Source organism: Mytilus trossulus, chromosome 10, assembly GCF_036588685.1.
Source record: "Mytilus trossulus isolate FHL-02 chromosome 10, PNRI_Mtr1.1.1.hap1, whole genome shotgun sequence".
Lineage (NCBI taxonomy): Eukaryota > Metazoa > Mollusca > Bivalvia > Mytilida > Mytilidae > Mytilus > Mytilus trossulus.
The window spans coordinates 25,536,763-25,663,803 of NC_086382.1; the positions used below are offsets into that span (position 1 = coordinate 25,536,763).

The 127,041-nt window shown below is 32.3% G+C and overlaps 1 protein-coding gene across 2 annotated transcripts; it reads right to left on the bottom strand.

Annotated features, from left to right (window-relative positions):
* Positions 1 to 1,761: 1,761 nt before the first annotated feature.
* Positions 1,762 to 83,430, bottom strand: LOC134687098 (glutamate receptor ionotropic, kainate 2-like). 2 transcript variants are annotated; one of them, XM_063547083.1, is made up of 16 exons: positions 83,301 to 83,430; positions 45,529 to 45,886; positions 32,104 to 32,259; positions 23,908 to 24,159; positions 23,240 to 23,421; positions 21,257 to 21,310; positions 20,006 to 20,173; positions 17,750 to 17,905; positions 15,681 to 15,782; positions 15,406 to 15,519; positions 14,668 to 14,877; positions 13,788 to 14,130; positions 11,793 to 12,010; positions 8,095 to 8,317; positions 6,507 to 6,772; positions 1,762 to 5,617 (listed from the first exon to the last, which is right to left on the bottom strand). In XM_063547083.1, the coding sequence occupies exons 2-16, from the start codon at positions 45,623 to 45,625 to the stop codon at positions 5,447 to 5,449; spliced, it is 2,712 nt and encodes a 903-aa protein (XP_063403153.1). In that variant the 5' UTR covers positions 45,626 to 45,886; positions 83,301 to 83,430; the 3' UTR covers positions 1,762 to 5,446. The 2 variants fall into 2 exon arrangements, with proteins under 2 accessions (XP_063403153.1, XP_063403152.1); XM_063547082.1 differs by having other exon boundaries at positions 45,529 to 45,972; positions 83,301 to 83,386.
* Positions 83,431 to 127,041: the final 43,611 nt, after the last annotated feature.

Below are 127,041 nucleotides of genomic sequence, written 5' to 3' on the forward strand. Positions count from 1 at the left end.
TTATTCCTTAAATCATGTTCCAATAAGAAAAGGCAATTTTGAAAAATCTTCCTCACTTTCTGAATTATGCACAGAAATTGATATGATAGAGTATGATATAGATGTTTGTATATCAAATAGTTAAGCAGCGAATCAGTAAGACTATTGAAATCTGTATGACTGTTGATTGTAAACTTGGTGACTAACTAAACTATTACAATAAATGTAATTTTATATAGTCTTGTTTTTATGGCCAAACATTTACGAATAAATAGCAACATTTATTTCAACGTCACCTTGAAAGGAAACTTACTAATTACAAGTTGAAGTTATCTATGCATAATTAGAGAGGTGCGGAAAATAAAGGCAACAATAAAGCCAAATAAAATTAAGGTAATCTATGCCTGGGATAAGAAAATCCTTAGCTTTTTGAAAAAATCTAAATTTTGTAAACAGGACATTTATGAAAATGACCACATTATTGATATTCATGTCAACATCGAAGTGTTGACTACTGGGCTGGTGATGCCCTCGGGGACAACAAAGGAAGTAAACAAAGGAAGTATAAAAATAAAAATACAGAACTCCAAGGAAAACTAACAATTGGAAAGTAACTTTTAAATGGCAAAATCAAAAGCTCATTAAACCTAATATAACATAAAAAAAACAAACTAAGGATCGAATATCAAGCACCCTATAGAAAATTGAGGTGTTTTTGGAAAGAAAAAGAAACAGAATCTGCTCCACATTTAGCATCCTTCCTTTTAGTAATATGAATACAAACCTGGCGATATGTTAAATTCGGTATGTCACACTCTAAAACAAATCACGGAATTGTGCTTCCGACAGTTGAAGCATACCCGTCATCATATATTTAAGGGATATTACATAACAATTGACCAACTTTCGATACTATCAAAATATTCGAACGGATGATTTCAACTTCACCACCTTAATCTCGTTGATTAGCATTTCATATTTGTGATGGTGACATGTGAGTGAATGTTGATTTGCATATCGGGTAACGCATGCATAGCAGGATATGTATAGGGTATCAACGCACCCGATTTCACACATTTTGAAGTAACAGGTGTTAGTGTTCTACATGTATTGATATAAGTCTCCTAGTACTATTTGATTATCAAACTGAACGTAAATATGGAACCAGTCACACGGAATAGAAGTTCCAAATTAGCTAGACATAAAAAAAATCTCACTCATTTCATATGAATGTGTTGTATCACAAAAGTTTTGAAATTACCGAGGCATCGACGAAAATACCCAAACAAGTAACTATATTGCGTAACATATCTTCTATCAAGATTTACCCCTTATTACTGAAGAGTATCTTCACTGGCAGAACAAGTAGCCTCTGTCTCAAAATACAATATGCTCAAAATCGTCTTAACTGTATTATCACCTAATAAATTAGGATGCACGGCTTAAAATTGGTACGACTGGGGCACGTTTCGTATGTATGAACAAGACTTATAATTGAATTGCCATTTCATTCAGATAGTTTCAATGCCAAATCTATTATTATCTAAGACCGCACAGAAAATACAATGAAACCAAAAAAAAACGATAATGGTCTTTACTTGTATTAATGTAATATGATTACGACATTCATTTTATGATACAATGTCGAAAACGTAGGGTCTGTTGCTAGAAACACGATATGTTTGCCATAAAGTTGGTAAATAAGTGTTGTGTCGCATGCCATTACCATCTTGTTTTATTTGTATACCTTGTGTGTTATTTCAAAAAGCAAAAAGTCTTAAATTCTAAAAAATATTTTATTCCTTCAGAGATATGTACATTTTGACATCATAACAAGTGATACAATGATTAAATATAAATGATAGTGATGAAAAATAAAAAGATGAATAATCTATCAACGTTGTCATTCTAATTCTTGTTTTCTCTTCTTGTTTAATATCAAAGTTCGAGTTTTTAAAATCAACTTTCTTAAGTGTTGATTTATTAATTTAAATAATTTGACGATCAAATGAAATTGACAAGGTATAAATTTTGTAAAACGATAAGTCTGTATTCTTGTGTTTTCATCATTACCTAAACACAAAATAAATTTTATTTTATCATAAGTATCTATCTTTTAAAGTCACCCATACCATTATTTATGATCAAATTGTTTAGGGGTGTTCCATTTGATCATAAAAAATGGTATGTTTGACTTTAATGTCATATGAACATATACTGTATATTTTGCCAATATGTGATATGATTTTTAGCTGGTGTATTTACATTAATGTTTGCAACGACACTGTAGATTCGACTGTGCTACTTTTATGAATTACATTATTTCAAAATAACTCAATATACACTTCGATGAATATATGAAACAGGTACTCCACTGCAGTGTCAGATAAGTATAATAAATGTAAACTTCAATGGAAGACATAGAGTGACGTTAAGGTGATAAACTTTTTTTCAGCATAACGTCAATTACTCCGTACAATCATTATAAATTGTTTTAATTATTGTTTATAACAATACAAAGGAAACAAAACCATAATGCAAATATTTAACTTTATAGAGAATAGTACCAATTCTTATTACTTTATATAAAGCACCTTTAAACTGGATTATAGAATTTTTCTGTTTCAATACTAAAGTTCTTATTCTTCTAATTATACAGTGATCAGGATTATAAGAATTCAAGGTACCTTTCATTTCAAACATTCATAACATAAACATATAAACCCTTTTTTTGATACATATATTTGAAAAAGTCTGTATCATTGCTTGCTCTTTCTAATACTGTTACTATAATACTGCGAATTGTTTTCCTCATATGTTTTATATAACAAAATATATAACAAAAATAAGAACTCGACAGAAGGTTATAAATAATCTCTTTCATTTTTGAAAACTGTTTCACTGTGACGCTTCATAAGTTATAAAAAAAAAGTTTTTTTTTTTTTTTTTATCGTTTGAATAAATAGGATTCAAAATTTGATATCATCCTTTGTTTAACATACAAATTTGAAAAAAAATATTGTGTGCTGTCTATTTAACATCTACTTGATTAAATATGAACCCGGTAATGTAAATGCCCTTTGCTGGTGTAAGATTACACTTCTTCTGGTGCCCGTTCTTTTCAGTATATTCATGTTTTGTATCCTAAAACAATTTGAACAATGAGCATCTTGGCAAATGTTACATAATCAGTACATTATTGCAATTCAGATGACGATTTATAACAAAAGATACAACAAAAAGATCACACAATGCAAATATATACAAATGCTAATGTACCATACTTAAATGACAAATCACGTGATGTTAATGACAATTGCTTGTTTTTATTAACATTTATATCTACAAACGGCATACAAAGATGTGAACATATTTATCATGAACATGTATTTATGGACGGATGATATTGCTCAGGACATGTTATATTTAAGATCTTTTATTTACATCACACGTATTATAATTTAAAAAGGAAGTATAACCAATAATATGCGTGGGATATTTGAATAATGTTAAGGTATTGTCTTAGAATATCATAATGTGGAGAAAGTGTAATCTATCATATAGATAGGTACAGTTCAAGTAAGTTGTGGTCCTAATTTAGGATGAATGGTGTACTTTTTTAAATTTCTAAATACCTATATATAAATAAAATGATTCCTTATGTTTGAATAAATTAAAATACAATAGTGAAAGTAGAAAATAAATAAGCATTGTCAAAAGCAGGAAGATAATACATATCAAACTTTCATATAAGGATTTATGCTGTAAACAATGCTGGAAATATATTAGATTGTCGCCAGAATATCAAAGCCTTGTAAGTTTTGTTGTCGCAGAAAACATGTTTTTAACCTTTACCCCCCCCCCAAAAAAGAGGACTTGTTCAAAAGAAATACCATAATCGTGAAAACATGAATCAGGCAAGTCGTAATACACAATGATATTATTAATTTTGTGTTTTCCTTTCTCATCGAATCATTAACATTAATTTTTTTTAGTATGTAACAAAATATCATTTTTTGTAAGAATAATTGATTTAAAGCAATTATAGTTTCATCCATTCAAATAGCATGACACAAACATTTAAAACATGAATATATATATACAAATGGCACATAACCTTTGTTGATTTCAAATTATTTAAAGTCAAATCAACAATACGGTAAATATTCATAATATACACATCATATTGCATATCTTAAGACATAAGATCAATATTTAATAGAACACATGTGAAAGTTTTATTATTGCAAGAGACATAATTGCAAAATTAAACCAATTTTTGAAATGAAATGGTCAACTGGATCTGAACAGCTTAACTGCAGTAAATTCACTACAGTTCAGATAATTCCCTTGCAGCCAATTAAAATCTGTCCATACTATGTTCAGACTGTTTAATAGTCTTTTTTATCTATTTTGTCTAAAAAAATACCAACTACTGATTTGTTTTGAACAGTATTTAACAATACTTGATTGCGAGGAAAATGTCTTAAAAGTACTTGGTTTAAAACAGGAAAAAATGGTAGTAAAATAATTTAAACTCTTGGCCTTACTTTATGTTTGTTTAGATCTAAATGGCAGTTTGAGATTAAAAACCTCTTCTACGAGGATTACTTTGGTAGTTACATTTTATTCTATTGTCCATAACCCCATATCGTTTAAAACATGGAGCCACATTCCGGATTGGCCTAGTAAAACGCGATACATTTAATTCAATCAATATAACTTTATATTTGATTATTTAAGACTTTGGACAACACTCACAAAAGCTAAATATGTCCTACATTGAAACATACAGTTTATTCGTAAAGCATTTGTTATTTACATATCACAAAGGCACTTTCTCAAAACTAAATAAATGTAATATAATAATCGATTAGAAGTATAATGCGAAACGCATTTCTTCTCACACAATAAAAGTTATACATACATGTAGCATCAGTTTTCATCGCGACATAAATACAATTTTTTTTTATGTAGATAGATTTGACTGGCTCACTAGACATGAAAAATTAATACCCTGCTGATGAGTATGCTCATCGTCTTGTTAAAATCTTAAATAAATTGATCGAGTGATTATCTTTTTTTATCCATAAAAATTATCACTCAACATGTGAAGATTGAAACCTCGACGACTAAACTAAATTAAATTCTAAAATTAATACACATCACTTAAGTTGTCGCATTTAAAGCACAATACCAGTTGAAATACTGATTAATGTATATCAACCAACAAAACTGCTATTTGTAATACTCAACATCAAAATATGTCTCCTGATTTGATTATAAGATTTAGTACATTCACCTGAAGTCATCGTTTCAGAATCTATATCACTGTTTTTTTCTTCTCACAAGTATACAGTAAGTCAAACAATTAGCTGTATAGCTATTGCTGCGGACACTTTATATGAATCATGTCTTGGTGTACGTTTTCCTCCACAACGTATTAGATTCCGAAACGTTGCATCTATCATGCATAATATTCTTTTGAACCCCCATAGTTATTACTAAGCATTGGTGCTGTCTGAATAACTCCATTATCTGTTATTTCTAAACTGCTTTTTCTGTTAGTTGGTTTTGTAGATCCATAACAAGTCAAAGCAAACCGGAACTCTTCAGACATTTCAGAACACAATGTTTGCTGAAACAAAATAATGAACGTTGTAGTATATCTAGTGTTATAAACAAGTAAAAACACAAAAATACTGAACTCCGAGGAAAATTCTAAAAGGAAAGTCCAAAATCAAAAGGCAAAATCAAAAGTCCAAACGCATCAAACGAATGGATAACAACTGTCATATTCCTGACTTGGTACAGGCATTTTCTAATGTGGAAAATGGTGGATTGAACCTGGTTTTATAGCTAGCTAAACCTCTCACTTGTATGACAGTCGTATAAACAAGCCATGACTTTAGTTATTAGTTATCAAACGTACCAGGATAATAATATAGTACGCCAGACGCGCATTTCGTCTACATAAGACTCATCAGTGACGCTCATATCAAAATAGTTAAAAAAGCCAAATAAATTCAAAGTTGAAGAGCATTGAGGACCCAAAATTCTAAAAAGTTGTGTCAGATACGGCTAAGGTATTCTACTCGTGGGGTTAGAAAATCCTTAGTTTTTCGAAAAATTCAAAGTTTTGTAAACAGAAAATTTATAAAAATTACCATATAATTGATATTCATTTCATCACCGAAGTGCTGACATGTCTATGTAAGGTCAGACGTTATTGCAAGAAAGCTTGAAATACTAATAGATTTATTAATTAATTGAATGCATGGCTCTCGTGTCTGAATATAAGATATTATGTGAAGTCTATTAAATGATTTTGTCATTTTCTGCAGTACTTCTCCGACCCTTGTGTTAATAATTTGTGTCGCTTATTTTGTCTACAAAATAATCATTCATCAGCTCTTATCAAAATAGTATTCTGGCCGAAAACAGTACAAGGTTAAAGATTATGGTTGAGGACCAGTCGTTTCCTTGTGATGTATTTACAAGTTTAATAAAGAAACATATATATTTACCTTATCTTCTTTTGCATTTTTCCTGGCTTTCCATACAAATTCACACATTGATATGAAAAATCCTCCGATTACTCCTCCAGCTAAGACAACAAATACACCTCCGACATTTTTAATTGACAATGCTTTAGTTGTACTCTTTTTAACCTCTGCACAAACTCCACCTTGAACGCGCTCTTTTTGCCACCACTTGACCTTAAGTTCAGCTATCTTCTGCTGTTCTTGCAAATTTAAAATTTCATCAGAAATAGCGTCTCGATATGGCGAACCTAAAACAAAAAGGAAATCTGCTTACAGTGGACGTGTAAATAAAGACAAAAGCAAGGCAAATAATCAATGAAAATAGCTAAAGAATTCAAACTCAAAGTAGAGAAAGGACAAGGAAGTTGGATGAAACAAGAATGTGTCCATTGTACACGGATGCCCCACTCGTACTATCATTTTCTATGTTAAGTGGACCGTAGAATTGGACGAAAATATCTAATTTGGCATTTCAATTATATTGATCATATCATAGGGAACATGTATACTAAGTTTCAAGTTGATCTGACTTCAACTTCATCAAAAACTGCCTTCACCAAAAACTTTAACCTGAAATTTGCTATATCATTTTCTATGTTCAGTGAACCGTTAACTTTTGGTCAAATCTCTAGTTTGGCATTAAAATTAGAAAGATCATAGCATTGGGCACATGTGTACTAAGTTTCAAATTGATTGGACCTCAACTTCTTAAAAAAACTACCTTGACCAAAAACTTTAACCTGAAGAGGGACAGACGGACGGACGAACAGACGGACAGACGAACGGACGGACAGACGAACGGACACACAGACCAGAAAACATAATGCCCCTCTACTATCGTTGGTGGGTCATAAAAAAATCATCTTTTATACAAGTCATACTCCTCGCCAAGAACCTTGTTCAAACGCACAATAATATAAGTCAATAGTAAATAATATTTGAAAGACAAAAGTCTCAAGCAAGACATGATATATGATTTATTGTAACTATGCGATATCAACAGTTCTAACGAAGACTGTCGCTGTAAAGTTCAAAGTATTTTGTTTGTTTATTGAATGGACTCATGTTTTGTCAGAAAAAACGATTTTTACATTTACATGTACATGGATTCCGATCTTTTACACGTGTAAAATTGTCTTATTCACATTTGTCCTAGTTAATTAAAATGTAATTGTTCTAAACACAATAAAAATAGAGAATCGCCAAAGGATGAAATCCACTGCTTAGTTAGGACATTTCTAACAAAGCGTTTTTTAATCCTGGAAATAAAAAGCTCTGCAAACAACTGTCATGTTTTATAATAATAATAATATTACTGCAAATGTGAATAATAATAGAAAATAATAAGGCTTTTCTACCTCAGGCATAGATTACCTTCGCTGTTTTTGGCAACACTTTTAGGAATGTTGGTCCTCAATGCTATTCAATTTCGTACTTTATTTAGCTTTTTCGACTTTTTTGGATTCAAGCGTCACTGATGAGTCTTTTGTAGACGAAACGCGCGTCTGGCGTATATACTAAATTTAGTCCTGTTATCTATGATGAGTTTATTCACATAAGTATGACTTACCTACGGGCAATCCAATACCATATCCTTTTGAATCAAGCAGACCACCAATCTGCATTAATTCACATTTTCTGGCAATTACGTATTCAATATAAGTAGATTCAGCAAAATATGCATAGTTGCCAGTTTCAACTTTTCCCATTCCTTCAACATTGCTACCAACAAAATTATCGGGATCACTGTCCATCGTCGTCCACATTTGTTGAAAAGTTGGAAATACTGAGTCCTGTATTATAATAACAAAGCAAATACTTTAAATTCTGAATGTATTGTGTGCATTTTAACCTTAGCTGTATTTGGCAAAACTTTTAGGAATTTTTGGTCCTCAATGCTCTTCAACTTCGTACTTCATTTGGCCTTTTAAACATTTTTTGATTCAAGCGTCACCGATTAGTCTTTTTTAGACGAAACGCGCGTCTGGCGTATCTATATAAAATTTAAATCCTGCTATCTACGATGAGTTTATTAATTTTTGCGATTTCGACCTTTTGGACTAGAATTTATTAATAAGTTTTGACGTTTATCATTACCCTGAAAAATACTAAGTACTTTTTTATAAACCGAACCGATACGACCGCAGAGGTCAAACAATTGGGACAAGTATGGACACAACACTCAAGCTTGATACAGCTCTGTATTTGGAGTGTGATTAAATAGTTGACACAGAATGAATGTGGTCTAAGAACTTAAAAAAAATGGAAATTTTTGAAGACGAAACGCGCGTTTGGTGTATATATAATATTTAGTCCTGGTATCTATGATGAGTTTATTTACTTATTATGGTCCATTATTAAAAATAGTAATACATGGTAAAACTCAGCATATCAAAGAACCCCAAGAATTCAATTTTTGATCAAATCAATCAAATGAAGGTCAATTGTTTACCCTTTAATAAAAATAATAATATGAATTCTTTATTTAAAGAGGGTTACACAGTTAGCGATAAAACGAATTTTCCCTGAGGCCCTCATAATATACAATGAAATATAACGAACAATTACAAAATAACAAACAAACACATACATCAAAAATGATACTCAATGTGAACCAATTTGAAAAGGGGCCCAAATATCAAAACTCTAAATACATGGTTTATAGATTCGGCATAGCAAAAAACCCTATATATTAAATGTTTATTGAAATCAAAGAAAGTTTCATTTTGGACCCCGATTTGGACCAACTTGAAAACTGGGCTTATCGTCATAAATCTAAGTACATGTTTAGATTCAGCATATCAAAGTACCCCAATAATTCAATTTTTGATAAAATCTAACTAAGTTTAATTTTGAACCCTTTAGACCTTAATGTAGACCATTTTGAAAACGGGACCAACAATTAAGAAGCTAAATACACGGTTAGATTCGGCATATAAAAGAACCCCAATAAATCCATTTTTGATGAAAAAAAGTTTAATTTTGGACACTACTTTTGGCCCCTAATTCCTAAACTATTGGGATCAAAACTAAAAAAATCAATCCCATCCTTCCTTTTTATGTCACACACCTTGTGTTTAAAATTTCATTGATTTCTGTTTACTTATGCTAAAGTAATTATCCGGACATCGGACGACGCTGACGACGACGACGAGATATCAATATACGACCAACACTTTTTTTTTTATTTTTGCTGTCGTATAAAAACAGCGTGTTGATACATGTATCAACAAATTATCTTTACTTTTAGTAATAATCTTAAGATATTCTAACCAAAATATTTGGTGGAAGAGAAAATAACAGAAAATTCAAAAGGAAAGAACCTTATCAAATAGCAAAATTATAAACTAAAACACATCAAACAAATGAATAACAACAGTCATATTCCTGACTGTGTACAGACAAATTCTTATGTAGAAAATTGTGAATTAAACCAGGTTTTAAAGATAGTTAAACCTCTCACTTGAACCCAATCTCATCAGATTCCAATATATTAAACACGACGTAAAAGACATTGAAAAGTGGCATTTTTATTTATAATGACTTGATCAGCAATATATCAAGTGAACCCATTAGGGCGAGCTGATATTCGAGCTGATAAAGTCAGTTTAAAAATTAAAATGTCATTATTCTGTTTATCGGCAATATGATAATTAGTTATCAAAGGTATCAGGTGATATAAGTGTCTTTGTGTTGTTGTTGAGTATGAGAAGTAAGATGAAAAAGTGTTTAAAAGACGTTTACGCGTCACAAACGTTGGGATAGTTTCGGTTATATGAATGAAGTCGTGTGCATTTCATTAATAAGAAGATGCGGATGGACTAATTTTATGCATTTGACATCGCTACATGACGTCATTGCCTAATATTTTCCAGTATATAATCCTGTTCATAATCTGCAAAATATTAGGCAGTAAAATCAGATTTAAATTCTCATGTAACATCGTTATGTTAATTTTGATAAGATAATGTCACCAATTATCATGACACCAATGGTGCAATGAAAAAACACGTGCAAGCATAGACGACGTATGCTAGATTTTAAATGTATGATTTGACTGTATTTTCTGTTAGTTTCATTAGAAGTGATATGACAATATTGTATTTTAAGCTCCGAAGACATCAGTTGTTCATTTGATAGTCGCAAATACCCGTTTACTGGCTCCGCTAACGCGTCACAATAAAACTCAAATTGCGAACATCAAATCACCAATTAATACTGTCGGAGTTTAAAATTACAGTTATCTCCTAAATGGGCAAATTGCGGATAAACCATGTTATCGCTATTTTGTGCATTTTTCATTTGATCTTTTTTTGTGATAATTTTCATATCATGCTTCTCGCTTGAGATGTACCGATTATCAGGTTATCTGCATGTTGATATCGTAAAATATCAGCTGCGAGACATAATATGAAGCTTTTTGTCGAGTGAGCTTAGCGAACGAGATCAAAAAGCCTTCATATAATGTCAAGAAGCTGATATTTTACAATGTCAATATGCAGATAATCTGATAATCGATTTATCGGGTTATATTTCCGTGTTTCGGAAGTGTTTTATTTGGTTCACCAGCACACAAAAGATGACTTGATAAGTTCGGGTCAAAGTTATTAACGTCGGTTCAAACATTATGACGTCGGCGATATGTCCGGGTCAAAGTTATTAAGGCCGGGTCAACGTATTTGACGTCACAAAGACATGATATGGAATATTATTGTATAGCAATATAATATTTTCCACAGAAAGTAACCAAAAGTTAGCGTGCAATAAATTCTATTATTGCACTAGTGCAATAAATCTTCAAAATTCATGACGTCTTCAACGACAAAACGTTAGTTTATACCAATTTATACTTTCAAATATTATATTGCTATACAATAAAAGGGTTATTGCATGAATATTGGGGAATATTGTCCCTCGTAGAACATATATTGCACTCGCAAGCTCATGCAATATAAAATTCTACTCGGGACAATATTCCCCAATATTCATGCAATAACCCTATAATATTAAGACCTGAACAGAGTGATATAGACAGTGGGACGACCGATAAGGAATATTATCGCTAGAAACTAAGGAGGCCACGTGGCGTTGCTAACGAAATTGATATTGAAAATGACAACGTCGTCATAGGTAAAATAGCGATAAACAGATTATCATTGGTTCGCTGTTCCAGCTCTAGCAAGAAAATCAATGTCGTTGAGATAATCAACGATAATCTATAAATATCTATATTAAAGAAATATATATGTGCAAATCAAATGTTCATACCGAAAAGAACTTTGCTGTGCTGCCAGTTCTTTGAGTACCATATTTTATAACACTTTGCTTTGCCAGATCCTCAGCTCCCTCTATTGGGGATACCATTCTTTCGACTGTTAAGAAAGCAGCTAAATTGGCAGTGTAAGACGATATTATTATAAGGGTGAAAAACCACCAGCAACATGCCACCAATCTTGTTGAAATCGCTCTAGGTGCTACCTCAGATCCTGAAAGCAGTGAATTATTTGCTTTATATTCATTTGGGAAAGATAATTTATAAACAATCATTGAAATAGAGAATGAATATTGGGAACATGTCACGATAGGATTTTGTAATGTTTACATTGCACGTTTTTGTATGTCTCTCAGAAAATACAATTTAAATATATGGCCTTTTTGGGGTCATAAACGGCTAGACAAAGATTCGATGGTCTTGGCAAAATTGGCACGCAATGCATGATATCAGTACTTTTCCAGGGCATCTACTAGAAAAACGGATTATCTTTTGTTTTCTATGATAATAATTTTTTCTTCTTTGTACTTCCAGCTTGTTTAATTTGAATTGATTAAACCCTACTTCCGCCGGAAGGACAAATATATCAAACACTGGTAAGGACAAATATGTCATTGTTTTAATATATGCAAGCTTCTCGTCATTGCTGTATCTCTTTCAAATAACAAATAACAAAAAGTGAAGTGTAAATTTAAGAAATAATTCATGGGGGCTTGAATATATCGTGATTTTACCACGGGTTGGCCCTTTATGACAAATATTTTACCCTGAGCGATAGCGAGGAGTAAAATATCGGCATAAAGGGACAACCCGTGGTAAAATTTAGATATATTCAAGCCCCCATGAATTATTTCGATTCTAATAAGACAAATACGGCAATTCTTTTGGATCGAAGCGCTCTAGGTGTAGGCAAATATTTGCCGTTCCCATAAATTAACGCACTTTTAGATTGGCGTAAAAGAACGGAGCAAACAGAATTGAGACATGCTCAAACTATTTACAATAACATATTTAGATAAATTTGAATGAATTTTAATGATAGTTTACGTATATATCTTGTATATATATTTAAAAAGGTCTTATACCACATTTTAGAACGTTTGTTCACATTTCCCTGTTGTGATGATTTTCGGAGTCAGAAGCGTGTATTTTCCCGTAAAATGCCTAAATTATTACGTCATCATTCTATGACGTCGTGTAATTCATTCATAAACAATCATATGACGTGAGAGTACAATCGGAACAGCCCAACCAATATATTCATATTTTACCACGGGTGTGTACTCAAAGCGTTTGAAGGACGTCATGTTAGAATTAGACAATATACGTATAGTGTCTTGAAATATGAAATTTATTTGTATGAGGCTTAGAAACGGGAAAATGCGAGGTTCTACCGAGCATTTTCTCGTTTCGTGCCGAATACAAATAAATTTCAAATTTCAAGACACTATACGTATATTGTTTTTATACTGAAATCGAAAAAAAATATTTAAAAATGAAAAAAATATATAACAAAAATTGTTTAAAAAAGTGTTTGGAATTTCCCTCTTGGGGTACCATTTTGGGGTATTTCCCTATGAGCGTAGTCCAGTCGATAAGACATTGACATATTAGAAATAACAAAAGGGAAATTGATTTTAATTAATGACATTTGATAATCATGGTGTATAAATAACCAATTTGAAGACATAAAAGTTTAAATTCATTAAAGTTTGACCATTGTTACTTTACGTTGTCATGGTTGTGACGTGGCGTTGTTGATGAAATACAATAAGGAGGCGGGGCTTATAGGTTAGTTGGGGTCATTGACGTATAAAGCTAACGTTTATACGTATAGCTTTATCTGTATAGTAAAATAGCTTATTGCAGTATAAATAATGTTGTCAACATATTTCGTTAATATATTAGAACCTTTATATGGTTTTTTTTATCTAAATTTAAGCATACAATTCTAATTTTGGAATATTTTAAATTTGAATCTGAATGAATACCTTGTTGCATGAGAGCTCCTATTGAAAACCAAAGACTATTTAAGATGGAAAACTGGTTTTCGACAACGTCTGTTTCTGGATTGCAAGGATGTGGGTTGCACCATTCATATGGTGTAAACCTGGCTATCACAAACAACATAAAACTAACACACATAAATGCTGCCAATAAATAAATCCACACATCTGTTGATAAAGGGTCTAAAAACGAAAAGAGTTTTGGAGGTGCAGGTTCCGGTTTCTTGAAGAGGATAGATATTCCTAGATTAATAAATGGCTTTGTGAAGTCAATGTATTTTTCTCTATCGTATGTAATTGTCATTCCAGCAACTGCAAGATCTGCTTTCTAAAATAGAAATAAAAATGTATGATTTGGTTACAGAACCTTAAATAGATAGGAGGTTTTAAACTTGACTGTCCTTATAGTAAATAAATTAATTATATATTTTTTATTTTAAAACAAAGTTAAAATCCTTGATTTTATTTTTAATAAAATAATATTTCAAAACTAATTCTTAATTTAAATGAATATCATTTCATGAAAACACTTTTACAGTTATATTAGAATAAAAGAGACAACATTTGGACTATTGAGCAGAATGTTAACCGAGTCGTGAATGCAGCGAAAAGATGCCACACTCGGGAATGTTTTTTCATCTACTCTCTAAACAATAAAGTATACTAGTCCAGTGAAAATGAGCCACACTACAAATGTAACCTCGAAAAATGCAAACATTTTATTTTCAAAAAGACGACAAAACCAACAAGACTAGAGATTCCTGACTTGGGGCCGGCGTAAAAATGCGTCGTGTTTTGTGATATCTCAACCCTCCATATACATCTGGTCAATGTAGAATAAACACACATCTATAAGTATACATACCCCTTCTACAAGATCTTTCATCATACCATCACACTTAATTTTCTTAGTCCGCTTGTCCTCCTTACAACTACCATAACCATCAGCAGCTTCAATTGTGTAGTTGAATTTTAATTTGTTCTTCAACAATTCAAGAACGTCTATTACAAATCCCTCAAATTTGGGAGCACCTGGTTTTACCTCGCCTTCAGGACGCATTACGTATGGTGGATCCTAAAAAGTAGACACAAATTCAAATCAAAACCAAACATCCTACATCTATTTTCTTAGATTCCTCGATATGCAAGAAAGATAGGTACCACGTGGAGACCGTGTACTAGTATATCCCAGGTAGGTACCGCGTGGAGACCATGTACTAGTATATCTCAGGTAGGTACCGCGTGGAGACCGTGTACTAGTATATTCCATATTAGGTTAGGAGGGAGGCGGGGCTTATTTCAATAAACGGTTAGTAGTGGAGATAACATTTAAGAAATAATCTAGTTAATTTCTAAATGACCCTTTCAATAATACATTTCAGCACAAAAGTTCTTGACTGGTGACCAAGTCCTTATATTTGTGAAACTAATACATTCTTTGGAAATGTAAATTAATGAACTAATTCTAACGATGACAACATGATACTTGATGTATCAATGTTTACAAAAAATATGCAATACTTTAATATTTGTTTATAGGACAAGCACTGTTCGGTGTATATATGTTAGATTTAGTAACACAAATCGTTTCCATTTTTCCTACCTCTTTTGTTGTTATTCTCAACACCTTTTTGCTTAAATCTTTTTCAACTTCTACTTTTCTTTCTTTTTCTGATTTTGTTATATTTACTCCTGGTTTCGGACCCCATGTACCAATCTGAAATATAACAAGTAATTATGTGTTATGATAGAACAGTCTACACATCCCAATGCCATGATTGAGTGAATCTCAAAAAAGTTTTATTTAAAATTTAATTAGAACGAAAAATATTCACACATACTGGTAGCTGATAATATGATAGATTATGATAATTTTACCTTTTGAAGTCCAGTTCTAGTAAGTTCTACAACATCCAAATTAAAATTTCTTCGTTCACCATTTTCAAATTGAACTCTTCCAGTCAAACTTTGAAAATCCATCTACAAAGAGATAAAATGAAGAAAATGTACACAGACAAACATGTAGGTTACCATACGACCTTCAAACAATGAACAAAACCCATACGGTATAAAACACCTCGGCATTACCTGACCGTGCATGACCTTGATGGGTAGTCAAGGTCGTTAAAAATGAAAAGTTCGCAATGTATTTAAGTTATGAAGATCTGTCGATTCAAAAATCATTATTTCAAACGTAAAGTCACACAATCAAACAAACAAGATAACCGTTTATTTATCTTAAAATAGTTTTGGTTAATTCTTGAGGGCCCTCCTGGGGTTTTTGATTATGTGATTACTTGGCCGTTTTTTTAATGATTATTTGATTATTAAGCCAAATATTTCATGATTATTTGATTACCTAGGACTGTATTTTTAGTTTATGATTATTTGATTACTAAAGATAAGCAAATATTTAATGATTTTGTGATTATATTGGCAAAAAAATGGTGATTATGTGATTACTAGGACCCCCCATGAGGGGCCTCATTCTTTTAGTCTTCAAGTTTTATGTATTTGTGTCGCATTATTTCGTCCTGTCTTCTTTTTTGACTGTACCTCTGATATCTTTTGTCCCTCTTTTAATACTTCTGATTCACCTGAGCTTATAACTTTTGATGGGATTCGTGTAGCTCAAACTTTTGTTTTCAGTGTGTAGTGTAGTGTTTTTGTATAGTTTTTTGCTTTGAAATGGTACATATCCGCTGTTATAACGTAAACGTCAATAATGGCATTCTTAAACGATCAAAACAGATTTCTTAATTTTTACTATTAAGGAACAGTTGCTTAGTAAATACGGTATATATAGCGACCCTTCATCGATGATATCCAGAAAGGATATTAAAGTCTTGTAAAAATTACAAAAATACTGAAATTCGATGAAAATCAAATCGACAAGTCCCTAATCACATGGCAAAATCAAATGGCAAAACACATCAAAAACGAATGCACAACAACTGTCAAACTCCTGATTTGGTACTGGTATTTACAAATGTAGAAAATGGTGGATTGAAACCGTACAAAATAAGAGATGCATAGTGAACATGCGTGTGCTATCATATGACTAGATACTGAAAGAAAATAATATCAGAATAAGGCAAACTAAAAATCAGATGGACTGTGTGTATAAAAATAATCACATGATTTTTAATTCATGCCTCCAAAGCACTTTCTGGATTTATCTTCATCATGAAAATTAAAAGCCGAATACATTAAAAGAAAGGAAAATCGAAACATCTAAAGAGGTATACGATAAAAAGTACCTTTACAAAATAGTCAAATACATCTACTAGTGGAATTGAACCCTTTGTTGCTTAATAAATTCTAAATCTATGAAAGTACAGTTTTATGATGTTTGTTGTTACTCATGTCATACCGAAGTTTAGCCGGGTGATACATCAAGGACTGTAAATTCACACTGCGATAAGACGTGTCACGGTACTTGTCTATCCCAAATTCATGTATTTGGTTTTCATGTTATATTTGTTATTCTCGTAGGATTTTGTCTGATGCTCGGTCCGTTTCTGTGTGTGTTACATTTTAGTGTTATGTCGTTGTTCTCCTCTTATATTTAATGCGTTTCCCTCGGTTTTAGTTTGTTACCACGATTTTGTTTTTATCCATGGATTTATGAGTTTTGAACAGCTGTATACTACTGTTGCCTTTATTTTTCACCAACAGCAGTATCGACCAAATACTATAAAAAGTTAAATCTACACTTTACAAATGTCAAACATCCGACGCGGTTTTTTTTTTTTTTTTTTTTTTTATCTTACACTTAGATTTGTTTTTATATAATAAACAAAACGGAGGAAAATATGAAATAATACTCAGATATGAAATTACCTAAGGAATGAATATAAAATAACCTCAAAAATATGAGAACATCCTAATTAATCACGTGTTCGGTTTCTGTGGTCTCGATACGGCACAAAGTTTCAGTTACTTACAGTTTTCATGTAATTCAATACACTTAGGCCATCAGCCCATGATTTCGACTTTGAACATGATAACTCTTTGTCAGTGGATATTTGTTTTGCCTTGCCCACTTCATCGAGAGCATGAGCTGCTAAAAACACTCCATCATACATTAGGGCTACATCAGTCTGTAATATAACAAGGACAATGATTACTAAGGTAATATACCTACCATCATCAAAAGACGCACATCTGGGCCGTCACATGTTTTAATTCAATGTACATCATTTGTACTTAAAGAAGTATTTCGCATTTTGCCATGTTATTATGAGTTTGTTTTAAACTTATGAGTTTTAATATCCCTTTGGTTTCTTTCGCCTCTTTGAAATAAAATTGAGACTGGAAATGGGGAATGTGTCAAAGAGACAACAACCCGACCGTAGAAAAAAAACAACAGCAGAAGGTCACCAACAGGTCTTCAAAGTAGCGAGAAATTCCCGCACCTGGAGGCGTCCTTCAGCTGGCCCCTACACAAATATATACTAGTTCAGTGATAATGAACGCCATACTAATTTCCAAATTGTACACAAGAAACTAAAATTAAAATAATACAAGACTAACAAAGACCAGAGGCTCCTGACTTGGGACAGGCGCAAAAATGCGGCGGGGTTAATGATGTTTGTGAGATCTCAACCCTCCCCTATACCTCTAGCCAATGTAGAAAAGTAAACGCATAACAATACGTACATTAAAATTCAGTTCAAGAGAAGTCCGAGTCTGATGGCAGAAGATGTAACCAAAGAAAATAAACAAAATGACAATACCGGTAATACATAAATAACAACAGACTACTAGCAGTTAACTGACATGCCAGCTCCAGAATTCAATTAAACTGAATGAAAGATTATGATTTCTTCATATTTTAATTTAATAGCAGTTTTCTAGTTTTCAGTTTTCAGAATAAATCGTGTTTATTTTGCCGTCAATGGCGTATATATAATGCTGGTTGTTATGAAAGTTAACGACAAACAATAAAAAAGAATGAAAATAAGTTAAGTTCAAATTTTATCTACGAAAAAGCCAGCCCTGTTTGTCTCACACAGTTATGAAGAATTATTGCAAGTCGAGAACTGAAGGTGAAAAGTTCAGCGCTGTAAATATAACTACTTAAAGACCAAATTCATGAGATTCAAAGTCAAGAGCTTTAATTAAGATCTGCATAGAAATTAGACAGTGTTCGCAAGTAAGTAGATATAGGAAGATGTGGTGTGAGTGTCAATGAGACAACTCTCCATCCAAATAACAATTTTTTTTAAAAGTAAACCATTATAGGTCAATGTACGGCCTTCAACATGGAGCATGTTTTACCCAACCCAACCTCTGGTTCCTGTACAAGTGAATACAACAATAATACAACACATAAACTATACCTCCATTGCGTTTGTAGTGTTATATAAGCTAAGAAAGCTGGACTGCATCCATTATAAAGCAGCATAAAGGGAATAAACAAATCAGTCAAAATGACAACAAAATTAGGCATCATAATTCTTAAATTATACCTTCATTTAATTTGCTTATTGATAAATTAGGTGCTGTTTTGTTTTACACACTTTGTTAAGTTTTGTTTCTTTTTTTTGGGGTTGTCATTTTTGAGAGGTCCATGACTTCCCAAAGTCAAATGGCTTTAATTCATTGAAATTCTTGTTTAATCATGTTTTCTCAAATACTTTAGAACATGAATAAAAAATTACTATTATTTTTTTTATTCTACTAAAACTTCAAAATTTACCAAGAGGTTTTTTTTTTTTTTTTTTAGAAATTTTAATATAAAACAAGCCAAAGTTTCGAACTCCCTTTGGTATATTAATAGCATTACTCTTTAAATTTTTTTTAACAAGACCGAGGCATTAACAAGTTCCTTAAAAAAGTTTTAAAGTTTAAAATGAGAAATCATTAGCTTCATGAATTTTCATTTTACTCTTAATACTGCAATTTAACTGGTTAGATTTCCAGTTATGGTAGATAAGGTGGAAATCTTGAATCAAGATACGAGTTTAATATCATAGTTTCAAAATTGGATTTTATAATCTTTAAATGATAGTTACGTTACGTTCAGTACTAGTAATTGATACTAGGGAAAAAATACATATAGAAAATATATGGATCTAACACACCACATTCGATGCTTTTTCATTGTTATCAAACGAAATTATTGAGTGAATATGTTAACTTCTTTATTTCAGTTTTTGGTACTTTGTGGTACACTGGTTTTTTTTTTAAATAATTACCGGTATCATTCGTTGACCTTGCAATGGCGATTCTCTGTTATTCAACTCTTCAAACACCCAGTCTTCATTGACCGCTACAACTTTAGGGTTTTTAGGATCTACTAATCTGAATGCTGTTATATTTGCTCCACCAAAGGAATACTGGTCCAAATCAAGTAATCCCAAGTCCTGCAAATAGGAAGATGTAATGATGAGCATGGCTTGAAATGGTTCATTGTTTCTACCTATCGTTTGAATCAAATACATCAACAGTGAAAATAGAAGAGCGGTCAACCATTGTGACCCAAACTACCTAATCTAGCAATATATATATATATGTATTAAGGACAAAATTAATTTCAATACAATACATAAAGCAAGGAGCAGGCATTTAAGATATGTTATGCTGTGATACATGCAGTACACAGATTCTTACTCTATGTTTAATAGTTTTCTGTGATGTGTGATGATGTCATGTTTATGCCCTACCTACGATAGTAGAGGGGTATTACGTTTTCTGGTCTGTGCGTCCATTCGTCCCGGTTCAGGTTAAAGTTTTTGGTCAAGGTAGTTTTTGATGAAGTTGAAGTCCAATCAACTTGAAACTTCGTACACATGTTCCTTATCATATGATCTTTCTAATTTCAATCCCAAATTTGCGATTTTATCCAAATTTCACGGTACAATGAACATAGAAAATGATAGTGCGAGTCGGACATCCGTGTACTGGGGACACATTATTGTTATATTATTTTTCGATTCCAGTAACTCTTGATCCTGCTGTACAAAATATTTTTAGATTCAGAACTGGGCGACTCCTTCAGCGAGCTAGCTCAATTATTGCTACCTCAACTATGAAAATTGCTTCAACAGAATTTAAATGAAGTGTTGTGTACTAATTAATTTTCTGAAAAACCAATTTGTGTTTAAATTAAATGAAGACTGAAAATGACTAAATCATTTCTTTTTCTTTAGATTTTTCAAATTTCTTCATTCAGAACAAAATGACCATTACCGTTCAAAATCCGTTTCTAGTAATTATGCCTTAGACTATTTGCGGTATAGTGATCGCTTATATGTTTAATATATGAATGTGGTTTTTTTTATTTTTTCGTCTATTTTCTCTGTTCTTTATCATTTTTGGTTAATGATTCTTTATTGTAGAAACTCTATCCAGATCCTCATTAAATAGAGGTCAGAAGAAATTGATTGTCAAACGTTCTTGTAATTTATATATATATGAAATTCATGCAGTATATAGAATAAACTTACCAACGTTGTAAACATAAAGTGATAGTACTCATTTACAATGCTGACAAGACTAGCCTACAAATAGAAAATAAAATACGTAGAAATAAGAATTAAGTTCGGAAACAAAAAAGCTAGGAAACGTATCATATTCAGCTTCATATTACAACTGTTTGAATGCTTTTAAAATTAGATCTATCGAAAAACAAGTTTGGACAGAGGTTCAGAAACTAGAGGATAATGGATAATATTCTCATTGTTTGAACACCAAAATGAAAATAACGTTGTAGTACGTCATTGGTTGAATTTCAATTGTTTAGAATGTTTTTAACCAATTTTTTTTTGTGTACGCTTTTTAATATGTTACCCAGAATACATAAGATTGTAAAACGCCGAATCAGAGACCACATGACGAAAACTTAAACAATCATATGATACTGTAGCTAAGAATCCGACAATTGGCCGTCTATTTATGGTTATTTTATTTGATGGCCAACTCATCTTCTTTCATTAAAAACAACTTCAAATAAAATAACCATAAATAGACAGCCATTTGTCGGATTCTTAGTAACATTATCATACGATTGTTTAAATTGTCGTCATGTGGTTTCTGATTCGGCGTTTTACAATCTAATGCATTTTGGGTATTGTATTGCCCATTCATGTTTAATAAAAAAAAATAACTGTTTATGTCTATTTTTTGTTGTTTCAAGTTGCATGCCTGTTTGTTACTGTGATACGAAGATAGCCGATCCTTAATTTACTTCAGGTTTTGTCAACAGTGTGTTATGATCTTGTGTCAACAATTGTGTCCTTCTTATCTTCTTTGTTTACTGTTTTACATGTTTATCTTTATTGTTTATGTCTTAAGAGATGTCCCATTAAAGAAGAACAGCCTTCTCATATCTGTTTTACAAAGTATATCCATTACTTTAAACACTTTCAAGATAGTTTCTAACGATTTTATTATTCTCCTGTTGTCTTGAGACTTACATCAATATGTGCATAAGTATTATCTAAATAAGGGTCTGGTTAGGGTGTCCTATATTTATTTGTTTTAAGTTCACTCCATTCTTTATATTTTTGCACATCGTTCTGTATTCTTTATATTAAAGCACCCCATTATTGATTTTATGTAATCTCTATTCCTTATTTTTTTATTCGCTAATTTTTCTGCAATTTTGGCCCATTATTCTCTATTGTTTAAACCCCATGTATACCCTCATGAATAGCAGGGTGTATAGCGAAGATGTATTGCAATTCTTTCGGAAAACTGCATGAAATGCAATACAATAAAAGCTGTAAAAAGGAATGGTTTAATTCAAATTTATTGTGTATCTGAGTCACCATAATGGAATTAAATTGGAGTTTAAACAGTAAAGTACAATACATAATTTGTTTTATGAATGGCTTGCTGTGCATAGACATGATAGACGCATTATACATGCTATAAGAGAAACATTCCTTAAGAAATAATAAATATATAATTTAAGTGAATCCGTTTTTCTTATTTATCTTCACCAAGGACGACTAGGTCGACTATAATTTGTGTTCCATTCAAATAAAAAAAAAAGAACTCCTGCGAGTTTGGACTTAGAATCACTAACATTTTTGTAATACTTGAAAATTTATATTTCTAGAAAATACCTCGCACAGTGACGAAGTTTTTTTTATTCTGATTCTTTTATATAGCATGACTACTTTCATTTTGCGTGGCAGATGGATCTTAAAAGCGGAACTAGGATTTTGAAAAGGAGGGAAATCTAGTAGGCATACATTTGGCGTGGTGTTGATAAAATGTCAATGCTTTATCATATATGAAGCTCTATAAGAGGTTGCTGGGGCCCCTGACTCCTCTTACATTCATTCAACTCTGGTTCTAATAGTTTATATAAGTTTATACCGTACTTTATGAAGAACGATACATTCTCACAATCTATATTCATTCACTTATCTTGTTTATCACGTGACACTTGGGTATAGAAGTCTATTTTATTTAATACCTACTTTATGAAGAACGCCTTCTACTTTCTTTACATCGCAATCTATGATCATTCTCTTCTCTTGTTTGTCAATCATTTCTTTGAACATGTATACCCAATTTGTTGGGTCATCATCTAGTTTTCGGACTGTTACCTTCACATTAGCACCTTTTGAAAATTTTAATACCTCTTCTAATCGAATTAATCCTGTTTAAAGAAAACATAGTTATCATTCGTATCTTAAAAAAATGTCAATTTCCTTGGTATAAAATTTATTTTTAGGTGGGTCTTCTCAAGTTAATCCGGGTCGACATTCATTATTATTATACATATAAACCCTTGTTATAATCAAAACACACTTTGAAATTTCATTGCAAAAAAAATATTTCAATCATTGCTTTGCAAATATATCATGACATGTGTTCTCGTTAGAATTGTTTTGAGTCTGTTTATTTCCCTTGCTGTGTGGTATGGGGTTTTCTCATTGTTGAAGGCTGTATCATATGATGAAATATAGTTGCTCACTTCTACTTCATAATTTGGTCTCTGATGGCGGCAATCATATCTAATCTACCTATCTATATTTCATATGTGCCTGGCTTCTTCTAGAAAAAAAAACACTAACATAGTAATCATCATGATCATAGAATACACATATTTTGTGTCTTTTTACTTACACATGTACACACTTACCATCGTTATCTTCATATAAAATTGTAAATGTGTTCCACTGCCAGTATTTGATCAGATCTACATAAGCTTTTCCTAATACTTCATAATGTGGATATAAACTTATTGAAAAATAGTCTCTATCTACGCGTGCATCCCAGTGTGTCTGTATATGTGGAATGGATAGTGTATTACATATAGACTGAACATGACCAGATGATATCTGTGATGATGGACCAAATATGGCAGCGACACCGTCTTTTATCATTTTACAAACTGAAATAAGAAAAAAAACTTAATAATTGTTAATTTACTAACTATGCTAACAATTTGTCAGATCATATATAAGTCTGCGTTGGAGACCCATTGATGGCTTTCGGCTGTTGTCTGCTCTTTTGGTCGGGTTGTTGTCTCTTTGGCATAGTCTGAGTTAAGTCTTCATTTCCATTCTCAATTTAAATTATTATAAATACAAGTTTCTCCTCGTCTAATTTATAATATGACAGTAACCATGGTAATTCAATCTTTTATAAACTATTATACACAACGGCATGTGAAAACAATTGAAAATAATGTACTATCTTCTTCACACGAGATACAAAAGAGAAGTTTAGCTAGTTATGAAACCAGTTTTAAACATGTTAAATCACCATTTTTGACATTCATAATTGTCAGTACCAAGTCAGGATGAATGCAAGGTGTTTTCCATGTTTCATGTGTTCGAGCTTGTGAATTTCCAATATGGTCTTATAATGTCGCAGTATTTCAATCTTTTATAAACTGTGCACAACTACATGTGATAAAAAAATTGTGTGCTCTCTCCCTCATCTTAGAGAGAGGACCAGCTCATCATAAACCAGGTAAAATCCACTATGTTCTGAATTATGAAATGCCTGTACAAAGTCAGAAAAATGACAGCTGTTTTCCATGTTTGGTGTGTTAATTAGCTTTTTATTTTTCAATTTGATTTATATGCGACTTTCCGTTTTGATTTTATCTTGCAGTTTGGTATTTTTGTTGTTCAAATCATTTATTGTAAATATGAGTGTTTGGAATGGGAAAAATGGTCTTCCATTGCTATAGTTTTTTATCTATTTTATCTATTTTCTTTATTTTTCATATTTGTTGTCCATTATTTTCAATTCTATATGTTAAGCACCCCATATTTGTTTTTTTATACATTTTTCTCTAATTTTCAATTGTTTCACTTTTTTCTGCACTTTCCTCCATTATACTCTATCCTGTGAACCCCATCTAGCTTAAACATTTTTTTTCCTAAACAACATTTACAAAGTGATGTTATAAAGATATAAAGGCATGGAATCGCTATATATGTGTATATACAGCTGTACATATACATGTATAGTGATATGCTAAAAATCGTGAGATATACACACACTACAGTTTTGATTCAAATTCACTTTGTCGTTTCAGCTTTAAAATGCTTTTAAAATGAAATATATACGAAAGGAATGTGCAATGCATTAAGTTTTACTTTGCTAACTATGTATACACATTAAAACAGAGTTCTCCATAACTTGTAACACTAAAACGTAATAATTTCAATAAGAAAACGTAGCATATCAAATTTCCGGAGAAGGAAATTTGGTGTAATTTTATAGCATATTCAAACATGTTGCATATTGATCAAACAAAAGGCAAATCAACCCACCATCGGTGGGGCATCTATAACTTGCAACACTAGACCTTGACTTGCATCTTTATTAGCTTTAAGTCCTTCCTTTAACACCAACCTTTTTCCCCCCATTTAAATGCAACCATAGTTCGGCTGTCAATTTATCTCTCAAAGTTTATTTTTCTTTAGAAATCTAGATGTCAGTGTCATGTTAACATACACATGTACATGATTAATTGATTGAGGTTTGCCGAACATCCAGTGGCAACTATTTCATGAATGTTCAGAACGAGTTTACATACATGATGGACGCTGTTAAGAAAGCGAAAATGGACGCTGTTAATTAAGCGAAAATAGCTATGCTGAAAGCTATTAGAGAAAAAATATCTGATTATCTTAAAGCTAATAGAGTAATGGTATTTGCGTCTTATCTAAAATAAACCGAAAATAGTGATAATATCAGATAATATTGACCAGTCAATTTTTTTTTATGAGCGGTATTGTCAATTTACTAGAGTCAATGAAACAAGGCATCATTCCGTTAAGTCGCTTATCTATAATTGTTTGTTTTCTAAACAAGATATAATCAACCGCAAAGATTACAAATTTATCGTTTTTCAATTACAGAAATGCGACTTTGTGAACCGCAATCTCCAGAAGCCGACTAAGTAATGAATTATACTACGAAAGAATAGCGAAACGGTATGGCTGTGTATGAGTGTCATAAACACAGACTTCTCCAGTGTCTTTAACATTATTGCCCCTATTGATTTCCATAAAGAGCTAAAAGGCAATTTGTATGTATAAGAGTCATTTGTCTAGCAGACATCTTCTTCCTGTCAAAGGTTAATGGAAAAGAAAAATATCTTGTAGAATATTTTAGTAAGTAAGTCAGTAAATTGTTCTGAAAGATCAAATTAATAGCTTGTCCTCTCGTGTTCGGTTATTTATACGGTTATACCTCGGCAACAATGATGGGCTAATGGCAATAAAATAGCGTCATAATTCACGCAAACAGCTTTCATCAAGACAAAAATGCAATATGATGCTGGCGTTCTTATCATACATGGACAGTCGATTATGAATGATATGAGTTATTATGAATTAGAATCTTAAGTGCCAAGGATGTTGAGGACGATTCAAAACTTGTTTATACTGACAAGTAAAATATGGTGGAACTTTGTGTGTGGCTGAATATCTTCAAACATCCATTCTTTAAAAAAAATCATCTGACAGAAAATGAATTAATATTTATACTTTAAAACTAATAAATTTTAACTTTTTCCAATAACTATATTTATCCTCTATTTAACTTTATGACAAAACTGCTGATCGTGAAAATATATTTGTTCAATGGAATGATAGGAAGATGGGCTATTCTGTTTTTCATTCTAAGTGTCCCTCATAGTGGGAAAAAATCCAGATTTAATTAACCTTATAAATATCAAAAAATGGAAAACTGATCCATACATAATATTTACATTCGAAGAAGCCGAGCCGAAAATATGACTTTATTTTATCATTTACTTGAGACTTTACATAAAGAATGTACTTGACACATTTAACGTATTTACTTATCCAGGAATGAATAATTTCGCTTATATCATTATCAAACCCTTTCTTTTGGGTAAGCAAATAACTTGAATAGAAACCCGTCTTCACTCTGGTCAATCATATATAAGACACTTTAAATATTTTTAAAGAGGAAGTCACACATGTGATGCAGGATCTGTTACCCTTCCAGAGGACCGGAGCACCTGATATCATCCCATTTTTTGTGGGGTTCGTGTTGCTTAGTCTTTAGTTTTCTAAGTTGTGTCGTGTGTACTATTATTTGTCTGTTTGTCTTTTTCTGATTTAGACATGGCGTTGTCAGAATACTTTCGGTTTATGAGTTTAAATGTCCCTCAGGTATCTTCCACCCCTGTTTCAAATACATTTCCAATAATGCCAATTGTGAATACGTCCGGAGGAATTGGGTCTTGATGGTGATGTCATTGATATTTACATGTGGCTTTGCTCATTGTTGAAGGCCGTACGGTGACGTAGAGTTGTTAGTTTCTGTGTCATTTTGGTCTCTTGGGAGAGTTGTCTCATTGGAAATCATACCAGATCTTCTTTTTTCATATGTACTGTCCAACATTTCGGGATTCCTTGTCAACACATTTCGTGTCGAAGTGTTTGAGCAGTCTGCATGTTATTAAGTAAAATCTGTTATGTCGACATTAATAGGAATGTTTATATAGTACTAATATGTGTCAAAACGGAGATTACTATTAGTGTAATAGTATTTCAAGTGTATTTACTAAGTATACAGCTGCCACACGTGGAACATCTTAAGTCCGTAAACAAGATACAGTTATATCGCACAAGCAGATTATTTGCATGTAATAATGATTTTGTCTGTGTAAATTGCTTTTACAAACATACATTGACGTCGATAAAACATTAAGCAACAATTTTTTCGTTTGATGAAGATATAATTTATAAAAAGTATTCAAGTCTTGTTATTGTTTATTCGATTTACGTATCCCCAAGGGACATAACTTGTTACTGTTCAGCAGTAAATTATCATTCGGAAGCATGTGTATATCTGTGCTAATAATATTCAGATGTTTAGGTAGCGTGTCTAAGAGCTTTTTCATCTCTACAAAAGACACTGGAATGTTATTCTGGGGAGATGACTTCTAGTCTTAAAATAACCCGATTTGTTAATCATACTTTTCTTTGCTTGACGTAATTTGTGCTAATGGGTAACAGCATAACTTTGAAGACATACAATCAGAAGAAGAAAAAAACACCGATGTGTATTGCGCTTTGTCATCGTTCAAATATTAAACATATTGGAGATGCACATGCGCAGGATATGTATCGTAGTTCATCCGAGTGTAGATTGTGTACAACCTTAACGTCCACTCCAAAAACGTCAATAAAAGTGGACCTAAAGACATAAACTCTAAGACGTAAATGATGACCAATAAGCAAATTAAAAAATCTTTCGAAAGTCTGTCATTTGCACAAATTATCCAAAAGCCCAAAACTTTAGGTATGACAAACATAACAAAAGAAAATCACTAATCATCATGTTCATTTAAAAGTTAATGCATACATATATAGCTTTGATTTACCATTTTTGAGGGGGAAAATCGAATCTTTTCCATCAGTTTGTAAGAAAAATTAAATCAAGAAATTCCTAACAAACAAACAAACAATTGATTTATAAATATTGAGCAATCATATCCAACGCATGGATGGACCATAAAAAGGTCAGATTATATTTCAAGAAAAGCTTTATTAAACTTTTTAATTCACTGGTTGCAACATAAAACTGTGAGTTTAAGGTTTGAATGCTACTTTGCATAATTTTAAAGAGATGTCAATGTGTTTAATCAAAAATGATTTCCAATAAAATTACAAAAGGAAGGATGCGGTTTTCAATCAAAATTAATGATGAAATTATAAAGACTTCAGTTCGATTTTTTTGTTAAAAGTTATTCTTCTAAAATGGTGCTAGACTTATCTTATATTCTCGATGGTCTAAATAATTGCAAGAAATTTCAAAAGTGACAGAAGTTGAATATTTATAAAATTTTCATTATCAATAAAGAGATTTGGAATAATTTCCAATAAAACAACTCTCCACGAGATCTGCTCTAAAACTCAATGGTAAATTCAAGTTAATAATTACATTACATGTTTTGTTTTCTCTTTTCATAAAAAAATAGGGATGCTTAAATGAATCGTTTCAATCTGCACTCAGTGCATTAATTCAAAATGATTAAGGTTAACAATCATTGCAGCTTTCGGAAAATTATTTGTTACTTTACAAATATTTAATAGGTTCGACACCAAGATGTCTTAAAGTGTATGTCTTAAAGTGTTTGTATGTAAAATTGCGATAAGCTATCAACGAAGGCAGTATATATGTAATGGGTATACGAGTTTTAATTGAGTTTTAAATAGTATGTATGTTAAAGAGTCACCATTAAACATGTTGCATGATATTTGAAGAGAGACATAACTTACAACAACTAAAGTGGAAACAATCCTTCTAAATACTCTTAAGAGGCACACTTATACCAAAGATGTTACATGCTCCTAATTCATACCAATTGATGTAACATACATGTATCTTATTGATTTATATAATTGATTGAGTGAATGTTTAACACCAGTTTTAGCACTCTTTTTAACCGGAGTGTTTGGACAGAACCATAACCTTCGTCGGAAAAAAATCAATTCTAGATAATTCCGTTCTAAATCGAACACACAAACAATGTACTAAGTACATATTCCGGGCTTATGACCCTAAAGATAAACTGCTGGGGCCATTTCGTTGACATGCCCCTCTCCGAAGACTTGTTGGGAACAGATTTATAAACGTATTTGCCAAATGGCATGCATTGCATTCGCCAAGCAATTTTAGGAAGTAAGAGTTAATTTGTTGAATACAATCGGTCGTATTTATGTACTTTGGCATCTTGTAAAATCAAAAGGAAGTCTCCTTTCCCTTCTTACAGGTCTAGCTGTTTGACGGAAGAAACTACAAGGTAACAATTGCTTTAAACTGAAACTGGTTACCATATTGTATACATGTAATAACAATGCCCACCAAAGCTGTATGCATGAATTATGAGAATCGCTAAACATCTGGCAATAAAGTATTGTATGCAAAGATCACTTGGTACATACAACATGTGCAGTCACATGCATGCTTTAATCGTTGAGTAGGAGATAAGATTGTATCTGCAATCTATCTGCATCTAAAGGCGAAACAAAGCCAATTGTATATTTCAACGACATATTTCTCCGAAACTAACGCTTCAAAAAATTTCTTACACGGAATTGAACTGACTTGCAATGCTATAATTTGAAACCTGGAAGCCTTGTCTAATACTGAAAAATGCGGAATATGCATTCATCTGTCTTAAAGCTTCAACTTGAAGCATATCCAACTGGCTTTGTTTGCTGTGAGAAAAACTTATAATCATATTACTTTCTTCCATTTGAATGACAATGTCACTTTATATTTGAGTAGGAAAATTTTACTTCATGGTCTACCGGGAATGGCATTCTGCTTTAACAATAATTGATGGGTACAACTCATTCATAAAGAACTTTACGCAAATAACTTGCTTTAATTGTGAAAAGATGACTAGTATTATTTTGTGTTTCCTTTGAGTGCCTCATTTCTTATCTTTATTCATAGTTGGTATTTTATAAAGACAATATAATTGCTTTTGACATGACAAAATAGTAATTCATGGTTACGAAGAATACGGACACAAGAACAGATAAAGACAATTTGTTTAAGAAAAAATACGGACTTCTGGGAATTTACGCTGTAAACCATAGCATGATAGAAAACATGAAGTATCTCTTATTTATTAAAATACAATCCCAAGCTCTAATGGAAGACGACGTACAACTGAGTTGAAACTATAGACGAATGTCATTTAATTTTAACCTTGCATTTAAAGTTTTAGCTTATTTTTTTCCCGTCATCGCTAAGGTAAAAGCTGCAATCGGACAATGGACATATTGTATGTAGTAGTGTGCTAATAGCTAATTTGAAACGCGAAACTCGCATATTGATAATGTAAAATATGATTTAAAAAAAATGATGATTAAAAAAATGACACTATAAAAGTTTGGTCGTCGTTTCATAAGTGAGGCATTTGCCTCCATTACGCTACGGCCCTGCGAAACAGAGCCAATTGTATATGTCAACGACATATTTCTCCGAAACTAACGCTTCAAAATTTTTCTTACACGTAATTGAACTGACTTGTAATGCTATAATTTGAAACCTGGAAGTCTTTGGCAATACTGAAAAATGCGATAGTTGATACTATCGATACAACACAAAACTTCACCTTTTTCCGAATAAGTCTCTCTTGTTCTCGATATCATAGGACCATTTAATTATTTAATAGACACGATTTCCTATACTGTAAACCAACTTGTTTTCGCGGATACTTTATTTTGCGTTTTACCCTTTCTTGACCACTTCGCGGCTATTTAATTTCACGATTATCTGATTTACATGATGAAGTTTATTAAGGAAAGATCAAAGGTTGACATATTCGCGACGATTTATATTCGCGTTATTTTTCCACTCGCGAAAGTCGCGAAAATAAGTTGGTTTACAGTAGTTTATTTCTGTTTTTTTATAAAGCAACTACATGAAAATGTATATTCCTGCGTCTGCATGTCAACTTTTCTTCTTTTTCAGTGTCAACTACAGTGCCTTAACCTTGACTGTCATACCAGTGGTAGGTTTAGCTGGCTATAAAATCCGGTTTATTCCACCATTTTCTAGATAAGAAAATGCCTGTACCAAGATGTGTATGAGCTTTTGCCATTTGATTGGGGACTTTCCGTTTTAAATTTTCCTCGGAGTTCAGTATTTTTGTGATTTTACTTTTTGAACAAGAACGATCAGTTTAACAGATACCGCGAGTGCAATGCCTAAATATTAAATCTTCTAATTAAATGTACAGTATATACCTATTCGTAAATATATTCTACACCATGTACACCGTATACAGGAAATATAAAAATACAATGTATATAAATAATACCTTTTTTCGATGACTCGAAACTATCATCTTGAGCAACTGATGCAATGTTATAAATGAGCAATGATTTTCCTAAAACATCCCCTCTTAAATTTATCTTCTCCGTCGTGTGGCGGAAGGCAATCTCAACACCCTTGTTTCTGTCTTCGAATAATCCACCTGAAATTCAAAACATAAATAAATTTAAAAAAATCCGTAGCTATATATATTTTCAAATCAATTCGTTTCATATCAAAATGTAAATATATATAGAAAGTTTGATAAATGGTTAAGAGAAAAAAAGAGATATAGAGATAGAATATACAACCGGAAGTCGAAATTTATATCATATCTAAAAAATATATACAGTATGTAAATATATTATTTTTCATGTCAGCTTTGACAGAATAAAAATTAAGGAAGCCACTGACTATTTTTAATTTTATCGTAACATTCATCGATATACTTAATGTTATCGTAACATTAATCGATATACTTAACTGTTGAACATTGATATAAGAAACGAATATGCCATTAAATTGTAATGGAATTTGAGTAAAGGTTTTAACATTTCAAGAAAGTATTACCTTTTACCCTTTGGGAGCACATCATTATGTGACAGTGTCTGGTAATAAACACCGATTCGCTAATGCGGAGAAAAAAAATCCAGTTCAGAAATATAATCCAGGTCAGAAAAATAATGAAACTTTAAGGTCACTTTGGTCAAGGTCAAGGGAATCGACGGGTATTTTCACATCTTTAGCAAAAATGGAATATAGATTTTGAATTAGAATCATATTCAAAACAGTGTGGTCCTGGCCATTGATTGACGACTTAAATTATCCCATTGACTGGGACAGATTAGGTGAACGTTTGTCTGTATCGACCATTGCTCACTTCATACTTATAATAGAATTTAAACTGTGTGGTCACCAAAGGTTCTTAACGCCTTTAATAATAAAATAATTCGAAAAATTATTCAGGAATAACCTTTATGTTTTGATTTATATTATTGATATAAATCAACACATCGTATTATTCCGGATTCGTTTTTCGAATTGCTTTATTTAGGTGTTGCGAACCTTTGGTGACCCCATAGATTCAGTGTCTTTAACAAGTACATAGTGAGCAGTGATTGTAACCGACAAACGTTCACCTAATCTGTCCCAGTCAATGGGATAATTTAGGTTGGTAATCAATGGCCAGGACCACACTGTTTTGAATATGATTCTATTTATTGCGTTAATTCAAGAAAATATGATAGTCGGTATTTCTATATAATAATTAGCTAAATAGTACTGTGATATTTCAACGTATGTTGCCAATGAGACACATATTCACCAGATTTCAAATGAAGTCGATCGTAGGACCTTCAACAATGAGCAAATCCCCATACAATCAAGTCAGTTATTAAAGGCCCCGCCATGAAAAAAAAGATGAAACAATTCAAAAGAAAAAAAGGCGACCTTATTAAGTCTAGTATAGTTCAATGTATTTAAAACAAAATACATGTATAGGGCGAAACATAATACGGACCTTTTAATAACAGAATTAATTAATAAAGACTTATTAATACGTGTTAAAATGTATTATCTGTTTTAAGAGCTAGATTAAAATCTTCAGCAGTGCCCTCCATTTTTAATTTAAATATAAGTAGTTTTATTTTGATATAAACTAGTGGATAGATTACATAAGATCACGCTGTTAACATAACTAATACGTAAAAAAAATCCGAGTTGCATGTTATGCAAACGTTCATTAGGTTTACATTTGTAAATGCACTGTTAAAATACATCTGATATAGCAAAAAAAATCATTTAAGACATGCCTAAGTAAAATTTCGTTTTCAATCATTGTTTAGTCCGATTTTTTAATTGAAATTGCATAAGACATCTAAAAGTTTTTCATTGAACAATGCATACTGCCCATCTATCGCTGGCTAAGTTAACAGACGAGATGTGGCACGCTTTTCAATTAGACAAATATCTATCAGAGTCCCAATTGCATGGAAATAAGCAGTTATGTGAACGGCTTCCTTCAGCGATAGTAAACTGGACCGGACCGTACGTTAAGCAAAAAAAACCAAAAAAACCCAACCGCAAATAAAAAAATCAACAGTCATGACGGTCTGGTTGATAAAAAATGTTTAATAAATAACAAACAAGACAGAGACAAACTCAAACCAGGGACAACGATAAGCTTAACTAGAAATGGACGCAATAAAGTCTTTTTTGATAAGCCCTTTTCCTGTTAGATGTGCCGAAATTACCCCCCCCCCCCCCTTTTCCCCCCAAGGGGAATGTTCATTTGTTATATCCCAATGTAGGTTCTCTTTTAATTGTTTATAAATTTCAATTTGACTTCATTATTCATATATACACATATATTATAAGATCGAACGTACATATTGGTTTATAACAAATATCGCATAACAAATACTGCTTATTTTACCAAAATTCCGGTTTATTTATATTTTCGACTTGTTTGTTTGTTTGTTTGTTTTGTTTATGATTGTATTGGAATTGTAATTAGTTTTGCTCTATTTGTTAAATTTAACCATTTGTCTTTTGGTGTTTGGTTTTGTGTTGTGGGAATTGGTACACGTCAGCATATTATCTTTTAACTTGCCATGTTTACGTATAACACTCAATTATCAAAGATGATTAATTATCAGCATAGAAAAAGCATTCTCGAAAAAAAACCCACCTCAGATCTGATCTGACGTTTCCTTTCAACAAATATAATGCCGAAGTACAATCCAGTTTTACAAATGTAAATCTTTAAAAGGGTTCCATATTTCAAAAAACAATGTCTATATGTTTGGTTTTATGATGTTAAACGTATCGACATCTAGTCAAAAGTAATTAGTTTTCTAATTTGCTATGATTTTCAAATATCTGCTGAATCTGATTGATATGTTCCCGGAGGTTTACTATCATGTACTCAGTGCACGGGTAGTAAAATGTTTAATTTACTTATATTATATATGAAATCTGATGCACATGTACAGAATCATGCATTGACTCAGTACAAAAACGTTGTCAAAATATAGTTCTTTGAAAGAGTTCTATATATTACAAAAATGGCTTTATGACCAAAATTGATTTCTTTTCTAATTTGCAATGATTTTCAAATATCTGCAGTCTGGTGAGGTTTACTTGTATAATGTATAAAATAGAAGATGTGGTATTATTGCCAATGAGACAGCTATCCACAAAAGACCAAAATGACACAGACATTAACAACTATAGGTCACCGTACGGCCTTCAACAATGAGCAAAGCCTATACCGCATATTCAGCTATCAAAAGGCCCCGATAAGACAATGTAAAACAATTCAAACGAGAAAACAAACGGCCTTATGTATGTAAAAAAATGAAAGGGAAAAAAAATATGTAACACATTAACAAACGACAACCACTAAATTTACAATTGCTCAGTGCATGGGTAGTTCAATGTTTAATTTACTCAAATAATATATGCATTCTGCTGCACCTGTATAATGCATTGACTAAGAGTTCTTAAATATGTAGGTCATATAATTAAGATGGTTTATTGTTATATAAATTTTCACAAAATATGGATAATCTCTGAGCTGCATGCTTTTCTGAAACGGCTTTGAACACTCAAATTGATAAAATTTAATATAATGAGAAAATCAGAAGGAGAAGAACTCTGAAGATCATACGCTTTATATCAACGTTTATTTTATGGTTTATAGGTCAGATGAACGTACACGCAAAGGAGGATTAAAACAAACATCTGTCTGCATGCTTCACGTGCGTAAGCACGGCCGAGTTGTCTACATCTGGTTGTAAGCTTTGCAATTCATTTGATCTGTTTTACCTGTAATTTATCAAGTAAAATGATAAATGATTGATGCAATATCAAGGATGAATGATATTACACCTGTCAAAGATCCGTCTACCTCTCGTCTAACTCTCGTCCATCAGCCAATACATCAATTCTCAGAAAGATAGAATACATCCGGCACACATCTGTGTATATGTGGCATTTACTATGAAAAATAAATATATCTACAAACAAATAGATAGCAGAAACATATAAATCGAGATGATATCCGAAGTTTAATATCTTGCATACGCGTATACCAATTTATCAGTGTAAACTGTATTCCAAGCATCCATCATGTCCATTATTTTTCAATCGTAAAGTGCTAGTGATAATTGCAACTGAATAAACCCCCTCTTGCAGAACTGATGAATATCCCATTCTTTAGTTTGTATTACTATTAAATTCAATACGAATGTTTGTTTGGCGCAAAATTGAAAAGAAACACTTAGTGTAAGAATTTAAAATTATAGCTTCTGCATATAGATTTCTATTTGCAAAGGAGTCTGGTAGTTAGCGACAATCTTTAACAAAGTTCTCGCCAGCAGAAAGGCACATGGACATGTAGCAAGACTAGCTTGTTTTTTTTTTTAATTTGTACTTTCTCTTTATTTATAAAGCTCTACTGGTGGAATAAAATATATAGAAAGAAAAACATCAATGCAAAGGTTTCAGAAAAAGCACTGCATGAACTCTTATGATACGTATATATGATAGATAGAAAAATAACTCAGATACCACAGTTATAAATAATACCGTAACAAAGAACGTGGAGACATTACTGAGAGAACAGTCAGTGAATCATGCCCTCATACACTATATAGAACTGGCGCCTGTACTTCGAAGCAGTTTTTTACTGTACCGTTATGAACTGTTTTGGTTGGAAAATCCAGATCCCTTTGTTCGTTCAGGGTACGGCAACGTATAACTGCTTAACCCTGCTGTTATAAACAGTAGATAAAGCAAACTTCGACATGCAATCTCCTGACTATAAACTAATTTGCAAAGAATAGAGAGAAACTATACGTCCAGACGGTCCAGTATATCATAAAAAGTATTTTTATTTAATCGTTATAGTTTTCGTGATCAAAAGTTCAAGCGAATTCTTAATACTTCAAATCAAACACTTGAAAAGAAACCGTAAACATATGTTATCTTATGCATTTGACAAGAAACCGGAAACAGATGTTATCTTCTGCATTTGACAAAAACCGGAAACAGGTGTTATCTTCTGCATTTGAAAAGAAACCGGAAACAGATGGTATCTTCTGCATTTGACAAGAAACCGGAAACACATCATTTCAAAAATAACTTCAACATGTTCAAAAAAAGGACGAATATGTAATAAAATTTCTCCAAGCATATTTGAACATGTCAATAGAACCTATCTCTTACTCATTATGTTTGCTTATTTGTACATCGAACTTTTTCAAAATGTAATATTCTATGACGACATCAATTACCATCATGTCCATTGATATTGTAACTGGTTGCCAAACTTTGAATTTTCCGAATTACTAAGGATTTTAAATAGGTTGCTATATATTAGAAACATTTCGGAAATTGGGTTTATAAATGCTCTTCAACTTCGTACTTAATTTTTTTTTTTTTTAACTTTTTTTATTCGATTGTCACTGCTGCGTAACAGATAAGCAGAAAATACAGTTTACAACTGAATAATTAAAATTGGTTCGTTAATGGAAGGGTGCACATATGACAGACATATCAAATTCAAGACTTGGAATTTTAGTACACGAATTTTAGTACAAAACAAATATACATGTATAGTCTACGTGTGCCACCGCCAATAAATGCCGTCGTTCTTCTTTATATTATTGTTATGAACAACAAAGCCTATAATCATTTCAGCACGTTCTGTGTCGAGTTTTTCTTATGGACCCCGCTTAAACATGTACGCAATCAATGTTGCCAAATCTTTGTGTCAGACAAATATCTTATATACGAACAAAACAAAAATAATAAAACAATCAAACCCGACTGAAACTGACACTTCCGTCAATATTCAGGATTCTCAATGCCACATTACCCAGATGACTTCTGCACATACGTTGCGATTAACTGGTGCATTGGGATATTGAAACAAGTCTTTGCACAAAGTTTATTCAATAAAATATATATTAATGATCAGGAATAAAGTGGTTATATTGTCGTTTTTATTCAACCGTTTTTCATTTATACGTCTATTGCTTATTTGTTTTAATAAGGAAGTTGCTTTAATCAAAATTTAAGAATCGTTTTCTGCATGTATATTACCGGGGTTTTGTCACGTGGTTAATTTAATGTGACAGAAACTAACCATATTACTGCATTCATTGCTCCACAGTTGTGGCGTGTACGTATCAAGTTTGCCTATATTTTTCTCAAACTGGTGCTAGGACTGTCTAAAACTTACAGTGATGTGATTCGTGTCGAAAGCCTCGCTGTGACTTCGAGATGAAGAATAACAATAAAAGCACTGTTCTCTGGCTTTTTGTGTTTTTGCGGTGCATGGTCTGTTTTTGTGTTATGGATAGATACACAATATCGTTTTTTCTATCATATAATGCACTCTATACAAAGATGTATCCAATGGACAGAGTATCTACTACATATATCATGCCATCATGGGAAGTTACGCTAAACAATTATTATATGAACTAAAAAGACAAATCTGAGTTGAATCACTTGTACTTGTTTAAAGAAGACAAAACAACGTGGCGATAAAAAATTCATGACAAAAAACAAAAGAACAATGGCATGCACAGCTTTTAAAGCAACGAATCTTTCAATCTCCAACCGGCCTATAAAATACTTTCATTCTAAATATCATGAAGCAATACACTGGTTATAAGAATGTAAGATTTGTAGTTTTCACTTACAAGTTTTTACTTATATGTTAAGAGTGTTCTCACAAATTTCCATTTTGCAATCACTTTAAATGCATATTTGATTTCATTTGACCTTTCCAGGTGTTAAAGAAAACGATTTGTAACGAGGTTTGTCTGTAAGTTATCTTAAAAGACTATAAATACTTCAGAGAGAAGGTATAATTACTTTATGTATTGGCTATATCCTATTGTTATCTCAACTCAGTCAATTAGCGTACAATTGACTATTGACTGTCTTCAAGGATCAGTCTCTGTAACTTGTAAAAAGAGATGGAATTTGAAAATCTATACAGGAACTTTAAGACCGGGGCTAGGGTATAAAAGGGAGACAATTTTTGAAAACATGGATATATTCAAATTTTTTCGTCATGTTCAAAATCATAAGAATTAAAGATATTCTGTGTTTAAATTTAAATCTTGAAAATATCTTGCATTTCGTATCGCTTTTCTTTTGGTCCCTAGACACAGGCACCTGTCTCAGAAAAAAATTATCCTATGCCTGTGTCCCTAGAGTACTATCGAACATCACATTGACCCTTAACCCAAGATTGATGCATTTTGATATGTTAACACTGACTTTATATGATTGACTGAGGTTTGAAAATTTGCTTTACGTTTTGTTCCAACACTCAGAGATAAACAAACTAGAGATTGTTTTTTAATTAGTTATTTCGTAGTCAGTTGTCCCAGTTGTAAGGAAGGGAAATTTCGACTGCCAATGGACTCTGCAAAACTTGACTTTAAAGATTGACAGGTGCCACATGTGGGGCAGAATCTGGTTACCCTTCCGGAGCACATGATATCATCCCCGGTTTTTGGCGGTGTTCATGTTGCTTAGTCTTTAGTTTTCTATTTTGTGTATTATTATTTATCTGTTGGTCTTTTACTTTTTTACCCATGTTTGTTCGATTTGTGAGATTGATTGTTGCTCTGATATCTTTCGCCACTCTTTTTGAAGAAACTAAAAGCAACAAACGGTCCCAGACCACCCAAAATATCTTTTGTTACATGTATTTAAACATTCGACACCTCAATAGGATTACTTTTATTTAGTTGACCATAATGAATGACCATATTGACCTTAACTTGATAAAATACAAATAAATAAAATTGAGAAAGGAAATGGGGAATGTGTCAAAGCGACAACAACCGGACCATAGAGCAGACAACAAATGTATTTCTTGATAAATAATAAATGTGAGGCAATTGCTGCAATAGTTAAAAGGACAAAAACAAAAAAGCTTGAATATTTATGTTCCATTTTTTAAATATTTATTTACCTCTTACATTTTTTAATGTCAGTTAGTATACTTTTATAAGTATTTGTTGGGTTTAACACCATTCTTGTAAATAAGTGCTTAAGATTTTAAGAGTGTTATCTTTTTAAAGATTGGCTATAACTAGTACATGTAGTACATCATGTGAAGTATGTATATATAATTATATATACTTTCTTCTACACAGTGAATAACAATAATTTTACAAAATGAATTAAAGGTTTAGGGTTGTAATAATATTTACATTACAAGCATTATAATAATCCCTTCAAAATTACATATTTTCATGGCGGTTTTTCTTTGCTGTGTAATACAAGGAAATAAAATATAAAATGTATACTAGATACTCTGAAACTCATTTAGCCTAAGTTTGGCTGAAATTGATACAGCAGTTTCAAAGGAGAAGATTTTTAAAAGTAAGTCAACATGATGAACAAATTGTGAAAAAAATCTTTAAAGGGCAATAACTCCTTAAGGGGTCAATTGACAATTTTGGTCAAATGACTTATTTGTAGATCTTACTTTGCTTTACATTTTTGCTATTAACAGTTTATCTGTATCTACTATAATAATATTCAAGATAATAACCAAGCACTGCAAAATTTCTTTAAAATTATCAATTCAGGGGCATTATACCTGAAAAACAAGTTACCCAATTCAGCTGAAAATTTTCAGGACATATAGACCTTGACCTATTAAATACTTTAACTTCTTGTCTTATTTGCTCTAAATGCTGGAGTTTTTGAGATACAAGCCAAAAACTGCATTTTAACCTGTGTTCTATTTTTAGCCATGACGGCCATGTTTTTTGACGAAATAGAAAATAAAACACAAATAATATTTTATACACCCTACTGATCATTCAAATGAAGTTTGGTTGAATTTGGTTTTAGAGGAGAAGATTTTTTTAAGTTAGCAAATATGATGAACAAATTGTGAAAAAATGTCATTAAAGGACAAAAAAACCTTAAGGGGTCAATTGACAATTTTTGGTGATATTAACTTATTTGTAGATCTTACTTTGCTGATAATTTTTGCTGTTTACAGTTTATCTTTATCTATACTAATATTCAAGATAATGACCAAAAACTGCAAAATTTCCTTAAAATTACCAATTTAGTGGCAGCAACCCAATAATGGGTTGTTTGATTCATCTGAAAATTTCAGGGCTGATAGATCTTGACCTAATAAATATTTATACCCCAAGTCAGATTTGCTTTAGTTTTTGAGATATAAGCCAAAAACTGCATTTGACCCCTATGTTCTATTTTAAGTAACGGCGGCCATGTTTTTTGACGGATAAAAAAATCAAAGCACACACTTTGTGCAGGATAATCTAAGGAACAATCATGCTAAGTTTCATCCAAATCCATTCAGTAGTTTCAGAGACGAAGATGTTTGAAAAATTGTTAACGACATTTACATAGTTGTTATTGCGGAATAGAAAACACATCGTATATGCAGATTGTAAAACTCTGTATTTAACCTCCTTCACTTGTTATCCATTTGTTTGATGCTGATTTTGTCATTTGATTAGGGACTTTACGTTTTAAATTTCCTCGCGTACTGCAGTATTTTTGTGATTTTACTTTTTATACATGTACGTCTTACAGAACTTTCATATTAGATGACAATATTAGTGTAGTCTTTTAATTTTCCTCGGAGGTTAGTATTTTTGTGATTTTACTTTTTATACATGTACGTCTTACAGAACTTTCATATTAGATGACAATATTAGTGTAGTCTATTTACCCAGATGTATCGAAGTTATTATGTACCGAAATGGACCGAAATCGAATAATAATGAAGAAATGATGAACCACATTATCATGATTATACGATTACTACATAAGCTTACTACATGCACCTTAATTCAGTTGTATAGTAAAACTAGCTGATTACGAATAAATTGAAGTTTTGTCTCGCTTGCATCCACCTCGCATTATATGTAATCATATGAAAAGAAAACGCCTCTTTTATAGGCGTTTTCGTGACACTTGCGACAATGGACAATAGGATTGTGTCATCATGGTGCTTATCAAATGTGGTCATACATATTATCTGTATTTACATATTGGTATAAGAAGAGAAAACTATAAGCATTTTTGTCATTTTAAGAAATTCGAATCGTTTCTTAATCAGTTAATAGTACTAAAATGTCACTGATGTTTTTACTTTACAAACGTGTCCGTCAATAATCATTAGACCAAGAAAAGGAAAAAACACAAACACAAACAAATATTACAGTTCACAAAAAAAAAAAACCCAATACACCCAAAGATATAAACTGAGCAACATGAATCGAATTTAGAGTAAAATTTCTTGGGAACAGGAACTGTCCAATAAGCAGTTTTTGTCGTCTTTTTTTCAAAACAAAACAAATCCGTTAATAAATCGCTTTATGATAACCATGATAACAGGATTGTATTCTTATTTTCCTTTTCATTATATTTTAGTTAGGTCAATTTTTCAGGAATATTTCTGGTGCAGCAATCAATGTGAATTACTTATTGTTGCAGTAGTTTTATACGTTTGCAGTATATGATAGTAATTATTTCTGTCATGACTGTCGGAGGAGATTGTTTACAAGTCATTTACACAATGTTTATAGGAATGGTTTATAGTTCATCCTGCCAACCCTATAATGATGCATTGTTTATCCTACAACCACGCGAACTGACCTAAGGTACTTATGTTCAAGGTTAACGACTGGTTCCTTACAAAACAGAAACAAAGATTAGGCTTGTTTTCGGCATTAAACCAATGGGTTTAAATCGGTAGCATTATGTTCGTCATAGGTGCTGAGTTTCGTGTATTTGTTTTCAAAATACAAGTAAAACTGGTGATATTCTTGCTCTTCGATAAAAGTTTAAATCTTAGTAGTATGTAAATAATCGGATCCAAGTATACATATTCGTTTTTCGTTCATTTTTTTACAAAAATAAGGCCGTTAGTTTTCTCGGTTTTACATTGTCTTATCGGGGCCTTTTATAGCTGACTATGCCATGGTATATGCTTTGCTCATTGTTGAAGGCCGTACGGTGACCTGTAGTTGTTCATGTTTGTGTCATTTTTGTCTTTTGTGGATAGTTGTCTCATTGGCAATCATACCACATCTTCTTTTTTATATAGATAAATATACTGGTCATACATGTCATATGGTCGGCTTACTTTAACGTCCAAGTGCAATTGGTAAACATGGTAAAGAAATTATAATACTTCAATGAATACCAATGAATACCAAATGTCTTTGTATTTGCGTTTTGTCTGTCCTGTCTTAGTGTCAACAACTAGCTATATGTTTTATCATGGAAGTATTATATTGACAGCGGCTTCTACGACCCGACTTCAAACGTTTCATCTGCGATACAATATAATACTCTCATGGTTTTATCCTCTGTATGCTATCATATTGTCCATTTATACACTTTTGTGTCTTAGATAATACATGGGTTACTAATAAAATTACGAATCTTGCTGTCATGTTGATCTTGGAGTACACTCAGAAAACTATTAGTACATGTATATTTGTTTACTAAGAACCACGTGCTCTATCTGTCACTAAAACTAGCATATGTTCAGTACATTTTCCAAAAAAGAATTATTTTTCATATGACTTTAGTCTTCAAAATTTGCAAGAAAAAAACCTTAAAAAGGCAACAGGTATTGCATTTATTATGCTTAACAAAATACATTTGTTTTTAATCACGATGATGAATTCGTTTGATTGGGAATACATCATGTATTATATGTACATAGGGTGCAAGTCTTAAAAGTAAGAATTATAAATATCAGATTGAAAATTGTAGTATGCAGCATAATTCACTTCGTCCCGTATTTTGGTACTTTAGATGTCATTACCATCGAATATTTATCAACCATTGGACAACGATCCATTCATCAAAACAAAGAAATGTAAATGATATTTGAATCCGATGACAATTTTTGAAGGACAATATGATATATTTTCGACTAGAGTACGTTTATTATTGAACCATTGCTAATTTATGTCCATTTAATCATGGGATTAAACAATGTTTAGAGAAATACGAAACCTACATATATTTAATACATTGGAAATTTGAATTAATAGAATTAACCTTGATATTACATTCATAATATATAATGTTTTGAAATTATTATACAATAATTTATGTTTTTAATTCCAACGACGTCACATGTTTTCCTATCCGCGAATTAAACAAGCTGGTTTGAAGAAAAATAATTGAGTAATATCATGTAGCCCTTTTGTTCAGGGGTGTAAAGTGTAAAAAATAAAATGCCTTATTTAAATGGTCCCTATTCTTTAATAGCGATTAGTCATTTAAAATTCTAATATTTATTTAAAAATAAAAGTCATGCATTTCAATTTCACGTACACATTATACCTTTGATATTATGGATCTTCTTTATTTATTTTTTCAATTTAAAAGAAATTAAATACATGATGATTTCCAAATAACCATTAATCATAATTATGTTAATCATGAATTAAAAAATTTCAAAGTTTGTCGTAAAATATTGTATATTCCAATAAGTACTCTGAGAAGACCCCCTTCTGTGTAAGTATCTCTCTATCAGCTGACATCTTCAGAAGATACAACGCTAATTAGATTATACACATCCCGGTAATTAACAAAAGTACAAACAGACTTTATCATGTGGTCATCACAGACGAAAGGGTCTTTGATTTCATCCTCGTTGTTATAAATTGATGAAGATAGCCTGCTGGGTGGCATTCATGTACACACGAGTGTACACATTTAACAATGTATAATTGCAAGGACAATTTGGGGACACGTGGTACTTCTGAATATAAATGTCTGCTATGCAATGATGAGCAATTGGACGAATATCAAATATTCAGTGAGGATTTATTATGGCAAATCAAAGCACATGAGTGTTTATAAAGATACATGTACATGTATTCAGTTTCACATTTTAATAAGTAAATTCCCGATCTTTTGTAAATTAATTTAAATTGTCACAAAATTAACTAGCGATTCTGATTAAGTTATAAGTAATCAAATGAAGAAATTTGAATTTGATTGATCTTTATTGTAGTTAAATAAGTAAAACGTTTATATAATTATATATAAATCTCAGATATAAATAAAAACGCAACCCATCGTTAAAATATAACAATATTTATCAAATTTAAAACTGAGAAACATTTAAACTATGTATCCAAAGTCTCTGGTTACAATAAACTTCCCTACATAGTATCAAGTTTAATTGAATAAAAACATAAATTTTAAACCAGCTACAAGTTGTATGCATAGTTAGAAGTATTGAAATAGCCCGTATACATCCTCAGCTGTAATTGAAAACCAAATGAAACAAAGGAAAGATAAAACTGCTATATATTAAATCTTATAAATAGAATTTTACTACAGAAACTGATAATAATGTCCAATTTACAATTTTACTTACCAATGATAATAGTATCCGGCAATGCTGAGGATAGAACAATGCTGAAATATTGGTAGTAAATCCATACAAAAGACAGAATTAAATTCCTGATATCCATTTTCCCACAACAACTAATTACTCCATCAAATTCTGTCGCACTAATCACATTTACAGTGAAATCAACAACACCCTATCTTTAATCACCTCTCTTTAATAAGATAACTGATGTATTGTACACTTTTATCGCCGTAACACTTTGTACTTCGAATCGACTCCAAAAATTGATTTCCAAAATGACACAAAATTCTTCTAACTTGATGAAACTTCTAGTAGTATGTGTTTTCTCTTAGCGTAAAAAGTTTTCTCTCTGATCTGGTATCTGCAATGGATTAAAACAAACTTGACGATGTGTAGTTAATCAGTTCTGGCGGGGGATCAGATTACAACCAGACACACATGGCACTGCTGTGAGAAAACGATGTCTTACTGTTAATTATTTATCGCCTACCCCCTTAATTTTACATCACATACGAACTAACCAACCATGCCCTTAATTTAAATACAACAATTAATACATAGTGGAGAAAGACGAATATAAATAAGAGGCGATTTATTAAAGTAAACGATATGGAATATAATAGATTGAAATGAGCATTACTTATCGCTGTTTGTACACGCTTTATTGAATTTAATTGTAGTTTTTCCAACATAGGTATTTTATACTTATAAATCTAAAGGTAAATTTGATTCTGTTTTGATTTTTAAGTTAATCTGATTTTAACCGCGTCTTTTGTGAGAAATTAATCGACAAGAAAATATTACTTGATGATCAGATGTTTTACAAAATTTGCGAAACAAAATACGTAATTTTGAAATTGTAATGAATAAGTAGGTGTACGCGACGATGACGAATTTTACTTTAGGTGTCAATGAATTGAAATATATTCAATAAATATATGCTTTTTTAATTGAAAGGTAAGTGCAACACGTTTGCGAAAGTGTAAAGTCATCAATAATACAGCGATCTTATCGTGCGAGTACAAACCCATTATCATTAATTATCCGTTATTCAATGAAATTTTAATTAGGTGCACAATATACCGATTTCTAAATATACATTTATAACCTATAAAAACAGATATAAGCAATACAAGATACATTTTAAAACTTTATGGAATTAGCGATTTCACAGTCTAATTTGCCGAAAGCGTACACCACTTACACGAAACAGTGCATGGTACCGAACCAAGGACGAAGCGCTGTTTTCAGGAACAGACGTGACATATTTTACCGTATTACAATTGTCGTCTGGTTTGATCGTATCCCGACTCCTTAGTACATGCACCCAGTGGAGGCGGTGACTGGAAGTTACAGCCAATATTATATAACAAGTCACATGATATTTTTTTCAAAAGTATAAAAATTAGATGCACCCATAACCCGAATTTCCTGTCGTTATATTACGATCACTTCGATAACTCCACTTTTCCTCGAGAAAAGTAGTAGATATATAGAGGGCGCTGAATTATTCCAGAGAAAAATAGTTTAAAAAATAAATAAAAAATGATGGCATGTTTTTAATTTATTCAATTTATTGAATTAAATTATAACAAGAATGACATATTTCATCTCTTATCGTAAGTTGTATATAAAGTCTGTAGTAATTTTATGTAGTTAACATTTTAAATAATCAAATTAGTGTAACTTTTAACATTTGCTAACTAAACATAGTGGCGGCTACTCAAACAAAAGTGTTTTATTTAATCTATTTGATTTGTTTTTATTAGTTTAAAAGAGAACGACAAATGAATGACCAAAAGACTACTCAAACATTCTTAACAAGACAGTAAAAGCCCTTTATTTAAATGACATAATTATGAAGCTGCCATTTTTCTACTCATCGAGTTTTTCCCAAGTCCACCTTTCAATTAAAATTAAAAGATTTCATTGTAGACAAAATGGTTACTTATATACCGCATAAGAGGTCTTATTTAAACATAGAATTCTATAAGAAATATTATGAGCATTTATTGCGAGGTGTTGAAATTAAGATTCTAACTAAAATCAAACACAGTCCGTTAAATACAAACAAAACTTTCAAAAGTTTAAAACTTTCTCCCTAGCATGTGTTTGAAAGTATAAAACTTTCTCCATAGCTTGTGTATTTATACATACTTAAGAAAAGTTACTATTATATTTGAAGTTTTAAAATATATACTAACCATGGTATATCAACATTGCTAAACGTTCTTTTATGACCCTTCATAGTACTATGGACTAAGGTTTTAGTATTCATTGTCAAGAATTGCATTAATCATATACAAATCATAATCTGTTAAGACTGTTGATTAAAATATATAAATTGACAAGAAATAAATAAAAATCACCTTAATTCCGAAATGTACTTAAAAAGAAAAGAAAAAAGAAATGTCCATAACTGCAGTTTATTTTTCTTAAGATCACTTCGAATGATTCTGACGGATAATTGTCTAACCTGGACTTAATACATCAAACGATACTAGCAGGGTTGACTAAATCAGGTTTCGTGACGCACCAGAGTCAGGTTTCGTGACGCACCACAGTCGGATTTAAAGGGGGACCGGGGAGGCCCTATTATCGTATATTAATGATTAATTTTAGTTAGGGAATGACTGAAGCATGACTTGAGCGGGTCCCCTTTACACAGTCACTGCACCTCTCCCTTTATTTTTAAATTCATGGATCCGCCACTGAGGACTAACCTCAAACCCTCTTTTTGTAATTATGATTGGTTGTTCTCTCCTAATTCCTGCAAGGAAAACTGACCATCACACTGCAACCAAAAGAGTCGATGATGGAGTTAAACTAAAACAAACAATTAACGACCAATTAAATCAATTGTATGACCATAGATATAATAGGCATGGTATGACATCAGTTATTGTATTGGTAGATTCCCAGAAAATAACCGTATATATGAGTGATTCGAGTAGGCGAGAGACTGATTCAAGTTGATCACATTTTATGAATACACTGCCTGTTATCGGGGACAATTATCTAGATTATGGTCCCAGCTGTTAAATATAAATCCGATTTTGAAAAAATAATAATGTTATAAATGTCTGCTGTCTGTAGATCTATTTTTTTTTTCATTTTAAATAGTACATAAATACGCAATGATTTTTTTTTATATGAATATATATAAAAAAAACCCAAAAAAACACGCAAACAAACACCAGATATATAGATTCAAGGATATTTAACCGTTTGTCTACCATTTCAAGAATGTACGATGTAACAGAACAATGATTGATCGATTGTTGGTCGCTTAAAACGTCCAGTGTCAAATATTTCAGGTTTATACAGGACAACAGAAATAAAGAGAATCAGCTGATATCTTATGTAAAGTACCAAATCGCCACTTTGCTTAAAACGGTCCCGGATAAAAAAAAAAATCCTAATTAGAACCTTTTTATGTCCAATATAGGATCAAACATTTCTTCGCTATAACCTTTTTATGTACGTCTATATATATAGGTATATAACTCGGGGATTTACCGGTATATATTGTATATTCTTATGAAATCAGACACTGGGTATTCAATAATTTTATGACATAAAGAATTGAGATAAAAATGTCTGATAATTAAATGTTTACAGAATGTTTTGATGAAAACGAGGTTCATTCAATTTCATTGTATAATTAAATGCTCATTTAACTGTAAATATAAGAAAGACCATCTTCTTAATAAAATGTCTTACTTTGAATAAGTCAAACTGAGTGTATGTATACAGACGCTTATTGATTTGAATCAATACGTTTATTCAATGGGTAAAAGATGGGCGTGTAATACGGCTTTATGGGGTATTTAATGTAAAAATTATGTTTACTTCTTAAGGCGAAATACATGTACTTGTACTATATAAATTCTTGATATAATCTACATGATAATCCTTAGATTAAAGACTTATACATGTAATTTTGAACGATAACATGTGTGTATACATTTTAGGTCAGTTTTGTTCGATTATAAATTCGCAGCCCAGTGCGAAAGAAAACTTCCCGAGCGGATTTTTCTAGCTGGGAAAACAAGGACACGGTGATCATAAACATTATTATTGTAAACGTAATCGAAACCCGGTTCACATGCGTAAATGGAACAGCGACATATTACGAATAACAAGGTTAAACATATATTTAATTAAACATAAGCAAAGATTTGTTTTTCTTTCTCTCCCTATGTTTCTACGTCAATATGATGAAAGGTGTTTATCAACATAAGATACTGTACTTATAATTGAACAAATTTAAAAACGAAACCTACGTGTAAATAAAAACGAAGAAAGAGACAGTGGAGTGTTTAATGTATATTATATACATTGGTATTTTAATTTCTTATAATGAGCTTATAATGAGATTATTTTTCCAACACTTTTCTGTCTCAATAATGTTGAACATTTAACACCAACTTCATTCAAAAGTAAGGAGAAGTTGTATGATTGTCAATGAGACAAATTTCAATCCCAAACGAATGGTTATGCCTTTAATCGCCTCCAGCACGTCAGTCACTATACAAGTCCTTGCATTTGTATAAGGTACATCAACGGGCAATGAATGAGATAAGAGTTCGGACTGAGTAGACAATATCCGACCTATCTGCTGACGGAAGAATTAATCTATGAACTCACAGCACCCTTTTTAGCGCTTCTTTGTGCTCAATATGTCATGCAAAATCACATATTGTGAACGTCAAAGCTATACATTATGGAACGACAGACAATGCAATGCATGCACATGGCTACGAGAAGACAAAAACTATAACACATTAAAAGAGCTAATGATAAAAGATAGTACAGCACAAACCCGGCCGTGACACCATACGAGTTGAAATTGAGTGGTCCGGAATGTTGAACTGCAGTTTATGCTCAAATTGTAGCAATCCCACGATGCGCATGGAAATTTAAAATATATGAAAAGCCACATTCGGTAATTTCACCATATCTTTAATAAAGGATACTTCGATCTCTGTTTAATCTTATTATATATACCAACATAGACAAACATTCCAGGGTTTTATTCAATTTAATACAGCCATAATTCATAAAACGGCACAATCAGATATGCCTTTAAACTTTAATTCCTAGGAATTGGCACAATCTATTAAATTGTTGCACCTGCATTTATCATTGCCCTCAAACGTTTTTACCATATTTATGGCTTTAGTGTTGAGCGTACTGACATGGAAATGGCAGCTCCAGAAAAACGTGTTGTCTGCAAATAGAAATCAATGTCACACGTTTTTCTTTGCATGTGATTGACAACATAAAAAAGGAAAATATAAAAACGAGGCCATATATATATGCAGTTATCAGATATGTGAGGACGCCTGAAGGATGCAACTATGGCGAAAATATAAGATTTAATCCTGTTGTCTCTGGTGAGTTTATTTAATAGAAAACTTGAGGATGACCGACCAGCAATACAGACTTAGCCATTACGGATGCGAAGTGTATCTATAAAATACACTATATGTACAGTAAATGCTATAGCGACAGTGGTAAGGCACGGATCCGGATTGAAACGGGGCACAATAGGTGCACCTTTAAAAATGAAAAAAAATGTAGTTTTCAGGTAAAATTGAGGCCAATTTTTGTCAAAAAATGTCCCTCTGACTCATTAATTTCAGGAGTGTTTACCCCCTTGCACCCAAACCTGGATTCACTCCCAGTGTTAACGTTCATATCGCTGGTAAAATCAAGTAAGGGGGACCATACAGGCTGGCGGATACACATATTTTTAATACTTTGAGGTATTTTTTATGAACAGTTTGTAGCTCATACAATAGTATATGTTGATAACTTTCGGAATGTCAGAATGCCATTCTAATTTAGAAGTAATTATATGGCGATTAAAAACACAGACATGCACTGGCATGTCAGCATATTGCCAGAGAAAATTTCGTCAATGTAGTATTATTCCGCGTGATATTTTCCTTGTGCCAAGAACCATTATCGATATGGTTCAGCATAGTAGTTTTGTACAGTACATTCTTTTGCGCTCTGTACTTTCAATCGCATGTTACAGGATAGTTGTAGTTGTTTCTTGTTTACTATACGTCTGTGAAACTGATGAAGTCTACCAAACTAATACCTTCAAGACCGATAGGAAATCATATAACACAAGAATCGGCATTATGAAACACACGATTAGAAATTACTTGTATGAAGGAATGAAAAGTAAAAGACGAAATACTCGAAATTGAATAATTTCTGTCACGTAAAGACGCACAGAATTCCATGAGGGGTTGACTAACTTTCGTATATATTTTAAGTTATTTGTGAGACTCGTCAACGCAATCTACATTCCTCGGGTGATTCCGCTACCCTCCTTCTAGGTACGGAATCGGCCGGGTTGTGACGTCGTTTACGTAGGTGACTGTTAGAGCTGCCAATGCAAAATATAACCGAAGCATGGCAAAACTAAATAAAAATATCATTCCAAAGGAGTGACGCTCAAAACTACTATATCTTTTCAAATTAACAAATCTACAGAGAGTTTATTTTAAAAATTGCTAAACACATTCTTAAACTAGAATTATTTTTCAGTTGCTTTGACTTGTTCAAGTGACAGTATCATGGCATCAGTTAAAGCATAGATGTAATACCCATGGGTATTGCATCAATGGTTACAGGTTAGTTTCATGACATCTATTTATCTACGTGCAATATCGACGTTCGTTCAATCATCCCTAATCGAGTTGACCCTTCGTACGAGTTTGTTTTAGAAATTCTAAAATTATATTCAATTGCTATTTTCTTATTCGGATGAGTTTCAATGCATCTGAACTTTCAATTGCTTTTTCTTGTTCAAGTGAGTTTCATGACATCTGTATATCTACCTGCCATATCGACGTTCGTTCAATCAATCCGTAATCGAGTTGACCCTTCTTGGGTAAGGGATATATGTTAATTTTAGTTAATTTACAAACAAAGGAAGTGAACCCAGTATGTTGCTGAGTGCTCGCTGTCACGATAAAACATAAACAGATCTGTATATTTTCAGATAATGCATTTGCCACGTGCCGATTAGATTTGTAACTAATTAAGTTAATAGACACAGAGTTTATATCTACATTCTCACCAGGGGGCGTACCAATTATATAAACACACTTTTAACTATATTACATATTATTATTATTTTTGTCTTAACAACGCTAATTTAAAGATTTTCTTCGGAATTCCAAAGTCATTCGAATCCATTTACTCAGTGTTTGGGATATGACTTATTCAAAATACAAGATTCCTGTCTGTCATCTACAAAGAGAAGTTTAGAATCATCTGATATTCTGCCAATTCGCAAAATGTGACCTTGTTTGCAATAACACGTTATTCTGGTAGCGATGACTTAAAAAAAATAACAGAAATGAAAATAATATGTTAAATCATTAATTTACTAGCCTAGAAGTAGCCGGATTATCAGAAATTGTAACATAAATCAGTTTTTTTTCCTTTGATGTTTTTATGAAATAATTTGCTTAAAAAGTGTGGTGAGGGAAAACCATGGTATATTATATGCAAATTAATGTTGTACCATACTTTGCTAATTAAATATGCAACTCAACTAGAATTCAAAGGAAAAAGGCGGAGCTTCAGCCATGGTATAACATATTCATGATTATGTTATTCCATGGCTGAAGCTCCACCTTTTTTTTAAATTGTATCCGCCTTTTAAATATTTAGGAAACTGTTAAACGTACTAAAAGGTCAAGATCATTTCATAACAAAAAGCAATAAATTATGTGTACCCAAATCTTTAGATATATAGGATTGTTACGAATTCCCCTAATTTTGGAAACAATTACTAAATGTTTCTTCTTTAAGTTGTGAAAAAAATGAAATGTAAAACTATCATTTCCTTTGCGAAGATCCGATTAAATTTCGATTTTAAAAAGCGGTACCTATAGAAAAAAGGAATAAATTTGGGTACAAATATCTGTGAAAAAACATGATATTTTTTGCGATCAATTAGGGGAACGTACACTTTCTACGCTCCCTGGATCCGATACTGTTTAAGTACAGTGTTTTATCATTAAAATTGTGTTTTAATAAATAATCTAATAATCGAATTAATAAAATAACGGAAGAAAGCAGTTTGTACGAAAACTAGAAATGTATAAATATGCATTTTTCAATGAGATGATAATTCTGTAAAATATGATTAATTTGTATGATACTTGAAAACAAAAAAAAAACAATTCTTACCGTCATTAGAATAATTATTTAATCATTGTCCGACGCTGGAATCCGATATTTTTGTTTACCTCAGTCTGATGACATTATGAAGTTACTTGCGCAAACAACCATACACGGGGCGCAAAACTAAATAAAAATCGGGAAAATCTAACATTTTCTTTCCTTTTTGCAAATTCAGGGGTTCTATTACATGAAATACATAGAATATCATACACGAGGCGCAAAAGTGACTTGCGCGAGCTTCCATGTCATTGGATAAAAATTTAACGTGATCAATTTTCAATATTAGTTGAAGGTCTTGAAGCTGTCAATCATTTTATTTATATTACAAATTTTATATACCATGTGTCTTACTCATTAACATATTTAAACAAACTCATCCTTCGGATTCGTTTGTTTAAATATGTTAACTCGTAATAACCATGGTATATATAGTACTTAAAGTTGCATAAACTGTTTTGGGGTTTCATATACATGTACTTTTGAACAATGTTTAGGATTTTACTGTATGGTATTGTCAAGTTGGTCCCTTGTTTATTAAATAACTGACGTCAAGTCGTTTGTTTGTAGTTAAAAAAACTAAAATGTTTTAAACTATTTAATTTTGCGACAAATTTATTTTTGGGTATTGCACAAGATTGGTTCATAGAAAACGAGTATAAACCTTCTCCGAACAGTCAGCAAAATTAGAGCATGGTTGTATATCGGCAAGTTAAGTATGATTTTTTTTATTTCTAATTTTTTATTAAAGTTCTTACATGTGAAGCTATTATTCGGAATTTGAGTCAAAGTTATTTCATTTTTATCGCCATGTTGAAGGTCAACGTACACAAATGTCTTCATACATAAAGCCGGGCAAATACAACTAGTTTAACTGAACGCTATATACTTAAAATTCTGATTCACTGCGATCGACTAGTTGGTCTCTTTTCAGACTTGTTTGTACCACACGTTTTAAATTTGTTCTTAATTACAAAACAACTTTTTACCATTTATACCTTAGAAATGGCGATCAAGACTTAGAAATGGCGACCAATACCTAGAAATTGCTTCCAAGACCAAGAAATGGCTACCAAGACTTAGAAATGGCTATCAAGACTTAGAAATGGCTACCAAGAGAAGTTAAGGTTTGCTGCTTAATGACGTTTACCTAGTCTGAGACCCCTCATTTTATTCAAAGATATAAGAAGATGTAGTATGAGTGCCAATGAGACAACTCTCCACACAAGTCATAATTAGTTAAATTAAACCATTATTGGTCAAACTGCTGTCTTATAATTATAGCCAATTTTGATTCAAAAACCTGAGAATATCAAAATATAAAAAAAAGATGTAAAATCCCCTAAATTGTATTTTCTTGTCTTGCTATATAGATACAATTGGTGAAAGTAATTCTGATTCGATTGCTAGAAAAAAAAAAAGGAATATAATTTACGGACCATAACTCGCATGATTTAAGCTATCAACTTTCGAGTTTCATCAATTACGAGTGGCATTTAACGACTGGATTATTCGGGTTGAGGAAGCAATGCAGAATGAATCAGTTTTACACCGGAAGTTTAACTGTATTTTTTATTACGTGGATCACTTGATTCTCTAATCTCCGATCACCGTGCGAATGAAAGCTGATTTTTAATTTACTTTTAATCTATTTTACAAATGGTTTATCATACTCATCTTACAATCGCAAGATGTTTTTTTTGAAATGTGACTGTATTCATTGAGCGCTTCTTAATGTACAAATGTATTTAGCACAGTATATAAACTGTCCGCCCATATCATACATGTACTTCGATTTGACTTTTTAAATGTAATCATATTAAATATTATAATCTAGATACATTGTACCAACATGTATTTTCAATAAAGATCCCAAGATTAAAACTTTCATCAAGCTTCACTATTAAATGCATAGCTATAACAACATTGTCCACAACCTTCAGGGTAGGACCAAGTGTCGTTCCTCTGTGCGGTCATGTCTATATATAAGATAGGAAAGCTAATATAATTGCAGAATGATTTAGACAACTATCTAACAGAAACAAATGGCGAACTTACTAAGTGAGGGTGTTAAATCCAAGACCGGGATAAAAGACCAATTTAAGTTCGTTCCTTCTTCAGTAACATACCGTTCATGTATGCATTTGTATTTTTGGACTTAACGTTATAACATGTACATTAGTTACATGTAGGTATGGTTGGTTTTGAAAAGTATACTCGTTACTGACTAGCGAATACTAGAGTAAAACAAAATGGCTGTTATCCTATGTTATTTTAGACAGTCATTAAATAGGAAAGGAGGGGTGTCACGTGTGAACTATTCATGGTTATCTTTTTGCTATATAGATCGCTACTTCTTTGACGTTTAATTTTTCTAGACGTGACACCGCCTTTCCTAGTTCCCACGTGTAAAACAAGACAAGAGTGGCAGCATTTGTTAACTAAAATTAAAATATCATATGGATAGGAGCAGGAACTAAATAAATAAGAGAAAAATGATAAAAGTAATTAGGAACGTATACAAAAAACATTGAGATACAAAAAATGACTCCTGCTATAACCTATGCAATTGTTTAAAGCAGGAGCGGATCCAGGATTTTGGAAACGAGGGGGGGGGGGGGGGCGAAGGTTTTAAATTTTTGGGCCCTTTTTAGGAATAAAACATAAAATAAGTGTAATATGCACTTTTTAAACGGTTCCTGGCGTTGGGCATGCACATTTTGTAGTTACTGTAAAGGTATAAGGGTTGGACATTTTCGATGCTGTATTCTCCCTATTAATTTTCTATCATAAATTGATAGTGTGGATTCATAGCTATGTACTGATAATGCGGGATTTGTAAGTAAAATATAGACATGGAAAATTCTCGCCGGTTTGTTGAAAGTTAAGTTATCATAGCCTCACACATTTCTTGTTGTAAACAAGATGTAAGCCCGGCTACTCGATTGAATTTAAAATGCGACCGACACGAGTTAGAAAAGACAAAAAAGCAATTTTTATCCAAATCTTTGGTTGATATTTTTCACTCAACAACATCAAGGGAAGTGAGGGGTTCCAAATCAACCAAGGGCTAAGAATGAGTTTGAAATGCCAACGAATTTATGAATAACGGCCGACAAATTGAGACATCAAGGCCACACCCAGCAGGCAGATTGCAGTCTTGTCTTGAAAAAATATTGCACATATCAGGGCGGCGAAACAGACATTCCGGTCAGACATGGAAACCCCTGCCACAAAAAATATGCCCGTTTTTAGTCATTATGTTCATTTAATGCTAAATAATTCTGTTGGAAATTTTCGTTTCTAATAGCAAAAAAATGGACAAGATTTTTTTTTCAATCCAGATACGGCCAGAATTTTTGTTTAAGGCAAAAAATCTGAGTAATTTTTTTTCTGACTGTCTCCTCAAATCAATGATGGTTTGTACTTACGACTTTAAATCTATCTTGAGCTTAACTTACTGGGGTTAATTGTTCAGCTATGTTATTTTAAAATAGGCTGAGGCGTTTGGTGTTAAACATGTTTTTGTAGTTAGATAATATTGTTGTGGAACTTTTTTTCATGAGAGTGTAATAGTTTATAGAGTAATACTTTCTATTTGGTGGAATAGTGAAATAGAAGTCAATACGTTATTGATCAATCCTGTGTCGCTTAAAAGGTGTCATAATTGTCATCCTCAGCATAAGCAATGTGTTACTGTAATTTGAATTTCTAAATGACTAAGCGACTTTTTTTTCGACGCACTGGTCAACTCCAACCATAGCGAATCCCATGACTTTGATAATCAGTAAATTCCAGCGTAAAATATCTTTATAAGTGAAGAATTGTCGCACAATGCCGTATGGGCTGTACTAGATTATAAGGAAACCACGAAAAAAGTGTTCTGAAGAATACATTAAGAAGACAACTAATAATTTAAACTTGAAATTAGTATATGCAACGTCAGTTTTATTGCAAAATATCTGATTATTTTACACTGAAAGTGTCAAAATTACATAAAACATGCGACTTGTGTTCACTTAAAACAACTGTACTTTGCAACATTAAATCTTAACAAATGTTCTTCACTATTGGAGGTAAAAAAGATATAAACCATTACGTTGAATACAGATGGCGGATATCTTCTTACAGGAGATTATGTAATACAGTCGTTAGTTTAATGAGGACATGCTGTTTTCATGTAACGAGGCTTTCATTTTAATGTAAAGTGTTTTTATTTAAATTTATTGCTGCTTGAATTTAAAAAAAGATTTTGATGTCTTGAAAGACATTTATTCTGCTCAAAATAAATTTCATTAAAACATATTTGCGATTTCAATCAACCCTTTGTTAATGACCGAATTACATGAAGAACTTGTACGATTAAATTACTACGCTGTTTTCAAATCCATGTGTGAGTTTATACACCAAGTATCCAGGAAAATGGTTTATTTTACAGGCGGAAACCTGGTTGATATAGAACAAAAGAATCGAAGCTCCATGTTAGAGAAGGCGACAAATGCTTACTGTAATGTTTACACTCATGTTTACAATAGTAATAAAATTTTAAAAGTTAATAGAAACAAATAAAACGACAATTTTCTTCTCAATTACGAAGTGCTTAATTTTAAAACACCATTTGCATAAGTTTTCAATTTTTCTATTACATAGTAATGCAGAACAATTAGATATCAAGTCGACGACATGGGTACCTATCAAGTTGGATGAAGAAAATATGTAACCTTAGATTTTAAAATAAAAATTACCAAGGACTGAGAACATATCAATCTATAAGTTCAGTAATTTTTGTGTCTGCCCTTACATTATCAAGGGGTACAATCAAAATCACGTGATGGATATACACACACCGGAAGTAACAGTCGAGCAGACCGCTTGAAAGGTTAGTAGTCGTATTTACTTGTTTATATAAAAAAAAATAAAAAATAAGGTAGTGCACCGAATGTCGGATACTATCTAGTTTTGAAATACACAATTATCCTTGCTGGAAACAGGGGCGGATCCAGGATTTTCAGTTAGGGGGGCGCAAATTTTTAATTTCGGCGAGTGGAGCGAGGCGAAAAATTTTTGAAGGTTGTTTTAGGTAGAACTATTGAAATATTCTTCTACAGGGGTGAAATGTACATATCTCGAACTATTGTGTGGTAAAATTAGCGATAAATTAAAGTTTCAAGCTGAAACCGCCTTAATCCACACCTGACAACAATCTACAGATAGACGGGCGGACAGACGGACGCAAAGTGAGACGAGACAGATCAAAATTGCTCACCTGACCAATATATTTTTCAAACGAAAATTTCGACTTTTACCAGCGATTTTTAATTGTCTTTTCATATGATACTATCTGTTTTTTTTACTTTTTTGATTTTCGGAGGTTGTGACAGACTTCACTGTGTTCGCCATAAACTAAAATAAGTAAAGAATGAGATGCATTTGCGCAGTTATATTTATTTTCTTGAGATCACAAGCATACAGTAATACGGTACAGAATTCGGTTAAATATTTAGGTTGCAAGTGAGAAATAAATATAGACAGAGATACAAATTAATAAACTAACCTTTCGCTTAAAACAGTATTTCTATCTTTCATTACAGTACCGATATTATAAAAAAAAATCTCGCTGCTTTCTTGATGAAATTGTGAAAGTGAGTAAGGGGTGTTTTGGAACTTCGATTTTCAAACAAATTGATTATGAAAACCGCAAATACAATGTTTGTTTTTTCTTTTAACTGTTAAAAAACTATTATAATTGTCAGCAAACGCAGCTCCGCGTTTGACACCTTCCTTTGAAATTTTTTATAGAACTTTAATAAAGCGTAGGTCAGTTGATTAGTATAAATCACGTTGATTCTGTTAAACTGACTGTTTTATATACTTTGTATGTTAAAAAAGATTGAATGGTCTCTTCTGATACTTAAATATGTTGAAGTCAACCTATGCTTTGCAAATTTTAGGGGGGCGCACGCCCGCCACGCCCCCGCCTAAATCCGCCCCTGGGAAAGCGTGCAGTTAATGCTAAAACTTCGACACTGTTCCAAAATTTCAACAGATAACTGTGTCGAAGTGTTTGCAATAACTGCACGCTTTCTAGCAAAAACAATTGTGTATTTTAAAACTACATACTATCCCACATTCGGTGTGCCAACTTATTAATCAAAATTTAATTGATATAAAGAAAATGCAACGGCTAACCTTTCAAGCGGTCTGCTCGACTGTTACTTCCGATGTGTGCATATCCATCACGTGATTTTGATTGTACCCCTTGATTATGCGACTCAAGAAAAAAATCCAAAACATGGATAACAATTGTATTGAAAAGAGAACAACCGAGTGCACCTTTTGTTGTGAGAGCGTGTTTAATTTGAGGTGTATATTTTGTCTTTAAAACGTACAAAGCAAGAGTATTTGATATATCATCTCGCTTCAGATTCTATCATTTTTATATATCAAAGCTACAGGTTGACTTTATAACATAAAAAATCACAGTGCGAAAAGATAGAATATATGGGTCAAGTGAAATACCTATCTAATAAATCCCCAAAACAGAGTAGGTGTATTCGAATAGCTATTTTTTTTACTTAAAGTACTTATCGACAGTTTTTTTTAAGTTGGATGATGAAAATGGATATCTTCGAGAAAAAAAAATTGTGTGATAACTAGGGTTTATAATCTTCAACGTCTAAATTTTTTTAGTCTGTCCTTCCACGAAATATTTAATTAGAATTTTTTAAATGTTTAAGTATTTTCGAAAATTCCACCTAACAAACGATCAGTCAATAGTTTCAGTTGAATAATTGCAGGCAAGATCATCAACTGGTGCTCATTAGCTAGTAGATACATTTGTCTTTTAAAATACAACTGGCATATAAGGATGTAAATGGTGCTATGTGGATAAATTTATCGGTTTTCAAGATCAAAATTGGCAGCGTGTCATCCCTACAATGGCTTCCATTTCCACGCTGGCGTAATTGGGAGATAATTTTGACGAAGTAGAATACTGACTGTTTAATTATTGCTACTCTTGAAACATGTTTGAAACAATTATATTTGCTTTGGTTGATGTTTATTCACGTGACAACAGGGTAACAGTTTTATCCTGATATAACTATTGCACAAGTATAACTGGACTACAAATAAAATGATGGTATTTTCAATTACAGATTCCATATCTTTTTTCTACTATGTATGCTGTGCAAACGACACATACAAATGCATTTGTACATAAAATTTCATGATTGGGCACCACCCGCGGTCCACACAGAAATTAACAACTATTATTGGTCACCATACGGCCTTCAACACTGAGAAATGCCTATACCGATATAGTGGGTCAAATGAAATGACAAATGTAAAACAGAAAACTAATGGTTTATTAATGTACACAAAAAAATCATCGAGGGACAAATATGTAAGACAGCACTGCATAACAGGCTCCTGACTTTGGATAATCTAATTAAAAAACGATCTCTCATCGTTCCCGTTTTATGATATGTCGCGTGGGAGATCTAACGAAACCCGCGTTGAGGTCACACGTGAGTGTCCTCGTAGGTGTGTCTTTTTGCCCAATGAAATAGAGTCTTCCACGATCTTGAAAGTTTATCGTAAGCTTAAGTTAAAGGGATGTAACTCATTTTATATACGACGAAATCGTCAGTCAAAATAATTCATAAACTTTTTGATTGGCTTATTAATAGGTCGTTAACTCATTTGCATATCATTATAAATTCATAACTTTTAGTTCTCTCACGCGTGACTTCAAAGCGGGTATCGTAAGATCTCCCACGCGACATATCAGAAAACGGGAGCGATGAGAGATCGGTTTTAATTAGATTGGACTTTGGACAGGTACATACATACAGACTTACAAATGTATTGCAACAAACAACAATTTTTCTTATGACGCGTACGCAATAAGATGTCACGAGCTTAACTTCAATTACTGAGGAAAAAAATATTTAATTCATTCCACATGAGAAATGATATAATGTTTTAAAAGCTCTCTATTGAAGAAGGAACGTGTTTCATCTCTCCTGTTATGTTGTAAGCTGTCTTTCTCGTATAAGATCAAAGATTGTCACACTTTGTAACATGTTAACCGATCAATTAAGTATGAATATTAGCTATAGTTATAATTATGTGTTTACAGACTATTTACTGAAACAATCTTATAAACATAGATATATATATACATTATACACATGTTATGTTATATAGTAAATTTAATGCCTGGTGCTTTGTATTAACGTATCGTACCGTTAGTCTTAGTACAGAATGTCTTATCGGGGCCTTTTATAGATGACTATGCGGTATGGGCTTTGCTCATTGTTGAAGGACGTACGGTGACCTATATATATATATATATAATTGTTAATGTCTGAGTCATTTTGGTCTTTTGTGTATAATTGTCTCATTGGCAATCATACCACATCTTCTTTTTTATATGTTTTTTTTTTTCGTCAGACAGTGTTTGACTACGAGATCGGTGTTTTGAAAATAGCTTCCATGTCAGTTTGTACTGTGACATCATAGACAATTCGAAGTGATACTATACTGTACTTAATTTATAAATATAGAAATAAGAAGATGTGGTATGAGTGCCAATGAGATAACTCTCCATCCAAGTCACAATTTGTAAAACCATTCAAACGGGAAACCACCGGTCTAATCTATATTAAAAAAAACCAGAAACGATCGCGAGAAACACGTATAAATTTTAAATTACATAAACAAACGACAACTACTGTACGTCAGATTCCTGACTTAGGACAGGTGCAAACATTTGCATCGGGATTAAACGTTTTAATGGTACCAAACCTTCTCCCTTTTCTGAATCAATAGTACAACACCACAACATAGAAAATACACCGGACAAGTCTGTAACCATACCCAAATTACACAATGCAATCGTTTCAAGAAGTGTGATCGTTTTAGACATTCTATTTATAAAGTAAACGAATCTTGATCACTTCAACAAAAATGTTTTTTGTGAACCATTTTAAATCCTCATATGCGTTTAGTAAAACTTAAACAATGTCTTACATTATCTAAGAGCTTTACAGGAACCATTTTATCCAATGTATAATACCATCATTTATATAGAGATCAACGTGAACTTAAGTGCCACTTAATTTAACACAGTTACACGACTAATGTCTTAATTGAAAGTATCAATTTTGTAAATTGCCACTTTATCCATGAAATTACCACATTAAACCCTCCCTAATACCACGGAAGTCGTTTCACAAACAAGACTATTGATACAGCAATGATATTAACGTCTTTTTACAAATTAAAACTTAGAATGACAATGATTATAGCAAAAACACACCTAAGAAGTTAAAATGAAATGTATTTAATTCAAATATTATTACTTCAAATTATAATGTAGTAACTTAAATGTCGGTCATTTTATTAATAAATCAATCTTAAAGGGGACGTGTAGTTGTTATTTTGAATGAAGACAACAATGGAGAGTTTGATTAACAGCCTTAAACCTCCACGTTAGTGTTAACTACATTAAAGAGAGAGAGAGAGAGAGATTGTTAGAGGGGTGCACTGGGGGGAGGGGAGAGATAGAGAGACATAATCAGTAATTGAGAGATAGACAAATTTAAGTTTTTGGGTAAAAAAATCCGCTATTCATTTAAGTTAACCACTATTGAATTGTTATATAGTATTTGCCACTGAACATTAACTTTATATTTATCAAAAAAGTTATTTAAATAAAAATGAGTTACTTAAAATTTGAACTATTTTGAAAATTCATTTACAAATACTAATAATACAATGTATGCTGAATTAGATCAAAACCGTGCGTTTTCAAAAGTATTTACAGATGAATCTCTGCATTACTTTAACAAAGCACGAACTAATAATCATGCTTATTATAACTCAGAACGAAAAGAAACACACAACGTTGTACAAAAGCCAATGTTTAAACAAACAAAGTGAACAGTTGTATATAACGCCACCAGGATAACTCATTGCGCAAGAAGTCAATAATCAGCATATTCTCCCTTTACATGCATAATTAAAACAGAGTGTCTATTCGTCCATCTAGCCGGACGAATAGTTAATAATCTCTATTCGTCCGGCCATCCGTCTGCGGATGCGCAAATCTTTAATATCAATAAAAAAGTGTCATGTGACGCAGAAAGTGTCCCGGATGAGGAGTCGGATAACACACGCGGTATCAGATAACACTCGCGCGTATGCAATGGACGTTTTGAGAATTGGAGATCGTGATTTATATTTAAAGATGTCGTCGAGAAAACCAGAGATAATGTGATTGCTTTAAACAAATGTATATAGGAGTGATGTCAGAACATTAGCGTTAACATGTTAACTGTGAGGAATAAACCTGAAATCAAAGTGAAATTGATGATTTAACCCCATTTACTTATCATGCTTATGGAGACAAAACGCATTCGGAAAAATATACGATATCAAACTTGCGTGGATGCATTATTTTCAAGTTATATACTACAACGGAGATGTATAAACATACTGATATGCCTGGACTGGGAATAAGACACCAGGGTTTGGGTACCCCCTTTTTCTGTTGTATCTAATACTCATTTTTTTCTAAAACAATCTTATCGAAAACACAATCCTACGTTTGGTGACAGGTAACACGTGCCTGTCCTTTTCTTTAATTTCCTATGAATTGATAATCGCTGAATAATTTAATTGGAGAATCGTGCATAAACATATGGGGACCTTACTATAACCAAACTTCACAGAAACAATAAATTCAGGATCTTTTGGAATCATATATAATAAATAATGATTGGCCCGACTATTTACCCGTCACATAAAAATTCCTAGGCAGAACTACAAAAGAGAGAATCATTCCCCCTTCCTACCCAAATTCCTTTAGAATATAAGAATAAAAATCAAATGTATAGTTTTTTTGTTATATTTATTAGAATGAGTTCTTTTTCATATAACGATGTTAGACAAAATAATTATTTTAAAACAACTCGTGCTTTATTCAAAACCTTCAAAACACGATGCTATATCTTCATTATTATATTTTTGGCCGGACAAATAGCGAAAAACCGTAAAAATGCTATTTGTCCGGCTTGCCGGATGAATAGACATTTTTTATTATTTGTCCGGCTAGCCGGACGAATAGCCACTGCCTAATTAAAACGACGTGGTTGCGTATTTATACATCCCGTCAAACCAAACAAAGTTTACGAATGGGTATAATTGACAAACTTGCCGACTGTATATTATTATCATAACCAACCGTTAGTGTATAATGAAAAGTATTATGAAATAATTTGTACTCAAGGATTTAGAAAAAAAAAACGAAATCTATATTTATCTTATATGAATAATACTATACTTACATGTACGAGTTCAAAGAAATAACGAACGTTTTTAACTGTAGAAATCCTCTATCGCTTTATATATATTCATCAAGCTTTTTTTTCTTTTTATCAAATCATTGTAACCAAGGAAATAAAATATATTGAAAATGTTTTAAGATAAGTGAAAAAACAGGTTGATCCGGTTGGTTAACAAACGGATCATTTTAATGATATTCATTTCATATTTATATTCTTAACTTGATTATCATCGTGTTATTATATATCCATAATAAAAAAAGTTTTGCTTGTCATAGATTAATGTTTACAAATTTTTTTTTCTCAATCAAGCTTTTCTGTAGGCCTACATCTTTTATCTATCAACATGTATGATATATATTACAAATTTTAAACAGGTCGGTCGAGTTGCTAAATGATGGTTAAAAATTTAACGGTTTCATGTTACTTGTGCTACTTAAAAAATAGATTAAAATAATTATAGATATTTAAGAAAAGTGTTTTGTACTGTTGTTCCTTAAATGCAATAACTTTTATTGTCTATAAGCAAACCCGGTATACGACAACATTAAAATGTATAAGCAATGTTTTCGTTACAATAGCTTCTTATTTTGAACAAAGCAAAACATACACAACATTGAAAAGTCTACAAAAATGAAAAACAAAATGTAAACAAATAATCAAAATAATCAAAATACAATAAAAATTAAGAAATAATTTCTTCGTGTCATGCTCTATGCTCATTTTAACATGGGTAGGCATTACATTTGTCGATATTTTACACTGAGCGTTTTTTATGCTCATTAGAATATGGCTTTGTTTACAAAGCGTAATAAGGACGTCATATTAGAATATGTGGTATGTGTACTGTTTACCAATGAGACAACCTTCAATCGTGACAAGTCACAATGTGTGAAAAGTAAACAAATATAAGTCAAACTTGACTCACATCAACGAACTGCAAGATATAAAGGACCATTAAATGACTAGTGTAAAACAATTCAAACAGAAAATTAATGGTCTAATTTATACAAAAAAACGAGAAACAATAGGAAAAGTTAAATTAATTCGATATCATAAACACATCAGCGAAGCTCGAATAAAAAGTATATAAAACGGACAAAAATGTTGATCCTGGTATCTATGAGGAGTTTATTTGCCACATCTTAACTAATGCTATTTTAACTTAACATCAGTACCAAAAACTAATGATACACAAACATTGAAGCTCCATATGTAAATGATGGTTGGGCCTGTCAGTATGCACTATGATCCATTTTGTAGTTTGTGAACCCGTCCTTTCAATTGCGTAAATACTGTCCTCAGTTGATGTTTCATTTAAAGATGATTAACTATCTCTGTTGTTATGTGTTCACATTTCCAAGACAGTACTCCTCTAACCGTCTGTTATAGGATAATTAATATGAATTTACAGACTGGCAAAACATCAAACTGTCCTCCACTGGGACAAAAATGCAGTGTTGACGTATAAGGGATTCTACTCTATAGTACACAATGTCAGAAAGATAGGTTTAAGTTCTGAAGACGTTCAGGTTTTTCTAGGTCAAATGATTTTTTTTATAACGCAGTATTTCACCCCCTTTTCGTACAAGAAAACGGTTAAATCTGTCGTGAAAATGTCAATGGACTATTCTCAGTATGATATATCGTTTGTAACGTTTATTTTGATTGGATAACGTCATCAATTTTCAAGGCATCATCTCAAATTAGTTTACTCGCCAGTAAACTTAATTTGCGACCATCAAATCACCAATTAATGCCGTCCGAGCTTAAAATACATTACAGCTATCTCCTAAATATACCCAACAGTAAAACGATGTAACAAAACATTTATCCTGAACGACAAATATAACGTACATCTAAGGAGCATAAGTGCAGTATACTCTTTTGGTATTTCATCAAGTATTAACACGCCAAAATACGCAAACAAACCCGAATAACATTGATATACATACAATAAACATACAATTCATATTGTAAGGGCTTATCATGTACATGAAGTGGTCGATTTGTATTATTGAATAGATATACATGTAGGGTATAGGTTCTAGGTATTGCATTACTTTCAATACAACACACGCATCACAAACAAAAGAAGGAAAATAAAAAAAAAATTATTGGCGTTGTATAGTTTTAAAGAAAAATTCTTCTCTAATCAAAGTAACAGACATTGCTTTTCTTACATGTGCACAACGAAGGTTATTTGTTCAATAGTCAGTAAATTCAATAAATATTCCGTAGAGGCATTTGCAAAAAATAATACTTAACCTATTTTCCTTTTTATATTTAGACATAAAGGGAACATTAACGCCAATAAGTATAAAAAAACCATATGGGATCAATGCCCGATATATAGAGAAAATTGTTTTTGTTAGTATATAATCAAATAGTAAAACGTAAAATGCAATTTCGCGTTATATCATAATACTAAAAAAAAGAAAAATCATAAAATAAGCAAATGAATTAAATTGTGTAAGAAATCAACTTTTCAAATTCACTGCCGTCAGTAATAAAAACATGCGAAAAAGAAAATCACTCTGTTTACAGTAGCACGATTTTTCAAAATTTCCATGAGACCCCGATTATCATGCTGCAAGAATTTTTACCAAACAGTATTATGACCTATCCCGTACATCTTACAACTTCTGATAATCTTGCTATTACGTGTGTATCGACGAATTTGAAATAATCATTTTGTTTAATGGTGATGGAATTTACAGAATAATTATTTATAAATTGAATTACGCTCTAGACATTTGCATAAATTACAAAAAAAGACGCCATTTAATGTCAGAACGATATATTTGATGTGAACTTCACACAAAAGTCAATAAATCGGATAAATTCTAAAGAACTGTTACAGTTTAATCGCGGAGTTAAACTTTCATATTTTTATTAGTTACATGCATGTATAACTTGAACAGTAAGAATCAACTCATATCAAACAATTGTACTAAGCCAGTATAATTTATATCTTTTCACTGATGGTTGAGGACAAAATATCCGAAAATTCGAAATTTTAATCTGACATTGGAAGCTAACAAAAACAAAAAGGAATATAAGTATACCCAAACCACACCGTTATTTTGAACATTGGAGACACATATTAAGGTTAAAATATCTCAATATATGTATATATTTAATAATAAAAATTGAAAACAACTCGTTTGATAATTTCTTGCGTCCGAATCGCTTTCTGGATTTACCTTCACCAGGAACCAAAGCCAAACAATGGAGTTCTATCGGGTTGTTGTCTCTTTGACACATTCCCCATTTCCATTCTCAATTTTAAAGATGTATAAGTACCGAAACCGTTGAAATTATCTTTTTGCATTTATTTTTTAATTCTATAATTTTGATGCTAAAATTTTGAGATGAATAACATCTCTTTGTAAAGCACACATACATATATATCGATTCTTTATAGCCATCAGTGAATTGCAATTTGTATTTTGAATATTACATACAAACCATTTTGTACAAGAAAGAGTCATATAATCAGTTTACTATCCCGAAATTCGAGATAAAATGTTGACATTATTTGATATCCATGGGAGTTAGGCTATCGTGAAATCAAAGTAGAAAATTAAAACAAACTCAGCATGCTGATGAAAATGGATATATAATGAAACGGTCATTGCTCCCTCTCCAGCCTGACCTTAGATTTCCAAAAAAAACTGGTTACTCATCATGTAATAACCTCTTTCCGAAGTGATAAATCATGTTCTATTTATGGCAGTTATTGTCACTTAGTATCAAAAAAATTATCCTGTGTAATGTCTTATCTGAAGTATACGCTATTGTTTTAAATGAACCATTTCTGTAGTTGGGATGCCTGAAAGATTTCTTCCCCATTCATAGCAACGTTTTTCAAAGCATATCAAAGAAACATGAGTGAGGATTGAAAGAATAAAAGCACCGACGAAAAAACTCGTAATAGATATATTGCACCGGAAGCAATTTTCTGCAACTTTACAACAACTCGAAGTACGCAAAAGGTAGAATATGATTTTTTTTAAATGGTGCGATATTCCCATAATTATATTTAAAATGTTTGATACTCACTACCGCCGCAACAATGTTGGACAAAATGTACATACCAAGTTGGCCAAATCAAAGACATTAAGTGTTTTATTTTAAATTTGTTTCTTTCTAAAACAATTTCTCATGAAAATTGCATATAATTTAACCCAAGTTCATCTAGATTTCATCCGTTTTGTAAATAAATTTCCAACGAAACAGTAATCACCTTCTCTTAAGAATTCTTATATGGACTTATGTCAGCATAATCAATATGAATACAAATTAAATAAGATTATCACTCGAACTCCTTATTTGATCGGATATAAATCCTGGATTTATAACATTCGCCAGGTTGATAATTGTTGCAGGAGATTGTAAGAAACAATATTTCTAATGTTACACTTATAAATTCTAAAATGAAAGTGTGTTATAGCATGCATGATTGCTTTTTTCACCCAAACCCACGTTCAAAGAAAACCAGATTTCACAATATAAGTGATTTTACTAGATAAAAGACTATTACTATCTATGAAATCGTCGACCCTTATACATGTTTGTTTTAATCTGCTCTGTTCACAGACTATCGTGTATATATAAACTATGCATGCATGTCTATGTTCTTATGTAATAAATGTTATAGGCTGTAAAATAAAAAAAATAACTATAATATTGACCTTACTGACTCAATCTGAGCCATCTTGCTTCTTCAATTGTAAATTTATATAAAAACGTTTTACCGAAAGTTTGGCAAGCTAAACATAAAATGTTTCAAACCATTTGAATACATTTATCAGAGATACAAGGCTGAATATTGTAACGACAAGAACGTTTTTCATCTACTCACAAAAGTGACAATAGAATCAAAATAGTAGTAGTTCGAAGGCGAAACCAAATATGAAGTTACCATCGGGAAAACAACTCGCAGTTGTATCTATACTGCAGTGATTATAAAACTTTTTATGATTTGTTAACCTAGTGTCTGCTGAATAAAACTCCTCAGTTGTGCTCGAACAAAACTATATTGGCAGTCCAAATCAAATACGATATGAAGAACACTAAAATATAAAAATATAAACAGTTGTATGCAGTAGAACTCTTGCCGTTCATGCCTAGGTAATGTTTTATGAGCTTCTTTATTAACAGATCATTTTTAGAAAATGACAGAATCGTTGATAATTTATGTCAACACTAACGTTATTTGTCATTATTTTTATCATTGTGTTTATGATACCCATGGTGACAAAATGTTGATCACTTAAACTTAGTCCCTAAACAGTTTTGATTAAAATATCATTATTCATATACAGAAAATTTACAGTTATTATCCATTCAGAGCCAAAATACTGGATACAGATATCTGATAATTTCAACAACAGTTGACCGACACAGTCCTCACTACAAACTTAGTGGTATGGCATGTAAACGTACGATACGATATCATTGTCAGCTGAAATATCGTGTGTCGTTAAAAGTTCTCGACTGGTTTTCCTGACAGCTTCTTTTTTTTCAGATACAAGAAACAATAATGCATTCAAAGAGTGCTTTATTTCAAAATTCAATAGGAAAGACGCAACAAAAACTATTTATCAAAGTTTATCACTGAAACGATGTCTTATTCTCTATGCTTTACTTACAATCCCGTCTGCGTTTAGGAACAAGTCAGTGGAAAAAGCAAATGCTAATAGATTTTGAACTGAAACTGAGATTTTCATATGAAGTGATATGCAGAGAAGAAAGACAAATTGTAATACTATAAGGTTTTGTTATTAAGTCACTTTTCATAAATGTCATCCGTGACAAAACCATACACTCATGTAATCAGTTAAGATCTAAACAACTGAAGAGAAGGTGATATATCGACATGGATATTAAAAAATCCAAAGATGTTCTCATGTAAAAATGTAAAAACCTTTTACTTCACTTCATTTATTATTATTATTATTATTACAAGCCATTTTTATAGCGCATTATATAAAAAAAATACAATTACTCTAAGCGCTTTACGTGTTAAAACAAAAGTACACAAGTTCGTACACACACGAAATTACAAAGTTAAAATTATACCGATATATGTATAAAGCATATACATCAAATCAACTACAAAAAGTTACATAAACGTTCCTCACCCTTAACTAAAAAAAAGATAAAATTCAATAGATCAGCTCAATCTTATTAAAGAGAATGGTCAAAGATGGTACGAAAAAACTAAAATCCCAAAAATACTGAACTCCGAGGAAAATTCAAAAAGGAAAGTCAAATGACAAACTCAAAAGATAATACACATCAAACGATTGGATTAATCTATCATATTCCAGAATTTGGAACAATCATATTTTCTTATGTAAAAAATGATATATTAAACTTGGTTTTATAGCTAACTAAACCTCTCACTTGTATGATAGAGGCATAACGTTTAATTACATTGACCACGAATATTTTGTTATGAAATGGACAATCATTCATTCGGTGAAACGAATACCTATAAATGCATGATTAAAATCATAACACCAGTCAATCATATGAATAGTAAATGCAAATAAACACGTTATAAAAATCCTGCGTCTAAAGATCTTTTCTGGATAGACCTCCATCAGAAACACTCAACACCAAATATTTGAAAGCTAAAGATTTATAAATGCGTAGAGCTATTTGGGGCTATAAGACCAACAATGGACATAAAAGTCATATCCTGTATCATCTTGGGTCAATTTTGCTTCAGGTTATTGGAACATTACTTTTGTAGTTAATGCCCTTTATTTTACGGGGAATAAAAAAATAAAAACCAATGACAACTGTACTGATGATACGAACAGTTCAGTAGCAATGGTATCGTTCATTTGAGTGCAAATAAATGAAAATAATACTCTCCCTAAATGTCATGTAAATATTCGAAGATAACATTATTTTAAACATACGGTCTAACACGAAAAACTTAAAACACAACTGTAATGACAATCGCTATCGGTTATAGAAATCCGAGAAGGATCAATATATACCGCTTTTTATGTTACCTCGTCTTGATGTCCAAATTCTTTAGTTGTATTTCATCATTACCATGCTAATATTAAAATATATGTGACTTATTTTTATACATTTTAGATGATTGTTCAATGATTATGTCTTTAACCGTTATGAATATAACTTCCAAACACAAAAAATAAAAATAAAAATAACACGCCATGGATGTATGAATGCCCAATTACGTGAGCAGTTCTTTTATCAAAATGACTGCAACAATAAATATATTCAAGGAATTCAACGTTGAATTTTCAATTTTACCATCAATTCTGTGGAAGATGTTTTTCAATTTGTACATTTTCTGAAAGATACATACATTACTGTCCTATTTATAAAATTGGGTTGATGTTTGTGCCAATAACCTATGAAAAATTAAAATTATTTAGCACAAGTCTTATATGAACATCTGGCGATTGTTACATTATAAGTTAATTAAATTGTTAAAATAGATGCATTCAAGTTCATATAATAGTTATAAAGCCGAACAAGTAAAAATTTTAAGAGCATTGAGGACCCAAAATTCCCCAAAATTGTGCCAAATACAGCTAAGGTAATCTATGCCTGGGATGAGATAAGTTTTTCGAAAAATTCAAAGTTTTAAATAAAGGAAAATTATAAAAATGACCATATGATTGATGTTTATATTTACACCGAAGTGCTGACTACTGAGCTGGTGATATCCTCGAGGACGAAACGTCCACTAGCAGTAGCATCGGCCCAGTGGTGTAAAAAATTAACAAAGCTTCCAGGTTTATAATTTAATACGTTAGACGCGCGTTTCGTCTACTTCAGACTCATCAGCGACTCTCAGATTAATATAGTTTGAAGGCCAAACAAGTACAAAGTTAAAGAGCATTGATGACCCAAAATTCAAACAAATTGTGCAAAATATGGCTGAGGTAAAAAATGATGAATATGTTATCAATGACATAAGATTAAATCTTGATAATGCCAGTTTCTGATACATATAGTTGTCTTTGTAGTGTCTTCGTATGATTTCGTCGGTGAAATACTTTCTATGACCCGCCTTTGTATATATATTTATATAAAAAGGCGAAGGATACCAAAGTGACATTCAAACTCATAAGTCAAAGTAAACCGACAAAACCATGGCTTAAAAAGAAACAGAAAAACAAACAAAAAACGGTAAAAAAATATAATATAGATAGCCAAAGACTGTTCGACACAAACCCAACCAAAGACTTGGGGGAATATCTCAGGTGCTGCGGAACAGTAAGCTGATCTTGCTCCACATAACCAGTTGATACATCTGTATAAGATGTACTAATGTAAATGATTGAGAAGTATTGCATTTTGACCGATTTCATATTGCATATTTTAACTAAATGTAAGCTTAATAGATACTCTACAGTACAATTTCATGTTCAAACAATCTTAACGACCTTTCAGAAAAAGGCACAACATATACATCGAAAAATAGAAGAGAAACTTTATACTGTTAAGTCTTCATTTCCATTAAACATTTACTCATGATATCGATGAATATCCTCGTTTTTTGTTGAAATTCGTTTTGTTCAGTCTTTAGTTTGCTATGCTGTATTTATAACTATTATAAGTCTTTTGTTAGTTTATTTGTTTTTTTGCCATGACGATACTGCATCAGTTTGTTTTCGACGTATGGGTTTGAATGTTTTGTTGGTAGCAATCGCCCATGTATTAAAGCACATAGGACTATATACTAATAAGAACACTAATATCTTCTGATTGGTTAAGAGTGATGCTATAATCCAAGATACTTTAGAGTCTGAAACGGCAAATTAATATTCATTAAGAGCTGTTTTCATCGGCATATAATTGCGACCTTGCCACGTTTCAACCATTTAGTTTTACAGTTTATCTGTAAACATCTTTAAAGATGTTTTGTTGAAATAAAACACCATAATTACAATAGAAACCAACCAATTACCATTTCAAAATGTGTAGTAAGTAGTTAAGAAAGTGAAATCACAAGTAATTAAAGTTTTAAAACAACATGTTTATGTAAAACGTATCTTGACTATTGGTGTTCAGTTATACGTTGATTGCTATAAATACAAGTAGGTAAAATATGTTCTTCTTGTAATCTGGTATTTCATATGTTTTTACGGAAAAATGCTTTCTTTATAAGAATTATTTTAACTTGTAAAACCCCTCACATATATCGACAAAAATCAAATAAAAAAAATGAATAGTTTCAACTAGCGTTTCGTTTAAATTTTCAATACACTGAAATAAAACAAAAACAAAAATCTTCATAAAGTTGATGCAATGGAATGTTTAGCAGGATTGTCTTCAAATTTAAACTTGTCTGTTTTTTTCTCTTCATAAATTGTAATTTTTTCCCAATTAGTTACTTCTCCCACCAGCAATGATTCCAGAAATTGATTACGACATAACCATCCATACCACAAAAATAGATGACACACACTTCTGATTGAATTTGATTTCTAATTATCTATGGTTGTCTCTGCAGATATCCTCTATCAGTGACGGGTTAAAATTGTTTATTGGGGCTAATTTTTTTATTTACTTGATCTGATAGATGTTGTTTGACTATTTAGGGTATTTTGATTGATCTAATTTTAGAACTGGTGTCAACGACAGCACTAAGTAATTATATTAATCTTTAAGCACGCTATGAATGACATAAATGGCTACCAATATACGTATCTTATATTCTCTTGGGTTATATTTTTTGTGGAAATGAATAACAACAAAGATGGGAAATTCTATAATTAACATTAAGATGGATAAATGCATTGCCGTGTCGCAACCGACATTTAGAAAAAAAAACCATATCACTCTAGGTTTATTTACTAAATACCATTTCAGGAACATGCTTTTCCCTTAGTATGGCGAATATAATGAAAATGGTTACCACCAGAGCTGTATACCACACATATGCTACTTAGCATGAACATTACAGGAGTCTATTCATCGTCTTTGACATGGGTTTGGTCTCGATTATGAAACTTTAATAGGAATTAGGGTGCAATACTTAGTACACACAAATGAAGTTAAGCAGACAATGATTTCTGTTCCATTTTAATTGGTTTGGATCGATTTCATTATGTTTTCAAAATTAAATTTGTTTTCTTGTCTTCGGTGAACTTAATACGAGTTGTGCCATACGCATTTATATAACATTCCGTATCATTCTGTGAGACCGTAGACTTTATCTTGTAAAATATCAGATTAAAAAATTTACTCAATATTATGTCTGTTTGTTTTTCTCACAATTTGTTGTCAATTTAATGAAAATGTTATGCTACTGGAAATACTAGTGAGAGGTTTATCTAGATATAAAACCAGGTTTAATCCATCAATTTCTACAGAAGGAAATGCCTCCACCAAGTCAGGAATATGATAGTTTATTTGATGTGTTTGATCATTTGATTTTGCCATTTGAGGAAGGGCTTTCCGTTTTGACTTTTTTTTTATCTTTATATAAACGACATATAATATACGATATATAAGTACAACAATATATATATATTGATCCATATAAATCATATAAATTCGAAGGTCTCTCAGAACTTATTACAAGTATGTAAATATAAAAGTTACAACTTTTTACATTACAGCATGCCATTCGTTGTCAATATGTCCATAGCTCTAGACCTAAGGAACAGTCATCACTTACAGCATAATTCATAGGTTAAAGGAATGTAGTCATTCAGTACAAATTCGACCATTTACAATTATATCATTTTATCATTGTATCCTCTTTATGTCATATTACACAGAAGGTTAGATATTTTTGCAGTCTCTTAGATAAATACAGTGTAATAAAGAGTTTAAAGGTCCTATCATTATCTTATTATGTGTCATATTACACAGAAGGTTAGATATTTTTGCAGTCTCTTAGATAAATACAGTGTAATAAAGAATTTAAAGGTAGAAAGGTCATTCAGTGAAAATTCGACTATTGAAATGGATAATATCTTATTATGTGTCATATTACGTTGTCAGTTTGTTTTAGATTTACGAGTTTGACTGTCCCTTTGGTGTCTTTCGTCCCTCTTTTACACAGAGGGTTAGATTTTTTACAGTCTCTTAGATTATGATATGGAATTTGACTACAGTTACACGATCTTTAATCGCACTCTGGCGCAAACACAACAATGTCAAAAATTAGGTTAACCAGAAGTCAGCACTTCGGTGTTGACATGAATATCAATTATATGGTCATTTTTATAAATTTCCTGTTTACAAAACTTTGAATTTTTCGAAAGACTCTGGATTTTCTTATCTAAGGCATAGATTACCTTAGCCGTATTTGGCACAACATTTTTCACATTTTGGGTTCTCAATGCTCTTCAACTTTGTACTTGTTTGGCTATATATAAACTTTTTTGATCCGAGCGTCACTGATGAGTCTTATGTAGACGTTTCAATTAATAATACTGGTACATTTGATAACAACTTCGATCAGTCAATGAAATTTTATTTATCTTATTTCTTTAAAAAGATTTTTTTTAGAATTTCAAATTTTTTAAAAGAGATCCTACAAAAAAAGGAAAGAACAAAAAAACAACCCGTAGTTTTTATCAGTCCATCAATGACTTGCTTTGATTGATTGATTGATTTACTGATTGATTGGTTGATTTAAAAGTGATTTCTTGATTATGATGTTGATTAACTGATTAAATCGTTTGTTAGTCAACTGGTAAAATGTAAGTTATCTTAATTACAATATTATTTCTATTTAGGTCTAAAACAAATACTTCTGATTTTAGATTTTTAGCTACTTGTCTCGTGTTTTCTCTTAATATACCCGATATCTATCTTATGTTTTGCATTCTGAATAATTTAAACGATCAAATCATATAAGTTTAAGAATTTTTTATTAAGCATTGTCCAATAACAGAATTAATAGTCTTCTCAGTGCGGTAGAATCTTAAATATTAATTTTACTGACGTCCCGACGAGTTGGTTGACCGTTATGGAATAAACGTTTCACAGATGATTTCGGAAAGGTTAATTACGTCGTAACTACAATCCCCTTCCCTTTAATTTTCATGAATGTGACCTAACAAATAAGACTTTTTACCGGGTTTGTAATAACATGAGCAACACGACGGGAGCACCTGAGATGTTCCACAGTTTTTTGTGGGGTTCGTGTTGCACAGTCTTTAGTTTTCTATGTTGTTTCTTGTGTACTATTATTTTTCTGTTTGTCTTTTTTATTTTTTAGCCATTGCATTTTCAGGTCATTTTCTACTTAGAATCATATTCAAAACAGTGTGGTCCTGGCCATTGATTGACGACCTAAATTATCCCATTGACTGGGACAGATTAGGTGAACGTTTGTTCCTTTGGTATATTTCGCCCCTCTTTCAAATCAATAATTTCATTGAAGACTATGCAACCTTTTAAACAGTGTGTTATTGGATAATTTACAACATGACTTTGGATTTCCTTGATTAGAACCAGTATACTCTTATTCAGTTAATGGTCTATAAGGTCCATATATGAATTGTTGTATACAGTTTTATAGATTAAATTCCAATAAAATTGAGAATGGAAATGGCGAATATGTCAAAGAGACAACAACCCGACCAAAGTGCTGACGACAGTCGAAGACCACAAATTGGTCATCAACACAGGGAGAAAATCCCGCACCCGGATATTAAAGATAATGAGACTATTTGCATAGCTGTTTAGAAAGAAGTAAAGGTTGCAGAAGATGCCAAAATGGTAATGATAATGATCGAATAAAAGACAGACAACACTATGGTCAGAATATCAAACATACAACACTATGGCCAAAATAGCAAACAGACGATCATGCAGACAATAGCAGTCATCAAACTCTTAAAATAGTAATAAAAAATCTCATGAAAAACTGTACCGAGAACTGACGATTAATCAACTTCTACAGTAATTTTCAATATGAATACTCATTTCAAGATCTCTCCAGTGGATAATTATATTAAATTATCCCCGACGAAGGTATTAATTTTGTACTAAGAAAAAACATTACAGAAGACCAGAAGAGAGTTTAAGTCCATTCGAAAAACCCTTTTTAATGTAGATTTATTAAAAATACGTATATTTTTTATGTGTTTTGTCATTTGATTTTGCCATGTGAGTATAGACTTTCCGATTTCAGTATTTTTGTGATTTTACTTTGCACTAACCAATATTCATTGATACATCATTTGACACAACATCAATACTTTAATGATACGCCTTGTTGAAGTAAAATGTAACATACGGTGTACTCGATTCGCAAATTAATCAACCTTTTATCTATACATACCATCGACATAGAAATAATTAGTTATGATTTATATTAAAATAAAAAGACACTTCTTTATTAAAAATGTCTACATTTCAATAATTCTATAAATGTCTATAGTGAAATACGATTCGATAGTAACATCTGTTACCTTGGGTAATAAAAGGTTTGTTCAATACAATATTTTAAAATCATTTGAAATAATGTTAAAACAAGCGAACATAATGAAACTATGTTTAAGAAAAATAGAAATCACAGCTGTATACACGAACCACGTCACTTTAAAGGCGGGAAATATTAACCGGATCGAAATATTTTAATTAAAAAATCAAAATATAAAATATATGAAACAAATTAAAACAATAGCAGCTCCTATCAATCCTTATAATATTAAATCAAAATGTAAAAATAGAGAAAAAAATACATAAAAAGACTATTGGGCAAAATACTTGTTAAGAATTGTGCGTCTCGAATTCAAACAGTGCGTCTCAATTTAATGACCTAATAATGTTGTTTTTAATTATAATCATTGAATTCAGGATTTGTCATGTGATGCTTGTATATAATCTGAAAACCAATTAAATCTAGTGCCATGTTAATGAACATGTACCAAACCCGGAACCGTTGAAAATTATCTAGCGTGTTTGTCTTATTGGTCTATTTTTTTGTCTATTATGGCATTGTTAATTATATTTTTATGTACTTATTCTCATCTAGTCTAGACTATGGGCATATGGTTTCGATGATTGCCAATTGTGTTCACATGTAGATTTTGTGTTTATGTTTTTTGGAGGGAGCTGAATCTGGTTTATGTCCTGAATTACGGAATTCGGCATTTAATTGTAAAAAAAACAAAAACACAAAAATTTATATTTAGTTTAAAGTTCATGAAATAAAACAATAAATAGATGATAGGGGAAAACCATTTTATTTTCTATTTGGGGTGAAGATTGAAGGGGTTATGGGGTTTTGGATATCAATACCATTACCTGGAAAGAATTGAAAATGAATCTTGCCATAATACAAACACGACGGGATGAAAATGAAGAAAATGAAGGACATATAAGAGTGTGATAAATTAAAACAAAACTTCGAAATAAATGAATGTGAATATCCTTTCTAGAACCAAAAAACACTTAAAAGTGGGTTAGAACAAAAACTTCCTACAAAGATTTCACAAGTGTATATCCTTGCCCAAATTTGTGGTCATCTTGTTGGTAGATCGAATAAAAACAAGATGAAAAGTATAAATAAAGTACGATGTTGAAGGGCATTGAGTACCAAAAGTGCCTAACGAGTTTACTTAATAAAGCTTTGGTTATCTATTCATGGGGTAGAAAAATCCTTATTTTGTCTGGAAAATTAAGCGTTTGGTAAACAGTTAAATTACAAGGATGACCTTATTAATGATAATTGATGTAAACACTGAACTGCTGACAAGCGTAGAAATATTGAGAATATGTTAATAAATTCTCTGCATCAACAACGTGTCTTCAGATTTCAGGAATTTATTGAATATTGTTATAATTAATCAAAACTGTTACTAAAATTTTATTTTTTTGTTTGCTCAACTTTGATTTGTACTTATAATATACAAGTTTGAGATTTAATAAAATCAAAATAATTGAGACGATTAGAAACAAAAACAAAAACAAAAACAAATGTATTATACGTCCGTCAAAGAGTGACAATGCTCTGCTTTTAAGTTACTTATTTTTCTAAATGCTCATTACACATTGTAAATGAAATCACCAATATTCATGCAGATGAAATGTATCACAGAGAAAAACCTAATTCTAGAGGTTACTGATATGGATCATTTTAGAACGTTTTGATAATTGAGTGGTGATTAATTTCAGGTTTGCTGCAAAATGGCACACGTGCCATTAATCTAAAATGCAATTTCAATTACACGTGCAAAGGAAATGAGAAACAATGTGCAATATCTATCTGTAAACATAAAACAAAAATCTTTAGATCTTGATGATGATGGTTTTGAAACTATTTCGTTTTTAGAGATAACAACTATAACAAAAAGAACGGACAATTCTGATTTGAATAGTTGTTCATATCATAGACCATTCAATTCAAAATTGATGCATTGCAGTTAATCAATCTTTCATGTCAGATTCTTTAGAGAAATTTTGACAACAACATGCATCAATAAGAATGCAATAATCGTTATTTTCTTAAATGTTCTTTCGGTTACTCGTTAGGCGATAAAGTATGTTTTAGATGCAATAAATAGAAGACTATTTGGCATCGGTTTATAATAATTGAACTGCACCAATACGACGGATCATGTGATAATAAAGAAAACATATTAACAGAATCTTTCGTTGTTAACCTATACGCAACGGACACTCTGCCAGAATTTGAATGTCACACATTCAACATGAACAGCTACATTATGAATTTAAGTGTTTGTTGTTCATTTTCGTCTTCGAAGACCTTTCAGGCTTAATTTCAGCAGGTGACGTTAATAGCAGATAAAGAAACACACTGTATAAAAGAATATATGACTTATAAATATATAATTTGCTCAATGATACTTTACATATCTCAAGATGATGATGAGGAACACATGCCATTTTTGAACCATCGAGTATTATTTCTGTCTGTAGTGAAGTCTTGGATAACAGACTCCATCATAGATGCCAAAATTAGTATCTTGTACATGTTCAACTTTGTCTTTATCATTATTATCTAAATTTTCTCATTTTCCTGCAAGCTGTTTAAAAACGAAATGCTTAATTTTTAAATTGTTGCTTCTGTTTGTGCAAAATGTTTTTAAAGGTATTGCTTAAACCATGTGTGTACTTCTCACTCAAGCGTTTTAAGTACCAGTGGTCATTCGTTTCGCAAAGTCTTACAAAATGGTCCTTAGGTTACAATATTTAACATCTAAGCAAACATAATTGATGTCTCTTGGAAATTTTGCCACTTTTAAATTATAAGTTTAAATCTTAAAATATCAAAAGTAAAACACACCTTTATTTTTTATGTTTTTAATTATATTTCTGCATTTGTATTAATTAATGTAGTTTAAATTATAATGGCCAATTGTTTTTTAATTGTTCCTTTGTTGGGTATCACTTGATTTTGCTAGCTCTGTTTTACTTTTCCGTTTTGAATTTGGAGCTAAGTATATTTGTTATACTTTATAATATCATTTTAAAGGACTGCATAATTCTATGAAAACGATATATCCTGGCTATTGGTATATTATTCTCTAAAATCGTTGAATTATGGAACCCATTAATGATGTTTAGAAGCTTTGAAACATAATCAAATACTTTAATTACTATGCATAAAGATGAGAAGATCCTGGAGGAAAATTTACTCAATATCACAGCAATCTAAGATTCCCGAAGGAATTAACTAAGTATTTAACTAGAGGTACGGAGCTACGTAGCGACACACATTCCTCTTTTGTTATATGTTTATTGCAATATTTACACACTGAAAATACCTTTCTCTACATGACTGATTTTAACAATATCGGAAATATAGTTCATTTGCAAAAAGATGTTGCAAAAGATGGGAATAAATCTACAACTGTTAAGAGTATTCAAGCAATTAAAATTCTTGAATTACATGATGTGAAATTGTGACAAATAAACGATAGACATAGCTTGTATTTTCTTTTTTAAATTTTAGTATATTTATATATTTCAGTATAGTGTAACGTCCATTTTTACTAAAAAAGTACATAATTTTGTTATGGACCAGCTGAAGCCCACTTTCGGGTGAAGGATTTTCATGCTGTATTGAAAGACCAATGGTGGCCTAGTGCTTTTGTCTGTTTTTTGACACATCACACATTTCCATTTTCTATTTCTTATATGAAATACACGATTAAAGTTAAACATAGTTGAACGCAAAACTAATGAAGTCATTAAACAGTAAAAAGAAGCCATACATACCGACAACGTTACACGAAACTATTAGTTTCATGTTTATTTGCAGTTTATAAACATGTATGCATACCACAGTTATGCATTTTTCTTTTCAAGGGAACGCATATCACAAAAGCACATATCCAAATAAAATTTGAAATGTCAAGGGCATCAAAAAAATAAATCATCGCACCGCATAAACCCAAACATAAAGAATTTTAGTTGAACTGATTGATACTAAATAAGACCACCAACAAACGTTTCAAATATGACTGCACATTTAAAAATAGCTCTTTTCATCAATTTGAGAGGTTTAAGTTTTGACGAAAACAAAAGAGGTTCGATATAATATATAATTGCAACAATTTTCCCTGCAAAAACATTGTTAACAACTCAGAGTCATTGTCAACAATTGTTTTCGAATGATAAGTTTGCTCCATTATCTTCCAAGCTATAAATATTTACTTTATTGTACTAGATGTTTTGACTATTAGGTTTTGAACTACTTACTTAAAACAAAAATGATTGAAATAGTACGCCGTGTTTAACCCTGTCATATATTGCTTATTGGTTTTTTAAAGGGTACCATTTGAAAAAAGCAATATATTAGAGTATTAGGTCATCTGCTTAACCAACAAAATAAAACTGTTATTTGAACAGCAGTATTATAACTTCAAACAATAGACTAAAAATATTTATATATTTTAAATCATTACGAAACCACGTTCCAACATACCCCCAGTGTATATACATCCTATATATTAGAAGTCACTAATATTTCCGATAATACAACTTTCCTTAACATTTGATATAAACGTACTAAATGAAATCGACAACTTTGCCAATATCATCTTTAACTAATCAAAATCTCTAGAATAGTTTCTTCTCTAGCTAAATCGATGTCGATATTACGTATCTTTATCTAACAGCTACACAAATCTATCTTTAAACCACAAACTATAAAATATCTGACATGTGCTATTCAATCCAAAAATATGAAAAATGATAATAAACAACAATACTTACATACAAAACATTAGTAATCTCCTCTGTGTTAACTAAACCGGACATCTTTTTAATGATGAAGCTCTACCGTAAAGTATGATTAACGACATTACCACATGTCTGTACGCTCGTCAGTGTTTATATTTATAAATATATATTTGCAGTGTGCAACACGTTGCAGTCAGTACTATCAATAAATTGTTGAAAGAAACTTCACAAAAGTAACAAAAAACTGATTGATTTTTAATTCATCGTAAAATGGATTTCTTTATTTTGTCAAATTGCAGCCGTCATTTGTTGTGTATTGATTGGTCAGAATCGTTTCAGTTCTTTTTACACTCATTGCTAAGTAATTTTCCAGATAAGGTTGTAGGTTATTACAATCTATATCAACAGACGGGGGATGGTTAGAGATTAGTTTAACACTTTCATGCTTAATAATTACAAACAATCAAGCGAACTTGCTAAAGATTAACCAAGCGTGGAAAAATCAACAAAATAAAAATATTCTCTTTTTTATTTATTAATTGGTACTTCAGAAAGGAATATTTGGAAATAGCGATCATTGAAGATGGGTTTTTTTAAACGGATGGAACACTGTATGGTTATATCTAGGTAAAAGGGACATAACAAACTCAGCATTGATACCAGAATTGAAATTGTTTACGTCAACCTGCGTTTATTCTTTTTTTCTATAAAGGACCCACAAGTGACGCCCGAATAAAAAAGTTAAAACAAGGACACATAAAGTACGATGTTGAAGTCAAATATGTGAAATGAATATGGGTACACTTATCAAGAGATAATATAACATCATAATCCGACATATGATGTTTGCAGTTTTTTCAGCATTACTCATTATCTAGAACGTCGGAAGGTAAATAATAAAGCCAGGCATACACAACACCTAGTTATCAATGTTAAAAGAGGAGAGCATCCACTGGAATGTAAGTTTTTTTTCCATAACTCGAAAACGATATTCAGAACGGAATCTTTTATGGCGTCTGATGGAAGGATACAGTGTTTACATTACTTTTAGTTAAAAGCTAATACATTTAGGTTTAAAATTCCAGAAGAAAAAAAAGTTGTATTCGACAAAGTAATCAAAAATATGTATTTAATTTCTGCACAAATGAACCATTAAATAATGATAATTCTATCACAAAAGAGTGACGAAAGATACCAGAGGGACAGTCAAACTCATAGATTGAAAACAAACTGACAACGCCATTGCTGCAAATAATAAAACAAACAGACAAATATTAGTACAGAAGACACAACATAAAAAACTAAAGACTAAGCAACACGAACCCCACCAAAAAGTGGGAGTGATCTCAGGTGCTCCGGAAGGGTAAGCAGATCATGTTCCACATGTGGCACCCGTCGTGTTGTTATTACAAATCTGGTAATTTGTCTAATTCGGTAGGTCACATTTTTGAAAAGGAAAGAGTATTGTAGGTACAACATAAGGAACATATCCGATATCATCTGTGAAACAGCTATTCCATAACGCTCAAACAACTCGTGATAGCGTCCATTCAATTTACAAAGGGATGATTTCAACTTCACCATTCGGAATTTTTAGTTTTTATAGATTCTTTGCGAGCAGCAATCGTCTATCAAGCGTTGTCTTTAACGGCATTGTAAGTCAATTTTTGCATCACAACACTTATTATCTTAAAAAAATAAAATATTGAATACCACCAGTACATGAACAATATAGAAATTGCATTACGAATAATTTCGCTTACTCTGAATTTGTCATAGTGATTACAGAAGTAGGCAACCGAGCCTGAGTACGTCACATAGAAAACACATCTTTTTGTAGATTATTAGAAAAGAAGATACAGCTTGTCTTCATTATCGTTTAAAAAGCATTAGATAACCTTTCCATCACCGATACTGTTTTAGTTATATAATGTTTACTTGGAATATAGAACATGTCCGATAACAGCTTTGATGGCGTTGCCTCATTTTTGTTTTTCTCAACTGATACTTGTGAATATTGACAAAAACAGCTATTCTGTCAAATTCATTATCTATATAGTATCAATGACACACGTCTACACAATATAGTGTATATAGCTGGGAAAACTTCACATAGTGTTCTTATTTCAAGCTAGTCTACAGTTTGAATATTAATTGGTAATGACAAAGTTTGATAAAAAACATGAGATAAACACTAGTCCTTCGGTAAAAAAGAATGTTCTTTATACTATGGTATCTTAAACTCGCATATTCCATTTCAGTTTTAGAGATTAAAATGCAATTAAATTGTGGCAAACCACTAGTGCAAAGGAAAAAAATCACTTTTCGTTGCAAGTGTTGTGAATTTGTAATTTCGTAACCTTTTATAGCTTCCTATGCGGTATGGGTTATGTTCATGGGCTTTCCAGTGATCTTCAGGTACCGAATTCTTCTACATTTGGTCTTATGTCTTTTGTGGAGAGTTGTCTCATTGGCAATCATAACACATAATCTTATTAATATATTACCTTTGAATATTCTTTTACATTTGGGTTGGGGGATGGATGGGCTTTGTAAACACAATTGTATAACTTTTTGACATATGATATAAAAAGAAAATGTGGTATGATTGCCAATGAGACAACTGTCCACAAGAGACCAAAATGACACAGAAATTAACAACTATATGTCACCGTGATACTTGTTTGTAGACGTCTAATTCTATGAATATTCAATTGAATCATAAGTAACATTGACGGAGAACTAAATCATTTGTTTTGCTACTTCATCACAACTATCTTTAATTTTTAAGGACAATTCTCACTAGCGCTATTAGTCTGAAATAAATCTATTTCGTAGATGAAAATCCTAATTTGCCTTCGGACGTAAGCGATCACAATTTACAAAACCATTTATTTCATGTAATGAATGAATAAAAGCCATTATAGTTTATTTGTGGCTTAAAGACAACAAAGCAAACTAGTCCATTGAAGTGTTTATGGATATAATATTGATGTTTAAGATATTGTGTAATAGTTAAAACAGTGTATGAGCCAATCTAAACTAGGCATATCGGATGAAAAGGGGTGATTATTTAATCACTCATTTTCACAAGATTTTTCATTTAGATATATCCTGTAGCAGTATTCGCATAGTATTTTAACGTTGAAATCTCTTTTAAAGCGTCTTAGTAAATAAAACAATATGCATTTATTTAAATCAGAAAAAGAGAGGCAAAATATACCGGAGGGACATTCAAACTCATTGATTGAAAATAAACAGACAACGCCTTGGCTAAAACAATTAAAAAAGACAAACAGACAAACAATAGTACACAAGTCACAACATAGAAAACTAAAGACTAAGCAACACGAACCCTACAAAACCTGAAGATGATCTCAGGTGCTCCTGAAGGGCAAGGTGACTTTGAAAGGATAGTGTAAAATACTCATATAGAACCAACAGGAAAAATATAAACAGCAGTATCAACTGCGCATCACCATAATAAATGAAAAAAGTGTCAATTGGAACGGCCGTCTAATTGTCTGAACAATGTAACTTCGGAAGATAACACGCCTAGGGAAGAGTTCTGAAGTTGCGTTGGATACATTTATATTGAAAAATAATTCTGCTTCTATTATAAATTCAAAGATATAAATGTGGACAATACAATTGCATATTTGACCGGATATATAACAACTGGACTTTGAATTTACTAAAAACATCTTGATGATTAACCGCATTTTATCCAAACCTGTAAGACCAATGTGCTCTGCTGCAAACATTTACAATATTAGTTATAATTCACGTCAAAGCTTCATGTTTGTTAGGCTCGACCTAATAACATATAAAATTTGGCCGCATTCGAGAAAAAAAAAATAGCAGGCAATAAGGGGTTATGGTCCACAGATTATTTTTTTCGTAAATTTTCAATCTTCGTCGACTTTTGATACTGAGACGATAATCATCATTAAACCTAAAATAAAACCAACCACGTCTGATCACCAAATTGAAAAACAAAAGTTTTATTTAGTACATGTGTGACAATTGAATGAATGGGAATGGCAATCAATTGCGACATATTGACTGTAATAAACCTCTGAAGGTCGTCATTATATCATTGTTTCTGTGAATGAATGTCACCATGATTTATAACTTGCAAGGAGCAGCTGCTCGGATACAAGCCATAAAGAAGATAGGATCGAGTTATTTTTGTATATCAATATGAAAAACTAAGACGAATGTCAGACAATTATAAGTTAAATATATGCGTCTGGAGAACTGTATTATAATCCTAATATCTTTGATGAGGTTTTAAAATACTTTTTTGAGAACACTATTTAAAATATTAATAACTGGTTTTTTCTCTCTATGAGACTCTATATTGAGACCGTCGTTAAAGATTGACATTGTTAACACTTCCAATTACATACATACGAAATGAAGTTTAATGTTTGTCTTATTAAAGCGACTTTGAAATAGTACTATTGCAGGAATTCTGCAAGGATTTTTTTTTAATTAAAAACAAATGTGAAAGACCGTGGTGACAACGATATGAGTATCCTTAGAAAAGGAGTAGATTCGGTAAGACCCTTTTTTGGCCCCAAAATATAACAGTTTTACAAAATTGTTCAAATGTAAACTTTTAGTTATTTATTTGACAGTTGAATGCTTCTGCTACATAAATATGAGCTGTTTTTGACAATTCAATGCACATATATCGGGTTGTAGCACCATTAAGTCATGCTAAATTACTGAATTCTTCAAAATTCTATCATTTTAGTTAAATTTTACACGGTTTCCGTGTAAAACGAAAGTGGCCGCATTCGTGTTCATCCTTAATATTGAAATGTTAGTTGTATTTTATGATAAAACATACCATATATAAAGGTTGTGGATGAACACGGATGCGGCCACTTTCATTTTTGACAAAAACTATCTGGTTTTTTTTTGCATATTTGAGAGATTTTTATATTTGAGCTTGAATCGGATCGTTTTTAATGACTAAATCAGTTAAAATCTTTCACATAAACTAATTGAATCAAGTGAAATAGACACTTAAGTGTTTAAAAAGTGGTCAAAATCTTTCGTCAGATGAAACTGAAATTTGAGGCCAAAATGAGTCCTTACCGGACCTACTCCGTTGACAAATCTGATATATTTGGAGACAGGTAAGCAGATTCAGTATAGATTGCCGATCATATTTCCATTACAACTGATGGAATGAAAATACAAATAAGTTTCAGCATCAAAGTACGAATGAAATACGATTCGCAACCCTGCAAAATACCGCTTTACTTCTCACTCTCTGGTTTTTTTTCATAATGCTGTAATATCTTATACATGTTTGTATATGAAATAACATTATCTTGTATATTCTTTACGGGTTGACTTTAGATGAATAAAATCGTATAAGATAAGCAAAATGAGTATGTTAAATTTGATTTATACCCTTTTTTGTGCTTCTTCGTTACATTTGTTGTTTTTATAGTAATTAAGATGATAACACAATGTTGACTGCTGTTTCCCTATTTTTGACATTTTTACTCTTTGAGTATGTTTGTTTTGTTCACGCATCGTTGACAATGTTAAGGAATTTGATGCGACTGTCATAGAAGTGGGAGGTCTAGCTAGCTATAAAACCAGGTTCAATCCACCATTTTCTACATTAGAAAATGCCTGTACCAAGTCAGAAATATGACAGTTGTTATTCATTCGTTTGATGTGTTTGGACTTTTGATTTTGCCTTTTGATTTTGGACTTTCCTTTTTGTATTTTCCTCAAAGTTGAGTATTTTCTTGTGTTTTTACTTTTTTGTACATGTTATAGGTTAATCTTTCTTGTTAGTTTACATCCTCACTGATTGTTGTTTGAAGAATTGAGCACTTATTGTGCTATGGTATATTTTTGCTAAAGTGCTTCGTCAATATTTGTATTTCTTTGTTGTCATATCTGTTTGTTTTTAAGTTGATTAAGATTATAACACACTATTGAGTGTTGTAACCCTATTTTTGACATTTTCACTAATTACGTCTGCTTGTTTCGTTGACATATCTTAATCACTATCAAACGGAAGCCATATGAAAGCAAAGAAAAACAGAAATGCATAAGCATGGCTCATTATAAAAAAAGAAAGCCAAGAATATAACACATAACAATAGCATAATACTGGTAACACAATTACACAATTACACAATGATGGGTTGTACCGATTCACACCAAATAGACTAAACAATAAAAGTAATAATTTACAAAGACAAATAAAACAAAACTAATTATGTGTTTCATATTTGTTTTTCGTTAATTTTTTTACATACATGACATGAATAAGGCCGTTAGTTTTCTCGTTTGAATTGTTTTACATTGCCTTATCGGGGCCTTTTATAGCTGACTATGCGGTATGGGTTTTGCTCATTGTTGAAGGCAGTACGGTGACCTATAGTTGTTAATGTGTGTGTCATTTTGGTCTTTTGGGGATAGTTGTCTCATTGGCAATCCTATCATATCTTCTTTTTTTATATAACACGTTATTATTACATTGGTTGCAATGAATTACAGTGATTTCCCAGTTAAATAAAAACCGATAATTTCACATGTGAAATAAGCGTGGTTATTTCACTCTCTGAAGTCATACAACAATAGGCGTTGTCATGAAGTAAATAACGTCGGATCAAAACATGCGTAGAAAAAAACATATAGTTCCATACATTTTCTACATTAATTTCATAAAAAAAGAGCCATTTGCCAATGTAATAAAAAGAATAAATAATCAAAGAATTCAAATATCGAAAAATATTCAACTCGTTACCGAACAACACTGATAATTTACTCATGCGCTACGCGCATTCGTGAATTTATGTGTTGTTCGGTCACTCGCTGAATATTTTTCTCTATTTGAATTCTTCGATAAGTTATTCTATAATTAAAATGATAAACAACGTCGGTCAGTACTAATAATCTAAACTTCAAGACATTCGTTTAATATTTTGTGAATTTGACAAAAGAGGGACTAAAGATACCAGAGGGATAAGTATCCTCTGTCTTGGTTTCTTCCGACTAACTTTAGAAATAGGATGAGACGTTCTTCGGTACACCCTTTGGCCATCAACTGTGCACTCAGACACTGATAATGTGCTTTGGCTATATGATATTTGGATTTTCTTTGTTGACTTATTCTGTGTTTTGATAGTGACAAAGATTTTAAACGTATGTTGTTCATGTTTCCGAATATTGAAATTCAAAATATAAATAATGCAACAGCCTTGATGTTCTAGAGGATGTATTTGCTATCATGATTTGCTTGATAGAGGGTTGCTGCTCATACGCATACTGCATGTTAAGGTATTCAAGTGGTGAAGATGAAATTACAAACGCATCACGAATTGGTGACTTTTATGGATTATCCGTTTTTACAGATGATAGTGTATATGTTCCTAATATCATAACCACAGTCCCGTCCCCTTTTGCCCGCCTGGTGGTTGTTAAAATCACTCAAGCTGTCTGACTAATATAAAAAAACGGCCACGATATCATCTAAATTGTTAAATGTGGCGTTAATTACCAGTCATCAACCAATCGATCAGGTTGAAAAAAATGATATCCATCCATTCTATTTCTATTTTGATGTACGCGCACTGAGTTTATCTACAATCTTTTAGATATCGCAACACATTACTTGTTGCCTCTCTTATTTTATATCCATCACATTGGAAATTCTCTTTTACTTACCACTTTATTAGATACTGCCGGACTCGTTTGTTTACAACCTTTATCCGGATTCATACTGTTGATATACTGTTGATCATATTAGTGATTAATAGAAACTCCACATCAAAGAAAATCAACGGCATATGTAAATGAAGTTTCATTATTCATTTTGAGAACATTAAACCAGGATGAACATTTTGTAAACACTGATTTGCACTGCAAAGTACCGCCGTATTTTTAAATATCCAAACAACACTTCAGACACAGACAGATCACAGTCTTCTTTGATATATTCTTGTCTTTATGTACATGACAAATAAATGGTATATGTTCTCATTCATAGAAACTTATCATTTGATATATAAACGTTTCAATAAGACTAACTGTACGAAATTGTGATGGCTAGCAACAGAAACAATTAAGTGGCTTATTATTCAATTATTAATCTTATTTTGTAAACCGAGCCAGATAGGAATATGTACTTAGTTTGAAATCATTTAATAAATTGTACATAATATAATGTGCTGATATTTTCAAAAAAGTAATACATTATGATATCACTACAAGAGGGATTAAACAATAATCAATGAATAAATACAAATATTCGTGGCCTTGGTGGTTAAATGGTTTACCACTTTTCTTTCTTTCATTTTTTTTCTTTCAGTGCTTTTCAATTTCGCACTTAATTTGGTCTTCTATACGTCTTTATTCGAGAGTCACTGATCCTGACTTTGAACAGACATTTGAAAATGGTGTACTTAACCTTAAACGCGAGTCTGGCGTACAAAATTTAAAGCCACGTTTGTGAATCAAATCATTACACTTTATCGTCCAGAATCCAATGAACTCTCGGTAATACTTTAAAATGCGTAAACTCAGCCATTATGATTGGGTAGCGCCTCTTTTATTGACATATCTGTTAAATACTGCAGGAGTAGATCGCTTTCAGTCTATGTTCGCATTCATACTTTTGAGCAAAGTAATGATTGATAGAATTTTTGCATCAAAGAAAGACAACGGCATATGTTACTGACATTTCATTATTCATGTTGAGAACATTAAACCAGGATGTATAGTTTTCTAATTTTCAAACGACACATTAGACACAGACAGATTACACTTTTTTATATATTATTCTTAGTTTACATAACAAATTTCATTGAATCGTTTCCTAATACATTGCATACATTATCAAACAACATTCTCCTGATATGTCTCTGTATTCGTAGGAGAAGCGTCATAAAGTCAGTATTATTGCTTATATTTACGTTCCGCTACATAAATGATGTCCTTGAATTGAATTATACAGAGTTTGAAGACCGAGTTAATTGTATTTATGTCGTTGAATTTGAACACAAGGTACCACATATTCAGACCACTTTATTTCAACATACATCTTAAATTTAAATAGTGCGGGTTGTTTAAGTACAGCACTTAATGACAAACAGGTTTTGAGTATTGCCTATATATCTACAAGTAGGTGCAGATTTATAGGAATCACGTTCCATCATGATTTCATTGACAAAATATGTCTGTTACAGGGAAGATTTAACTAAAAGGTAAAATTAAAACAAATACAGAACTCCAAGGAAAATCTTAAACGGATCGTCCCTCAACAAATGGCTAAAACAAAAGCTAACGAAAACACATCTAACGAATGGATTACAGCTGTCATATTCTCCACTTCGTACAGACATTTTATTATGCAGAAATTGGTTTTATAACTAGCCAAACCTCTCACTTGTACAACAAGAGGGACGAAAGATACCAAAGGGACAGTCAAACTCATAAATCTAAAACAAACTGACAACGCCATGGCTAAAAATGAAAAAGACAAACAGAAAAACAATAGTACACATGACAAAACATAGAAAACTAAAGAATAAACAACACGAAACCCAACAAAAACTAGAGGTGATCTCAGTTGCTCCGGAAGGGTAAGCAGATCCTGCTCCACATGCGGCACCCGTCGTGTTGCTTATGTGATTACAAATCCGGTAAATAGTCTAATTCGGTAGGTCAAACTCATGAAAGGTAAGGGGATTGTAGTTACGACGTAAGGAACATATCCGATATCATTTGTGAAATGGTTATTCCATAACGGTCAACCAAGTCGTGATGGCGTCCGTAAAATTTACGAAGGGATGATTTCAACTTCACCATTTGGAACTCTTGATTTAATAGCTTCCTTGTGAGCAGTAACCCTCTATCAAGAAAATACAACAGTCACATAATTAAAGGCTCTGCACAATGACATTACAGTACTTAGGATCCGTAGTAGAAATAATTCAAAAGATATATATTCAACCCGTGTTTACACTGTGATTCCAAGGAAAACTATCAGCACTTGAGCCTTCGTCATACATTTCATCTATAATTATGCTGTTTTCTTTAAATGATAATGTTGATAAGTTTTTTTTATTATGTTTTACAATGGTCGTCTAGTGCAGATTTGAGCTATGTATCCTTTCTCGACACCGCAAAGAATCTTTGGTAAAAAACAATTATTAAAAGAGAAAAAACGGACGTACTGACAGCAATTATTCGGGGTAAGCTTTTTAGATTTCAGATTACTTATAAAAGTATACTGTGCATAATTGAATAATAAAAGTGCAATTTTTTTTTTATCGCAGAGAAGTTTTATATATGTTTGTCTAATATGTCTAACGACATTGTTTTAATAAGACAGCATAAGTCATCATGTTATCGTTGAACAGGCCATGTATCTATCTCTTGATCTTAATGTTGCATATTGTATTGTTTCTTTTAAGAAATCATTGGTTTGTCGTTACAAATGGGCAATCATGGTTACGATACTCGATATCGAAATATTGCTTTTATGGCTTAAGATCGTTATATGAACTGAAACTTGTAGTTGATGGGTCTTCAAAGTCACATTTTGATACAGAAAAGTAATAAGCATCTAACTAAATTATTGTTTTGTCTAGACAACGATTTGATAAATACTTCAGACTTGGTAATCTAAGTTTTTAAGGACAGAACACAGTCTTGATTTGTCCTAATTGAAACGAAAACGAAAAAAAAAGAGTGCAAAATTTGCTTTGGATGCCGTCCTAGCTGCTTGCTGTTTTCAGTTCTTAAAGGTGTAAAATATGCAATTGTTTTAAATATGTGTCAAGAAGATATCGTTTCTGTGTATTTATACATTTTCATACATCCCTGGCTTTAAAACTTCTAAGTTTAATTAGCCCTACATAGCTTCAGAAGCACGAAATTGATAAAAGGTTAGTTTGACATATAGTCAATGCATATTATTGATAGAACTATTGGTATACCCCACCTAGGTACATTCAGATATGTGCATCCGTTCGTTCGTTTGTTTGTTAGTTCTGCATCAGGTTAAAAATATTATGTTTAAGGTTTTTGGTCAATGTAGTTTCTGATGAAGTTGATCCTATCAATTGAAAATTACTTTATGTGTTCCTTTGGCTATGATCTTTCTTATGTTAAAGCCAAAAATTATTTTGACCCCAATTTTACTGTCCAATGAATACAGAAAATGATGGTCTAGTGGGACATCCGTGTGCTATGGACGCATTCTTGTTATTGAATTCTTAAAAAAAATATAGATAAGGCGTCTTATTTTCTAAATTATCTTATTTCGTGTTTATAATTAGTTTTATGGATATGATACACATGGGTATTGTTTTCCATGATAAAGATTGAGGAGACGACCCTAAGATATTCGAGTGGTGAAAGAATGATGATTTGTTTTGCGGTATTCGTGGTTTCCGAAAAATTCTATATTCATCTTTGAACACAATATGTTTTTCTTCCATTTATCTTGCATTTTTAGTTGCAGAATATACATTTTTTTTCTATCTTTTGCAATGATATTCCATTTTCAGCTCTTACCACGACGGAATATTTATTTTTTCTCCCTCCCAGAAACAAATACCTTACAGTGTCGCCAACAACACCTACTTATATTTTTTAGATATCCTTCGCAAGATATGTTAGAAACTTCAAAAGTAAAGATTTTCTATGAATATGTATGGTCCGACCGTACGCGTATGGTCGGACCATATGAGTATATACTCGATTGGTTATAAACGGGCCGGACCATATGAGTATTTGGACCATACAGGTATTTTTTTCAATAATATGCATTAGAAAACTTTATAAAAAAAAAACAATGATTAACACATGCAATTGTATTATTTACAATTCAGATAACATTAAATATCGATGCTAAAGTTAGTTTTCATGGCTAAGTTATATTCTTTCATGTATGCGTAGGGTGACATTTACTTCTACACGGTACATGTACCATAGCTTTTCTTGGGGCCTGGGTCATTCCGATGTGTCTACGGTGATTTTTTAAATCTCTAGATCTCCAATATCGTAACATGCCTCAAGTACATCATATCACCAGACAACTTAAAAAAATAAACTAGTGTTCTTGCCGTTGACGTCATTCATTTTTTTTTAAAACAAAACACGTATAAGTATAAAAATTCTGAATATTGCACTTCTAATGCTTATTATAATAAGTTTCAAAAATGATCAAATTATTAGACTCTTTATTCTGTCGACTTTTACGTCAGGTTATAGTAAACAGTTGACTTCTGGTGTAACAGTTCATTAAAATATTTTTGGAAGTTATCTACCCAGGTCGACATTTTGCCATTCACTCGTAATATTAAACATAATTTATTATCGGTATTGAAAAAAATGTGTTTACTATAGTTTTGACTAGTGATGAAATACTGTGTGTAACTGCTTATTTTATTTTGTTAATCTTGTTATTATTAATTTTTAATAGATCTTTGATAAAATGACTTTTGGTGGTGTCTTTTTAATGACGTGACATCTAAAAGGGTTATATGAAGAGTTTAGCATATAAATGTACCTGTTAATTACCCCGAACATACGCGTACGGTCCGACCATACGCGTATGGTCGGACCATATGAGTATATACCTATATGGTCATGACCATACGCGTATGGTCCAAATACTCATATGGTCCGGAACATATACATACCTGTGCATACATGTGAAATAATTACAAAATATTGCGTTTTTTGCTAGGTCTTTATATTATTGGGGGGAATTATTATTAATTTATCTATCTCTATCAGTTAATTCAAATGAAACATAATGTTATCTATACATGTATATGTTACAGTGAATTTGTATAATCAGGGATTATGTAGAATCCCTGATTTTTCAGGGAATATGTAGAATCACTAAAATCATTAGTAATTATATATAATCCCTGAAAATGACCAGTGATTTTACATAATCACTGAACATTTTAATAATTATTCTACAAATCCCTAATATGATTTCAGGGATTATGATTAATTTAATGGTCCTTTGTTTATTAACAAAATTAATAAAGACAAATTATAATTTTAAGTTTTTTTCATTTTCCTTGCCAGATGAAATAATTTTGCTTTTAAACACAGAGAATGATCTAAAAGATATAACCAACACAAGGTTTTGAGATATAGTTGAAGACTTCAAAATTACAAATATTAACCATCTCTAACGATAGCTTCACATGTATTGATTGTTTTTTAAAAGCTTCATCGTCAAATGGATATTCATACTCTATCTGTAAATCCAAAAGCATGTTATTTGTTATACATGTAAAGCAAATGGTGAAGTTGATTATGGAACAACTGTTTTGCGTTTTTTTGTTTGTTCAAAAAACAATTTGCAAGAAATTCAAACTGTGAGAACTTACACATTTATGCATCTAAATGTAAAGATAAACAGGCAGAACTTGGGATTGACAAATAGAACAAATCTTAAGAGGAAGCTTGCATATTCTCATAGCAATTCGACAAGATAGAAATGAATAGGGAAACCCAAAAAAGATAATGGCAATTCTTAAAAAAGGTCTAAAAAGGGATTTTGCCTGACCACAAAACAATAATATCATTATCTTTCTTGCTCGAACTAATTCAAGGTTGAAAATTCCCATTTATACATTTTATTTTATTTTTATTTATTTTTTTTGTGGGGGGATGAGGGGGTACCTTCGTATGTTTTTACTGAACTTTTTATTTCTCTTAGGCGCATTGTTTACATCTGATTGGATATGTGCAGGAAAAGGATTTTTAAAAACTGGATATTGTGATAAAAACAGATGTGAAGCATATTATTTTAATATATTGTGTTTCACATTTTAATATAGTTTGCCTAACTTTTAAAAGAATGGGTTTATCATTTTGATATATTGTTACAATTTTTGTTACTTTATTATGTTTTTATGTGATTTTATAGAATAAATTGTTTTTTTTTTATTAACTTTCTTTATAAAAACAACTATTTCTTCATATCAGTTATTATGTAGAATCCCTGACGTTTTTTCTAGTGATTATACATAATCTCTGAAAATTTCAGGGATTCTACATAATCACTAAACTAGCCAGTGATTCTACATAATCCCTGAAAAGTTCAAGGATTCTACATAATCACTGATTATACAAATTCACTATAACATATATACATATGCATATTCATGTATTATGTTCTTGTCTAGCTAGAGGTTAAGAGTCCTCGTTTTAAAAACATCGGTTTGTTAATTTGTCATAATTCGTGGATCGTAAGAAAAATTACGATAGCGAATACATGTAAACACGGCCTTTAAAACAGTTCTGAATGAGTTTAATGCAAAAAAATCTGTTCTTTTTGTAGAACTAATGTTTTGGAAAAATTGTTTCTGCATTTTTTGTGAAAATCGCAAAAAACTATTTCAGTTCAGCTCTTATGTCCTATCCAAGTAGCATTAATGTTGGATTAAAAGTAAGTTAACACCATGAATTTTAATTTTAAAACATAAACGGATTAAAAGGATTTGGTAAAACCCAAATTATACACATTCTACAATCATGTCATTTTACACTGTTTTCAATGGAAAAAAGAAAAACACAAAAATACTGAACTCCGAGGAAAATTCAAAAAGAAAAGTCCAAAATCAAAAGGCAAAATCAAAAGTCCAAGCACATCAAACGAATGGAAAACAACTGTAATATTCCTGAGTTGGTACATGCATTTTCTAATGTAGAAAATGTTGGATTGAACCTGGGTTTATAGCTAGCTAATCCTCTCACGTGTATGACAGTCGTATCAAATTCCGTTACATTGTCAACGATGCAATAACAAAACCAAACATACTCAAAGAGTAAAAATGTCAAAAATAGGGGTACAGCAGTCATTATTGTGTTATCATCTTAATCACTATAAAAACAACAAATGTTACGAAGAATCACAAAAAGGCATATATCAAATTTAACATACGGGTTTGTTACTCGTGCTGTGTGGATGCAGTAGAATGTGTCCCCGTGCTTGTAGTGTATGCCCTTATATATTTCAGTTATTGGTTGTTTGCCTGTGAGAGAGCTTTCACATGTTTATTTCTTTATTGTTTACGATGTTGGGATGTATTGATACTCATCCACGCCTGCTAATTTTTTTTCTTATTGCCCCCTGCTATGGTTTTTATTAGATTTCTTACAACCACTGTTTTTGCCCTGTGTTTGTTATACATGTCAGTTTTGTTATATTTAAGTCCATACGTCGGGCCTTTTATTACAGTTTTTGTAAGAGTTCTTTACTGCACTCCTAATTATTCCCTATTCCGTAACTGTGATCCTCATTCAATGTTACAACCTCCGGTCTTTTGTATTGATCCTATACCCCTATTAAATTATCATGATTTTACGGAATGGAAAAAATATTATCAACAACACAACTTCTAGGTTATCTACGTGCATAAATAAACGTATTGGTAATGCCACTACAGCCAGATTATTTAACAAAAATGCACGTGGATATCCACAAATTTTCCCGTGCAATGCCAAAAAATGACTAACTTGTTTTAGATTAACTTCTCAAAATACTATAAGGTCAACAGTGAACGGGAGAACCTTTTCGCTCTCCTTTTCCTGTGATATTACCTGAAAAACTCAAAACCTAATATATGTGGTAACTTGAACCCAACCTAAGTGTGGTATTCAATATGTGGGACAGACGGGACGAGAGTATTTCAGAAGAAATCAAGAACATCTGTACCGCTTTCGTAGACCCAAAAAATTCAAAAGTTTAGTATATCAGCATTTAGATAAGCATAATCATAATCTGAAATATATAAAATTCCAACCGCTCGAAACTGTTCAAAAACAACCAGGAGAATCACACAAGCAATTTGAAAAATCACGCGAAGTTCGCGAATTGTTTTGGATAAAAAGACTTCAAACAGCTTATCCTCTCGGTCTAAATGATAAAATATTAGGGCAGGGGAACATATCTAAAACTCATATCGATGTCATTAATATTGTTGATAAACGACTTAGAAATAATAGGTCTCATGGTAAACGCTAGAACCGCAATCAACGTATTAAATATCGTATAAATTATACACTTGCTGATCTGTTATCTATAATAAAGAATAATGGCAGACATCAAGTATTATGCAAACTGGGTCAGATACCTATAAGTAAATTATATGCTATTTTTCTTGAGTTTGATAAAATTTCTTTTTTTAGCCCATTTTATGAATGCACCCGTATTATTACAGCCTTTTGTCATCACAGGCTTTTTCCTATTATTGATAAACCTGAAAATCGTAAACGACATTTTCTCAAATTAAAATATATAAATAGAGGTATTGATTTTATTAATTTGTCTAGCATATTCAATGACTCTTCTGTCTATAGCTTAATACCTCCATATTTTGATAATATAGAACAACCCATTATTTCGTATTCTTATAAAAAACCGAGCAGAAATTTGATTTTCAATTATACGTCAATTACAACAGACGTCAATATAGAAAATAATGTTCCTTCCACTTGAGATTGCGAAACATCTAGTTTTAAATATGTTCCCTATGGTCATGTTATCACAGGAGACCTCAACATAGTCGATGACCGTGAAGTCATAACTTTTCTAAAGAAAGGACCGAAATACCGTCCTCCATCTACAATAGATTGGAAACAGTGTCGTCAGGTCATTAAAGACGCTCTGTCTGCCTATTGTAAAAATTGGTGCAAACGTGAAAAATCCGATAAAAAATCTTTAGACAGTTATTTGAATAAAATTATGAATACTGTTGATATTCGAATATCTCATTTAGAAAACAATTCTGAAATTAATAATAGGAACCATGATATTCCCATTTCTAGAATAAAAAACAAACTCAAGGTACTCGCAGAGCGGTTTGTGTTCGTACCGGCAGACAAGGCAGCAAATAATGTAGTGGTGGTGTGACGCATATACTACACGAAAGTTCTTCAAAACGAAATAATAAATTCCTCTACATTCAGGTCAGTGCGCACCACAGAGAGTCAAATCGTTAACAAGCATACCACTGCCACTGCCCAGCTTAAAGCATCTTCCGAACATTTGAAAGTCCCTACCATGTACTGGTTACCGAAATTACACAAAAAACCATTTAAATTCCGTTTCATCTCCGCTTCGAGTAAGTGTTCTACTACTAATCTATCAGTGCTTTTAACCACCTCCCTTACTACTATCAAAGAACTGGTTATTAACTTTTGTAATAAAGCTTATGAAAATAATGGTATTAATTATTTTTGGAGTGTTAAAAATTCTTTAGAGGTTTTAGATAAAATACATGCTTTCAATGGTCCTTACAATTCTGTTGACAGTTATGATTTTTCTACTCTGTACACTACACTTCCACACAATCTTATAAAGAAAAAGTTTTTGTATTTGATAAAATGGTCTTTCGAAAAATCTCATTGTAATTTTATTTGCTGTAACTCGTTTAAGGCCTTTTTCTGTAACGAAAAAGGAAAGTATGCTAGATACACTTACTGGAAATGTGAGGATATGATTGAAGCTTTAAACTTTCTGCTTGATAACATTTATGTACGTTTCGGCGATAAAGTGTATCGTCAGGTAGTAGGTATTCCTATGGGCACCAACTGTGCCCCTTTAATAGCAGATTTATTTCTATATTGCTATGAATCTCAGTTTATGACCAAACTCAGTAAAGACCCATCATTGTTACATTTGGTTGATACATTCAAAAATACCTACCGTTATCTGGATGATATTTTTTCGTTGAATAATCCAGAGTTCTCTAAATATACTTCAGAAATTTACCCAAACGAACTTACTTTAACTAAATCTAACATAAACAGCAGCAGTTGTCCTTTTCTAGATTTAGACATTTCAATTTCAAACGGGAAACTTCACACTAAAATTTACGACAAAAGAGACGATTTTTCATTTCCTATTGTTAATTTTCCTTTTTTAGACGGCGATGTGCCTTTGGCTCCATCATACGGTGTTTATATATCGCAACTCGTTCGGTTTGCCCGTGTGTGTTCTGATGTCATAGATTTTAACGAACGTAATCAATGCATCACTGGTAAATTGTTGTGTCAGGGATTTCGATACCATAAATTACTTAAAACTTTTACTAAATTCTTTCATAGATACAAAGATTTGATTAGTAAATTTGGCTATACCTGTAGAAAGCTTATTAAAAATGGTATTTCTCATCCTAAATTTTATGGTAATATTGTACTTAAAGCGAGGAAATCACTATGTGATCCTTGTAAACTCATCGAACCTTTGAACAAACTTATAAGTAAGGGTTATCGTACCAATATTGTAATTAGATCTCTGAATATAGTTCACATTGGCACTAATATTGATTTTGTCATTAGCAAATTAAAACATAACTAAATTTCATTATCTTTTGAGGCGAGATGTATAGGGGACACAGCCACGTTAACTTTTATTTCTATAGAAGTCGCTCTTCACTATACTACTACCTGTCGATACATTTATTTTTGGCATTGCACAAGTCATGTCTTCTTTGACTATTAATGACGTTAAAATACTAAATCCCTGTGATGTGTTTTAGTCGATTTTAGTCTCTGATGCATGATTTTTTACTATTAATTGGTTTTGGCTTTTAACTAGCTGTCAGTAACTGCGAGTACTCTCAAATCGTATTTTCTTGTTAATTCGACCTGTTGATACTGTTTATAATGCTTTTTTGTCATTTTTTATTTATATGGATCTTGGCTGTATACCAGCTTTGATTATTTGTAATATCTTCAATTTTTCACTTATTCTTACAACATTTGTATAAACTTCAAGATTATAAAAAACCGGTTTTTGTCTAAAGTGAACATTGATTGGTTAAATATTTCTCAGTGTGTTTGAATTTATTTGATAGCCTTTTGGTCATGACTGTTTGTCTCTAATATTTAATTAACTGTGCATTTGTATTCAGATATCGCAGATCAAATTTATTCGTTCTTTGTGTAATCATACGTTTTTTGATTGAGTTAAGTCTGCTAATTGATATTTTATCGTATGTTTTTATATGTTGTGATGTTATGCTATTGTTTCAGAAAAAGGGAGAAGGTTTGGGCCCATTAAAACGTTTAATCCCGCTGCAAATGTTTGCACCTGTCCTAAGTCAGGAATCTGATGTACAGTAGTTGTCGTTTGTTTATGTAATATATACGTGTTTCTCGTTTCTCGTTTTGTTTATATAGATTAGACCGTTGGTTTTCCCGTTTGAATGGTTTTACACTAGTAATTTTGGGGCCCTTTATAGCTTGTTGTTCGGTGTGAGCCAAGGCTCCGTGTTGAAGGCCGTACTCTAACCTATAATGGTTTAATTTTTAAATTGTTATTTGGATGGAGAGTTGTCTCATTGGCACTCACACCACATCTTCCTATATCTATCATTTTGCTTATCTTATACTACTTTATTTATCTATGTAAAGTCTACCCGTAAGTGTTGCAATACTTTTTTTCCAGGTGTATAGGTGAAAAATCTCAAATACAGAAACTGCAATATCAAGTACAGAAGGTTGTAATGTTCGCGACCATGAGCTACTCGTACACAAATCATTCTTGTTAGTGTTGGTAGTTTTTAAATTGAGTATATGACACGAAGAACGACTTGATGATCAATTCAAACAATTGAAATTCGATACTAAGATTGGAAGCAAAGTGGCGAGATTTGCTTTCCTTGAGAAAATTAATGGAATTTTCAAATGACTCCTGCAAGGATTTGTTCAAAGAAAATTGAAAAATTGTCAGTTTTAGAGAAAGGTTATAGGGGAGCAGTAATCGATAGATTTCTATCAAACTTGGTCAGCTGGATAACATCTTTACTTAATCTGACAGAGATTTAGAGGAAAATCAGGAGAATTTGACGTGCAACTGACATCATCAAATTACGTAAACTTAAAATTCTATTTGTTATACACATAGACAGGGCAATGTTACAGGCAATACATAAGAAAGAATTAAACTAAAAGTACAGAAAAATTATCTAATATATTTTCAAGTATAAATAGGAAGTATCTACATATATGCGGTATATATGTAACTCTTGTGTCTCTCGGTAAAGGACAGGCAAAAGATACCAACAGGACATTTAAACTTTTAAGTCAAAAAATAAACTGTCAAGGCTATGGCAAACAAAAAGCTAACTTCATCATATTACGCAAACATTCAATGCCCACATAGAGGTTATTGTAAAGCCTTTTCCATATGTATAACAAGAAATAATTCAAAGATTATCAATATATGTGAAAGTCATGAAGAACCTAGTCAATTAGACATTAAAGTAAGGCTACTGTCCATGATTCACAAAACAGCATAAATCAACATGGACAAGAAAAAAAGAATATTAACAAAGATTGAATGATTGATGTTCAGCGCCACTTTCAGCAATTTTGAAACTTTTCGTGGCGGCCAATTTTTAATTTTTAGAGAATTCCGAATTGCCAGGAGATGGCAACTGACATTCAGTGGAAACACCAACAATCCAAGTAAGTGAAGACTTGAATCAAATACATCTGTCACGTACGGGGTGTCAACTCACAACTTCAATGTTATTACACGAAGACGATTATTCTAACATTATTCTTTAGTTTTTTATATCCTATTTTGAATATTACTGTTGTTTTTACGTCTATGTATAAATTTTTGCCATGACGTTGCAATTTTGTTTTTCAACTGATTTTGAATATCCTTTTGATATCCTTAGCCTATCTTTTTCAGATGAGCACATTTTATACATCCACGAAATAAAGTTAAATCCATAAATGAATACTAGTTCATCCCCTTAGATTCCGAGAGAGACTTAAAAAGTCAAGTACTAGGATATGATGAATCAGTTTTGAGAGCCGCAATGTAACCTAAACTGCAATAAACATCGTTTTCTCCCCTCAAATTTCAAGAAAGTATGGAGCCTTCTTCATAATGGCTTGGAAAGTATACTCCAAAGAATATAAGATTGTTTGCCTTTAGACAATATCATCTTCATGGAAAATTCTCAAGTAGAGATGTGGTCTAAGTCTACATTGAAACTAGTCTTTTAAGTCTATGGTTGTTACTTCGAATCCGGAACGTAGCAAGAGTGTTTGACAAAAATTGTACGTATTGATCGAATACATGTATTAAGAGTCTGACCATGTTTTCGGCACAGATCATACTAGTACATAGTCATGTGATGATGGACTTACCGATTAGATTTTCCTCTGAATTCAGTATTTTTGTGATTTTAGTTTTTACTTATGTAAACGTACACATAAAGAACATTTCGAACCGTGCATAGATGCTTTTATACCATGTAGAAGGTATACAGTATTTACATTTACAATACAATAGACTTTTTTGAGCACATATTAAGTTTGTGATTGTGCTTGTACACTAACAGTTTCATTTTTAACTAGTGTAACAGTTTTAACTATCATTTTTAAACTATTTTTCAAGAAAATACCTTTTACGGTTATTGTAAAAAGACATAATCCCCCCTAAAAGAACAGTTTTATATGCACTTCTTTTTAAAAATATTCTTAAAAATTTGAAAACAAAAAATGTCTTTTTGCAGAAAAAATGCATGTCAATAGAAGGCGCAGTGACTATGAACTGATAATGATATTAAATCAAATTGCTGGTGTTCTAATGATTAATTTAAGCCCTTAGCCACATGTGTTCGTCAACGAATGACGACTAAACAAGACTAAATACCAAAACAATAACCCGCTAGCTTTTCCGATGTTAAAGTGAAACAGTATTTTATTCATTATTAGAATACTATTTTTCTGATATGTATGTTATGTAAACCATGTAGTTGTTCAATATATGTTGCTTAAAGATCAAATATTTGGTTAACAGATGAACAATGATGTATGTATTGATAAATGTTAATATAAAGAATTTGTATCAGGATAAAAACTTTCAAAGTTTATCGCCATAACAGCATGGTTGGAATGCAGTTTTTTTGTGCATTCAGCTTAATCAGGAATATACAAGGGCCGAATAAGCATATGCAAATTAAAACGATTTGATTACACTTTGAAATTATTATTCTAACACAACGAAATAAAATATCCCCAGAGAATAACTCAACCTATTTCATTATCGTTTCAAAATAATTATTCATTAATCCCAACTATAATACAACTGAAGTCTGATATATATATATATTCGTAAATACATGTTTGTAACCAAGGATTGTTTCATTTTTGAACTCGATAACTATGTGGAACGAATAAAACATCCTCGGTAAACATTTAGTTTATAAAACGAAGAATCCGTGCTGAATCTGATGTACTGTTTATGTAGTTCATACGTGTTTCTCGTTTCTCTTTTTTATATAGATTTGATAGTGGGTTTTCCTGTTTGAATGGTTTTACACTTGTAATAGTAAGGGCCCTTTATAGCTTGCTGTTCGGTGTGAGCTAATGCTCAGTGTTGAAGACCGTACCTTGACATTTAATGGTTTACTTTTATAAATTGTTACTTGGATGGAAAGGTTTGTCATTGGCTCTCATACCACATTTTCCTATATCTATTTATCATAATCATCATTTCTATAAACATGTTTCTCTAACTTTTTATCAAAAATGCAGAGAACGTTGACAAATTATTAGAGAATATTGATGCATAATCATATACTAATATATAAATTTTGTCTCCTGTTTGTAACATAATTAATGTATTCAATGTCCCAGCTGAGTTGTCGTTTCCAAGGGAGCCTATGATCTCATCATTGTTCTTCCATAAATAACACTTCAGACGGTCATAATCTACCGCGCTGATTGTAGATGAAACCATGTACAGTCCAGATTTTGGTGCAGTAAAAACTCCCGATTCTGGATCATATCCATCACCAATGTTTATCCAAACTGTTTTAAACTTTATTGTTTTAAAAGCAGCAAAATGATGAGGAATGTTGGGTATCGATGCTGTAAAAGCTACACTACCTACAAAGGGAAATAATATTCCGTTTAATGCTATACTATACTAAAACAAACACACATAAAGCATCTGGCTGTAATAAAGCTGCAGACATTTTGCTGTCAATGATTCTAATGAAAAAATAGATCTCTATTTTCGTTATGCCCCATATGAATACAGAGTTTTGATCCTAGAAGATCTGATTTTTAATCAGATAAACTGCTAGTGTTCCTTCTTTTATCAAGGTGTTAAATGTTATCATTCTGCGAAATATAAATCTTTGTCGAGGAGACGAACGTGGAAAATAACAATAGACTTTCCCCCATTTCCATTCTCAATTTTATTTCGTTTCTACACCTATAAATTTCGTCTTGCCAAAACTGTAAACATTGTACAGTTCAGGTATATATTAACAGTCTGTGTTTAATTCACCGAAATGCGTATCTTTTAGTGGCTATAAGACGATTCATTTGAATCCGTCAGTTGCTTTTTTTTCGTATTAAAACAAACCATGCCACATTTAAGCACTCTATATCGTATGAATTCAACCCAATACTAGGTGATGATTAGCTTTTTAGTGCTGTCTATCTTGACCTTGTTCAAGACAATTTTTTCGAATTGCCCGTGAACTTCATGTTTTAAGAAAAAAATCGCAATAACATTGATGTTTAGAAGTTTACAAGATAACAACGAAAATTGGAAAATATGGATTTTTTTTTACAAATGACAACATATCTTGAAATAATATAAGATTATATCATGGCATTTTCACATCTAATAAAGAAAATGTCATGTTATGTTTTTAATCGTTTGATTTGAAAACTATCATTGTAAAATAATTTTTAATCTAAAATAATATAAATTACCACTAAGTTAATTGTATTGCACGACATTATCATAGGCAGGTGAATATACTTTACTTCATTAAAAAAATATCTAACAGTTTAATGCTCAAATACACTTCTGTTTTCGATAAATATCAGACTTACGTTTTAAACTTAAATTTGTTTACGTCAAATACATCAGTTAAAAGACACTTTCATTGTTGAAAAGTTAAATTTTAACTTTGCAGCGCTTAATAAAGTTTTAAAATTTGAACAATATGCAAAAAAGGTTAGAGATAATTTCGTATCTATCTAAAAAAAAGAAACAATATTCAATTCGGCAGTTTTCGGCATACAGTTTTGATTAGTTTTGACAATCAAAATTGTATTAATATTCATGTAATAATAAAGATAACAGATTTACACACACTGGCTTAGCCTCGACCTAAAACATAAATATTAAAAAATAATAAGAGGTGTGTCTAGTGCCAAAAAGTACATGTCTGCTAACTAGGACCTTTGATTGCAGATACTAGCCTTACTGTATGTTGCTGATTATTTTTGCAATCAAGGCTTTTAATTGAACCCCTAAACCATGTACACTTGTTGCGATTATAGTCAATAGTGCACAACAAGGTGTCAATTTATTTATTATTTTCAGAATAATTAGATATCGTCATATGTAACATACAAACAATTTGCACTTGTAACAAAACTCTTATTGCTTTTAAGATAACAGCAAAAATTGGCGAAACGTAGAAGAAATGTGTTTTTCATTGTCATAACACCAGAAAGATTTCACACGAATTTTTGAAATTCACAGGATCAATAGATCTTGTTGAGCTGAAATGTTTTTCAAGTACATTTTTAAACGTAGCTCAGAGTCAATAAATCAAGAGTTATGTATCTAAATCTTTTCATGATAACATGAGATAGATGAGAAAGCTATGTATTTACAGTTGTAAATTATGCATTTCACGTAAAACCGGAAGTCATATCGGTACTCTAAAATCCGATCGTCTCAAATAAGGAGTTTATCGGGATTCTAAGATTTTTTTTATATTCAATTATATTTAAAGTAGCATAATACAAAGATTATTTGACTTCCTGTCACTAACCGTTAAAATGCTGTAACTTTCTTATAAATGCATAAAAAATAATAAAAGATATTATGATTTCGACAATAAAATCGCCAATGGCAGTCAGCAGGGTTAAAGAAATCAGTTGTTCGACCTGTTAGTCAAATGCGTTTTGTTTAAATATACTTTTTCACTTTTTTGGTCTTTTGGAAAATGTTGTTTGTGCTGTTTTTAAACCCTTCTACAACGAAATTTGTTTTACATGCACACGTATAAAAATTGCAGTTTTTATCCAACGCAATCATAGGTTTGGGCGTAGTTTTCAATTTTGACTCGTTTATATTTTTTCGTTTGGGCTTGTATCATATTTTCCCTCCGGTTTATATGATCCGTTCATCCTATATTTACTCTTAAAATTTAAGAGTTTATCTAAAAATGAGGGTACTTTTTTTAAAAATGAGGGTACTTTTTCTAAAAATGAGGATACTTTTTATATGGCCTTCCAAATACCGTTTCGATCTCTAACATCACTGAAGAGACATTTATTGTCGAAATCCGGATCTGGTGTACTAACAAAATATTGACACCTTATGTTTGTGGCATAACATTGGGCCACAAGTAAATATTTTTCTGTTTAGTATTAAATTCATATTAAGATGCTTGTGATCAATTTTATTTGGCACTAGCCAATGGCAGTCAGCAGGGTTAAAGAACATAAGTTGTTCGACCTGTTAAGTACAGATATTTGTAAGATCCAGGCAGGGGGTGATTCATGTATGTCTCAGAACTGCTTTATTCTTTTATATAATAGGCAGCTAAGATTGAAGAAAGTTTGCAAGCTTTTTTTCTTTTTTCTTGAACGGTTTGTATGGAAACATGCAGCCATTTTTTTGAGGAATTTATGATGAAATCAGGCATGAAAATTGGAAAATGTCTACTTTTTGGTAGCAGCAATTTCATGATAATGACAATTTCAAGAACAAAATTAATTTCAAAATATAATTAGGCATTATTTGAAGTTTATATTTTGATGTTAAGTTTGTGAAAAAGAAGTTTGATATTAGGCTAAAATGGTATTTAAAAAGGTGCAAAAATCTGTATTTTGACATTTTCTGAAAATAGCTTAAACATCATACTTTAAATAAAGAAAAATTGACATTGAGCAGACAAGGCCATTATAAACTATGATTGCATCTTGAAGTTCATACATTGAATTATTAAAAACAGGAAAAAAACATCTGGGGATTTTTGAAATTTTTTGTTACCATGGCAACAAAAATTGGTAAAATTCATAAAAATGACAAAACACAATACATGTTCATTATCAAAATTTTTGCTATTTTGTTTGTATTAATGTAATTTAACAGACGATAAAACTAATGATTTGTTTGAAAATGATAAAAACATATATAAGCTTTAATATAAGTGGTTCAAAGACCAGAGCAAACAAAGGAAAGCCCTGGCAACCGGTCTGAAATTGCTAAATTAATTCAGAATCAGCATCAAATACATGATTTTCTAGGTATTGGATACATATAAATAATGGAGTTTGAATAATATACACAACAGTTAGATTGTTAATTTACACTTGATCTGCTTTTGGTTACTATGGGATCAAAAAAGTTCAAATTTGATACAAACCATTATGTATCTTATAATATCTGTTTTGCAGCCCTGTAAATTAACTTCTTTCAATCATAATCAACAAAAAATCATATTTCTCTATATTTAAAACTCATATCTCTTGATTTCATGAAAGGGTCATTTGTTTTTTTGTAATAACAAAGTATGGCATAGAATTTTTAGATGGAGAGACAGGGTTAATAATGTAGGACTGCTGAATTTGGTGCATGGTTTACTTAAAAAATTGTATTCCTGGATTTTTCTCAACATCTCAAAATTCAAATTTTATTTTGGTCTAGAATCGTAAAGGTAAACTGTACGTCTAAACACTGATAACGACTCCTTCGTTCACTAAAGACCTATACAATGGCACTTAGGACTAGAAGGAGTGCAGTTATGTATATTATGTTTACATATTATGGTAGAGATAGATATTTAATGCAAAAAAATCAAATTTTATAGAAAAATAATCTCAAATTAATAGATATTCAACATTATTTAAACTGTTCATTCCTCCTATTCCCACTTGTTTATAATCTGCGCCAATGTATTGTATTGATTGTCACATGTATTAATCTGTATTATCTCCCTTACTCCATGTGGCATGATTATACATGTATGATTGATGGGTTATTTCCCTTTACTGTTTACCGCCTCACGATCATTATTAAATGTGCCTTTCTAACGATCACATGTGTTATGTTTTCTCTGCTTACTGGCGTGGCGGCAGCGGTTTAAGGACCTACATCTCAAATAACTCAACAATTTGAACATTATTCCACTCTAAAGTAAAAGGTGAGCCGGAAAATTTGTCATTTATTCTGACTAACACGACAACATTTTCTATTGTTGGACTTGACTGATCTTTACAAAATGGCAGGCACACGTGCTCCAAAACAATGGTCACTCTCAAAAGTTGAAACAATAACATCGTTTGAAGCATGGAGACAAAACTTACAATATACCTTGTCCCTTGATCAAAACTTCGCAGCGTTCCTTGTAGATGGATTTACATGGCTGAAGAAAACCAACGCCAATCCTTTACGTGGCATTGTTGACGATGGCGAGGCGGTTGCCAAAGCTAACCGACGAACAGCAGCTCAAAAGTGCAAACATTTGGACCTTATGCTTGGGCAAATAGCAAATTACTGTCCGATTATTTCAAGAAACACTATAATCAAAAATTCGACATCCATTAATTCTATTTGGCAGTCAATTCGTCTACACTACGGATTTCAGTCTACTGGTGGACACTTTCTTGATTTTAATAGCATCTTTTTGGAACCAGATGAGCGTCCTGAGGACTTATTTCAGCGATTAGCTAGTTGTATTGAAGACAATATGCTTCGTGCCGGTGGCAATATTCATCACCACGGAGAAGTACCTGAAGCCGACGAAGAACTATCGCCTTCTTTGGAAAACATGATTGTGCTAACTTGGTTAAGACTTATTAATCGTGACTTGCCCAACCTAGTGAAGCAGCGATATGGAACTGAGTTACGGTCAAAAACACTAGATTCTTTGAAAACTGAAATTTCACAGGCACTTGATAGTTTACTTGACGAAATTCATTCAGCCACTGATGCCAAGGTTTTACGGGCGTACATAAAAGACAAACATTTTGACAGAAGTACAAAAAAGACAGGTAGTATAAGAACTGGTCGTCAAATAAAGTGTTGTATTTTATGTAAGCAAGCAGGTCGTCCGTCCCAACATTTTTCAAGTTCTTGTAAATATTTACCTGATGAAGACAAACAATATATGTCCAGAGTAAGACAATCTTATTGTACAGAAGTAGGTGATAGTGAGTCTGAGGACAATGTTGAAAATGAACAAGTCTCATTTTTAAATGATAATGTAGGTCCTAGTAAGCTTTGAGTTGTATCTGCTTTAAGACAGGTGAGCACTAAACAGTCCCCTTACTTTAAGGCATTTTATAAACATTTCCCGCTTGAGCTTACACTAGATACGGGTGCTGAGGTGAGTATGATAAAAGCTTCTTCCGCGGATTACATCGGCGTTACAATCAAGAAAAGCAACCATTCCGCTTTACAAGCTGACGGTGTTACCCCGTTAAATATAGTTGGTGAATGTCATTTCACACTTTCGAGAGACGGAATCGAGTTACAGTTAGAGGCCCTAGTAGTGAACGACTTGGACGGTGATATTCTCGCCGGTATTCCTTTCATGTCATCGAACGACATCGCGATTTTCCCTAGCAAACATAAAATCGTAATTCGCGACAAGGTAACTGTTATGTATGGAAGCCCAAACGAGGAACTTAACTCTAGTAATACTCGCGTACGTAGAACACAGGCCTTTCTTATCCGGGCTCCATCCGCAAGTTCAGTAGTTTAGCCAGGATGTTACGGCGAATACGACATCCCATCGGAAATAGAATCGGATTGCATTCTCGCGGTAGAGCCTCACACTGACGCTTTTCGTACGAAAGATTGGCCCAGTCCCCAAATTGCTCAGTCCGTCGCAGGCAAAATACGCATCGTGAATAACACGTCGATACCGCAGTTCATACAACGAAATGAACATTTCTGTCGAGTACGACTTACGACTACCATAGACAACGCACCTGAGGCTCCGGACAATATCCGTGACATAAAAACAACAAGCTACATAGACTCCACGCATACTTCCCAATTTTTCAAACAAGTCTCTGTAGACCCAGATAATTTACTTAGTCCAGATCTCCAAACCCAGTTTAATGAACTTCTTCGAAAGTTCAGTGAAGTTTTTAGTCCTAACTTTGAAGGTTATAATGGGGAAATAGGTCATTTTGAAGCATCTGTTAATATGGGTCCTGTCCAGCCTCCCCAACGGAAAGGTAGAATGTCACAGTATTCAAAAAAGAATTTGGTACAACTCCAAAACAAATTTGACGAATTGGAATGTAAAGGAGTGTTCCGTAAACCCGAAGACGTCGGAATTTCAGTCGAGTATATTAACCCGTCATTTCTTGTCAAAAAAGCTTCCGGTGGTTTCCGACTTGTAACAGCATTTGCCGATGTTGGCAGATATAGTAAGCCGCAACCTAATATTATGCCTGACGTGGATTCCACACTCCGTACGATCGCACAATGGAAATATATAATCAAGTCTGATCTTACGAGCGCATTTTATCAAATCCCCCTGGTAAAAGATTCGATGAAGTATTGCGGAGTCGCGACCCCTTACCGTGGAGTTCGCGTATATACACGTTGTGCGATGGGAATGCCTGGTTCCGAAACGGCTCTTGAAGAACTAATGTGTCGTATAGTGGGGGATTTCTTACAAAAAGGTTGCGTAGCTAAGTTGGCAGATGACTTATTTTGTGGCGGTAATACACCGGAGGAGCTTTTATACAATTGGGAGTGCGTTCTTCAGTCGCTACAAAAATCAGGAATTTGCCTATCACCTAGCAAAACTGTTATTTGCCCAAAATCGATAACAATCCTAGGTTGGATTTGGTCACAGGGTTCGATTTCCGCTAGCACACACAGAGTAGCAACACTAGCCTCGTGTCCCGTACCAGACACTGTGCGGGGTCTTCGATCATTTATCGGTGCGTACAAGATGCTAAGCCGCGTCATTCCGAATTGCTCCAACTTAATTGCCCCATTAGAAGAGAAAATAAGTGGTATGAAATCAGCTGACAAAATTATTTGGTCCGACATGCTAAGACAACATTTCGAGTTTGCCCAAAAGTCTCTGAGCTCCCGTAAAGCCATCACGCTACCCAAATGCAGTGATCAACTGTGGATAGTCACAGACGGTTCCGTCACTAAACGCGGTATCGGAGCGACCCTATACATAAATCGTGACGGTAAAGTGTCCTTAGCAGGATTTTTCAGTGCTTAGTTGCGAAAACATCAAGTGTTGTGGCTACCGTGTGAAATCGAAGCGCTTTCCATTGCCGCTAGTGTCAAACATTTCAGTCCCTTTATTATCCAGTCAAAACTGCAAGCTAATGTGTTGACAGATAGTAAACCATGCGTACAGGGATTTGAAAAACTATGTCGCGGTGAATTTTCGGCCAGTCCGCGTGTCACATCGTTTCTTTCTGTTGTAAGCCGATACCAGGTCAGCGTCAACCATTTATCCGGTCGTGCAAATATTCCATCCGACTTTGCAAGCAGAAACGCACCCGTTTGTACAGAGCCTAATTGTCTGGTTTGTTGCTTTATATCGCGTACCGAAGATTCTGTCGTTCGAGCCGTAAGCATTCAAGACGTTCTCAATGACGAATTTCGCTTACCTTTCACCACCAGGTCGGCCTGGATTAATATTTAATCAGAGTGCCCCGATCTTAGACGCACTCACGCTCATTTAAAACAAGGCACTCGGCCCTCCAAAAAACTGACAAACATCAAAGATGTCAAACGTTACCTGAATGTTGCATCAATCGCCAAAGACGGTTTGTTAGTTGTTCGCCGTTGTGATCCTCTTGCTCCACCCAACGAATTGATCATTGTTCCACGTAACGTTCTTGACGGACTCGTCACCGCTCTACATATTAAGTTGGACCATCCGTCAAAACACCAATTAACCTCGTCTTAAAGCGTCACTTTTACGCCTTAGACATACCAAAAACGGCCGAACAGGCTAGTGACTCCTGTCACACATGCGCGTCTTTAAAACGGTTCCCTAAGAGCCTCGTCGAGCAGTCTTCAGAAGACCCACCGGACTTGGTTGGCATATCTTACGTGGCCGACGTTCTTAAGCGCAACCGTCAACTCATACTGGTCGTACACTAGTACATGCTTTATCAAAGACGAAAAACTAGGCAGCTTGCGAGATGCGCGAATACACCTATTGATACCTTTAAAGCCTTTAAACGGTCCAAGTGTTGTCGTTTGAGTTGACCCGGCCCCGGGTTTTCGCCCTTTATGTGACGATTCATACTTAAAGCAACTCAACATATCAATTGAAATTGGCCGTGTTGAAAATCGGAACAAAAATCCAGTTGCCGATAAAGCCATCGCTGAGCTCGAAGACGAGTTACTTCGTGAGGAACGCGATCATTCTACTCTATCTGAAAATACACTAGTAATAGCTACTACGAGACTTAATTCTAGGCTTCGCCAGCGTGGATTGTCCCCCCGCGAACTATGGACTCAAAGAAGTCAGTTTACTCATGAACAGTTGCCAATTTCTGACATGAACCTTATTTGCGCACAGCACGAAGCTCGAAATAAAAATCACGGATTTAGCGAAAAGTCTAAATGCAGTCGACCCGGTCGTCCGACCCCTGATGTTAATATAGGGGATTTGGTTTACCTTTATACCGACAGATCAAAGACCCAATCGCGAGATCGGTACCTTGTTGTAGCCCGTGATGGCGAATGGTGTTTCATCAAAAAATTCTCAGGCAATCAACTCCGCGCCTCGTCCTACAAAGTAAAACTTTCGGAATGTTATAAAGTTTTAAACACTGTAAGTGCCCAGCAAAATCCAAGATATTCTCAGAATGTGTACAATCAGGAGTCTGATTCAGATGGCCATGACGAAGATAGCCTTCCTGGACCTATCCGTGACCTACCACCAGATCGCGCGGAGCCCCCGCCTATTCTTATTTGCGAAAATATCGACGATGTTGAAAATCTGGACGAGCCGACTGCGCAACATGATAATAGTCTCGAACATGACGTGACACTTACTAACTCGAGCACTAAACAAGATAATAAGCGCGTTCTCTGTAAGCGCTCCGAATTGAAAACGCCAGCGCGGTTTAAAGATTTCATTTCCTTTTAAGTTTAATGCTCACTCGTCACCTTTGGTCAATTTTTTACTTAGAGATACACCAAAATGTACGTCGTATTTCATTTACTGCTTATTTTATGTTTACTAACAATGTATATGCACAGTATTTTTTGCTTAACTACTTATATAGTAATATGCATTTGATGAAGATATAGAGACTTTAAAAAAAAAAAGGAGAAGAAGAAAAAAATGTCAGAATTATTTTGTTTCTTATTGATAGCTATGTGTTTAGATATGCATAATGATAACATTTATTTTCATTCATGTTCTTATGATAACAGAGATTATTAGTTGACAATTGTAAAGAGTGAGAGAGAGAGAGAGAGACTTTAAAGGAGAAAAGAATGTATTGTATTGATTGTCACATGTATTAATCTGTATTATCTCCCTTACTCCATGTGGCATGATTATACATGTATGATTGATGGGTTATTTCCCTTTACTGTTTACCGCCTCACGATCATTATTAAATGTGCCTTTCTAACGATCACATGTGTTATGTTTTCTCTGCTTACTGGCGCTGTTAAGAAAAGTTAAAATTTCATGTGGGAATAGGAGGAAAACTTATGCAAACAAAGAATAATACTTAATCAACTTTTGCCAATGTTTTTTTTTATAGGAAATAGGTTATTTTTGTATATATGTCTGAACTTTGTGTTTTTAATTCAAATAAAAATGAAAGAAATGGAATAAAATTGAGAATGGAAATTCTGAATAAGTGAAAGAGACAAAAACGTGACCATATAGCATAAACCAATCGAAATAAAGAAATGTAGCAAATTATCTAATATTTCTTTTATAACACAAATTCAAAAGTACAGCCACGTAAGCATTATAATATTAAACAAACAATACAAGTAAACAGCACTACAGCAAATCACACATTGTAGCACACACACAGAAATCCACAGCCTATTAAAGTTTATTAATCTATTTAACGTGAATAAGGTGGGTGGCTGCATCGCCAAACTGTTCTGTTGTTACTTCTTGGTGGGGCATTAATGCTGCATAGTGAATTATGGTTGAGGCCTAGATTCCTCATGTTTCAGTAGTTTTATTTGTTTAAACGTTTGGTCGCGGGTGCTGGAATGTTTCGTCGACTTGCTTTGCCATTCCTTTAGATGATGTGTAGTCTCAGTCCCAGTATTGTGTAATGATCCCATCAGTATTTTGTTTAATAGTCAGTAAAGAGCATGCAGTCTAATTAGTTGTGTACTTTTTTTATTTGTTGTTTTGGCTTTAAATTAGCTTTCAGTTACTGCAAGTACTCCAGATATGTTCTTAGTGTCTTTTTGTTGTGTTGTTGGTATGTACAAGTAGCCGGCCATGTCCACTTTGTGTTTATGTTTTACAGGGAGGATTGGAATCCCACTTACATGTTTCACCTTGCCACATTCTCAGTGGCGGATTCAGGGGGGGGGCGTAGAGGGCGTACGCCCCCCCTTTGCTCGGACTTTTTTTTTTTTTTTTTTTTTTGTAAAATTATTTATCAGACTAGACTTCGTGAACTTTGCCAAATCCCGAGTATTCAATTTTTATACGACAATTTTTCGGTGGTATTTACGGATTGTCAAAGTCATGTGATTTGCTATGGTGGAGTTGACAAGTGCGTTGAAAAAACGGCACACGGTCATTTTGAAATTAAAATTACAGTAAAAAACATTGCTTAGGCTGAGGATGTCATGACAATCAGGAAACCTTCAAAGCAACACAGGATTGAGCAAGAACGTATTTACTTCTATTTCACTATTCCACCAATCAGAAAGTAATAGTAAATACTCTATAGAGGCTATTGCACTCTCAAGAAAAAGAAAGTTCCACAATCTTATTTACCTACGAAAACATGTTTAACCCCAAATGCACCAGCTTATTTTATAAATATCAAAGTTGAATAATGAACCCCTGTCACCCCGCCGCATTTTTGCGCTTGTTCCAAGTCAGGAGCCTGTGGCCTTTGTTAGTCTTGTATTATTTTATTTTTAGTTTCTTGTGTACAATTTGGAAATTAGTATGGCGTTCATTATCACTGAACTATATTTGTTAAGGGACCAGCTGAAGGACGCCTCCAGGTGCGGAAATTTCTCGCTACATTGAACACCTGTTCGTGACCTTCTGCTGTTGTTTTTCTGTGGTCGGGTTGTTGTCTCTTTGACACATTCCCCATTTCCATTCTCAATTTTAGTATAAGCTCTAGAAAATTTTCAAGTCTCAGGTACGAACTATTTGATTTGTGGAGACAGTCTTAGATATTTGAGAGAGAAAAATTGACTCCGATTCTTGCCTTAAACAAAAATTCTGAACCGTGTCTGGATTGAAAACAATAGTCTTGTCCAGTTTTTTGCTATTAAAAACGAAAATTTCCAACAAAATTATTTAGCATGAAATGAACATGATAAAAAAAAACGGGCATAGTTTTTTTTGTGGCCGGGGTTTGCGTGTCTGACTTTAATGTCTGTTTCGCCGGACTTATATATATTGAATACTTTGTAACCTGCCTACTGGGTGTGACCTTTATGTCTCCATTTGTCGACCATCATTCTAAATTCGTTGTCATTTCAGACACTTTCGTTATCTTTGGGGGATTTGGAACCCCTCACTTCGGTTCTCTAAGTTATGTTGGGTGAAAGATATCAATCAGACATTTTGATAAAAACTGCTTGTTTGTCTTTTTTAACTCGTGTTGGTCGTATTGTAAATTTCATCGAATGTCCATGTCCATAAAAAATGTCCAACCCTTACACTTTTAATACAGCAACTATAAAATATATATGCCCCAAGCCAGGAACCGTTTAAATTGTGCATATTACACTTATTTTATGTTTTTTAGCCGAAAAACGGTCCCAAAAATTTTTCGCCTCGCTCCGCTCGGCGAAATTTTAAATCTTCGCCACCCCTTTCCAAATCCTGGATCCGCCCCTGCATTCTGTATGTGAGTGCATTTACCAACTGGAGCATGTAATACAGTGGTTGTCTTTTGTTGTTGTGTTACATTAAAACAATATATTTGTCACATTGATTTTGTTGTTCATTTGTGATTTCGGGGCCCTTTGTAGCTGACTATGCAGTATGTGATTTGCTCATTGTTGAAGGCGGTAAAGTGACATATAGCAGAACCTAAATTTCTGTTCCTTTTGCTTTTCTCCAGATACTTTGTGTGTACTGGAAACAACAGTGGTTTGTGTGATAAATGATGATATGCTGCATTTCTAATTTTAGATTAAAAAATTCAATGATTTTTTAATCATATATTACGTATACCTCTGTCTATCTGACTTATTCTTTATTTTAAGGTACGCTTAGAAGAAAAAAAAACCAGTTTGCAAATAAACAGTGTATCAAAATTTTATTAAAATAATATACTTCAACAGCAGTGGCTGTTCCAGTCATTTTAAAAAGGGGGCAACCCAGAGTAGATTGGGAGAGAGGGGGGGGGTTCCAACTATATGCTCTTATTCAAATGCATTAATCGTCCAAAAAAGGGTTTCCAACCCCCGGAACCTCTTGACCCCCCCCCCCCCCCCCCCCCCAACCACCGCTTTTTTTTCCTGGATCCGCCACTGAACAATGTATCAACTATATTTTCTTTTAAAAAAGACAGGTATATCTTAGGTGAACTTTTAATTAACCTTGATTGTTATAAAACCAATTTATAATTAAACCTATTGAAGGAATAGTGAATTTTAAAAGTGTGAATAGGAGGAATACACCATTTAGACAAGTGCCCGTTTTTCTTTGATATGCCGAAAAAATCAATGAGCTGATTGACACATGCCAAATAATATAACAGTTACTGATTAAACCATCATGATCTTTTTATTTTAAGTATATTTTTTTCAACTAGTTTACAAAGCCTTCATATTGTACTATGTGGTATGTGGTTTACTTACGGCTGAAGGCCGTAGGTGACTTAAATTATGTTTATTTATTTCTGTTTCAATTCGTTTCGTGTGAAGATTTGTCTCATATAATGAGTTTCGCCAATGTCCGTCAGTAACTTAGTCGTCACAAAGTTGGTTTCCATTTTCTAATTTTAGTTTGCCTCAACCAAATGTTATGAAACATATACATAATACTTATTACTACAAGACAGACATCAATTTGAATTTAGTTGGCGTCACTTTAACTGTTCCCGAGTTGTGCCCATTTTGCATTACTTTTCGTTGTTTGATACTTTAGTACTTTAGTCGTCACGAAGTTGGTTTCCATTTCCTAATTTTAGTTTGCCTCAACCAAATGTCATGAAACATATACACAATGCTTATTACCACAAAACAGAGATCAAGTTTGAATTTAGTTGGCGTCACTTCAACTGTTCCCGAGTCATGCCCTATTTACGTTACTTTTCTTTGTTTGATACTTTAAAAATAGTTAAAACCGAGAACCAGATCAGTTTCATAGGCGGATCCTGGGTAGACACCCCCCCCCCCCTTTTTCGTGGGAAAAATTTGGTGATCATATAGGGAATCACTGAAGTGTGACTGGAGCCCCCTCCCCTTTACACAAAGTTCTTGATCTGCCACTGAGTTTAAAACTGTATAGTTTACCTTAAATGACCTGATTAAGTGAAGAAATATCTAAGTGACCATTTGATATTTAAGGAAAACCTTTCTGAAGCCCTTTTTTCTGTCATACATACCATATAATATTTTTTCAAATTTCATGTATTTGTTTTTTTATCATTTCGGTTGAAATAAAAAAAAAAATATGGTTTAATTGCCAAATTGAAACAATTCTTCACAAGAGACCAATATGACACAGAAATCAACAACTATAGGTTATCATACGGCCTTCAACATTGGGCAAAGCCCATACCGCATAGTCAGCTTTGAAATGTCCCGAAATGACAATGAAAATCAATTCAAACAAGAAAACCTATGTATTTACAAATAGTGAACGAAAAACAAATATGTAACACATAAACAGACGATAACCACTGAATTACATGCTCCTGACTTGGGACAAGCACATACATAGAGAATGTGGTGGGGTTAAATATGTTAGCAGGATCCAAACTACATATAGAAAATCTTTATATAGATAAATTAGTAATGATTAAGAATTTGACATAATGTGTAGACACCTAAAACTACTAGTATTGTTGAAATCTTTATGTTGCCTGCTTAATTTCATTAGTTGGGTTTTTTGTTTGATTGCTGTGTTATTGACGTATAACCTTCATCTCCTACAGTTTTAGTTCCATTTTGGTGTACTCACAAAAAGGTGTATGCAAAATCATAACTCAATATAGATGTATTGCTTTTCTTCCCCTAGGTAATATGCTTAGAGAAAGATGAACCAATGAGAAATGTACCTAAATTTAGAAAGTTAAGTAAACTGAAAAAAAAAGTTTCACTTTCCAATCTTAAACTCTCCACAGTTTTTTCCATTTTTCGTTCAATAAATTGTTTAATATATTTATTGACGGGAGTTCACTTTTAACTTGTATACGTTTTAGGTCACGGATAAATTTGTGATATGACATTGAGAAGTTATTATTTTTTTTTTATTATTCTTTGAAAAAGCGACGGGCACAACATGCGCTCATGGCGCAGCTGTTTATTTTTATTTTATAGAATTACACCCTTTCAATGTCTAGGATCAGTTAAGAGTACATTTGGACTTTGCAGTATATCCGAGGTAGTTAATGCATACCTTAGCTGTGCATGATCCTGATCTATGAAAGATTCAAACAAAAACTACCCAACCTCCACTCCTCCGCCAAAATACAACAGTGTATATATTCAAATTTCAAGGAACAAAGACAGTCATGCCAGTACTGAGAGTGAAACAAAGCAAAGCATGCAGTTATATTCGAATTCCCATTAGAAAAAACATTATTAACATAATTATATGTAATTTTTACATAAACTATATTATACATCATTTGATTGACTGTTATGTGTGATATTTGTCACCATGGCAACTGTTGTAATAGTATTTAACGATTGCAGTTTAGAGCTTATATATGCTTCAATGCATGTCTTTTCATAAAGGTTTGGAAACAATTGAGAACATTGAATTCCCCATACCGCAGAATTCAATAAATAATAACTCTGTTTCCAAGGGGAAAATACGTTAACATGGTGATAAAATTCAAGAGAGCCCCACGCAATGTTTTATTTATTTTGGTCAGGTTAATTCATACTTTGATACTACAATGCTAGCTATGATTTACAGATTCTCAATTTTTGGAAAAACACACGAGAAAGTTTGATAATTTCACAATACTTCATGATTTCGAAAATAATTAATGTTTTTTAGTAGTTTTTAACAAAAAATCTAAAAGTCGGGGTTGAACTGCAATACTAACTAAGCTCTGAATTTAAAGATATAATGATGTTATACATGTATATGAAATTTCTGGGGAAAAAATGATTCTTTTCATAATCATTATTCTATTCATAAGAAGGCTCTCCGACCAAACGTTATCTTTTCAAGAATCTACATGTATGATTTTTTTTTTAAATAAACCTACCCCCCTTTTTCCCGAACCTTCGGTTCTAACCTCAATGTTTCATTTTATATTATATACAGACAAGACTGTGAGTGAAGCAAAGCATGCAGTCTTATTCCTTTTTTGAATATAAACACCGTCTATATATAATATATGTATTTTTTTACATAAATTTCTATTGATACATTTTAAAATAGATGTTACTATGGGTAATATGTATTTCCATGGTAACTATTGAAGTCAGCAACTATTAACGATGGTAATTTAGAGTAAGCTTATGCATAAATGTATTTTTTATTAGTTATGGAACAATTCAGTACATTAAAGCTCTAAAACTGCAATATTCTGCAAATAATAACTCTGTTTCCAAGGAAAAAATCGGTTGCTATGGTGATAAAACCAAAGAAAATCCCAAGCTTTTTTCTATTTAATTTGGAAAAGTAGTATCCAAACTTCATTACTAAAGTGCTAACTATGCTATACACAGTTGGTCTTCTCTGAAAAACACCAAAGAATTTTTTTTAATTTCGCAAAAATCCCAAATTCAGAAAAATTGAAAATATGCATTTTTAGGCCCAAATTTTCAAAAAAATTGCAAATTTGGTTAACATGCAATCTGAACTAAAATGATGCTAAACCCAAGTTGTGTCAATGTTACATATGAAAATTAATGAAAAATGCTTGATTCTATTCCTAATCAGGCTTTGAATTGTAGTGATTTAGCAGATTTTTGGAAGATTTTACCATGCTTCACAACCAAAAAATAGAGTGTCCGTTACCATGAAACCCTCATAAATCACATGTATATGGCACCCTGCCTGGTTCTTTCAAAGAGCTGTACTTAATTAGTCAAATGCGTTTTGTTGAAATATACTTTTTCACTTTTTTGATTCTTTTGGAAAATGTTGTTTGTGCTGTTTTTAGACCCTTCTACAACTAAATTTGTTTTACATGCGCACGTATAAAAATTGCGGTTTTTATCCACCGCAATCATAGGTTTCTAAGTAGCAACATTCCAGCAGCACCTGCATACGGGGTATATATCTCCCAATTGATACAATATTCCCGTGCTTGCATTTCCTATCATGATTTTCTTGATAGAGGGTTACTGCTCACAAGGAAGCTATTAAACAAAGAGTTCCAAATGGTGAAGTTGAAATCATCCCTTCGTAAATTTTACGGACGCCATCACGAGTTGGTTGACCGTTATGGAATAACCGTTTCACAAATGATATCGGATATGTTTTTTACGTCGTAACTACAATCTCCTCTCCTTTCATGAATTTGACCTACCGAATTAGACTATTTACCGGACTTGTAATCACATAAGCAACACGACGGGTGCCACATGTGGAGCAGGATCTGCTTACCCTACCGGAGCACCTGAGATCACCTCTAGTTTTTGGTGGGGTTCGTGTTGTTTATTCTTTAGTTTTCTATGTTGTGTCATCTGTACTATTGTTTTTCTGTTTGTCTTTTTCATTTTTAGCCATGGCGTTGTCAGTTTGTTTTGGATTTACGAGTTTGACTGTCACTTTGGTGTCTTTCGTCCCTCTTTTGGACGTAGTTTTCAATTTAGACTCGTTTATATTTTTTTGTGTGGGCTTGTATCATATTTTCCCTCCGGTTTGTATGATCCGTTCATCCTATATTTACTCTTAAAATTCAAGACTTTATCAAAAAAAAATATGGTACTTTTTCTAAAAATGAGGGTACTTTTTATATGGCCTTCCAAATACCGTTTTGATCCCTACCATCACTGAAGAGATATTTTTGTCGAAATCCGGATCTGGTGTACTAACAAAATATTGACACCTTATGTTTGTGGCATAACATCGTGGCCACAAGTAATTTTTTTTCTGTTAAGTATTAAATTCATATTAAGATCCATTTTGTTACATCTTGTGATCAATTTTATTTGGGAATTGCCAATGGCAGTCAGCAGGGTTAAAGAACATCGGTTATTTGTGCTGTTTTTAGACCCTTCTATAACGAAATTTGTTTTACATGCACACGTATAGAAATTGCGGTTTTGGTATAGTTTTTTATCTTTCGTTTTTATATTTAAGGCTTTAGAAAGTTTAGGCTTCAAAAGTCTACATAATTATTGACTTTATACAGAAGGTCCGAGACCACAATTATTTCGTAGTGCATTTCTTTTAGAACATAATGAGAATTAAAAAAACCAACCTGCGCTTTTACAATGTGTTGTACTACTTTTGGGACAAGTTATATCAAAATTGTAGAAAACTTCATCAGTTCTAACTCAAAATATGGACAATTTTATGTTTAGGGCGTCTTGAAATCTTTTGACAACTACCGAAGTGATAAATTTTTACCTTTTTCAGCTGGACCATGTGGACCAAATCATTTCTTTCCGACCTTTAATAAACTGGACCCAAACTTTTTTGCAATGTAATTTCGCCCAATACTCGCAATTGAGGTACTAAACATGGAAAAATAAATTTGGAAGGGGTATACAAATTAATGGCAAGTAACCCACTGTCAACACTAAAGACTATATTCGTAAACAACGAAAATCAAGGGACGACAACTGTGGTCTCGGACTAGAACATTAATCTTTTCAAAACATTGAACGTTTCACAAGCAATACGCGAATACAAAGTAAAATAATTTCTTAAAACACTATAAAATATTTCATTCTGATGGATATAGTGATATTGTCATACAATTCGTTTGAATGAACAGTGGTATATAGCAAACAAAGAATTCCCCCACAAAATATTATCACACACAATGTCCATCTTCGGTAGTCATTTGTTGTTCTATTGTCACTAGTTGAATATTGTTCTATATTTGAATTATTGGATATTTTTTTCTATAAATGTATAATCTTCTACCGCCCTATTCTTGAAAATATTTAATCATAAGTCACTTGATAGAATTTCATCGAGAATACGTACCTGTATGTTGACCTTCAAAGTCATCATGGATATTGTCTAAAAAAATCATGTTAAATAAAAGTAACAAAAAATATATTCAGAAAACTATATTTGTTATTTAACCCTTCCAAAAAATGTAAATAGCGACTACAATTATATTAACTGTTCACACGTATATTTTATATGTAATCTAATATTTACCTGATGTATTTGACAACACTTCCTGTTTGAGAAGTTTCTCTTCCATGCGTTTGAGTTTTCGTTCGGTTTCATAAACATAAAATGACATCATTATTGCCATTATAGAACATAGGAGTATTCCTTGTGAATTAACGTAAATTTAAATAATGTATTATTCAATGTTTGACACATATCCTATAATGACTGTTGACCTTCATTTTCAGTATTCTACTTCCTTTTTCACATAGCATGGTTAAATGTTTGTCAACACCACGAATTCAGATAACCGGATAAAACTTAAAACTGTGAATAAAGCTAGAAAGAATGGACGAAATGATATATATGTACAAAACAAGTGGCAATGATGTTGAAGGATAGATAAATCATTCGATTTGTCAAATTTCCTTTGAATATAAATTACAAAAATTTGAAAACACTTGAAATGAAAATATCTCAAAGAGGTCAAGGTAGAATTTAAATTTCTTTTGAAATCAATATGAACTTTTTAAACGACGTACAATTTCAATAATATGCGTAATTACAAAAATGAATTAAATCAAGTACGGTTATGTTTAATTGCACTATCAAGCTTTACTACATCTTTGTATGCGTCTTGGTCATGTACTAATTTTACATGTGTTGGACATGCATTCCAAACATTTATGTATTAAATGAGTTAAATGAGAGTTGTCACTGACTCAGACGTACTTATAAATATTTTTTTTATATAATTACTCCTTATATGTTAACTAAAGGAACTAACAAATAAAAACAATAAAATTTGAAATTAATAAATAATGATCTCCAAAAATTAAATAAAGCAAATGCTTTTCAAATATATTTTATCAACTGGAGGACACTATGTTAGACATAATGTACAGTGCAATGAACAAATACGAAATTGGCTTTCAATGAATCGACAATAGTATAAAAACACGACGGCTAAACAAGGTATTATGTAGTAAATCGAACCCTACTGAAGAAATTTCAGCAGCATGAAAACATAAACCTTTCCATGTTACGCTTACGACCGAGACAGAAAAAGCTGGACCAGCACATGATGAATTATTTATTAAAAATGGTGTAGTAAAGAAATTTGCTTATATATATTCATATATTCAATTCTTTCTGTTGTTATCAGTTTTTCTTTCTATCGTAGTGACATCCCACTATAATGTTACAAAAGACACCCCATTATAAATTGCACAAAACGAAGAGAGCTTCACAATTCCCTAAATCTATTTCGATGTAAAATTTTAACCACAAATTTTACGTCTTCGAAATTTTATAGGTAAATCTCAAACTAAATTGCGCGTTCTTTTAATTTAGATCTCTTTCACATGAAATTTGATAATCTCTTATTGTGGAAATATTTCGACGCGAAGTTGTGCTAACGTTTTTCACGAGAGTAATTTCATAGTCAAATAATGTTTTACACTATTGCTCAAACAAGAAAGTTTGAAGATTTATTACATCACAACGTTAAAATGATGTCATTCCAAGGATGGACCCTGTTATTCAAAGTCGTCTTCTGATTAAAGTGTCCAAATGGAAGAAATCAAGAACTGAATACGTTACGTGATCCTGTACCAGATACCAACAGACTGATTGTACCAACGACAACTCAAAGAGAAGACGACCTCGGCTAGCGAACCTGGTTTAGATAACTACATCCGGGTATTATATCTACAATTCAAAACGTTGATGCAACAGCCACTCCAGTAAGGATACAAGAATTTAGAACAAACAGCTCACAAACAGTCTGCAGTCGACTATGCAACATTGAATTAGTCCCCCCGAGGCCTTTGTTTACAAGTTTTGAGACCGATACACGGTTGGAATAGAGTCCGATAGTGCAACAGATCTAGATTTAGGTCTGGAAAATTCACAACCATAACATCTTATTCAGTGATGACTTCTTTTATGCTTTAGAAGCCTGATGCAATACTGGCTCATGCTTTGTGTGTTCAAGTATGTAGTTGAGGAAGTGTTATTGACGGTGATGGCTATTTCTTATGACCATTAAATAAAATCGATATATGTTCAAG

Coding starts and splice junctions, on each gene's coding strand:
- LOC134687098 (XM_063547083.1), bottom strand. CDS start 45,625: ATGGATATCAGGAATTTAATTCTGTCTTTTGTATGGATTTACTACCAA. Junction 24,160..32,103: donor TTTCGAGTCATCGAAAAAAG/GTATTATTTATA, acceptor TTCTTATTTCAG/TTTGTAAAATGATAAAAGAC. Junction 15,520..15,680: donor CTAGAACTGGACTTCAAAAG/GTAAAATTATCA, acceptor GTTATATTTCAG/ATTGGTACATGGGGTCCGAA.